This window comes from Neovison vison, chromosome 4 (genome assembly GCF_020171115.1).
Source record: "Neovison vison isolate M4711 chromosome 4, ASM_NN_V1, whole genome shotgun sequence".
Lineage (NCBI taxonomy): Eukaryota > Metazoa > Chordata > Mammalia > Carnivora > Mustelidae > Neogale > Neogale vison.
The window spans coordinates 164057609-164201787 of NC_058094.1; the positions used below are offsets into that span (position 1 = coordinate 164057609).

Consider the following 144179-nt stretch of genomic DNA (forward strand, 5'->3'; position numbering starts at 1 on the left):
CCTGGCCAGAAGCGGGTACCCAAGAAGCTACCACAATATCAGGAGGTGTTGTCTGGAGAGAGAGAGAGATGGTTGTGGTTGAGGGCATGGGGGGAAATGGTCAAGTTCTGCATATATTTTGTTGGTGGAACCATCAGGATTTGCTGAAGGACCAAATGTGTGATGGGAGGGAAGGAAGGAGGCCAAGTTGCCACCAGCTTTCTGTAGAGTAGCAGCACTCTCAGTACCACCTTTGAAAAAGGTGGAGATTTTATGTTTCCAGCTAGGCAATTTAATCAGCCTCTCCAGGATAGCGGCCCTGGAAACAATACGTTTAAAATGTTTCTAGGGTGACCGGGTTGGCTCAGCAGGATTTCCACTCAGGTCATGCTTTCAGGGTGTAAGATCAAGCCCCTGGTTGGGCTCTGCACGCAGAGGGAGTCGGCTTGAGATTCTTTCTCCCACTCCCTCTGCCTTCCCTCCCACCCCACTCTCAAATAAATAAATAAATAAATAAAATGTTGGGGCGCCTGGGTGGCTCAGTTCTTAAACACCTGCCTTCCTCTCAGGTCATGATCCCAGGACACTGGGATTGAGCCCGGCATCGAGCTCCCTGCTTAGCGGGAAGCCTGATTCTTCCTGTCCTGCTCCTCCTGCTATGTTTCTCTTTGTCAAATAAATAAATCTTAAAAAAAAAAAAAAGTTTGTCTATGATTCTTCTGCAACCAATCTGACTTGAGCTGATGAAACCTGCTGGCTCACGGCTCACTTGAGTTAAATGAGAGAGGCTGCACCTTCTGGGTACCATTTAGGAGCACAGCACTGTGCACAGTACGTGGGTTGATGGGCTCCTGAATGGAGAGATTAATCCTAATCCCACTCTGATTCCTCTCGGACAACACAGGAATTTGTAAGATAACTGAAGTGGGTCTAGCTAACCATGGAAGAGGATTTGATGAAGGCTTTCTCAGGCCTTTATCATCAGAGGAGGGTGAGATGAATGGAAGAGAGGATGCGTTGTGACTGAGGGGGTGACAAAAGGCCCACGCCAGTCCTCTGGCCAGCTGCCTCTCTCGTTGGGACAAGTTGGGCTTTAGCAATCCGGCCGGACCGCAGGTCTGTCTCCACCGAGGCCACGCCCCCTCCGGGCAAGAACCCGCCCACTTCCACGTCAGCCGCAGCGGCTCGGTTTCCGGAAGCTCCTGATTTTAGAGCGGACCAAACCGGATGAAGGTCGCGCGCCCTCTTCCGCTAATACCCGGCTTAGAAGTGCGGTAGGCACGCTTCGTCCCTTTGCGCAGGCGCGGTGTGCGGTCCACGCGCGGGGTTATGCCGGCAGGGCACATCTCGCGGGTCCGGGCCTTGTACCGGCGCATCTTGCTCTTGCACCGGGCTCTGCCCCCAGACCTCAAAGCCCTTGGCGACCAATATGTGAAGGACGAATTTAGGAGACATAAGGCCGTTGGTTCTGACGAGGCCCAGCGTTTCTTGCAGGAATGGGAGGCAAGTGAATGCCAACTTTTCTTCGTCCCAGACCCTAAAAGGTGCCCCTGTTTGTCCCCGTGAGAGACAGCCCGTCCCTGCTGGTTTCCCCGGGCGCCGCGCAGGATCCAGCAGCGGCAGCCTGTTCCGTTTGAATTAAACAGCGCAAAGCTGTTCCAACAGTACTTCCCAAAGTTCCATCCCGAGCCCGTCTTTCTCCCCGGGTTCCTGGCTGCCGCTGATCCCGTTACCTCGGCGTCCCCAGTACAGTTCCTCCTTTTAAGCTCCTGCGCGTGCCAAGCACCGGAGGGGTGAGAATGGCAGCTTACGAAACCGAATAAATCACGTCAAGTAGCTTTTTGCCCCTCCAGTGCCTTGCACATAGCAAGCTCCTGTTAATAAGTGAATGGTTTTCTCATTATCTAGTTTTCAGATTTACAGGATTGTTTCCGTAATTACTGTGTTTTAAAAAAATTTCCATGCTCTTTCTTGGGTCTTAATGTTCTCAGTTAACTGAGACGGGTATCGGATACGACCATAAGCGGTAGAGGAGAAAAATGCTGAGTTAAGTCAGGCGAAAGTTGATTTCTCCGGAGTCTCACATTGCGTTACTTTGGTACATTGCCCTGTCTCTTTGCCCTAAATCTTAGACACCTGCATTAGCGATTAACTCTTTGACTACCCCCCACCCCCTTTTTGAGTGAGGGAAAAAGAGTATTTCGTGGGGTTGTGGGCCTAGCAGCATTGCTCTTAGATATGATTTGCAAATACCAAGAAATGAATGGAATTGGAAATTAGAGCGACATCTCAGGTATTTGAAAGCAGGAAGCAGTGTCGGTAAAACAGCAGGTAAGCGATTATTGGAAAGCCTCCCAAATTGGTGGCTAGACTGTCTTTTTTTTTTTTTTTTTCTTTTTTTAATTATAAAGTTTTTGGTTAGGGTGAATACAGACCGTTTTCACTGTATCTTAGATTCCCGATTGTAGCTTGCAAGAGGGTTATTTAGGACAATCTTGAAATTTAGAACTTTAAAATCATGTGTGTGAGCGGTAATTAGCCTGTATGGAGCCTGGGGAAGTTGAATCTTAAATGCAAATTGCTTTCTTTTAATATGGTTACTTGGTCTTAGAGCGAGAAGAACTGGATTCAAGTTCAGATTCTGGAATTTGTTAAATGTCATTATCACTTAATTTTTCCTAGTCTTCTTATTTGTGAAATAATAAGTATTCATGCACCTCTAAATTAGTGTATGTAAATTCACTTAAAAGCGCTTTGTAAATTGCTAATTGCAGTGAGTCTGTAAGAAATTAAGAGTGTTTAAGTGACATCTTTTAAGCCAGGTCAGTTTGTGGCAGGACAGGAAGGAGAGGCTAGCTTTGTCTGAGAAGAAATAAGGGCACTTTAAGAGTTCCAAAGTATAAGAACTTGGAAGCTTTTTAGCAAAAGAGTAGAAACTCAGAATAAATTGATAAAAAGCTGGAGGAGAGAGTATGGGTGAATGTGTTGATTGACTGAGGAGGTTTGGTATCAGGAATTCAGCTTTTTAAAAAAAATTTAATAATTTTATACTTACAGAAGAATTACAGAGACAGTACTGAGTTTTCCTCCATACATCCTATATCCACCTTCTCTATATATAAACATGTATGTAACCATGGTGCAGTTATCAAAAATAAGAAATTGACATAAAGAGATTAACATTGCTGCAGTGATGGTAACTACAGGCTTTATTCACATTTTGCCAGTATACCCAATAATGTTCTTACTCTGTTGCAGGATCCAGTCCAGGATCCCACACTGCATTTAGTTATCCTGTCTCCTTAAGTTTTCTCTAGTCTGACAGTTCTTCAATCTTTTCTTATCTTTCATGTGTTTGACACTTTTTGACTATTTCTCAATTTGGATTTGTCTGTTTATGTTGTTGTTGTTGTTCTCATGATTACATTGATGTTGTGCATTAGTGGGAGGGATAACAAGCGTGAGGAGTTTTTCTCAACATACCATATCAGAGGGCACATGTTATCAATACAACTTACTACTTGTGATGTCAACTGTGATCACTTGGTTAAGTTTCTCCTCTGTAAAGTGACTGTTTTCCTTTTTGAAATTATATATGCATTTTGGGGAGAAACTCTGAAACTGTTTCTCTGATTTTTGAAAATATTCTGTTTCTCTGATTTTGCCAACTAGTTCAGCATCATTGATGGATCTTGCCATTGTGTTCTTTTGGTAATTTTCAATTTCTCTCATTCCTTTTGAATTTATTTATTGGAAAGTTTCAGTGGGTAAGCCATGTCCCTTCTCCCCCATTATTGATCTAACATTTCCACTTATTTTTTGGAATGAAGAAAAGTGTATTCTGTGGGAGTAGGGCTCTGTAGTTAATGAGTTAACAGCTGGGTAAAGTTCAGTTTAAACCTAGTAATCTAACTGTTTGGATAGGGTATTAATTCTCGTAGTTGTAAGGCAGCTCAGTCTAAGCCTGGGAGTTGGAAGGGGTGATGTGGGCTCTGCCAAGAGAGCTAGTTTCTCTTTTTTTCAAGGATGAAGGATAAAGAAGATTCTAATGACTTGGAGGGGAGAAAATATTGGCTAGGGCAGTGATACTGGAAAGTGATATCCTTCAGTCTTCTGGGCTTTTCCCTCCTATGAGTTCTTCAAAACATCTAATTTATGATTATGTTATACCTGTTGTGACTAGTTATGGCCTGGATTTCTGTTGTTTTGGTTAATGATGATTACATATTTGGCACACATGAGTATTACTAGCTTGATGCCTATGTTTCTGTCAAGCTAATTGAGAGTAACACAGTTGTGGAGTTCCTGTGCTTTGTGGACTTTGGGTTTTGATACTCTCTCACTTCTAAAATTACTTAAGAACTTGAAAGGATTCTGAATTTGTTGTACTTTATGGGGCAAACTTAGGTATGGGTCCCACTGGAGAAAAGAGAAGGGAAAGCTCAGGCATCTTAGAGGCCCCAGCATTAAGAGGAAGTTTCTCTGTTCCTTTCATTTGTAATCATGGAAAACCATGGCAAATGATAGAGGGAATTCAGCTGGGGAAGTTTCTGTTCCAGGACCACTTAGGGGAAGGTAGGAGAAAGTATTTCATTTTATCCTAAGGATAAAAATGTATATGCTTATTTACAGAGTAAATAGTGAATTTATATAGTATTTTACCACAAGAGAAGAAAAAGGGAGGTTCGGAAGAGCTGTTGGAAATATTTGAAGGAGAATGTTTGATATCTGGTTGGTAAAATATTTATTGTAATCTTAAGTCTTTTAGGAGGCAACTGTTAGAAGTGGAATTGGGTCTGGGTGGATCAGGGATCTTATTTATTATTGCATTTTTAAAGTTCTAGCTGCTCAGTTTTGAAGAGAATCTGATTTAGGTAATACTTTCCATTTTTTTCTCTGGTGTCTGTCCAGTTGTGGAGAGAACTTCTTACCACTTATTTTCTGGGAAATTAGAATAAGTGCTGAAGATTTACTGGCAAATAAAACATGTTTGTGATAGAATGTGAGATGAAGGGTAAAAAAGAGTGAGCTCTCGGGAGCCACTCAGAAGAGACTTCATACGTTTAATTTTTCCTTTTCTGCCCTTTTTGTTTATGTCTTCTGCTTTCTTTCTTGGTGTCTTTTGCTTTGCTTAAGGAACTGCTTTGCTCTGTGTCTATAGTTTATAGATGTTTACAGTAGAACTTGTTTCTGGAAAAAGCCAAATGGATTACACATTCTAGAAGTAGATATTGATCACTTATTATTGCGGGGCAAAGTGTTAGGCATTGTGGGGCACAAAAATGAACAACAATTGTATTTTACTTTGACATGTCCAAGATTTAGTTGTGTGTATTATACAATTATAATACAGTATGAATGTGTGTCTGTTAAATGTGATGGGAGCAGGTAGAGAATGGAGGAAGTTGAGGGCCACATACAATGTCTGAGCTGAGCCTTGAGTAAGTCAAAATTACCATGTCATGAAAAAGACTTTCTAGGCAGAGGGAGTAACATATGCCGAGGTACTGAAGTAAGAAACAGTGTGACTTTCTCCAGGATTTTCAGTAATGAGTTTAAAATTTAGTGTCTAAAGTGAGCAATTAGGAAGAAATAAAGCTAGAGAGGTGGCTGGAGACAGGATATTCTGCTAAGGACTTTAGATTTTTATTTGGAATTACTGAAAGATTTTAAGCAGTGGTGAAATGATTCAAATTATATTCTAGAAAGATCACTTTAGCAGCAATATAAAGGAATCATTGAAGAATGAGTCAGATTGAAGGTAGGGAGAACTGTTAGGAGAGTTGTAGTAGAGATGGTATCTATCTGTCTTTATGTATGTTGAGAACGTAGGGTATGGATGTGTGTGTTATCTTTTATAAGGCAAAAATGGGACTTAACTTGAGGACCCACATAGGATTAGTGAAAGGGAAGGAAACAGAATGGAAAACTCTCAGGTTTAAGATCATGATAGCAGTAACCAGACTATGTATTTAGAAGGAGCCGGGTGAAGAATGAGTATGGTATAGTACATTTTGTGGTAAGCATTCTGGTGGGACAGTCAAGTGGAGATGTTCTGAGGTATTTATTAGTCTCATACTCAGGAGACAGATTGTAGCTGGAGGTAGAGAACTGAAATTCCTTATCTGTAGTTAGTTGCTGGTTCAAAGTTGTGGCTGAAAGTGCCCAGGTTGGGTAAACTGTGGAGGAAGGTATTCAAAGGTAGACCACTAATATTCAGGAGTTAAGAGAATGAAGGTAGTAGTATGGTGCTTGCACTCTTCTTCTGTATCTGGTGGTTTCTGGCTACTTCTACAAAGGAACATACTTGTGTCCTTCTTGTGTTTAGTTCTTTATATTTGTATGGTGGTCTAGATATCATATATAACATTTGATGTTTTGTTTTGTTGTATTTGTTGGAGAAGAGGAAGTGCTTCATATTTCCTGTAACCATCCATTTGTAACTCACATGGAATATCTTTGTCTTATTTAGGACTTTGAAGTAGATCATCAGATAAAACATGTATGATTAAGTTGCCTGTTGCCTATATTTAAAGTTTCCTTAACTTACGATAATTAGGCTTGGATGGGTATTCTGCAGTTCTTAAAATTGTATGCCTTTCTTGCCTAATTTGGGGACCTCATTTTGTTGCTTTTGAACATTCTGATTTGTAGTTTGTATTTTAGCTTGCAGAAGAAAAGGAGTGAATTACCTCTCTGTTCAGTAGACAGATCATATATGTCCGGGATGCATCTACCAAGTATGAGTGAACCTCTCAGTTGTACGTTTATTCTGCATGTTACTCGGTGTAGTGTTTTTGTGATAGTTTGTTGAATGTGATGGTTTACTGAATAGTGATGTATGTTTTCAACATTAAGCTTTACCTCTTAAAAATTTTTCAGTTATATTCTGGTCCTTATCTAGTGGTTGAAAAAGGGATAAAGGAGAGGATATCAAACTCAATCATTGGAACATAAAACATTTTTTTCCCATTTCTTAGCATTTGGCTTTTCAGTGATACTTTTAAGATACTGTTTTTATTTAGGAACATTTAACTTATTGGGGTCATGAGATGTGTTCTTTTTTTTTTTTCCCAATTTATTTATTTTCAGAAAAACATTATTCATTATTTTTTCACCACACCCAGTGCTCCATGCAAGCCATGCCGTCTATAATACCCACCACCTGGTACCCCTACCTCCCACCCCCCCACCCACCCCCCCGCCACTTCAAACCCCTATGAGATGTGTTCTAATAGAACTTTTGTTATAAAGGTATTTTAAAAATTCTAATTTGATCATTATTGTCTATATCGATGTTGTTACCAAAACATAGAGGTCTGTTTTATTTAAATGATTTAAAATTTATTTGAACTTACAGATTTAAAATACTGGTGATAATATAATAATAATATACTAGTGGTTATGGTTCTAAAATAGATCTCTCCACGCACTGTAGGGCTTGAACTCAAAACCCTGGGATCAAGAGTTGCATGGTCTACTGACTGACTAGCGAGGAGCCCTAAAAAAATAAAATAAAATAGATCTGTACATGTGTACACATAACACATAGTCTTAAAGATTTGAAATAAGTTTTTGCATAGAATTTAAGAAGATAAAGGATTGTGGGGCACCTGGGTTGCTCAGTGGGTTAAAGCCTCTGCCTTCGGCTGAGGTCATGATCCTGGGGTCCTGGGATCAGGCCCCGCATCGGGCTCTCTGCTCCGCGGGGAGCCTGCTTCCTCCTCTCTCTCTCTGCTTGCCTCTCTGCCTACCTGTGATATCTGTCAAATAAATAAATAAAATCTTAAAAAAAAAAAAGAAGATAAAGGATTGTATACACATAGTTTTACTTGTTTTTTAAAATATATTTTATAGTTGCTTAATAAGAACAAATATCTGAAATTTTACATAAAGAGTATTCAAATTTAAAGGGAGCTTCAGATTGCTGTAGTAAACTCTTATTTTTTTCAGTTAATGTACTTAAATTTTAAAAAAATCGAAGTAATGTTATGTGATTAAAAAATTAGTGTGGGAGGGTTTATAATAAAGAGCAGTATTTTCTATTCTTATCTCTTTTTAAGGTGACATTTTTCTTTTTATTTTGATGTCTTTTATGTTTCAAATATCTTATGAATTTTGGTTTTCTGTCCTTATTTACAAGAAAGCAATAAGAAAGAGAACTCTGCCTACACATAGGCCTTGTTGATTGGAAAGTTACTTTTAGGCGTACAGAGTTTTCATTATCTGCCTTAGATTTGCTTCTCACTCCTGATTTCCTTACCTACATGGTATCTGTGTTCAGTTGGTTCTGGCAGTTTGGCTTTTTCTTCAGCTCTGTTCTTTTCTATTCTAAGCTGTAGATCCTAAATCTGCACTGTTTCATGAGTTCAGTCCTCTACCTGCTTCCTGTCTTGAGAAATTCACTGAAATCTGTTGGTGGCTAATGCCTCCATTTTTGTTCTCGGTCATTATGGATTACTTCTTTTGAAAATACTATCAGTTCAAAGGGGTTTTGGGAGGAGAGGAAATAAGAAATACGCTGCTATGATTTCTCCAGTATGTCCTCTTAAACTGAAACCCCAGTTCTACCATTTTAAAGAGAAAGTAACTGAGGCTTATAGAAGTAAAATGACTTGTTTGGTATCACAGAGCTAGACAGGACCAAAGTCTTGTGTTCTTACTTTTTGAAATTAATGTTTCCAAAAAACTATTAAGCTTTTGCAGTATAAAATGCTATCAATATTTTTCTTTTGAATTTTGCTTGTTTGCTTGCTATAATTTGTGTATTTGCTTCTCCATTTTTTGTATTTTTCCTAAGGGAAAGAGAAGCTGCTTTTCTTTTTTAAAAAAAAATATTTTTACTTGTAATCTCTCTCTGTCGAATAAATAAATAAAGTCTTTAAAAAAAAAAAAAGAAAAAATATTTTATTTTTTTATTTGACAGAGAGAGACCGAGAGGGAACACAGGCAGGGGGAGTGGGAGAGGGAGAAGTAGGACTCCCTGATGAGCAGGGGCCCCAATTTGGGGTCTTAGCCCAGGACCCTGGGATAATGATCTGAGCCCAAAGCAGCTGCTTAACAACTGAGCCACCTAGGCGCCCTTGGAAAGAGAAGCTTCTTAATCATGTTTTTATCCTGTATACCTCTAGCGTAATAAATTGTTTAATTATTGTTTAAAAAGTGATTTAAGTTTACTAGCCCAAGGTGTGGTTTTCAAAATTCTTTTCGGTAATGAAATGAGAATAGAAGTTGCTGTGATATAACTGTTAAACTGTAGTCAGTCAGGCACATGTATTTTCTATGAAATTTTTGGAAGCCTTATTTAGGCCTCAGTGGTCTCAGTTGGAAAAATAATGTTTTATCCTTGAAGATAAGGATGTACCGATAAGTTCTTTTACCTCTAAAAATACGGTTATATTAGATGAGTTAAAACTATATCAAATGGCTTAACCTACTTTACACTTTTCATTGGTAACACAGATTTTTTTCTCTTTCATCTTTTCTGTTCGTTTTAGGGTAATATGTTTTTATAGTAATAGAATGGTTAAAAAATTTTGTTTTTTGTAATACAGTTATAATTAACATAAAGTTAAAAACCCCTGAATTTTAAAAAGTTAAAAAAGCAAATGAAATATATATATATATATATATATATTTTAAGATTTTATTTATTTATTTGACAGAGATAGAGATCACAAGTAGGCAGAGAGGCAGACAGAGACAGAGAAGCAGCGGAGAGCCCGATGTGGGGCTCGATCCCAGGACCCCGAGATTGTGACCTGAGCCGAAGGCAGAGTCCTAACCCACTGAGCCACCTAATGTGTTACATGCTTAATTAATATAAAAAGCTGGTTAGCTTGTATTGGGAAAACACAGCTTTTAAAAAGAATGGGCAAAAGGGACCCCAGTAAAAGACCATTCTATGATTTATTTACAAGGATATTAATTGTGCTGTATATATATGGTAATAATGACAAATCAAAAACAGTATAGATATCCAATGATGGCAGAAGAATGAAATGATAGCATAGCCATATGATGGGTGGGTTACTATGCAGCTAGAAATAGTGTTTCAAAAGAATTAATGACTGGGAAAACTGTTCATGTTATAATTAAATGTAAATGGTGTTTATCTTTGGGTCATATGGTAAAGGATGATTGTAATTTTCTTCCTTGAACCACCTATTTTCCAGATTCTCTGTGAAGATGAGTGCTACTTTAGTAATTACAAGAAAAGCCAATAAATGTTATTTTTAAAAATGCAGCTGGATATACTCAATATTTTTGTTACCAGTCTCATGTCAAAAAGCACTTGAGGTGAACACATTAAGAGTCAAATACCAGCACCTTATAAATACATTTCCTAATTTTGCCATTTAAATTTGTAAGGCAGGGGCGCCTTGGTGGCTCAGTCGGTTAAGCCTCTGCCTTTGACTCAGGTCATGATTCCAGGGTCTGGGATCTAACTGGAATCGGGGCCCCTGCTCAGTGGGATGCCTGCTTCTCTGTCTCTCTCTGACCCTTCCCCCCAACCTTGTGCATGTGTGTGCTCTCTCTCTGTCTCAACTACTATAAAATCTTTAGAAAAAATAAATTTTGTAGGTTAACTTAAACTACTTCATGATTAATAAATAATGTCAGCTATATATTTTATGATTCTTGCTGAGTTTTGTAAATGAAATGAAAAAAAAAATTTAAACATGTATTCAACAATGTAAATGGCCACTTAAATGAGACAAAAGAAATGAAAGGTATCCAGATTGGAAAGAAAGAAATAAAACTCATTTTATTCACAATGGGATTATGTAGAAAATCTGATAGAATCTACAAAAAAAATCTAAAATTAGTAAGTCAGTTTAGCAAGTTTGTATGATAAATGATCATTATACAAAAGTTAACTATTTTTATGTACTAGCAATGCAAACTTGGAACTTAAAACTCAAAAATACTACTTACCATCAAAAAATATTAAATACTTAGGGATGATGTAAACAAAGGATGTACAAACCTGTACATTGAAAACTATAAAGCACTGCTGGAAAAAAGATGTGTAGACTCAAAATAAAACTTACCTAGTTATTCTTTTTTTAATTTTTTAATTTTTAAATTAAAAATTTTTTTTTTATTTTTAAGATTTCTTTTCAGTGTTCCAGAATTCATTGTTTATATACCACACCCAGTGCTCCATGCAATACATGCCCTTCACAATACCCACGACCAGGCTCACCCAACTTCCCACCCTGCTCCCCTCAAAAACTCAGTTCCTCAGAGTTCTTCTCTTTTACCTAAGCACTGGAAGACACATTTTAGAATCTTTAGTGCTCTAAACTGATATCAGAAAAGAATCATCAGGGCCATTTTCTGGTATAGTATTAAGTTTATCTATTTATTTTTAAAAGATTCTGAGAGAGAGTGCATGTACGCACACAAGCAGCCGGGGGCGGGGGGGGGGTCTGCGGCGAGGAAAAAGGAGAAGCAGGCTCCCCACTGAGCAGGGAGCCTGGTGTGGGCTGGATCCCAGGGTCCTGGGATTATGTCCTGAGCTGAAGGCAGCTGCTTAACTGACTGAGCCACCAAGGCGCCCCATGTTAAGTTTTTTTTAAAACAACTTGAAGAATCTTCTCTTGCTTAATTTCCTAGAGATCAAACTTAAATATTCATTGATTCTCCAATAACTTAATTTGATCAAAATTAAATTGCTACTTAATAACTTTAAAAAATCTGTAGTAGTTTAATTGTTGACATTTTCTTTTTGTAAGTATTATTAGGAGATTTGTCAGGCTGACAGGTGGGACTGGGAGGGAGATTGGTTAACTATTGGTTAGTCTTCTGGTAGGTTAGTCAGAGAAGATGGAAGACCTGTAAATAGGCTGAATTGGTGGCTTGGAAGCTAGTAGGTTAAGAAAGCGATTCCAGGTGGGTATATGTCACTTAACATTGTGGTTATAATTCCTGGTAATTGACCTTGTAGGTCTGGAATTAGACTTTATGTACCAATATACCCAGAGATGATCAGATGTTGGCATCAGACTCACACTAACTAAATTTATAAATTTTGAAGTATAAACCAGAATGATGATTGAAGTATAAACTAGAATACTCATTTTTGTTGGTTGGTTATGGGGACTGGTGAAGTGGAGGGTGGGGGTAGGGCTCTTCTTTGAGTCATAATATTTATATCTACATCCAGGGAACTCTTTTTCGGATGTGTCTCAGAATACAGAATTTTTTAGATTTTTAGAAAGGTAATAAGGACTATGATTGAATTTTTTTTTTCCAATTTATTTATTTTCAGAGAAACAGTATTCATTATTTTTTCACCACACCCAGTGCTCCATGCAAGCCGTGCCCTCTATAATACCCACCACCTGGTACCCCAACCTCCCACCCCCCTGCCACTTCAAACCCCTCAGACTGTTTTTCAGAGTCCATAGTCTCTCATGGTTCACCTCTATGATTGAATTTTAAGAAATAACTGGGGTGGCACCCTGTAATCAAATACATTAATACTCCACACTAAAATATTTGACTTTTAATATTAAGTGAAGTAAATAAAGGGTTTCTGTCCATTTAGATCAGGATTTGCTGCCAGGTAAGTTCTGAAAAAGCTTTTGTTTGTCGAAACTTTTTTGACTTCAGAACTGTAAGTAAGGGATTGTGGACCTCTATTAAGCTTTCTTGGAAACTGAATTAGTGTTTAGGAGGTTGCCGAGTAAACATGGAATTAAAATAATGGGAAGTGAGTAGGCATGAGAGATTTTTCATCAGGCCTCACTATTTCTACAGCAGAGAACATCATGGGTTCTGCTGCTTTCCTGTTCTTTTTTCCTGGACAGTGTGAACACATACTAGCAAGTTTGCCCCCTTGTAATAGTTTATTATTTTATTATTTTCATTGTAAGCACTTTCTTTCTGTCAAAGCATTATTATTATTGCCATTAATGTGTTAATAGATTAAGCTAGCAAATTTCTCATCTGGGCCCTAGAGAATTCAGATACTTCCCATGGTATGTGGATTTAATTAGCTTAATTCCAAAGGGAGGATCATATTTATCTTATTTACAAAGTTTTGCTCTTCTCAACTCCTAAATCACTAGAACTTGGAAGCATTTCCAAAATAAATTGCATTTTGACTTTTGTGCTCTCAAACATTAAAATATTTATGCTTTATTTGAATAGATTTTAAATACATACACCCACATGGTTTATTTTCCTTTGGAAAGTTATCATTATTATAAACAAATAAAAATTGTAAAATGTTGTTTATTGTATGTTTAAATTGGAGAGGTTTCTGGTCTTTGATGCAGTGACTCTTTGCTGAAGGTGAAGAGGTCTACAGTTTGTTTGAAAATTGTTCCATTGAATAAAAAAATGCATACACTTCTCATAGAAAGCATACCCCTTCCAAACTAAGAACGCCCAGAGGTGGCATGGCAGACACACATGTACACATATACAAGATCAGCTACCATGACACCGGCGTGTAGTATCAGCGGGTGTAGCTTCACAGCAGACATTCTAAACAGTGACTCCTCCGAGACGCATCTTGTTCTAGCACCTCCCGCTTCCCAGTATGGGCCTCAATGGTTTGTGCATGTTACTTTTACATTTTATAAGCAATGGATATGTGCACTTGATAACTCAGAATTTCTGGCCAATAACCTTAGTTAACAACCTTAGTTAATAACCTTTTTTAGCTTGTAATAAAGTCCATGAACATCTTTGGATGCTTTTACAAGGCCAAGAGCAAGATGCACACAGTGAGAAAAACTTCTTATTTTATTTTATTTTATTTTTTTAAAGATTCCATTCATTTATTTGACAGAGATTACAAGCAGGCAGAGAGGCAGGCAGAGAGAGGAGGAAGCAGTCTCCCTGCTGAGCAGAGAGCCCGATGCGGGGCTCGATCCCAGGACCCTGGGATCACCACCCGAGCCAAAGGCAGAGGCTTTAACCCACTGAGCCACCGAGGTGCCCCAAAACTTCTTACTTTAAAATATTTGGAAATATGTATAACTTTGATAAAGTGTCTGAGTGTGCTGACTCCCTTGGCTACTTCATTCATGTAAATCACTTAATATTTCTAAGATTTTTTTTAGAAACTGCAGCATGATCATATTCTAACTTTGTAATTAAATCCGATGAGGGGCTGCTCTTTTGCTGTCAGATTATTCCACATCTATTTGGTCTTCAGTGGATATGCCAGGGTTTTTGGATTCGATCGTAAGCTACAACTCTGAACAGAACAGGAAAAAATTAGCCAGTAATGACCATTTGGGGGCATTAGGATCTTTCCTTCTTCTCTTAGTTGGCCCCAGATGCTCCATTTTTGGACCATCATGTTTGGATTTCCCAGATACTGTCTTCTACACCTCAGAGCACTTGGAGCACTGCAAAGGAAAAACAGCAAAAACTGCAGTGCTGTTTGGGATCTCTGGATTTTTCTTCTTTTGTACTTCTGGCTTACTTGACTGAATAAGGCAGAACAGACTCTTTGTTCTTTAGTTTCATGGGTCACTGTTAGCCATATTGAGTATTATTTGCTAATTTGAAAATATAATTTTAAAGAAGAATTGCTAGCTTAATGATTATTATTAGGTCAGTTTTAAAAGTATATATTTATATACTATATATTTAAGGACTATTAAAGATATATATTTCTATGCCATTTTTGGCTATTTAATTTGTTAGGTTCACCTAGATTTGATAAGCTTTTGGGCCAGAGTTTGTAATAATAGAAGTTTCTGAAGCTTGATACTTTTTCTAACTACTTTTATGCTATATTTCTGAGAAGTTGTTTATAAATTGATTGCTTTTGAAATTTAACTATATTTTAAGTATCCTGGCAAACTTACTATTACAGGGAATTCTTTTGAGAATCCTTTTGTGAAGTGAATAATCAGCCCATAATTTGTTTCTTTGTGTAAACCTGCATTTGCATACATCAAATTTGTTTTAAATAGGGTGTGTCTACAAATGTCGATGGCGTGTGTCTAAAAAGAATAAAATTTAATTTCTGTTTGATGTGAAGAACAAATTCAGATTTGGCACTTTTGATGAGTGAGACATAACAGATCATTTTAGTTCTATTCTTTTCAACTAAATGCTATCAAAATGTGCTCTACACCCTAAATTAAGGAGGTGGCAAGTGTTCATATATTAAGATTGAACTACAGTATATTTTAAACTATATTTTCTTAAATAGTAACAGGGTTAGTATGAAGTTATACAAAGTTTAAAAAGTTACTTAGTAGTTTTATCTTTCTTAAAAGCAAACTGGATCCCAAATCCTATGATTTGTTTTTCTTTTTCTTTTATCTTTTTAATTACAGAAGTGTATGTTGCTTTTAATACAACATGTTTGTTAGCTTTCTACTTTAGTTTGATTCCCAGCTGCTTACTGCCTTGCTTAATACTTGGAAGATACTAATGATAATAATTCATCCTCCTTTTATGGATACTGAAATGCTTTTAACCAGAATTAATCATAAAGAGCTATTTAGTCCATAATATAGCATAAATATGGTACACTTATAATGAAAACATAAAATGTAATAGCTATTGTGTAATATTCTAACTGTTCTGTGGTTAAATAGACTTTTTCTGCAGGACAATCTAGGAATCCAACTACTATTTGTTACGTTATTTCTCTGGGAAAGGATATACAAATCAAAGCTGAGAGCGTTGGGAACTTGGCCCCATCTTTCAGATCCTCTGCACAGCCTAGTGGATAGTCTATCAAAGGAGAATCTTCTCAAAATTGAACATGGGTACTGTTGGATCCCATGGAAAGTAAAGCCTTTCTTTGATAACTGTGGAGGGAGTCAGTGGCTTAGGGAACCATTGGAAATGTCCTGGGGATTTAGGAGAAACACCTCTTTCAACATAAATAGAGCTAGCCATTTGTTTTTCCATGGTCTTTACAAATTGAGGGTGTTGATGGGTAATCCAGAGGACATTAATAAGGTCGAAAACTGGAAAGGAAGCAAAGTATCAGGAGAGAGTTTTCATCACATCCAAGGTAGGACCTGGAGAAATTTTTCCAAATGTAGGCCTTGAATTTTGTAAAGATGTTGGTCACACTGTGCCAGGGAGAACTAAACAGAAGCAGCCCACCTGAGTTGATTTCATTCAGTGTTCATTCATTCATTCATTCATTCAGTGCATACTGTTTTTCAGGGGATTCAGAGATTAATACATGGTCAGTATCTTTAAGGAGTTTATTAAGTTTGCTACAAGTCTGTATAAGATAGTTTGAAATCAGTTTACCTTAAAGAATAGTGGTAGAGGGGTGCCAGGGTGGCTCAGCCAGCTAAGCATCTGTCTTTGGCTTGGGTCATGATCCCAGGGTCCTGGGATTGAACCCCGCTTGGGTTCTCTGCTCAGCCGGGAAGTCTGCTTTTCCCTTTCCTTCTGCCCCTGCTCGTGTTCTCTCTCTCAAATAAATAAATAAAATCTTTAAAAAAAAAAAAAAGTAAAGTGGTTGAAAATGTTGGTCTTTTGTCAATGGGTACTATGAGTTCATTGGGAGGAAAACTTTTTAGCCAATTGAATTCATGATTAGTCAGTTTTCTACTCAGTGTATCTACCTTGTCACTTGTTCCTTGATATGGATCCATTCTGTTGGATTTGAAGATCTTTTTATCTTTGAGCTTGTTTTAAAAATATGGCTTACCCCTATGGGAGACTGCATTGTAAACTTTCGTCAGTAACACTTAAATGATTATCTGACATTGGCTAACATCCAGTCACTTACCCTGTGACCTTGGGTAATTTGATGAACCATTATCAGTAAAACGGGAATACTAGCAGTAGTTACCTCTTAAGGTTAAGGAGTCAGTAAGATAATAGATTCATAACAGTTGCCTTGTATGGTAGTACTCTAGAAATGCTAGCTATTTTACCTCTAGTGTAGGGTACGATGGAGATTAAAAGCAAAGAGGCAAGATTTCCAGGGAAGACCTTTGAGGGTGCTGAAAACAAATTTTGTGATTTCATTATTTTTAATTCTTCCTTTTCTCTTATCTTATATAGCCAATTAGTTGCTAAATCCTATTGATTCTGTTTCCTTTTACCATGCCAGAACCCTGACTTACAGTCTCCACTCTCATTACCTCTAGATGTTTGTAGTAAATTTCATGAATAATCTTGCTGTTAGTGTCTTAATTGTCAGCTTATAAAACACAACTTTGACCATATTATTGCCTCTGTCAAAAATCATCACTGTTTTCCCATTGACCTCTCCTTAACCTAGAGTTTACAACTGCAAAATCTGGCTCAAATATATTTTTTTTATCGTTTATCTCCGTATTCTCTGCTGTGTATCCTACGTTCCGCTTCTACTTGCGTGCTGTTCTCTGGATGTGGTCATAAGTTGCTTGGCTTTCACTGTTCATTTGGCCTAAATATTTTCCTATTTCTGTATGACCAAATCGTAAAGTGACTTTCACAACAGCCCTAGTACTTTCCTATCCACTCTTTCTTAATTAATTCTTCCAGTAAAAAGCAAAATTCTATTTTCCAATTTCCTGAACAGTATTTTTTTGGTATTTTTGTTTTGGTACTTAATGCTTTCAACATTGTATTATAGTTATTTGTGTGCATCCTTTTGGTACTGTTGGTGGTAAGTTTCTTGAGGACAAAAATTATGTTTTACCTATCTTTGTGTACTTTAAAGCTCTTAGGATGGTATTTTGCTTATAATAAATGCTCAGTAAATCTCCCCACCCAAAGAAAAAATGTATGATTATATTTCAGATGAAGACCAAATATACTGATGTCCATAGTTAGATTAAAAAGTTAACCAGTCGGGCGCCTGGGTGGCTCAGTGGGTTAAGCCGCTGCCTTCGGCTCAGGTCATGATCTCAGGGTCCTGGGATCGAGTCCCGCATCGGGCTCTCTGCTCAGCAGGGAGCCTGCTTCCCTCTCTCTCTCTCTCTGCCTGCCTCTCTGTCTACATGTGATCTCTGTCTGTCAAATAAACAAATAAAATCTTAAAAAAAAAAAAAAAAGTTAACCAGTCATTTGAATGTGTGAATTGTAGTCTTTGTGAAGATTAATAGTTTAAGCAAAGGCTTTTATTCTTATATGAGAATTCTTAGGTTGTATTTTATAAATACATAAAAATTTTATTATTATTTATTATATATTAATATATATTTATTATTATTGTTAAAGATTTTATTTATTCATTTGAGAGAAAGAGACAGAGAGAGTACAAGGAAAGGCTGAGGCAGAGGAAGGGGAAGAAACAGACTCCCCGCTGAGCTGGGAGCCTGACATGGGGTTGATCCCAGGACCTGCAGGCAGAGGCTTAACCATGTAAGCCACCTAGGCACCCCTACATAAGAATTCAGTGCTGTATTTCATAGGGTACTATGAATTCATGTTTTTACCTAGCTATTGATAAGTCAGCAGGCATCTGGATGTATGAAAAGCAGGCTCAGTTTTTATTTTTTATTTATTTTTTGCTATGCAATTGTTAATAAGCTTTTGGTCTTTATAAAATTTATATTCAACACTTGTGGTTCCTAATTACTCAGGACAAGTTAGTGTAGCTTTATATTTCTGTCTCCTTTTCCCCTGAAAATAGTCTTGTAAATACCTAAAGTGGGAAAGAGATGAGGAGTGAATATTTAAGGAATTTAAGATCATGAACTAGGAGTAACCTAGGATAGCCGTAACTGCTAAGAGTCTTGGAAACAAAACAGAGGTTGAATGTCTGTCTCGCAGTTTCCTTAAGCTGCAAGGAACACTGTCTTTTCTTAGGAAGAAGACAGCAGGAGTGAAGAGTTCCTGTGCATGATCATTTTCACTAAATTCTTTTAAGAATATGGATCTAGCTTATAACTGGATTCTAATATTGGGAAACAAATACTTAATGAGATGCTGGCATTTTTTTGTGCAAGTGTAATTTCAAAATTTTCCACATGATGGCAGAAGATCCTTTTATCTGGAAAGGCTAGTCACTGAAATTCAGAAAAGTTGGTTTCAATTTTATCTGAAATAGTATTTATCTTTCATATTGCAACTAGTAATTTTCATGTTTGTATTGTCTGATATAGATATGTTATTGCTATTTTAAGTATTTTAAATATTTTCACTAATTTTAAAGTGGGTTCCCCCCCATTTTCTTGTATACAGTTTAAATCCATTTGTGAAGATTTCATGGGTTTCCCTAGAATAGTGTTTAAAATAATTGTTTTGGTGTTTTTTTTTTTTAGTTAGTGTAGGGGAAATTTAATATGGTTATTTACTATATATGAAAGTATGAAGCTCTATAGGTAGATTCGTATTTGACTTTATTTTAGACATTGAGGAATTGACGTAACATGCATTTTTTTATGTTAACTTGCTTAGAATTTTGAATGGCATGTTTCTTGTTCTCTTTACGGTTTTCCCTATCATTGTCAGGTCTTCTCTGAAATCACCCTTGTTTTAATTTAAGAAATTCATTCATTCTGTAATTATTTATTAAATGCTTGCTGTGTTTCATATACCACTATAGACAGACGATAATTCATAGTGGTAAAAAATTTCACCAGATATAATCTGTTTTCTGGAGTTCAGTCTTAGAAGCAGACAGCTACCCAGACACATTGTTGTGTTTGAGTTAATGTTTGTGATTCTCACTGAAACAGTATACTTCTACTAAAATCTTAAATACCCTGCAAGTTTTATGTAGGTACAGCCGATTAACTGTAAAATTATGAATTACTCAAATGAAGACTTGAAAAAGATTAAAATAAAGATTCGGAAATTTCATAGAAACTTAAATAGGCCAATTGTTTTGCTTGTTTTGAACACTAGATGATTATCTGGTTTAAAAAAAGGGGGAATAACATGACATTTTTTACTTGTAGCTAGTAACATTCTGGCCTTTTTCAGTGTGCAAGTGTTTTATCTTAAATTTTATCTGTATCATTTGTCAAAACCGAAATGCTTGAGAGTAAAAGCACTAAAATTGTAAACAGACATAAAATGTATATTTATTAACTTATATATTTGGCTTATATTGGTAGACCTGTAAAATAGCTCTTTATGGGGGTTCCTGGGTGGCTCAGTCGATTAGGTGTCCTCCTTCGGCTCAGGTCCTGATCTCAGGGTCCTGGGATTGAGCCCCATATCAGGCTTCCTGCTTGTGGGGAGCCTGCTTCTCCCTTTGCCTGCCCCTTGCCCTGTTTGTGTGCTACTCTCACTCTTTCTCTGACAAATAATAAGATCTTTAAAAATAATGGCTCTTTATGAAAACTGTCCAAAAATAAATTGTCAAAATATAAAAATTATACATATATTTGTTTACTTTAAGGCAGACCCCTCACCCCATAGTGATTATATGAACAATACAAAAAGAACATTTAACTCTTTACATTAATATTAGACCTTTCTTTTTAGCTGTTTCTCTCTGTAATTCTGGGTCCCCTTTTTGTAAAGAATATAGTTTTAATATGGTTTTGTTATTGAAAGTTTTCCCTTAAAATTGCTTGCTGTAAGCTTTTTCAAAGTTATGTTTTATGATTAACAGATTTTAATTATTGATTTCTTTAATTGAGAAAACCACTTTTCTCTAGGTGTTGAGATATCAAAGGAGTTCAAGGTAAATTCTGCTTAATGGAGGATAGTTTTCAGATCAATATTTTGTGACATTTAAATGTATCAGTATTTAAGCCCAAATATTTTAATAGGTACTATTTTTTATTCTCCATTTAGAATAGTTTTCTTAAGTATTTTTAAAAATATTTTATTTATTTATTTGACGGAGAGAGAGAGAGAGAGATCACAAGTAGGCAGAGAGGCAGGCAGAGAGAGAGGGGAAAGCAGGATCCCTTCTGAGCAGAGAGCCCGATGCGGGGCTTGATCCCAGGACCCTGAGATCATGACCTGAGCCGAAGGCAGAGGCTTAATCCACTGAGCCACCCAGATGCCCCAGTTTTCTTAAATATTTTTATAAGACAGAACTTGACAGACAACATAGAGAAGTTGTCTTTATGATTATTTTGAATGTTTTGCCAAATTCAGATGCTCTAAAATCATAGGACTTTTCAATTTTTATCATTTTAGTATGAATATAAATACTTCCAATTATAAATAGCCCTTTTAAAAGATTGCTGTCAGAAATTGTGATAGATATGTAATGATAGAACTTGAGAATTAATTTTGTATACTATCTGTGCCCTTAAAATTTGATTTCTTGTTTTAGTAGCAGTAAATTTCAGTCTTCCTGCTTACAAGCTTTGTTTTTTTAAAAAATGCCATTTGTTGCAAGTTAAAAGCGTAAGCTTTTTGCCTCTTCGTTTCATATGTTAAGAATTCCTACTGATTTGAACAAAATGCAACCCAAATTTAAAGACTCGTTTACAAAAAAGCTCAATATTATTGTAGAATACTTAGATTGATTTACAAATTAGTTTTTTTTTAAAGCTCCAGTATTTTTTAAATCTGTAGATGAGAGGCAGCACAAAGAGAAAATTCATGCAGCCATGCTGAAGTATTGCATTCAGAGTCAGCTTTTTAAAAAATTTTGTGGATTACTCTTACTCTCTAAACTATGGCTTTTTTACAAGTGTCAATTTTGACAACACATTAATGTTTTGATTAGAATATCACAGTTTGGGCACAGTTATAAATTATGTATGCATCACAACTAATTCCAAGTACATTCCTTCTCTGAGGGTCTCTAATAATAACTGTTTCTTTGGCACTCCACCAAAATATGTTCATATTATCACTGTAAAAATGATGTTGAACTCCCCCCTACCCCCTGGCAGAATTCGCAGTAGCATTCAAATGTCAGATATTTCACTTTTAAGGAGTGAATTTCTGTCTACTCTAGACTGGAAAGTTAAGAATCTACAGCCACTGTGTGTGGGTGCCCTTGCTTACCAGTCAGGTGTTGCTTGCTGTCTTCAAAAAGAACATGTTAGTTACACTGCATCAGGAAAGGGTCAGGAAAGAGACGTGGGTTATTAATAGTCATCTTCTAGATTTAACAGTGCATTAAATTGAAAGCTTGTCTTTGTTGCATCTCTTACACTACTAGACCAGACTGGCGGAAGTTGGAGGTACAAATGAAGGCTATCTTAATGCAATTGCTAATACTTTGGTAAAGAGTGAAAAAATTTCAGGACAATTTTAAACTGGATGAAATGTGAAACCATGGTAAAAAACCAGGATGATCCTTTACCATCCAGAATGTGTGGTTGTTATATTTTATCCACTTAAAGTTTATCAGGCAATAGTTTTGGTAGCTAAGTAGTGTACTATAGTTTTGGGAATAAAATATTGAATTTAGTCAAGATTTCTTAGTTCTTGACTGCACTGATTTGCTCTATCACCTTTGTCATATTTCTTAGTTTATTTGTTCTTTAATTTCTCCATCTTCCAAATAAAAAGAATATTTGTCTCATCCATTTTGTTAGAAAGTATTACATGAACAAATTAGACCTGGCAAGACATTTGGATCTTAAGAAGCAAGTATAAACCTAAAAGAATTATTGGCTGCATAAGGTGAAAAGTTAGGGCTGCCAATAATAAGAAATACCAATGAAAACATTCCATTAAGCTTATGGGCTTAAATCCAGACCTTGCTGGAGGGGGCATAGCTATAACGTACTGGATGACAGAGAAATTGCTGTGGTGCCACGCTGGCAGAATGTGCTAGAAATCTGCCTTTTGAAGTTTGCCAGAAATTAGAATCCAAGCTATGTACAGGGCAGTGTCTCACTAAAGAGGGGTGCTGTTGGCCACTGGTTGGTTGGCCACTGGGCACTGCCTGAGTTGAGTGTCTAGAGGAGCTCTGAGCGAGCAAGTCTGAGGAGGGAAAGTCTTTTACTCCTACGGAGGCTCTCCTATGCCCTCTACTGACAAAGATTAACACTGTGTTCGCTGGAAAAGAAAAATATTTAAAGGGCCCAGGTCTGTTTTACAGAGCAGTCTTTGGGTGAATTTGGAGCTATAAATTAATAATTGGCACAAAAGCAAACAGCTTCCTCATTTTGCTCTGCTCTGGTAAATTACAGTTGCCATTCATCGTGGAATTTGTAATTGCTTCTTCCAAGGTTTTTTCTTTTCTTTCTTCCTTTCTTTTTTCTTTTTTTTTTTTTTTTAATAAATATTTTGGGCCCAGTTGTAGCTTTTGAATGTACTCAGGTCTGCATCAATACTATCTTTCTTTAAAATTTCAAGTTGTCCATACTATATTTTTAACACGAAACAAATTTAATTATATGTAATTTAAAAAACAGATGTTTTGATTTAATTACCGTTTAATAGGTATCACTGTAAGTCATGCTGTCTTGCATATTCTAATGTGCCTGACACTGGTGCCTAGAAGAACATCAGTTGAGCTGAAACAGTTTGTGGGCACTAGCTGGGTTGGTTGTATGCCTGTGTGTAGTACTAAAGTTATGCTTGCACTTTCTTCCCTTAGTACGACACGAGACAATGTCTTTACACAATGCAGGTTTTTTGTTTTTTTTAAAGATTTTATTTATTTGAGAGAGAGAGAGATCACAAGTAGGCAGAGAGGCAGGCAGAGAGAGAGAGAGAGAGAGAGAGAGAGAGGGAAGCAGGCTTCCTGCTGGGCAGAGAGCGCGATGTGAGGCTCGATCCCTGGACCCTGAGATCATGACCTGAGCCGAAAGCAGAGAGGCTTAACCCACTGAGCCATCCACCTGCCCCTACACAATGCAGTTGTTAAAGTAAAATGTTTCCTATCAAAACAGGGAGGTTATGTTTATTGGGGAAAATATTTTATTCAGCTCAAGTCTATTTTCAAAGGAATTGCCAAACTATATTCCAGAGTGACTGCATCATTTTACATACCTGTATGTAATATATAACTAACCAGTTTCTCTATATCCTTGCCAGCACTTACTGTCACTATTTTGGTAGCCATTTTGGTAGTTGTGTAGTGATATCTCATTATGTTTTAATTTGCACTTTCCCAATGACTGATGATGGTGAACATCTTTGCATATGCTTCTCATCTCAGGTATGTTGTCTTTGAAATGTCAGTTCACGCCTTTTGTCCATTTTCTAATTTTTTTTTTCTATTGAGTTTTGAGAATTTTTTATCTGTATTCTAGATTTTAGGCTTTTGTCAGATATGTGGTTTGCACAAATTTCTTCTAGACTAATTTTTTTTCATTCTTTTAAAATAGTCTTTTTCAGAACAAAGGTTTTAGATCTTGATGAAGTCCAGTTTATCATTTTTTTCTTTTTATGGATCATATTTTTGGTGTTAAGACAAAGAACTCTCATGTTCTTAGGATTTGCTCCTATGTTTTTCCCCCTTGAAGTTTTATATTTTTAACATTTAAGCCAGTGAGCTTAACACATTTAAGCCAGTTGAATTAACACATGCATACAGTGTAAGGTTTAGTTCAGGGTTCTTTTTTTTTTTTTTAGACAATGGATGTTCAATTGCTTCGGCACCATCTGTTGAAAAGACTGTTTCTCTACCATTGAATTGTTTTTGCACCTTCAGTCAATTAGGCACGTTTGTGTGAGTGTGTTTCTTGGTTCTCCATTCTGTTCCATTGATGTGTGGCTATTCCTCTACCACACTGTCTTGTTTGCTGTAACTATATAGTAAGTCCTAACATTGAGAAGAGTGATTCCTTACACTTTATTCTTTTCCAAAATTGTTTTGAATATTCTAAGACCTTTCCCCCTCCATATACGTTTGAGGATAAGCTTATCTATTCCTACAAAAGCATTTCTGGGATTTTGATAAAAATTGTGTTAAACTTGGGGGAAAATTGTTATCTTGACTGCGCTGAACTGCTTCAGTCCTTAAGTGAAATAAAACTAAGAATACAGGTTCTCAGCGGTGCCTCAGTAGCTCAGTGGGTTAAAGCCTCTGCCTTCAGCTCAGGTCATGGTCTTGGGGTCCTGGGATTGAGCCTCGCATCACACTCTCTTTGGCAAGGAGACTGTTTCCCCCACTCTCTCTACCTGCCTCTCTGCCTACTTATGATCTCTCTCTCTCTGTGTCAAATAAATAAATAAAATTAAAAAAAATACAGTTTCTCAGTAATCATTATTTCAAGAGTTCAGGAGTCACATTGGTTAGTGGCTATGCTCTTAGACAACATAGCTCTAGACTCCTATACATGCTCGTCACCTTTTTCTGGAACATCTTCCTCCTATTTAGTTTGACCAACTTCGTATACCTTGAGAGTCAGTCTAGATGGCACCTTGTTCCAGGCCTCTTCTCTGCCTCATGTCTTATTTCTCAGCCCAAGGGCTCCCAATGAACTCTAAATTCATTTCTATTTGTGGCAGTTATTCTCTCACTGCTTTTTATGATTACATTGTGTATTAATTACCTTTTTACTTCTCTGTTTGATCACTAAATTATAAGCTGCTTTGAATCAGAAATTGTATGATCATCCTCATATCTCTAGCACCTGACATTTAATGTGTACTCAATAAATAATAGGTGATATATTAACAGTAGTATCACATCTAGTTAACCTACTCACCAGTTTTTAGAATTGTGGTATATATACTTACTATTTTATAACTTGTGAGCATGTCTTATCATTAGCCAGTATCTGAAGCACAATATACACTTCAGGCCAAATGTTCATCATTAACAGCAGTGAATATAAATTTGCATTGCAGGTAGTCTTGATGGTTTTGAAAATTTTGGGCTAAGTTTTTTAAACCTGAATATGTTGCCATTTTTCAAAAAGTAAAGCATATTTATCACAACCAATGAAGTTCATTCTGTATTCATATTTGTTTAGTTTTAACCTAATGACCATTTTCTGTTCTAGGAACTTGTCTAGGAGACCACATTACATGTAGCTGTCCTGTTTCTGTAGACTCTTCTGGACTGGGAGAGTTTCTCAGACTTTCCCAGTTCTTGATGCTTAACAGTTTTGAGGAGTGCAAGTTGGGTATTATGTAGAATGTGCTTCAAGCGGGACTGTTGACGTTTTCCTCATTAGTAAACTGGGTTCTGAGTTTTGGGAAGGGAGACCATAGAAGTAAATTCTATTCTCATCACATATCCAGGGGACATTTTTGCCATTGTTTTTACTTGATGAATCTGGTTGATGTACTAGCAGTACAGGTACTATTAGTGTGATGTACTAGTGCTAGTAGTTGGAAAAGTGACTGTTGTATTTGCTCTATCTTCTTTGCTGGTGCTTGTGTTATTTATTTATTTATTTTTAAAGATTTAATTTATTTATTTGACAGAGAGAGACACAGAGAGGGAACATAAGCAGGGGGAAAGAGGGAGGGAGAAGCAGGCCTTGATCCCAGGACCCCAAGACGATGACCTGAGCTGAACGACTGAGCCTCCCAGGTGCCCTGGCACTTGTGTTATTAATGCTGTGTTCAACCAAAAGATTCTTCATAGGCATCTTTTAAAGCCACTTCACCATTTTATGAATTAGTTAAATTAGATAATATAAATTGAAAATCTCTCTTTTTTTTTTTTTTTTTTTTAGAGATTTTATTTATTTATTTGACAGAGAGAGATCACAAGTAGGCAGAGAGGCAGGCAGAGAGAGAGAGAGGAGGAAGCAGGCTCCCTGCCGAGCAGAGAGCCTGATGCGGGACTCAATCCCAGGACCCTGAGATCATGACCCGAGCCGAAGGCAGCAGCTTAACCCACTGAGCCACCCAGGCGCCCCTAAATTGAAAATCTCTTTAACTGGTTTATCAAACTAGCACACCCAAATACCATACACCGGAAGCAGACAGAGAGGTAAGAGGGAGAGGTCTCTGTCATCTTCGGTGTCACGGAGGACCTGGAGAACTAACCTCATGTACTGTATGAATCCTACATGATTGTGTTACACAGTTAGGAGGGTGCCAGTGACAACCTGTAACTTAAATACCAATAAAACAAAATTTCCCTTATTTTTTAAATAAGAAACTTATGTGGAGATTCTGATTCTTTTCTTCCCTTGCTCTGGTGGGTTGCCTTGCTGGAATCCTGTATCTCTCAGGAGCTCACATCTCACCCTGGAGACAATGGGCTAGTGAACTCAAAGAATTTGGAAGATCATTTGTCTCCCTAAGTTGATTCTTCTCTATGTTCTCCAGACTTCTTCAAGTTATTATTCCTTTGTGCATGATACCCTTGTTAGGACAATTTCCTTCTGTTTCCAGATAACAAGACTGAATGTTTAGGTTTCTACATTCCAGTTAGTTAGAAGGGGGACCCTTAAAGAAATCACAGCCATTGTTAGGTTCCTTGGTTTCCTTTTCAGGGTGGGTTAATGAGGAGATTATTTCTAGGAGACTGACATACATTTCTTTAGGAATATAGAATTTGAATGCTGTCATTGTTTTTCCTTTTTTCTTTTTAAAATTTGCATTTCTTTTAAACTTATAACCACTTTCCTAGTTTATTTATAAATAATTCTTTAAAAAGGGAAGATACATGTGCTATAATGCTAGAAAAAGTAATTAGAAAATAATATAGAACAAAATCATTTTAAGGAAACCCAGTGTACTGAATATGAACTTAAGCTGTGATTAATTAGGACTGATGATTTTATTTCCAAAGGGATTTTTTTAACATTAAGAGTTTTAAGAATAAACCCTTTCAATCTGTAGTTCATTTAATAATTCAATTTATAAAATTAGGTGCATGCGACTTTTTCAAAATTGTCCATTATAAACTAAGGTATATATCTTTAGGCATTTTCAACAGATTACTATTGTTAAGAGATTTCAGTTAATAGATTCTGTATAAAGCAATATTTGGACAATCTGTGCTGCCATAGATTACAAATGTAATAGTTAATGAGCCATATTTTTGGTGGGGGGTGATTTGGGTGGGCATCTGTAATCTTTTTAAGGAAAACATTTACCTTGTACATTTAGTCTATAATCTATTTTACCTTATATAATACTATATATTCTATATATATTAATATAATTTTGTTACTTTTACTTATTTTAGCATTTATGGGCTATATAATAATCAGAAAATTGAATGTACATTAACTAAATAATACCAACTATTAAAACTCCAAATAGGAGTGGTAAATTGGAAAACTCAGTAACTGGCATTATGATGCTGCTGTAAGAAAAAGAAACTCATGATACTTTTAAATAAGGCGTGTGGCAACATGCTCAAGGAAATTAATATTTTATGTCTATTCGACATTTTTTGAGATGCTTCCAATTTTTTTTCTGTATATTTTTTAGGGCATTTTGTAAAAGTATTGTTGATTTTTTTTTGTTTAAAAATATGAATTCAGGATGAATGCAGGCTTAGGGCTTTGGTCATTCCAGGTGAACTGTTAACAACTGCACATTTTTCATTTGTTACTTTGCCTTCCCATTGTTTCAAGAGATTCTCTTTTTATTATTCACAGTTATTCTTTGTCATATAGTTGTCATCTGAAGCATTATCATTTAGAAGAATAATTGCATGGATTTGAATACACATGAATATATTTGTATCGATTGTGTTGTTGTTCATTTTTAGCTTGAAACTAGTTCATAGTTGTTATTTTCAGTTATTGCTCCCAGGTGTTAATGCTAAAACTGTCTGACTCAAGTGAAACTGACTTTTTTAAGGAAGATGTATTCTAGCAAAGTTAAATTTGAGTACATGAAATTTTATTTACCTAATAGTATGTATTATGAAATTTAAGATGGGGGGGGCTAACATGTACTGCTCTAAATAACTTAGAGAAAAATATACCTATATACACATACGAAAACAGCCTATTTTTATGTTTTCTTTTCAATGTTTGTTGATGATTCAACAACATAAAGAAAATATATTTGCTGAGAGCCTGAGTGAACAGAACATAGTATAAAAAAGTCACTCATTTTCTTTAGATAAATTCTTCATTTTACAGCAAAATAGTGTGCATATTTTCTAGGTTCCTTAGATTCTAGGTCTGTAATATTCATATAATTAATGCCAACTTCTGTAACAATCCCACAGTCTCAGTGATTTATAGTAAAAATGTGTGTCTTCCTCTTGAAAAGTGTGTGTGTATGTTCCTGTTCAGGCAGCCCTCCTGGAGGGCTTTCCTCAAAGCAGTGACACAGAATCTAAATTCCTTCAACATTTTAGACATGTGGCCATTGTATATGACCTTTAAATTCCAAGAAATATGTGGGTGCTTTCCAAAACCTTTATTTTGCAAAGCATCTCATTCATTAGCCTTTAATTCCAAGTTTTTTGGTTAGTCTGTTTTTTTGCCTCAACTGTTAATCTCTTGCCCCAGGCATCAGTAACTTGTATGTTTGCCTGATATATTTTTGACAGATGTCCCTATTGATCCCCCCCAGCACTGGGAGAGTTCAGAGAGGACAGATAAAAGCAAGCCCTTTGAGCTGCTCCTCTAAGGAGTCACCAAACAGTTCTCAACAAAAAAATCCTAATTGTTTGAGAATAAGGTCTGTTCTGTTCCCTCTCATACTGGATACCTTTACTGGGAAAGTGACCTATTGTCCTTCACCACTGTCCAGCTGGAGAACATGGGACAGGACCAAAGTGAGTTCAGATATCACAGAGCTTCCTGAGCTCCCTGACCAAGATTTGACAATTTTTTCGTGGCTAAACGTTTCCTTGGTTGCTACAAGCTTTCCATTAGTTTCCAGAGTTCTGAAAAAGTGGGTTTTGACAGTTTTTGCCAGTGTACTTGTTGCTTTTATGGAGGGATAAGCTATTGGAGTTTCCTCCTCTGTTATTTTTGGTGACATCTGTTTGTATGATTTTTAATGTTTGAGAATGATTCTGTTCTGAGGATATTGGGAAAGACAAGGACATGTTACCTACTGGATGCTGATGAGAAAGTATCCAAATGGAGAACTGTAGGCAGTTGTCAATACAAGATTGTAATGAAAGGCAGAGATGTCAAGGTTTGAGATTAGGCTTTGGACTTGGTAATGTTGAAACTTGGGAATTGAGAAGTAGATTTGTGAAAATAGCAAAGGGCTGCTAAGGCATTTAGTTTGGATAACAATATATAGTCATTGTGTAAAAGGAAACCTGTGAAACTGGTGTAGTAGATTTTTTTTTTTTTTTTGAATGAGAGAATTTGGGGGGATTTGGTATAGACTAACACATGTGTCAGTTTCTTTGTCACCCCTTTTTTATTTCTGAAATTTATGTATTTATTGAAATGTGATTGAATACATTATCCTGTTAGTTTCAGGTGTACATCATAGTGATGCAGTATTTTTACACATTATGAAATCCCCACAATAGGTCTAGTTACCATCTGTCACCATACAAAATTATATTATTATTGACTATATTTCCTATGCTTTACATCTCCATGATTTATTTATTTTGTAACTGGAGGTTTATACTTCTCTCTTATTTTTTTAAGATTTTATTTATTTATTTGAGAGAGAGAGAATGAGAGAGAGTATGAGAAGGGGGAAGGTCAGAGGGAGAAGCAGACTGCCTGCCAAGCAGGGAGCCCAATGCGGGACTGGATCCCAGAATTCCGGGATCATGACTTGAACCAAAAGCAGTTGCTTAACCAACTGAGCCACCCAGGCACCCAAAAGTTTGTACTTCTTAATCCTCTTTACTGACTTAGTCAGTAAATATCCCCTCCCCACTCTGGTAACCAGCAGTTTGTTTCTTGTATCTGTGAATCTGTTTCTATTGTTTGTTCTGTTTTTTAGATACCACATATAAGTGAAATCATATGGTATGTCTGGCTTATTTCATCTAGTACAATACCTTCTAGAGCCATCTGTGTTGTCACAAATGGCAATATTTCATTCTTTTTTAATGGCTGAGTAATAGTTCATTCACACACACACACACACACACCCATCTTCTTTACACATATATTTATCATTGTACACTTAAGTTGCTTCCATATCTTGGCTACTGTAAATAATGCTGCAGTGAATCTAGGGTCTTTGTCATCTCTTAAAAAAAATAACTAGCATGTTGTCTGTGAGGCTGTACTTAATAATTAGCTGCTATTGGGATTGGAAGTAAGAATGATTACAATAGCAGTGTTTCTTAGTTTTAAATCAGAGAATCACTAATTTGTACTAAATAAGAAAGACCTAAATGCTCAGAGTCTTCTTTATTTTTATTACTCTTTTTCCCTCACTTTGCCAATTCTTTCTTCCTTCCAAAACTCAGGTAGCTAATTTCAAGTTACCATTAATACCAGAACTTTTAAATCTCTGCTGAATCAACTTGAACAACCATTTTAACAAATACTTTCTGCTATCCTGTCCTTCAAGTAATCAAACTGATCTTATCCTGTTCTCCATTTCTTCTCCTTCCCATATTTACTTCTTCATATTTAACAGTTTGTTGCAAGCCTGCAGGCATTTAAGAAAAAGCAATGAGATGAAATTTATAAAAAATTCCAATATACTTTGCCAATTTCCAGGGTGGAATACCAGAGGCTCTAATTATTTGGAACTGAAAAAAAAATCCCATTAAATTTCAAAAGTGTAGTTCATAAATATAATATAGACTGAATCATAGCCCTTTGGGAATTTCAAAATAATTTTTCTCTAGTGACTTGTAAGTTATTTGTCTTTTAAAAATCAATCCATAATTAGACTGGAAAGGGAAGGATCTATCATGAAAGTTTTAATTGCTCCCTGAGTGTATTTTACCAAAGTAATAGCATTTTTTTTTTAATTGGAAAAGGAGGAATGTATAGTATTAGATTGTGTTATTGAAATCAGAAACACCAAAAGCATTTTCCCTACCATAGTGGTTTAGTTAATGTTAACAATTTGTGTATGTACTAATGAAGTGTAGAGATTTTGAGGAAATTCTATTTAGGGCTGAATATTCAATTACGTGAAAATGTATTTTTAAAAAATATTATTGTTCTATCATTGTATGAGGATTAGTACAAAAACTTACCTCTTTACACTGGAGATTATGTATATGTTTTGTAAGCTGGTATCATTTCAAGGTCAGGGCCTAACTCAGTGAAATGGGGAAACTTATTAAGAGAGATGGGAGCATAAATTCTGTGGAGTGCAGCATTTCCATTTCTCTGCATTTTTTTTACTATCTGAATATGACCTTCCCAAAGTGGGAAGTGAAAAAGATGAGAAGTAGAGGATGCTGGCTCAGTTCCCCTTGACTCAGTAGGTGGCATGGGGGACAGGTCCAACATACTCAGTCACTGTCTCATTTTTCTTGGAACCTGTAGTGATTAAGATTCTTAGTAGCTGCAGTGGTTCTGAGCTCAGCTTGTTAAAACTATAGTATAGCAGGTCATACTATTCTTGGAAAAATAGTCTAAGGTCTAGTTCAGCTGAGCAGAGTATACATCAAATGTAACCGTATGTGACTTGTATTATCCTCACTATTGTATCTCTTTGTTATTATGGCAGTTGAGAACTATTTGTTGTGGGAATTAATAATATTTACATTTTGAGATTTTGTGGTTAAATTATGTTTAAGAGCCTTTTAAAAATAGGGTCCTATTTCTGTTTGAGAAGTAACTTTTTTTTAAATTTTTTTTTTTTTTTAAGATTTTATTTATTTATCAGAGAGAGAGAGGGGGAGAGAGCGAACACAGGCAGACAGAATGGCAGGCAGAGGCAGAGGGAGAAGCAGGCTCCCTGCCGAGCAAGGAGCCCGATGTGGGACTCGATCCCAGGACGCTGGGATCATGACCTGAGCCGAAGGCAGCTGCTTAACCAACTGAGCCACCCAGGCGTCCCAAGAAGTAACTTTTTAAAAAAAGAATAGATAAGACTGTATGTGAAATTGTAAATTTGTTTTGTAAAAGAGAATTATTTTTTTTAAATTGATTCTACTACAGTATGGTATAACATTGAGAAATAAGCCAGAGTTTACAGTTGGTCTTACTACTATATGTTATAATATTTATGAGAAATAAGACAGAGCTTATAGTTGGATGTACTATGTAGCCAGGTGCATTATAAATGATTAGAAATTATGTCTTCATAGTTTTCACCTTGAGTCATTTTATAGATCGGCCATCATAGAAATGTGTCCAGTTTTTCTTTATTTTGATTAAAGCCTAAAATTTTTAAGGTGGAATTATTTGCTATATGTAACACAATATGGACCTCTTGTTTCTAGTAAATCTAGGCTAACATGTTTTGGTTGAAAAAATTTTCCAGAAACATTACTTTGCTAAATATATATATAAAACTTTTTTGCATAATATTTTTCTTAATAATCATTTATAAGTCTGTTATTTTCATCCTGAGATCATACTGAATACATTAAATTTCCACTTTGGGGTGAATGTGTGACTCAGTGGGTTAAGGCTCTGACTCTTGATTTTGGCTCAGGTCATGATCCTAGGGTCCTGGGATTGAGGCCTAGGTCGGACTCTGTGCTCAGCAGGAAGTCTGCTTGAGGATTCTCTCTCTCACTCTGCCCCTTCCCTGCTAGAGCATGTTCTCTCTCTCCCTAAAATAAATAAATATATTTTTAAAAAATTCTATTTTAATATAATGAATAAAAGTTTTATTAAGGAAAGTAACGTTCCTCCAAATCCATACCACTGAGTATATTAATATATTTGTGTTTGCTTGAAAGTGTTTGCAATTTAAGATATACCAAAGTAGGATAAAATTACAAAAAATCTTGCTAAGACTCCGACCTGTATAGCCACTTTAATTTTAATACTAATTTTTAGATACTAAAACTAGCTACATATTATGATTCCTGCAATTAAAATTTACTTTGGTACATACTAAGCTCCATTTAACTATATTGTTTTCTTCTCCAGCAGTTGATTTCAGTTTTTTCCAAGGTCCATATTAGCTTTTCATTGTTAGAATGACAGTGACAATTGGTTTTTCCAAATACTTATTGCTGTGAAGAATTAATAATCCTTAGAAGCTTCATTTTGGTTTATTAGCATTTATGGGTATGTGCTATAGAACACATTCTGTGGTGTTATTTGATGAAGAATTAAGAGAGGATGAGTCAAAGTGATAAAAAGCTGACAGGAAAATCTGAAGACAGACTTCACTTTAGGAAATGAATGTGGATTAGAAATCTAAGAGGCATTAGGGTATATGGTTAACTGCCAGAAAGACATAATTATCAAACATTCTTTTTATTTTTTCAAAGCTGTAAGTTTACATAGCTTTAAAAGTTAGTAGCACCAAGACATTTATAATAAACATTACTGTCCTATCCCCTTCTTTTCCATTCCTGCATTTTTTTGCTTCCTAAAGACAGTCACTTTTAATTAAGTCAGGTGATACGTTCACCTGATCTCTCTCTCACGAGTGTGCACACACAGAATGCCTTTATAGTGTATGCACATTGCCTGTACAAAGCAAAGTAAATTTGTAAGCATCTAGTTGAAACACAGAGAAGGGAAAGCATAAACATTTCTAATGTGCAAATAAGTAGAATTGGACAAATTATATTAATTTACTGTCTAGCATTTTTCAAAATGTGAATCTTAAAATATGAAGAGCTCTGATAGCTGTAGTTTTAATGTTGGTCTACCAAATCTTCCCTACAAGGTTTTAGATTGATAAATAAGAAAAAGAAGGGCATTTCAGATGGAAAGAATAGCGAGTGTAGAAGTTTAGAAGCAGGAAAAAGCAGACGTAGAGATGGATCTAATGAGAAAGGTGATTTGGTATTTATTTTTGTAATTCATTGATCGTTCCTTATCTATTTGAATAAAATATCTTCCCTGCTAAATAGCAGCTTCTAGTGGCCGTGATAGATACATAAGTAAAATAATAACACTGTGGTACATGCCAGCATAGAGTCAGTTACACACACACACACACACACACACACACACACACACAGTAATATATATTATTGTGGGAGTAGGGAATACTTGTTTAAGTTGAAAATAATTTTGGGGTTGGTTCATAGATAAAATTTAAATTTGATCCAGTGGGAAATAGGACAGACACCATTGTGGTTTCTAACATAAGAGAATGACAATATTTAATGTCATTGTTTCTGAATGTATAGTGGCAAGGTAATAATTATCCCCAAACTAAACTTATGGTTTGTTGATTCATGGTTCTTTTATATATCTATGACAGTTGTACTGCTGGTCCTCTTGATGAATTGTTTGAACAACCACGAGTGAAGTTGTGGAGTAAAACCTATCTACCAATTTGGGGATGGAGGACAGACTAACATAATTTCTCTTAATTTGTTGTACACTGAAGCCATATACTATTATATAAATAATTGAATAGTGAACTTAAAACTGCAAGAAAGATGGCAAAATAAATATATTAGGGAACATAGTTAAAAAGTTGTTACCGAGGCTATGAGGAAACTCTACTGGAAAACAGTAGCTTAGAGTTCTTTGATCAGTAATGGAGTAACTCACTTTTAAAAAAATTAAACTGTAGTTGGTTGAAAAGGAGAGAGGTGGTATCCCAATGAGAATCATCCTCTGAAAATAATGGTTTCTGTTAAGCAGTCTTTAAATTTTAATCATCATTTGACAAAGTTTACACATACATAAAATAGCTACATTTTATCATTTACATAAAAATGAAAAGCTAAAGGAAACTGATGTGATTGTTTACTACTGAGACTATTCTTTTAGGATATAGGTTTTACATACAGAGGAAGTGAGGAAAGTATGGATGTCCTTACATAGAGAGGAAGCGATGTCCTAGAACTGCTTTTAAGTTTAGTTTTAGAAGACCAGGTTATACTTGTATTTATATATTGGCAAAATACATTTCTTGACTTCAAATTAGGTTATCTGAAAGAAATTTTCCTGTTTTTGTTTTGTTGCTTGTTTTTCTTCATTTTTGTTACTGTTTAGTATTTATTTGGATGGTTTTTAAAGTATTTTATTGATTTGAAGATTAACATGGGACTCTTAAGTATAGGATTAAAGAGACTTTTCCTTTTAAATATTTTTTGATGAAAAAATTAAGATCTTAGGGCAGATTCTGTGAAACAGTATGAAGGAGACATGAAAACCACCCCCATACAATCACATTTTTATTAATCCTCACTGAATATCTTCATTTTATTGGGATAAATTAGGGTCTGAATTCTGATATTTAGATTTACAAGCTCATCCATTCAAATTTGTCAAGTTCTGTATGTTTTGTGACCTGTAAGGGGTAATAATATATAGATGGCTAAATTGGCTATTTCCCTCATAAGACAAAATTTGTCAGGTGAATTGAGAACATGGGTTTTGGTAGGTCAGCACATTTTATTCCTTTTCCCTGCCTATTTTCTTTAATAACTATATATTGAAGTTGGTGATGCTAAACTCTGAGGGCATGAGTGCCTAGCCCTGCTCCTTTGCCGGCAGGTTTTCGACTTCAAAGTCTAACATAAAGAACATAATAACATAAATAATTGCTGTAAGATATATGCTAGAAGAAATATGTACAGAGTGCCAGGGGAGCACTGCAGGCAAATGGGTTAGGGATGATGAAGTTCTCAAACCTAGGTCGGGTTCAGTGGGGTGAGGTTCGGAGCCGACGGCTAAAGAAAGAATTCTTAAGACGTCTCTGGTGCAAAAAGGTGGTTTATTAGAGCACGGGGACAGGACCCGTGGGCAGGCAGAGATGCGGCTGCCCCGAGCCTGTGAGGAGTGTCTGGTTATATACACAGGAGTTGGGTAGGTGAGGACAAAGGGGTGTTCAGAAGAGCTATTGGGGCAAAGAATACTATCAGGATATTGAAGGCCTGGTTACTATCAAGTCAAGGCCACTTCCCTTCTAATGAGGCATTAACATAAAGACAATTGGGAGTTTCCTGGTGGAATGTTACATTCCTGCTATCAAGCGTCCTTGTGAGTGAGATTTAGGTTTAGAAGAAATTTAACTTTATTTACTTTTCTTTTTACCTCCGCCTCCTTTGGTTTCTTATGGAGGGGAGGGTGGCATTAGGGCTTGAGGAACTGGGTTATGTGTCCTTGGAAATTGGGCTATTGACAAGGTAACTTCTTTGTTTGTAAATCTCAAGGACATTTGCAAACAAAGGGAGACTCCTGCCTTACAGGACTATGATCTCTGCAATATAACCATTTGTTCTTCTTTCAGGGCAGTCAGGGGTGCCTGAGGAATGTCTATATTACTAAGGGGAGTGGGTGGAGAGAGGGTGCAAGGCGCCAGCCCCTGCTCCCTCCTCAGCCAGCCTCCTGCTCCCTCATCAGGGATACAGATGTAATGGAGAAGAAAGTGACACACGAGCCGAGTCTTGAAGTCCTATGCTGTGGAATGAATAAGGATATTCCAAATAGAGGGAATGTATGCCTGTTGTTGATGCGTGAATGAGACTGGGATCTGTTTGGGAACTATAAGTGGTTTGTAATGAGTCTGGTGACATAAGCAGGTAATGGAGCATCTTGTAGAACAGTAGAAATAATGGTAACCATCCTTGCAGTTTGAAGAAATTCATGTCTGAAAGTTATTAAGCATACTAAGAGTGACATAAAAGGGCTTTTATAGTGATATAACTTTCTCCACCATAAGGTCATGCTTAGGGGATCAAAATACTCATTTGACTGATCCAGGCAGTTGGACACTTGAAAATTATTGATAAAGTTTTAAAAAATTCAGTGCCCTTTTCGTGCCAAGGCACTTAAAGAGGAGTGTTGAGGATGGATTTACACTTTGGCTTTGTGTTTTCCTCATGCTTTTGACTTTAAAAAAAAAAATTGTGTTGTTTATAAACTAATTTCTGTTCTCTCTTCTTGTTATTTCTCTTTTTTAATTTATCAGTAAATATCCTTAGTTCATTCTTCATATGCCTAATCATATAGTCTCTTTTATTTGTGTTTATTTTTCATTTTTTGGTTTGTTATAGGTAAATGTTTTCTGGGTAACTCATATAGTATATCACTGTGACAGTGATAATGCTACATTCTCTTATTTGGTTCATTAGAATAATGTTTAAACACAGAAAATAACTTTTTAAGACCTAGTATATTCTAATTTTCTGTTATATTTGTCTTCTGCAAATAAAGTAGTATTTAACCTATTTTGGATCACGGCATATGACCCCAAATTTAAATGTAAAATTGTTGTCAATTTCATGTGTGATTTTAAAAATATCTTAGTTTGATCAGGAGTAACTCACCTGATCTTTTGATAGATTGCTTTGGCGAATATCTGAGGATTGTGTAAATTATTTTGGATTTTTTGGAATGCAAGCCAAAATATAAATTAGTAATTAGAAAGTAATCATTTCCTAAAAAGATTACATTAAGGTATAATTTGAATGTATCCTGTTCTTTCTAAGTTAGTTTATGTAATTGTTCATTTCATCTATTTTTAAAAATGGATTATCCTGCCCTGTAGATGACTGGTAAAAATATTTAAAAAATTTTAGAAAAATGTATACAGCTTATTTACCAAATGTAAATCTGTAGAATAAGAAAGTAAAATAAGTAAAATAATTACAGAAATGTATATTTATTTTTTATAAAAAATAAAAAGGCATGAAGTTGACTTCTGTACATTATCTTTCTAAAATCCTGCTTTTTTTCTATTTTCTTGTTAATTATGAAACTGAAAGTAGTTTTGATGCCTAAAAATTTTAATGGTAAAGTATTTGGTAAAGAAAAGAGGTTTTTTAAAAAAATTTTTGTAATTTTATTTTTTTTCAGTGTTCTAAAATTCATTGTTTATGCACCACACCCAGTGCTCCATGCAATATGTGCCCTCCACAATACCCACCACCAGGGTCACCCCATTCCCCACTCCTCCTCCAAAACCCTCAGTCTCTCATGGTTTGTCTCCCTCTCCAATTTCCCCCAACTCACTTCTCCTCTCCATCTCCCAGTGTGAAAAGAGGGTTTATTAAAATGCTTTTTGAGTCTTGTCATGATACCAGAGTATCACCCACATAAGCTGTTTCTGTTTCCTATGAATTGTTAAATCAGTTTTGTATTATATTGTTATGTATTATATTCTCACTTATTCTTGCCATCTTTAGATATTATAGTTAATTTTATCTCCTTGCTGATTTCTTGGACTCCCCCTCCTCCAGTGGCATTGGGTTTTGAAGAGGGAGTAAGTAAGGAGGGGGTTGGCTAGTTTTTTTTTTTTTTTACCAGCTTTACTGTAGACTATTGATCTACAGTGATTTGCATATATTAAAGTGTACATTGGATGAATTTTGACCTGTGAATCTATCACCACTATCAAGATGACAAAATACCTATCACTCCAAAAAGTTTTCTTGTGCCTCCTTCTAGTCTATTCCTTTTATTGCTTTCCCCCTTCCTCCTTGGGCCCATGTCAACAGTGATTGTGTCACTATGGATCCACTTTATATTTTCTAGAATTTTATATAACTGGTATTATACAGTAAGAACTTGTTTTTGCCTGGCTTCTTTTACTCAGCATAATTATTTTTGGGATTCTTCAATGTCGTAGCTGTGTAATGGGTGGGTAGTATTACATTGTATGGCCATACCAGAATTTTTATATCTATTTATCTCTTGTTGAACAATTTGAGTTTCCAGTTTTGGTTATTACAAAGCTGTTTTGAACATATAGGTACAAATCTTTGTGTGGACATATACTTTGATTTCTTTTCGGCAAATATCTATGATTGAAATACGCATTTCTTTAAATTTTAAGAAACTACCCAACTCTTTTCTAAAGTGGTTGTATCATCTTCCATTGCCAACAGTTGAGAGTTCTGGCTGCTCTGCATCATTGTCAACACTTCATGTGGTTAGTACTAGTATGTATGGTTAGCCATTCTAGTGGGTGTGTAGTCTAGCTCACTGTGATTTTAATTTGGATTTCCTTATTAATGATGTTGAGCATTTTTCCATGTTCTTATTGCAGTCCCTATTCTCTGTTCAGATCTTTTGCCCCCTCCCTTTTATTGTTGGTCTATTATCAAGTTAAAAGAAATCTTTTTATATCCTATTCAGGTTGTCAGATCCATGTTTTGCAAATATATTTGCTCAGTTTGTGGCTTATCTTTTCATTTTTCTAACAATTAAGTCTACTTTATTAACTTTTTCTTAAACAGATTGTTTTTATTGTTGTATATAATAAATTTTTACATACCCCAAGGTCACAAAAATATTTCCTTATGATTTTTTTTCTAGTTTTATAAATTTTTGTATATGGTGTGAGGTGTGGGTTGAGTTTCACTTCTTTGCATTTTACAATTACTACAGCTTGTTTTGTTGAAAAGATAATCTGTTTTCCAATCGGTTGCCTTTGCACCTTTGTAAATAATCATTTGGCTGTGGGGGCTATTTCTAGATTCTCTATTCTGTTATTCTGTGTCTTTTTGCTAACTAATACCACATTTATCCTGTAGTATTGTAGCTTTATAGCTAGTCTGGAAATCAGGTAGTGTAAATCTTCCAATTTTGTTCTTGTTTCTCAAAACCATTTTGACTATTCTAATTCTTTTGACTTTCCATATATGTTTTAGAATCAGCGTGTCAATTTCTACAAAAACTGTTGGAATTCTGATTGGGATTACATTGAGTCTATAAATCAGTTCGGGGAGAATTGACATGGTTTATTTCTCTAAATTATCTTTGATTTTTATGTGTGGGGTGATGCTGTTAATTTAGGTACTAACTCATCTTACTGAGCACCCTTACTAATTCTAATGTTTTTAGTCAATCTTTTAAAGTTTTCTTGATTGGTAACTGTATTATATACAAATTGTTTTGCCTGTTTTTCTGTAGTTTTGTCTTATTTGTTTCATATCTTACTGAGTTGATGATTGATTTCTTCACATTTTGACACGTTTTCTCCCAAACAGAAATTATAGAGATATTAATCTTGTTTTTATAGATTGTATTTTTGTTAAATCCTAATAGCAGTCAGATAATTGATAACTAAAGTAGGGACTTAAAGAAAAATGCAAAGTCAAAAAGAAGAGTAACTCTTCTAGAAGACAAGTTGGAATCTTCATATTAAAGATGAGGTTTTATAGTTCTACTAATGTTTTCTCAAGTATGTGCTTTGAGATCTCTTTAATTTCTTCATTAAAGAGGTTCTGTAGATTTTTTCTTTTTTTTTGGAACATTTGTTAAACAGTTTTACAGTTTTTCTTTTTCCACTTTGGTAGTTCTCAAATCCTAAAATGCTAACAAATAGAGTTAATTTCTAAGAGGGAATATAGGAAGCAGCATTTTCCAAATCTAAGCAGAGAATTTTCTTTTCTAAGGAAGAGCATATAGTCAGTGAAAAATACTTTGTGAAAGACTGTGCTCTAAAAGTGCAGTTGATGGTTCAGAACCAATGATGGTAAAACTGCTAGCACTTAAGCACAAATTGAGGCCACAGCACAGGTAGAATTGTATTCATCACTGTTTTGCACTTGCAGTTTTCTTTTTTACTGGAGTATAATTAATATACAGTGTTATACTGGTTTCCAGTGTACAACATGGATTTTACAATTCTGTACATTACTTAGTGCTTACCACAATATGTGTAGTTACCATGCAACATTACTACAGTATTATTGACTATATTCCCTATGCTGTACCTTTAATCTACATGACCTATTTTATAACTGGAAATTTGTACCTCTTAATCCCACTCATTATCAGTTCCACTCATCCTCTACCCATCTCCCTTCTGGCAGACACAAGTTTATTCTTTGTATTTGAGTGGTTTTTTTTTTTTTTCCTTGTTCATTTTGTTTTTTAGATTCCAAATATAAATTAAATCATATGGTATTTATCTTTCTCTGACTTATTTCACTTAGCATAATACCCCTTCTGCCCATTCATGTTGTTGCAAATGGCAAATCTCGTTCATTTTCATGGCCCAGTAATATTCCATTGTGTGCGCATGTGTATATACATATATACATACATACATACATTCATATTTATCTATATACACCATATCTTCTTTATCCTTTCATTTATTAATGAGCACTTGGGTTGTTTCCATATCTTGGCTATTGTAAATAATGCTGCAGTAAACATAGGAGTGTGTATGGTTTTTTTTTTTTTTTTTATTTGACAGAGAGAGATCACAAGTAGGCAGAGAGGCTGGCAGAGAGAGAGGGGGAGGAAGCAGGCTCCCTGCCAAGCAGAGAGCCCGATGCGGGACTCGATCCCAGGACCCTGAGATCATGACCTGAGCCGAAGGCAGAGGCTTAACCCACTGAGCCACCCAGGCGCCCCGAGTATGTATGTTTTTGAATTAGTGTTTTTATTTTCTTTGGGTAAATACCTAGTAGTGGAGTTAACTGAATCACATGGTATTTCTATTTTTTCTTTTCTTTTTTCTTTTTTTTAAGATTTTTATTTATTTATTTGACAGATCACAAGTAGGAAGAGAGGCAGGCAGAGAGAGAGAGGAGGAAGCAGGCTCCCCACTGAGCAGAGAGCCCAATGCGGGGCTCTATCCCGGGACCCTGGGATCATGACCTGAGCGGAAGGCAGAGGCTTTAACCCACTGAACCACCCAGGAGCCCCTCTATTTTTAATTTTTTGAGGAACCTCCATACTGTGTTCCACAGTGGCTGTACCAGTTTACATTCCCACCAACTGTGCACACAGAGTCCTCCTTCTCTACATCTTCATCTACACTTTTTTCTTTTTTATGCTAACCATTCTGACTGATGTGAGGTGATATTTCACTGTAGTTTTGATTTTCATTTCCCTAATGATTAGTGATGTTGAGCATTTTTTCATGTGCCTGTTGCCTGTTGGAAAAATGTTTACTCAGGTCCTCTGCCCATTTTTAAAATTGGATTGCTTGATTTTTTTTTTTTTTTTTGGTGTTGAGTTGTAGGAGTTTTTTGTATACTTTGGATATTAGCCCCTTAGCAGATATATCATTTGCAAATATCTTCTCTCATTCACTGGCTTGCCTTTTTGTTTTGTTGATGGTTTCCTTTGCTGTGCAAAAGCTTTTAATTTTATTTTTGTGTAGTTTCAATAGTTATTTTTTATATTTTGACAGATTTTATTTATTTGAGAGAGAGCACAAGGGGAAGGGCATAGGGAGAGGGAACAGCAGACTCTTCCACTGAGTGTGGAGCCCATTGGAGAGCTTGATCCCAGGACCTTGAAATCATGACCTGAGCCAAGTCAGACGCTTAACCTATTGATTGAAAAACCTATGATTTTTAAAAATGTATTTTTTATTTTGGTTTGCTAATATTTAGTTGAGGATTTTTGCATCTATGCACACCAGGGATATTGGCCTGCAGTTTTCTTTTTTTTGTAGTGTGTTTGTCTGGTTTTGATGTTAGGGTAATGTTGGTCTTGTGTAACTTTTCCTTTCTCACTTTTTAGAAGAGTTTGGTTTGGTAGAATTCATATGTGAAACCATCTGGTCCTAGACATTTTTTTTTTTAAAGATTTTATTTATTTATTTGACAGAAATCACAAGTAGACGGAGAGGCAGGCAGAGAGAGAGAGAGGGAAGCAGGCTCCCTGCTGAGCAGAGAGCCCGATGCGGGACTCGATCCCAGGACCCTGAGATCATGACCTGAGCCGAAGGCAGCGGCTTAACCCACTGAGCCACCCAGGCGCCCCTGGTCCTAGACATTTGCTTGGACTTTTTTGATTGCTGATTCAGTTTGTTGCTAGTAGGTTTGTTCAGATTTTCTTGCCCCCACCCCACTCAGTTTTCGAAAATTGTATATTTCTAGGAATTTATCCATTTCTTCTAGATTGTGCAATTTGTTGGCATATACTTTTTCATAATAATCAATTATATCTTTGCATTTCTGTGGTGTCAGTTATTTCTCTTCATTTTGGGTTTTATCTTCTTGGTTTCATTAATCTTTTTAAAATTTTATGTGTGTGTATCTATATATCCATCTATACACATAATTTCCTTCTATTGGGGTAGTCCTTTTCTTTTTCCGTAAAGTTAGTTTGAGATTTTTTGTTTTGTTTTGTTGAAGTAGTTCTTCAACAAAGTTGAAAAGAAAGTTCTATAAACTTTCTTAGAACTGCTTCTGCTCTGTCCCAATGATTTTGGATTGTGTGTTTCCCTTTTTATTTGTGTCCATGTATTTATTGATGTCCTTTTTGATTTATCGGTTAACTCACTCATTGCTTAGTAGCATGTTGTTTAGCCTCCATGCATTTGTGTTCCTTCCAGATTTTTAAAGTTTCTGATTTCATATCGTTGTGGTTGGAAAAGATGTGTGACATTTTAATCTTCTTATCCACTTTCTCTTCCACATTTTAAGTATATGACCTCATATCTTACATCTTTTTGGGTCTCTTGAGTAATTTATTGAGACTTATTTTGTGGCCTAACATGTGATCTGTCCTGGAGAATGGTCCATGTCGACTTGAAAATAATGTGTATTTTTGGATGGAATATTCTGTATATATGTTTGGTCTATTGTGTTTTTCAAATCTACTGTTTCCTTGTTTTTGAGTCCAGGTGATCTTTCCATTGATATAAGTAGATGTTAAAATTCCCTATTACTTTATTGCTGTTAGATTTCTCCCTTTATGTCCATTAGTGTTTGCTTTATCTATCTAGATGCTCCAATGTTGGGTGCTTAGATATTTATACTTGTTATATCCTTTTGTTGGATTGATCCCTCTATTTAGTATATTTCTTTGTCTTGCTACAGTCTTTGTTTTAAAATCTATTGTCTGATATAATTATTACTGCCCCAGTTTTGTTTTTTTAAATTTCCATTTGCATGGTTTATGTTTTTCCATTTTTTTTCACTTTTAGCCTGTATGAGTCTTTAGGTCTGGAAGAAGTCTCTGGGAGGCAGTATATAGGTGGGTCTTGTTGTTTTTAAAATCTATTCAGTGGGACGCCTGGGTGGCTCGGTTGGTTGGACGACTGCCTTCGGCTCAGGGCGTGATCCTGGAGTCCCGGGATCGAGTTCCGCATCGGGCTCCCAGCTCCATGGGGAGTCTGCTTCTCTCTAACCTTCTCCTCGATCATGTTCTCTCTCACTGTGTCGCTCTCAAATAAATAAATAAAATCTTAAAAAAAAAAATAAAATCTATTCAGTTACATATATTTTATAGTTGGAGCATTTAGTCCATTTACATTTAATTTTTTTTTTAAGATTTTATTTTATTTATTTGAGAGAGAGAGACAGTGAGAGAGAGAATGAGCGAGGAGAAGGTCAGAGAGCGAAGCAGACTCCCCATGGAGCTGGGAGCCTGATGTGGGACTCGATCCCGGGACTCCAGGATCACGCCCTGAGCCGGAGGCAGTCGTTTAACCAACTGCGCCACCCAGGCGTCCCTACATTTAATTTTTGATAGCTATGCATTTATTGCCATTTTGTTAATTGTTTTCTGGTTGTTCTTGTAGTTTCTCTTTTCTTGCTCTCTTGCCTTATGTTTGATGATTTTGTGTGTATCTATAGGTTTTTTACATTATGGTAATGCACATGTGTATATTTGTATTAAGTTGATGGTCACTTGAGTTTGAACATATTCTAAATTGAACACATTCTAAAACTGCTACATTTTTACCTCCCCCTCCACATTTTATGTATATAACTGCATATTTTACATGTTTTTATTTAGTGTCTCTGGACTAATTTTATAGACATAATTCACTTTACTACCTTTGTATTTTAACCTCCGTACTGGCTTTATAAGTGATATATCTACTACCTTTACTATATGTTTGCTTTTTTTTTTTCCCCCAATTTATTTATTTTCAGAAAAACAGTATTCATTATTTTTTCACCACACCCAGTGCTCCATGCAAGCCGTGTCCTCTATAATACACACCACCTGGTACCCCAACCTCCCACCCCCCCCCCCGCCACTTCAGACCCCTCAGATTGTTTTTCAGAGTCCATAGTCTCTCATGGTTCACCTCCCCTTCCAATTTACCCAAAAGCACATACCCTCTCCAATGTCCATAACCCTACCCCCCTTCTCCCAACCCCCCTCCTCCCAGCAACCCACTGTTTGTTTCATGAGATTAAGAGTCACTTATGGTTTGTCTCCCTCCCTATCCCATCTTGTTTCATGGATTCTTCTCCTACCCACTTAAGCCCCCATGTTGCATCACCACTTCCTCATATCAGGGAGATCATATGATAGTTGTCTTTCTCTGCTTGACTTATTTCGCTAAGCATGATACGCTCTAGTTCCATCCATGTTGTCGCAAATGGCAAGATTTCGTTTCTTTTGATGGCTGCATAGTATTCCATTGTGTATATATACCACATCTTCTTGATCCATTCATCTGTTGATGGACATCTAGGTTCTTTCCATAGTTTGGCTATTGTGGACATTGCTGCTATAAACATTCAGGTGCATGTGCCTACGTTCGTATCTTTAGGGTAAATACCCAGTAGTGCAATTGCTGGGTCATAGGGCAGTTCTATTTTCAACATTTTGAGGAACCTCCATGCTGTTTTCCAGAGTGGTTGCACCAGCTTGCATTCCCACCAACAGTGTAGGAGGGTTCCCCTTTCTCCGCATCCTCACCAGCATCTGTCATTTCCTGACTTGTTGATTTTAGCCATTCTGACTGGTGTGAGGTGATATCTCATTGTGGTTTTGATTTGTATTTCCCTGATGCCGAGTGATATGGAGCACTGTTTCATGTGTCTGTTGGCCATCTGGATGTCTTCTTTGCAGAAACGTCTGTTCATGTCCTCTGCCCATTTCTTGATTGGATTATTTGTTCTTTGGGTGTTGAGTTTGTTAAGTTCTTTATAGATTTTGGACACTAGTCCTTTATCTGATATGTTGTTTGCAAATATCTTCTCCCATTCTGTCAGTTGTCTTTTGATTTTGTTAACTGTTTCCTTTGCTGTGCAAAAGCTTTTGATCTTGATGAAATCCCAATGTTTGCTTTTATAATACACTTCAAGTCCCTTTAACATTTCTTGTAAGGCTGGTTTAGTGGTGATGAGCTCCTTTAACTTTTTTCTGTCTGGGAAGTCTTCTGGTCTGCAAAGTTTCTGCTGAAAAATCAAGCGATAGTCTTACAGGGTTTCTCTTATATGTAGCTTTTGCTGCCTTTAAAAATCTCTCTTTATCATTACTTTTTGCCATTTTAATTATTATGTGTTTTGGTGTGGAACTTCTGGGGTTAATCTTGTTTTAGGGGCTTTCTATACTTCCTAGATTTGGAAGTCCAATTCCTCCCCCCGCCCCTGATTAGGAAATTTTCAGCTATTTCTTCAAACATGTTTTCTGTCCCCTTCTCTCTAACTTCTTTTTTTAGGGATTATTATAATATAAATGTTATTACACTTACTAGTGTCACTGAGTTCCCTTAATGTATTCTCAATTTTTCTTACTATATTTTTTTCTTTCTGCTGTTCAACTTAGTTGCTTTCCATTATCCTGTCTTCCACATTGCTGATCCATTCTTCTGCATCTTCTATTCTGTGGGTTCCCTTTAGTGCATTTTTTCACTGCTTGAATTCTTGAGCTCTATGGATTCTTTCTTATATTATCCATCTCTTTAAGTTCTCACTGAGTTCTTCCACTCTTTTCTCAAGTGCAGTGAATATCTATGATCATTACTTTGAATTATAGGCATTTTGCTTATCTCCATTTCATTTAATTCATTTTCTGTCCTTTTGTCCTGTTCTTTCATTTAGGATACAGTCTCCTTTCGTCTCATTTTGTCTAACTCTTGTGTTTGTTACTATGTATTAGAGAAGCTGGCTCCATTCTCCTGGTCTTGAAAGTAGTGGCTTTGTGTACAGCAGTTCCTGTGGTGCCCTGTCGCTCAATCCCATTTAGTCATCAGAACGAAGCACTCCAGGGGTGTCTTCTGTGTGGACTGCATGCACCCTACTCTTGTGGCTGAGCCATGCTTGTTTTCAGCCCAGTTAGCTGCAATGACATCTGCCTGCTGTGAGTGCACCTGTCAGGGTTTTGTCCCTGTGCTATTGGGCTTTACTGAGGCCACCACAAGCTTTAGGTGGATGGGGCCAGCAGCCAGACTAGGTGTCTGCAGTTAACCTCCCTGCCACAGTTGCAGGTGCATGGAATGGAAGGGCTTGCTCCCTGTGCAACCAGCTAAGAGGCTCAGTTATAGAAGAACTGCAGGCATGCTGGTGCCTGGGGTTATCCTCCCCTCTCCTCAGGACAGTCATCACTTTGGAGTGGTGGTCTCTGTGGAGGCTGCTTGCAGGGTGTGGTAGAGCTGGAGGTGCTTTGGAGGGAAGTCAGCCAAGGCAGGCAGGTTAGATGGGTGGGTTCTTAGGAGAATGCAGGGGCCAGGCACGTTGTACTAGCAAGATAGATACTGTTAATTCTGGCTTTCCAGGTTGGGGAAAGGAAACAACAAAATGCCAGCATTTTGTTCCTGGAGAAATTTCCTGAAGATCCCTGCCCTGCCCACATAGGTTCTGAGATTAGTAAATAAATCTCCTTCATGTATATCCAGGCACTTTCAAACTGCTGCTTCTGGGCTGTGTCTGTGGCCCAGTTCATTATGCTGGCTCTTAAAGGGCAGGGACTAGGTTTCCTGTCAACCTTGGCCCTCCCTGGTATTAAGCCCAGTGAGTTTAAAGTACCTGGAGTTAAGTCCTGCTTATTTAAAAAGCTTGTTTAGTTAAGCCCCACTTGTTTTCAAAGCCAGATGTTTGTTATGGGGACTCATCTTCCCAATATGGGTCTCCATTGCCTGGTGTGGTGTCTGATTTTCTGGCTTCTCTGTGCTTGGGGTGTCCCTCCAATTTGTGTTTAGTCTTTTTGGAGTTTCTGCCTTTCCTGCCTTTTCAGTGTGGCCTCCTCTCTGTGAGTAATGTGGAAGGTCTTTTCTGCTAGTCTTCAGGTCATTTTCAGAGCCAGTTGCATATATGTAGTGGTTATCTTGTTATGTCGGTGTCTGTGGGATGAAGGGAACTCACAATCCTCTTCTGGATCTTTTTGAACTCCCCTGCCTCTCTCTCTCTTTTTTTTTTTTTTTCGAAAGCCAATTTTGTTTAAGAATATCCTTAATGAAACAGCAAATGTTATTAATTTTATTCAGTCTTTACCTTTGAGTATGTTCTTTAAATATTCTCTGTGAAGAAATAAGAAGTACTTATGAAACAGTGTGGCCTCATACCAAAGTATGATGATTGTCTTGAATAAAAGCTCTTATAAAGATATTTGGGTTGAAAGTTAAGGTACTCACTTTTTAAAGTTTACAGTTTTTACTGAAAAGAATGTCAACAAGTAGTCATTTCTCAGATGTGGGTATTTGCAGATATTTTCTCAAAAATGAATGGAGTGAGCCTGTCACTTCATGGAAAATTGACATTGATGGCCAAAGATAAAATTTGAGCTTCTGAGCAAAAATTTGGATTTTGGAAAACTGTCCTCCCTCTACCCCCAATCGGTAGACAGTTCCCAAGACAAAGACTTTTCTCATTTTATCAGTGGAGATATTAGTAAATGTAATTTAAAAATATAATTTAAAAATATTATATAGTAAAACATCAACATTTGGGAGATCAGTATAACTCAGTGAAAGTAGTGATTTTACAAATGACCAGTGCATGGTATTACAAAGCCATGTAGAAATAAAAATTTCATTCAGAGAGTAAAGTGGAGCAAGTAAGAAAGGTTTATGGATATGGTACATTGCAACTTTCCGGAAACTCCTACTTGTTTAGTTTTGGTGTAGTATCAAAGAATAATAAACACAATTATCAGAGAAAGTACTAAAAATGCTTCCTTTTTACAACTATTAATCAGTTTGAGGTTAGATTTTCCTTATGTACTTCAAAATTACATATCGCAATAGAAAAGAGAATCCAGATGTCTTTGTAGTGAACCAGTCATTAGATTTGCAGACCTATAAAACAGTACCATTCTTCTAAGATGTTTTTATCTTTGAAGTTATTTTTCATAAAAATGTGCTGTTATTTTATGAGTTTATTGGTAATTTTTTAATGAATTTTAAAATGTTTTAATTCTTAACATGGTGAATATTGATATAATTCACATAAAAACCTCTTTGTATTTAAGAATAGGAAATTCTGAGACTAAAATATTTGACAACCATGAGCATAGTTAACCTTTGACAGTGTCATCAGTAAGAAATAAGATTTTGTATTTTCACTTTAAGAAAATATCCATACTCCCCTCAAATGTCTGAAATTATGAATCTTAAAAAAAAACTAGATAAACCAGGCATATTTGGCGATTATGCATTAACTTTGTGCATATAATACCTTGGGAGAATGGTTTCTGGTAGATGTGTGGACAACACTCATTTAATTCATCATTAAGATGGTAATAATTATGGAGTACTTTCTTTGCTCTAGGTACTATGTTAGATGAAGGGAATTCAGTAGTGAAAAAGAAAGATGTGTCCCTATGTTCATGGACTTTTCATTCTAGTGGGGAAAATAAAAATACCAGATTAGGATTAGTACTGAGCAGAAATTTAGGATACTGAGAACAGGAGTAACAGTTATATAGGAAGGAATCTGAAGGCGTAAGGAAGAGACATTTAAGCTGTGACTTGATGGTAAGAGGCCAGGCATGAAAAGAGCATTCTAGGCAAGAGTACTCACAAACACACATAACCACAAAGAGAATTCTATGGTATTTTACAGACTGAATGCAAAGATCTTTTAAAAATATTAACTGTTTATAATTTAATTCTCACAATAATCCTATACTATACATGTAGGGTAGTTCTAATTAATAAAGATGTCCAGTTAGAGAGTTTGACAGTAGTTTTTATCATGTTAAAATAACCTGTGTTAATTGTTCATAGTATTATACATTTAATTCTATATCTAGAACATAATGAAGTATTATAAACTTACAGAAGCAGATTATATTACAAAAGAATAAAGTTGCTAAATCATAAAATGTACATATAATGCATTTGCCTTCATAGTTTTATTTTATTTATTTTTAAAGATTTTATTTATTTATTTGACAGAGATCACAAGTAGGCAGAGGCAGGCAGAGAGGGAGAGAGGAGGAAGCAGGCTCCCCTATGAGCAGAGAGTCTGATGCAGCGTTCGATCCCAGGACCCTTCCTCTGAGGCTTTAACCCACTGAGCCACCCAGGCGCTCCTTAACTTCATAGTTTTAAAAATGACCAGGAAAAAATTTTTTTTTAAATTTTGTTTTTGGCTGATGAAGAGTTGCCTTTAAGTAAGATATCTTATGTTATAATATTTACCTTAAGTACAATGCTAATAGCAAGCTTCTAGGAACTTTTGGATGAATTTCCTAAACAGAAATGTACTTACATGTACTGACTTTCTGCTTTTACAAAATACTTGATTTGTATGGGACTAATGTCAAGGACAAATAGAGTTCAGAGTAAACAAGTATAAAGAGTGTTTGTGAACCAGATCTCCTCTACATTTCCTTACTACATCCCTACCAGGAATCTTCCATGTTCATGCTTTTAGTCTTTTTTTTTTTTTTTTTTTTTGCTCTGCTTTGAGTAGCAGCTAACGCCCTTTTTGCTTATCCCTGGAGTCACAGGTGAGTCCTGAGTCTGCCTCCCTTCCCTGGGCAGAGGAACCTGGGGAAATTGATTCCAGAGAGGCCCAGCTCATGGCCACCTGAGAAATAGAAAAACTACTTTCTATTCTTGTTGTTTGTGTTCTGTGAATCAGTGTGATGTTTTATAACTATTCGGGTGCTGAAAAATAGTGTAAGTGGCATTTGATGTTTTGTGCTTTAACAATAGATCTACGATCACTGACATGAAAATTATAAAATCTGTCAGCAACAAAACAAAACAAAACAGATTATTAACATAGATTCCTTTTTTCCTATAATATAATATAATATATTCTGTATTAACGACTTGGGCAGCTGTGCTTCAAATCCCTAAGGTGTCTTTGAATTTAGTTATTTTAATTCAGGTAACTTTCAGGTTTCTTATGGAGGGGGGTGTTTTTGTTGTTTTTGTTCCTCCAGAAGGCATGGCATTTTTAATCAGTTCTCCAGGGAAAGCTTGACTGAATGTTCCAAACTTTGTTGGTTCAATGTTGCTAAATAAAATCTTCCAGTAATTAATTTTGGGGAGAAAGGCAACTTTCCTTCTGGATCAACTAGTTGTCTTTTTCTTTGGGAGTTTACATTGAAGGAGTACAAATAATTTAATTTAGCAAAACTCTGAAAGATTACTCTTATTTTAGCTTTCCAGGAGATTGTGGGCATGGCAGCACCATATATGCCTAGAAGGGGTATTGATAGGATTAATAATAATACATATAATACATAGTTCAAAAGAAAGATTAGGCTTCTTAAACCATTTGTTTTCACTTTTCAAAGGGGCCTAAGATAAATGCTTTTCTAAATATGAATATCCTTTTGTGAAGCGATTTTATTTAGGGTTTGACAATTTGCATTATCATATCATGATTTTTGGGCTGTTCAGTTGTAATTTTGTTTTAAAGAACAAAAGGCAAGTAACAGATATGTGATTAAACAAAATGAGAGTTTGAGTTTTCTTTTGTTCGTCTTTATGGCAAATTGATTTGGTCTCTACTCTTGGGGCAAATCATGAAAACCAGAGCTGTAACTTCCTCCTTTCCAAAATTTGTCAAAAAAAGCTTTTTGCTTTGTTTTCCTTCCATTTAATTACTTAAATAATATTTAATATTATAAAAGATCAAAACATTACAGAAGTGAAATGTTCAGAACAAAATGTGAAAGACCACCCCCCCAAACTTTTGTGGGCATCCTTTCAGCTTCTTCATTTACATGTATAAATACATAAGTATTCTATTACCTATATAAATGTGTATGAATTTTAAAAACATATAAAATGGCTTTTTTTTTCAAAAAATTTTTTAAAATGACTTCTTTAAAAAACAATCTGCAAACTGCATTTTTCACTTAGGGGCCTCTTTTTAACTGTTGCATAGTTTATGTGTACTATATTTAATTTGACCAAACCTTCTATTTGTTTCTATATACATGTAAGACATTTTTTTAAAGATACGAATGGGTGTAGTACCTTTTCTGCCCTGATAGTCCTATTATTCACAATTATAGTCTGAACTGCCTGAACTCCATAGATTTATTTACTTGATTCCTGGATTTTTGTGACTCTATCACTGTCCCATGTTCAAATGTTTTTCTCTTATCAACAGTGTTCATTGTGGGCCACATTTGTCTCAGTTTTTTGTATGCCAGGTTTATAAGGAGTCTTACTCTACTTTGATGCTGGCTTGTGGGGCAGATGGTGCAAATCCAGTGATTCATATTATAAATCCAAGTGTTAATTTAATGGTATATAAAGTGAATTTAATCAGGGTTCACAAGCATATGCTACAGTATCAAGTTAAAATCCTATTTATTCTTTTGGTAAGGAAACTGCTGTGAAACCTATTTAAAAAGTTTGTTATGTCTTACTTAGATTTTAAAAAATATGTATGGCTTAAAAATTATGGCAATGGTAAGGTATTTAAGAAATAGTTCCAAAAACAGAAAGAAGAAAAGCTGCTAGTAACAGTAGGGTTTTTTTCATTAAAGAACCTAAGTTTGTTCTCTAATGAACATTTACTACAGAGGAAGGAGAAACTTTAAGAAGTGGCTAATTGGCAGGAGAGTGAGGATCAAACAATAGTAATTAGCAGGGAATAAAAGGGACAAAACTTTGTTACCCAGGTAATCGTTAGGACCTAATTAGAAATAAAGATCTCCGTGTGGGGTGGGGGGCGGTGCCTGGCTGGCTTAGTAGATGGAGCATGCACTCTTGATCTTGGGGATGTGAGTTCGAGCCCCATGTTGGGTATAGAGATTACTCAATAATGTGTGTGTGTGTGTGTATGTATGTATAGTTTAACAGAAGTTTATTTCTCATTCCCATAAAGTCTCATTCCCATAGGACTGGGGGACTCTCCAGCTGTAGGGGGCTCAGCATTCCAAACTACTTTGAGTTTCTGGCCCCTTTTTCTGTGTGGGCTTCCATGACTGAGGCAGGAAAAGTACTAGAGTCTTGCAACAACAAATAAAGCCTTAAGCCCAGAAAATTAAGTCTTTAAAATTTTTTGAGGATAGCCTCAGAGCAAACTAGTTTTCTTCTTTGAACCCTGATGACTCTAGTACTAAAAAGTTATTTTAGAAGTTGACATGGCAAAGAACAGTTAATACTTAATCTGAAAAAAATTTTTTGACTTACAAAAAATAAATTTAGCAGTAAAAACTTACTATCCTTCATTCGTTCAAACAAAAAGAATTGAGAGCTATGGTTAGAGAACTTAATATTTGAGAGCAGACTAGTCTCGAGTCACAGGCCTGTGCTTAGATTAGGCCAACAGAGCTTTCCAGTGCTTTGGAAAGCTTTGTAGGTATATTTAAAGGACTGATTGAAATAATAGTTTTAGTTGAATGGTATTTATACATGGCTAATTCTGTTTAAATTGCTATATGTGTTAAATGTGTGCATGTGTGTGTACGTTTTTCAGTGAATAGAAAAAATTTCAAACACACAAACGTAGAGAGAATATAACAAGCCACCAAGTCCCTATCACTTGGCTTTAGTATTTTTCAACTATGGCCAGTCTCGTTTCATTTGAACCTTCATCTACTTTGTTCCCTCACCCTCAGATTATTTTAAAGCAAATCACAAGCATAATTTTATTCACATACTTTAATATTTATCTATAAAAGGAACTCTAAAATTGTGATCATAATACCATTACCATATCTCCAAAATTAGTGGTAATTCTTAGTATAATCAAACATCCAGTTTTTTAAATTAGCATTTTTGTTTGAATAAAAATAAATTGATATATCATAATTGATGTCTGTTAAATCTCCCTTTTCTTGAAATTAAAAAAATATTTTAGCTTTTTAATTTGAATTTACTTTATTTAGATTTACAGTGGCAAAAATAGTCTAGCTCCCCTCCTTGTTAACATCTGGCATAATTATAGTACAATGATCAGAACTAAGAAATTAACATCAGTACAATATTATTAACTACTTAGTATATTCAGTCTCACCAGTTCTTATGCTAATATTCTTTTTCTGTTCCAGGGTATAATCCAATGTTCTACACTGCATGTGGTTGTCATGTTGCCATTGTTTCCTCTGATCTGTGACAATTCTTTTGTCTTTGCTTTCATGACATTAAAACATTTGAAAACTACTGGTAGTTATTTGATGAAGAGTCCCTTAGTTGCAGTTTGATGTTTTCTTATGATTGCATTGAGGTTGTACATTAGAGAAATATTATGGAGATGACATACCCTTCTCAGTGCAGCATTATCAGGGGTTCCATGCTGTCAATATCACTTATTACTAGTGATGTTAACCTTGATCATGTTAAGGTGGTGTCTTAGTGGTTTCTCACTGTAAGGTTATTTTTCCTTTATTTGTTCTTAGGTTGAGGTTGTTTTTGTAGTTTTTTTTGTAGCCTGGATTTTGCTGATTACATTCCCATAGTGATGTTTAACATGTGATTATGTAAACTGGGTTAGATGTATAGGGTTCTTAGGTACAGGTTGATTTTTGGTATAGATGATAAGTATCGGGGGGTAGTCCTGTCTGGTTGTTTCTCTTGTTAGGTTATCCTTTTAGTTTTATTAATTTCCAAAGCTGGCCAAAAATAAAAAATAATCTACAGTTCATTTTGGGGGGGGTATTTATTTATTAACATACAGTATATTATTTGTTTCAGGGGTACAAGTCTGTGATCCATCAGTCTTACACAATTCACAGCACTCACCATAGCACATAACCTCCCCAATGTCCATCATCAGGCCACCCTATCCCTCCCATACCCCTCCCCTCTAGCAACCCTTAGTTTGTTTCCTGAGAAACAAACTAAGTCTCTTATGGTTTGTCTCCCTCTCTAGTTTCTTCTTGTTTCATTTTTCCCTCCCTTCCCCTATGATCCTGTTTTGTTTCTCAAATTCCTCGCATCAGTGAGATCATATGATAATTGTCTTTCTCTGATTGACTTATTTCAGTTAGCATAATACCCTCTAGTTCCATCCACCATTTGTTGTAGCAAATGGCAAAATTTCGGGTTTTTGATGACTGCATAGTGTTCCATTATATAAGTGTGTATGTGTGTATCATATATATGTCACATATATACATGACATTTTCTTTACCCATTCATCTGTTGATGGACATCTAGGCTCTTTCCATAGTTTGGCTATTGTGAACATTGCTGCTCTAAACATTGGGGAGCGTGTGCCCCTTCAGATCACTACATTTATATCTTTATGGTAAATACCCTGTAGTGCAGTTGCTGGGTTGTAGGGTAGCTCTATTTTCAGCTCTTTGAGGAATGTCCGTTCTGTTTTCCAGAGTGGCTGCACCAGCTTGTATTCCCACCAACAGTGTAGGAGGGTTCCCCTTTTTCCATATCCTCGCCAGCATCTGTCATTTCCTGACTTGTAAATTTTAGCCATTCTGACTGGTATCTCACCAGTGGTATCTCACCATGGTTTTAATTTGTATTTCCCCAATGTGAAGTGATGTTGAGCACTTTTTCATGTGTCTGTTGGCCATTTGGACGTCTTCTGCCCATTTCTTGATTGGATTATTTGTTCTTTGGGTGTTGACTTTGATAAGTTCTTTATAGATTTTGGATACTAGCCCTTTATCTGATATGTCAGTTGCAAATATCTTCTCCCATTCTGTGGTCTTTGGTTTTGTTGACTGTTTCCTTTGCTGTGCAAAAGCTTTTGATCTTGATGAAGTCCTAATAGTTCATTTTGTCCTTGCTTCCCTTGGCTTTGATGATGTTTCTAGGAAGAACTTGCTGCAGTTGAGGTAGAAGAGGTTGCTGCCTATGTTCTCCTCAAGGATTTTGATGGATTCCTGTCTCACACTGAGGTCTTCATTTTGAGTTTATTTTTGTGTGTGGTGTAAGAAAGTGGTCTAGCTTCATTCTTCTGCATGTGGCTGTCCAATTTTCCCAATGCCATTTGTTGAAGAGACATTTTTTCTGTTGGATATTCTTTCCTGCTTTGTTGAAGATTAGTTGACCATACAGTTGAGGCCCATTTCTGGGTTCTCTGTTCTCTTCCATTGATCTATATGTCTGTTTTTGTGTCATTACCATACTGTTTTGATGATGACAGCTTTGTAATAGAGTTTGAAGTCTGGAATTATGATGCCACCAGCTTTGGTTTTCTTTTTCAACATTCCTCTGGCTATTTGGGGTCTTTCTGGTCCCATGCAAATTTTAGGATTATTTGTTCCTTTTTGAAAAAGTTGATGGTATTTTGATAGGGATTGCATTAAATGTGTAGATTGCTCTCGGTAGCGTAGACATTTTTGCAGTATTTGTTCTTCCAATCCATGCACATGGAACATTTTTCCATTCCTTTTTGTTTTCCTCAGTTTCTTTCATGAGTACTTTATAGGTTTCTGAGTACAGATTCTTTGCCTCTTTGGTTAGATTTAGTCCTAGATATCTTATGGTTTTGGGTAAAGTTTTAAATGGGATTGATTCCTAATTTCTTTTTTTTCTGTCTCATTGTTGGTGTATAGAAATGTAACTGATTTCTGTGTACTGATTTTATATCTCTATACTTTACTGAATTCGTGTATGAGTTCTAGCAGTTTTGGGGTGGAGTCTTTTGGGTTTTCCACAAGTATCATATCATCTGCAATGAGTGAGTGTATTAGCTGTTGTGAGTAAGCTGTTATGAACAGAGGTGTGAAAGCATCTGAGTTCCTGCTTTTATTTATTTTGGGTATATACCTATGAGTGGAATTGCTGGGTCATATGGTAATTCTTTCACCTTGTGAGGAACTGCCAAATTGTTTTCCACAGTGGCTATACCATTTCATATTCTTATCAGCATTCCCCAAGGGTTCCATTTTTCTTCAGATTCTTGCCAACACAACAGGGCTTTTGATTTGCATTTCCCTAATGATGTTGAATATCTTCTAATGTGTTTGTTGACCATATGTATATCATCATTAGAGAAATGTCTACTTAAGTCTATGTCCATTTTTAAATAGGGTTGTTGTCTTTTTGTTGAAATGTAGGAGTTCTTTTTATGTAAGTCTGAGTTTTTTCATCAAATAAATAGATTGTGAATATTTTTTTCCAATTCTGTAGTTTGTTTTTTTCACTTTCTTAATGTTTTCTGCTACATAGAAGCTTTTGATGAAGCCCAGTTTATTCTTGTATTGCTCATGTTTTGGGGTCATATTTCAGAATGTGTTGCCAAATTCAGGGTCATAAAGATTTATCTGTTTTCTTCTAGGAAACATGATTTTTATCTCTTATATTTAGGTCTGAAATTTCATGGATTTTTGTGTTAAGTTTTGTTTATTATGGGAGGTAGGGATCCAGTTTTCCCAGTAGTATCTATTGAAGAGACTATTCTTGCCCCCACTGAGTGAACTTGACACCCTAGTGGAAAAACAATTGGTGATATGTGGAGGGTTTATTTCTGGACTCTATTTAATGTAGCTTTGCCGGTTTTTAAGTTGTATGCTGTGAGTGCTCCAACTTTGTTCTGCTTTTTCAAGGATGTTTTGGCTATTCAGAGCCTCTTACCTTTCTATGTGAATTTGAGAGTGAATTTTCCCATTTCTACAAATGAATAATTTTTTAAAATCTACTTTTTGGATTCTGTTTTGGACATTTGTCCATGCTAATAGGGATTTACTTAATTTACCTGTTAATGAATTATAAAGTAGTATCTGAAATTCTAGTCCAAGATGGCAACATAGAAGACCTTACCTCCAACATTGACACACCAAATCCATAACTATTGTTAGAGCAGTTCCTCCTGAAAAAAAGCTGACAGGTGACTGAACAGCTTCTTCACAACAAAAGATAGATATACCATGTTTCTGTTTCTTTTCTTGTTCTCTACATGGTAACATATGGAACCCGAACCACTGCAGACTTTAGTGGGGAGGGACTATAGTACTGAGGGATGCTAAGCAGATATGTTTGCTCTAGACCAAAGAAAAAAACCTGTGGTTTAAAACAGCAACTAGAATGTAAAGGAACCAGCTCTAGAGTCCTGCCAAACAGCAGGAGAGCTGTTGGTAAGTACCAGGCTTTGTGTTCCTCCTCCTCTTGGAAGTACAGCTGGGAGAAGAGGCTGGGTGCCCTGACAGGCCTGCTGCCTCAGGGAGCCCCAGGCCATCTAGTGCATACCAACACCAGATGCCTTGAGGCACAGTAAAAAAGGCTGCCATTTAAAAAGAGCAACTACAAGAAAAAGAACTGGAGGCATCACAATTCCAGACTTCAAATTTTATTACAAAGTGGGAATAATTAAAATTGTATAGTATTGGCATAAAAATAGACCTATAGATCAATGGGACAAAACAGAAAACCCAGAAATAAACATGATTATATAGTCAATTAATCTGTAACAAAAGAGGAAAGAATATATAGTGGGGAAAAAGACAGTCTCTTCAACAAATGCTGCTGGGAAAACTGGACAGCCATATGCAAAATAATAAACTCTAAGGGCCTAAATGTAAGACTTGAAACCATAAATATCCTAGAGGAGAGGACAGGCAGTAATTTCTCTGACACTGGCCATACCAACATCTTCTTAGGTATGTCTCCTGAGGCAAAGGAAATAAAAGCAAAAATAAACCATTGGGACTACAGCTAAATAAGAAGCTTCTGCACGGTGAAGGATACAACCAACCACATGAAAAGACGTACTGAATGAGAGAAGATATTTGCAAATGACCTATCAGATAAAGGGTTAGTATATAAAATATATAAAGGACTTAACAAACTCAACACCCCAAAAACCAGATAAAAAATGGGCAGAGACATGCAAGTGGCTGACAGACACATGAAAGGATGCCCAGTATCACTCACCATTAGGGAAATGCAAATCAAAACTACAATGAGATATCACTTCATACCTATCAGAATGGCTAAAACCAAACTGCAAGAAACAAGTGTTGTCAAGGATGTGGGGAAAAAGGAACTTTCATGCACTGTTGGTAGGAATGCAAGCTGGTGCAGCTACTGTGGAAAACAGTATGGAGTATCCTCAAAAAGTTCAAAATAGATTCTATAATCCAGTAATGCTGTAATAAACTATGGAAGGAGGCCAAGTGTCCACTGATGTACAAATGGATAAAGTATGGTATGTATATACAGTGGACTATAGCTGAGCCATAAAAAATGGAATCTTGCTATTTACAACAACATGTGTAGAGCTAGAGAAAATAATACTATGTGAAATAAGTCAGAGAAAGACAAATACCATATGATTTTACTCATGGGGGGTGAGGGAGAAGAGAGACACCAAGAAACAGACTAAGAGAACAAACTGATGGTTACCAGAGGGGAGGTGGGTGGGAGAATGGGTGAAATAGGTGATGAGGATTAAGGAGTACACCTGTCATGATCTAAACAAAACAAAAACCAAAGGACAACTACAGTATAGAGGATCTGAACAAGAAGGGAAAATCTGCCAAACAAGAAGGGAGCTGTTGAAATTCTTTCTGGGTAGGAGGGGCTGATAAGAGCCATGCTTTACATTTCCCCTTCACCTTGATAGCATGGACAGGAGAAGCATATGGGTGCGCTAGCTGACATATCACCCCAGTGATCCCCGGGACCCTAGGCCACACCAGCCCCAGCCGTCCCACCAAGGCAGCGTCAGAGCAACATAAACCAGGACTCTCATGGTCAGCACTTACTGCAGTTCCAGCCATCATCAAAGGTGACACAGGTACCAACCACCCTGGAACACTCTAGACCCACACCACTCTGGCTCCAGATGGCTTTGCTAGTGCTCTGGAACCTCCTATCTTAAGTATACTGAGCACCCTGGGACACTCAGCACCTGCCCCACCAGGGCACCTTCTGCATTGAGTGCCTGAGGACACCCCACTTTTCTTTCACTTTGGCTGTCCTGCCAGGGTGCCTTCAGCACAGAGAGATTGGGGATTACCATATAAAAGACCATTCCTTCAAGGTTAGGAGAATTCTAATTCATAGAAAGAAACACCAGATGTCAAAGTGAGACAGAGGAATATACTCCAAATGAAATGGAAATAAGCAATATGTGTGATAGAATTTAAAGTGGTGATCAGGAAGGTGCTCACTGGACTGGAGAGAACTCAGAAAATACAAAACAGAACCAGTCAGAGTTGAAGAATACAATAACTGAAACAAGAAATACACTAGAGGGAATCAGCAGTAGATTAGTGGATGCAGGGGAACTGATCAATGATCTAGAAGACAAGGTCATGGAAAGCATCCAAGCTGAACAGCAAAAAGAGTTTAAAAAATGAGAGGCTAAAAGATGTCTTGAACAATATCAAATGCACATTCACATTATAGAGGTCCCAGAAGGTGAAGAGAGCACGGAAGGAAATAGGCATCTTGGTCAAGGAATCACAGAGAGTTCCAAACAAGATGAACCCAAGGAGGTCCACATCACTTGTCACATAGAAATTGAAATCTCAAACATTAGAGATAAATAGAAAAATTTAAAGCAGCAGCAGAGGGAAACAGCAGCAACTTTGAATGTATCTTATTACTCCCTTTTGGCCTGTAAAAAGCTGAAAGAATATTCTTGGATGTAGGGTTTTGTTGTTTTTTTCCTATTTGGCAAAAAATGATAGTTTTCCAAAGAAAAGTTAAACTAAACCAAGCTTACAAGAAATTAGTTAAAGGGACTTCTTTAAGTGGAAAAGAAAAGGCCCTAACTGGAAGTAGGGAAATATGAATAAAAAGATGTATAATATGCCAACATTTATATGAACTGTGGAAGTGGAAGTTAAAAAGTACCTTTAGAATGTTTTCAAACCTAAGTGGCCACCATTTTAATGTAACTTGTAATGTTACATATAAACCTCATGTTAATCACAAACTGAAAACTTACAGTAGGTACACCAAAAAATAAAGAGAAGCGAAGCATAACATCACAGAGTCACTAATCACAAGGGAATAGAGTAAGAAAGGAAGAAATGAGCAGAGAACTACAAAAGCAACTGGAAAACATTTTAACAAAATGACAAAAACATACCTGGCAATCATTACTTCAAATGTAAATGGTTTATATGCTCCAATCAAAAGACATTAGATTACTGAATGGATAAAAAAAAAAAAAAGACCCATCTATATGCTGTCTACAAGAGACTCATTTTAGAGCTGAAGACACATATAGACTGAAAGTGAAAGAATGAAAAAAGATACTCCATTTAAAAGGGAGGGAAAAGGGGCGCCTGGGTGGCTCAGTGGGTTAAGCCGCTGCCTTCGGCTCAGGTCATGATCTCAGGGTCCTGGGATTGAGTCCCACATTGGGCTCTCTGCTCAGCGGGGAGCCTGCTTCTCTCTCTCTCTCTCTCTCTCCACATGCCTCTCCATCTACTTGTGATTTCTCTCTGACAAATAAATAAGTAAAATCTTTAAAATAAAAAAAAAATAAAAGGGAGGGAAAAAAAACAAACTGGGGAAGCAATACTCACATCAGACAAAATAGACTTTAAAACAAAGACAGTAACGAGACAAAGAAGGGCACCACATAATGATAGAGGGATCATCCAACAAGAGGATACAGCAGTTATAAATAGCTATACACCCAACAGATAGAAAGGGAGAAATTGGGAGAATTACAGTAATAGTAAGGGACTTTAACATCCCACTTACATCAATGGGTAGATTATTCAGGAAGAAAATTAATAAGGCAACAGCAGCTTTACATTTTTTTAAGACTTACATATATAACATTCCATCCGAAACAACAGAATATACATTCTCTTCAAGGGCACTTGGCAATTCTCCAGGATAGATCACATGTTAGGCCACAAAACAAGTTTCAGTAAATTTAAGAAGATTTAAATCCTATCATCCATCTTTTGTGACCACAAGGGACTGAAACAAAAAATCAGTCACAAGGAAAAGATGGAGAAAACCCAAACACATGGAGGCTAATGAACAAGCAATGAGTCAACAAAGAAATCAAGTGGAAATGAACAAAACAAAACAAAACATGGAGACAAATGAAAATGAAAACACAACAGCCCAAAATCTTTGTGATGCAGTGAAAGCCATTTCAGGAGAAACTTACAGTGGTACAGGCCTACTTCAAGAAATAAGATAAATTTCCAACAACCTAAGCTTACACCTGCAGGAGCTAGCTAGAAAAAGAACATACAAAGCCCAAATCTAGTAGAAGGAAGGAAATAATAAAGATCAGAACAGAAATAAATGAAATGGAGATGAAAACAACCATGGAAAAGATCAATGAAACCAAAAGCTAGCTCTTATGAAGAGATGAAGTATCTGAATAAACCTTAGTGTATTTGTCCTTCCTCCTACTGAAAAGTACCATGAGATCGCTTCCATTTTTGCTTTGACAAGTAATACCAAGCTTCTTGTGCTACTCATTCAAATGTTTGAAAGTCTCTTTGGGGCCATAGTTCTCAACCTCGGTCAGTTTTGCCTGCCAGGGAACATTTGGCAATGTTTGCAGACATTTTTGATTGTCAAGATTGTCAAGCATACCTCAGGGAGGTATACCACCACAAAGTATTATCCAAGTTATCCAATTTGTTAATAGTGCGAAGGCTGAGAAACCCTGCTGTGGGGTATACTTTGAGGTGGGATTGCTAAAGCTTGGGGTATGTGCAAATCTTTTCTAATTATTTTATGAAACAGATTTCTGTAAAACAAATATTTTCAATACAGGTAAAGGTTTGGAATGTCTTGAATTAAAGTTTCTTTGGTGATAATGGCAACCTAGCAGTTATAAGCAATTTAATTAAACCAGATGGAGTTAGTGGCATTACATAGAGTTGACTGATATATTTACTTACATAGAGGGCGCATATAATCTTTTAACTTCATGACCTAAAACACATGGTTGCCTCCTGTCTGATGAAAGATTGACTGTACAGGAGAGTCTGCTTCAAAAAAGTATCCCCTATGTAAGACAATAGTAGTTGGAATTAGGCTGAAGATGATCATTGAATAAGAGGAAAATGACAGCATGAAAAATGTAGAATTTTTTCCTGACAGAAATTATTATTAAATATAGAAGGGTTAAAGGTTTGAAAACGTTCTCTCTAGTGTGATTTAAATTAATGCTTTAATTGTAAGCAAGGGAATTAATCATGAATTTTGCAACCTACTTTTAAGTTTTTAAGACCCCTCCACCCCCATAAAAACCCAAGGAAAGCTACAGTCCCAGAACTATCGGCAATGTTTGTGTGCATACAATTTAGCACATGACTGTTGGGTGGTTTATGCATGTTCTTTGAGTCTGTTCATGGGTCACACCCAGCACACAGATTTCTAGGTTAAAAACTTTGCTAAAAAGGTATATTTGAAATTGTCAGCGAGTAGTAAAGACACAACTATATTGTTTGTATCTTCAGTGATGGAGAGAAATAGGTGACTTGGAATTAGAATTTTTCAAGTCCTCTAACATTAAATGGATGAGTACTTAATTATATATATATAAGCCTTTTTTTTTTTGTCTTTTTATTAGGTGTATGCAGCAGTGCTATGGCAACAAACTAATGAAAACAGACAAAATTCAACAGAAAAAGTATGTTTTGGAGCTGCCCTCCCAGAAGAAAAACTTAATGACTTTCGTGATGAACAAATCGGACAGTTGCAGGAGCTGATGCAAGAAGCGACTAAACCCAATAGACAATTCAGTATGACTGAATCCAGGAAACCAAAATGTTAGACTATACAATAAAGCTTAACAAGTATTTTAAGTTGCACTACTGGTTAATTACCCCAAAGATACAGATGTAGTGAAAAGAAGGGCCATCTGTACTCCAGTGTTCATAGCAGCAGTGGCCACAGTCATTAAACTGTGAAAAGAACCAAGATGCCCTTCAACGGACGAACGGATAAAGAAGATATGGTCCATATATTATGCCTCCATCAGAAAGGATGAATACCCAACTTTTATATCAATATGGACGGGACTGGAAGAGATTATGCTGAGTGAAATAAGTCAAGGAGAGAAAGTCAATCATACGGTTTCACTTACTTGTGGAGCATAAGGAATAACGTGGAGAGTATTGGGAGATGGAGAGAAGTGAGTTGGGGGAAATCAGAGGGGGAGACAAACAACGAGAGACTGTGGACTCTGAGAAACAAACTGAGGGTTTTGGAAAGGAAGGGAATGGGGGGTTGGTTGAGTCTTGTGGGGGTATTAAGGAGGGCATGTATTGCATGGAACACTGGGTGTGGTGCATAAACAATGAATCTTGGAACTTTGAAAAAAAATTAAAGAAAAAATAAGTATTTTAAGTTCAGAAGCCCTTATTTTAACTCCCCTGGTTTTTTTTTTTTACTTTATTTCTTAAGCTTTTAGGCTTTAAGAATGCCTGGTATTAATGAACTATTTTATTTGGGGATGTTATTAATGCTGTCTGTAATATGTAGATCAATATGAGTAGTAGACAAGACTTCATATTATTGAAGTAACACTACTTGCTGGATAGGATTTGATTTTTGGACTAAATAAGAAAGTGACTCTTTCTTGGGAAAGTTGTGGAATTTTGCCAGAAGTTTTTTTATATATAAATTTAATGCTGTTCTTATTCAAGCATTATTAGCCTCATGGTTTTAGCTTCAACAGGTAAGTATATTGTAATAATAACAGATGTGGAATTACAACAAGGTTGTTACTTACATGTATTGTCAACCTGAAAGTTTCATCATTTTAATAGTGTATGATTATTTTTGTAAACAGCCCTTCTCCCTGAGTGATTGTTCAGATAAAATGAAAGATTAAAAAGAAGCTTTAAGATTCGGTATCATACATTGTATAACCCATCATATAAATGATAGTGTAATGTATTTACAGTGTTTATCAATAACAGATGACCCATTAAATTATATAGAGATATAAAACACTTTCATAAAATTTTTTGTTGATTATAAACAAAGTTAAGTGGTAATCCCATGCACATCCTAAAATGTTTAATTTTTAAAAATTACTAAAATGACTTGTAACTTTAATTATGTATGTCTATTTTGAGATTCTGAAGTGATCATTTTTCAGATGCTATTGCATTTATTCAGATCTTTAAAAATTGATCCATATTTACTCTCTTGCCATATTGGGCTGCTTCTCTGTGAACAGCTGTCAGACTCCTCACTCCTTTTAGCAGTCCTCATTGAGTCTACAGCCCTCAATGTAAATTGATATAACCACTGTGGAAAAGAGTGTGGAGGTTCCTCAGAAAATCAAAAATAGAAATACCATATGATCTAGTAATTGCACTACTGGGTATTTACCCAAGAATTTGAAAACACTAATTCAAAAAGATGTATGTACCTCTATGTGTACTGCAGCATTATTTACAATAGTCAAGATATGGGTCCTAAGTGTCCATTGATAGGTGAATGAATAAAGAAGATACAGTGTATGTGTATATATAAAATGAAATATTACTCGGCCATAAAAAAAAGAATGAGATCTTGTAATTTGCAACAAAATGGGTGGACCTAGAGGGTATTATTCTAAGTAAAGTAAGTCAGACAGAGAAGGACCAATGGCATATGATTTCACTTATATGTGGAACTAAAACACAAAACAAATGAACAAATAAGCAAAAATCGAAACAGTCTCATAAATACTGAGAACTGTTAGTTGCCAATGGGGAGCAGGATGGGGAATGCAAAATAAATGAAGGGGATGGAGAGGCACAAACTTTTGATTATAAAATAAGTCCTACTGAAAAATATGAAAAATATTTTTCATATTTTCACTGAAAAATACAGTAGAGAATATGACAGTATTCTAAAATAGTCTATAATATTGTAATAACTGTGTAGTGACAGAGGGTAACTACACTTACTGTTGTGAACACTGTGTGTAATTGTTGAATTACTATGTTGTTCACTTGAAACCAGTATAATAGTATACATTGACTATATACTTCAATTAAAAATAGAAAAAGTAAAGCGTAGGTTATATAAGAAGAGAATAAAGGTATTTTAATTTAAGTATAAATGTGATTTCTAATGTTTAACTCATTTTTATGTAACAACCACTTTAGTGGTTACATGTTATATAGAATTTTTGAATGTAAAACCAACCACTAAAATGATTATTTTATAGAAATGAGTGTGTAACTTTCAAGCTAGTAATTGAGGAAAAATGAGGTAGAAAAAAATTTTATAAAATAAGGAAAGTAAAAAGAAAAACAATGATGAACAGAAAAAATTTGAGATTATAGAATAAATAAAATTTGTTAGTAACAGATCAAATATGTGGACTAAGTTATCCAGTTGGAGGCAGAATAAACTGATTGACACATATAAATAAAACCATTTATATACACACCTACAGTATAAAATAAAGTTTGAAAATAAAATTTTGGTGAAAGTTATTCCAATGAAAAGTAATCTGATATAGATATATTTATATCTGAAAACAACTGTGAAGCCAGAAACACCATTAAAGAAAGCAAACTTCTTATAATGAAAGGTTTAATTCACTGAGAGGGTAACTAGAAGTAAATGATTAAGCAGCTCCATATTTTAGGGAGTTAACACAGTTGTAAATCACTAGTGAATCAATCAATAAATACTAATGGATCCTAAAATATAAGTGGAAATGAACACTGGTGAAATACTCTGTGAAATTTATGGGCTGTAGCTTCAAACAGTAGCTGGAGGAAATTCATAGCTTTGAATGTATCTAACAAAAAGAAAGACTGAATATTAATGAGAAGTATCTATCTTAATAAATTAGAAAAACAGCACAAAATAATCCCAAAGGAAATAAAGATTAGAGCAGAAAGTAATAAAAAAATGAATTTTATTCTTAGAAAAATACTTTTTTCAGTGAGAAATCTCTGGTAAAATTGGATAAAAAAAAATGTCAGGAGGGAAAAGAGGACATAACCATTTCTTTTCTGACATTTAGTAGATATACTATGAACAACTCAAAGCCAGAAAATTTGCAGGATAGAAGAGCTAATTTTTAGAAATTATATAGCTTAGCAAAGTAGATCACCCCCCCCAAAAAAAAGGTTCTATAGCTCTTCCATTAATTGTATCAATATTAATAGAAAGAAAATTTGAGGCTTAAACAACTTCTTTGGTGAGTTCAGCTAAATATTCAAGAACTTAAACAAGTTTTTCCAGAGAATAGAAAAAGAAGTATACTTCTTCCTAACTCATTTTGTGAGACAGTCAAATATCTGATACCAAATAATGGTATCGGTAAGGAAAATTACAGGCCAATTTCACTTATGATATAGATGCATAATTCTAAATATTAGTAAAACAAATACAGTAAAAGATGACTCATCATGACTTGGTCACGTTTATGTTAGAAATCCAAGGTTGTTTTCACATTAGAAAATCAATTACTATGATCCACCACATAATCAAATTAAAGATTTAATTGTGATCTCATTAGAGCTATAAAAAGCATTTGCTAAGCATTCAACATCTATTCATGATAAAAATGCTCCTAGCAAACTAGATATAAAGGGCACTTCATCAGTCTAATTAAAGGGTTTCTATCAAACATCTGCAACAAACATAATAAATCCTTGAAAGCTTTCTCTTTGAGATTGGGGAAAAGACAAGAATGTCATCACTGCCTTTCAAATCAAAACTGTAAGTCTGAAATAATTTTAATGTATATGTTAAACATCCCCAAGAATCTACAAATTATTAGAATAAGAAATTTAACAAGTTTGTTAGATGCAAAAATTGCTGTATAAAAATCAATTGCATTTCTTTCTTTTAAAGTTTTTTTTTTAAAAGATTTTATTTATTTGTCAGCGAGAGAGAGAGCTCGCACAAGCAAGTAGAGCAGCAGGCAGAGAGAGAAGCAGGCTACCTGCTGAACAAGGTGCCCAATGCAGCACTGGATCACAGGACCCTGGGATCATGACCTGAACCAAAGGCAGCAGCTTAACCGACTGAGCCACCCAGGCGTCCCCAAATATCAATTGCATTTTTATATAAACAGCACCAATGTGAAAATTTATAAAATATTAAAATAATAAACAGAAAGCAATTTCACAAAAGGTATTCAACTGGAGAAAAATTTGAAATTCTACTTAAAGACACTAAAGAAAACTGAAAATGTGCTATTCTTTTGTTCACTTTGTTATATTTGTATACAGTTCTGATTGCCAAGTGCTCAGGTAACATGGGACAAAGCAAAATTCTTTAAAGCATTAAAGGTCCTTATACCTAAGGCTAAACCTCGACTATATTATTGAACTCATTCATATCCTGAGGGCTAGCAGATCAGCATCTGCACATTTGGCATGCTTCATTTTTTTGGATTTAGTTTCTCATTGCAGATTTGTCAATGTCCAGTAAATTTTGTTAACTTGTATCAAGTTTATGAATAAAGAAACATTAAAAAATTAAAACCATTAAAAAAGAAACATTAAAGTGTTCCTCCATGCTCAAGGAGTGGGAGATTTAGAATTGTAAATATAATTATTCCTGAAGGCTTTATAGTTTCTAAGTAATCTTCATCAAAATTCCAAATGGTTTTTTAATTAAAAAGCACCCTTTAAGATTTATATCAAAGTGGAAATGACCAAAACCAGCCAATAGACTAAGAAGAAGAATGTAATAGAACTTTCTCTGCCTGCCAGATATTGAAACACATTATAACTAGTTATGAAGAGAGTGCAACATTTTATTATATGGAGGCGTAGCTTATGGCAATGGTGGTACCATCCTATAGGGCAGAAGGGACTGCTTTTGAACAAATGGTTCTGGGAAATTTAGGTATTCTTATGGAAAAAAATTCTTGGGTACCTAGAGTTGTAGATTTCTTAAAGATCAAAAGGTAGAAGGCAAAATTATGACACTTTAAGAATACAGTGTAAAGAGTATCTTCAAAATACTGAGATAGGAAAAAAAAAATACTGAGATAGGAATGGATTTTTTAAAAAATAGCCTTCACATCCATCATGGAGCCCTATGCAGGGCTTGAACTCACATCCCTGAGATCAAGACCTGATCCAAGATCAAGAGTCAGATGCTTAATCCACTGAGCCACCCAGGTCCCCCAGAAGGGTTTTTTGTGCAAAAGTGAGTGAGAGAGAGAGCACAAGCAGGGGTGGGAGTGGAGGGGCAAAGGGAGAAGGAGAGAGAGAATCTCAAGCAGGCTCCACATTCATCGTGGAGCCCAATGCAGACTTGATCCCACCATTCTGAGATCATGACCTGAGCTGAAATCAAGAGTCAGATGCTTAACCAACTGAGCCACCCATGTGCCCTGGGGAAGGATTTTTTTTTTTTTTTTAAAGATTTTATGTATTTATTTGACAGAGAGAAATCACAAGTAGATGGAGAGGCAGGCAGAGAGAAAGAGGGAAGCAGGCTCCCTGCTGAGCAGAGAGCCCGATGCGGGACTCCATCCCAGGACCCTGAGATCATGACCTGAGCCGAAGGCAGCGGCTTAACCCACTGAGCCACCCAGGCGCCCCCTGGGGGAGGATTTTTTCTTTTTTAAGTTTTTTTTTGTTTGTTTGTTTTTTTTTTTAATTTATTTATTTGACAGATAGAGATCACAAGTAGGCAGAGAGAGAGAGGAGGAAGCAGGCTCCCTGCCGAGCAGAGAGCCCGATGTGGGACTCGATCCCAGGACCCTGAGATCATGACCTGAGCCGAAGGCAGCGGCTTAACCCACTGAGCCACCCAGGCGCCCCAAGGGGGAGGATTTTTTAAAGACACAATTGGCTCTAGCTGTAAAAGAAAAAAGTGAACATATCTCAACAATTAGCAAGTTATTTTTTCCATCAAGAGAATAAGCAGTGCAAATGCTTGCCTCGGATTATGAAGAGGTAGTTGTATCACATCAATAACGCTCAAAGAAATAATACAACATCTAAAGAACTATATATCAATAAGAAAGATGTAAGATCCAAAACAAAATGGAGGAAAACCTTGAACAAGAGATTCACAAATTCAGATGGTCAGTAAACAAAACAAAAGCCTTTGTTTCATTTGTAACAGAGAAATGCAAGTATAAATCACAATGAGATTGTATTACACAACTCAAATTGCCTAAAATAAGGAAACGACAATAACATCTCATTGAGAATGATAGAAAGTAATGGAAACCTCCTGTCTTGCTAATGAGAGTGTTAATTAGCATAACTTCTTTTAGAAAACAATTTGACATTCTCTAACAAATTTGAAGATGTTAAACTGTCTAAACACTACTGCATTATGATGTGGTGGTTGAGTACAGACTCTGTTGCCAACTCCATGGATTTGAATCCCATCTTTTTACTTCTATGACCTTGAGTATGTGACTTCATATATAAGAGGAAGATTTTTTTTCTCTCTTACTCCCAATTACTGTCCTAGGAACTAAGTTTTGCCCTCATGGGATTTTTTTGGTGACGATTAAATGAGTTCATCTATGTGAAATGCTCCTAACAGTATCCAGAACATCATAAATACTATAAAGAGTTTTCTATCATTGTTATTGCTATCATTATTATCAATATTACTTTACAACCCACAAAATCACTCTGACATGTACACGAGATAATCCTGTGCATTTGTAGAAGATTAGGATACTATACAAGAATGCTCAGAGAAGAATGAATTTAGCAGCCCCAAGCCAGAACCGATCCTAATATCCCTCAAACAGACTGGATAAAAAATTATGGTACATAGAGAGCAATGAAATAATGCACTACAGCCTCTCCTAACTACAAGACTGATGGAAAGAAAGAAGTCCTATCTAAGCACACACAGTATGAATCCATTGGTACAAAGTTCAAAACCTGGCAAAGTGAAGGAATAGTGTAAGGGATGCAGATATTAGTCGTAAAACTATAAAGAAAAGTAAGAAAATAGTCACAAAAATTAGGAGGATGGTTACCTCTAAAGGAGCAAACAAAGCTAGGGCTGAGAATGATACGTGGGGCTTTTTGGGGTTCCTGGATGATGGTGTTTTATATTTTAAAGGTTTCCATGAATGTTTACCATTATTCTTGGCCTCTCCTCTCCCAACATACAGCAGACTGGACCTTGTTTTTAAAAAGGAGCATTGCAGTATTGAGTATGATATTGGATTAAAAACAAAACAAAACAAAAAAAACAGGTACCCATACTCAATATTCAATAAAGTAGGAAAATAATCATTTTATTTCATTAAGAATCAACTACAGATTTTCTTTAATTTAATATAATTAGTTCCCCCTTTTTTAGTGTAATCCAACTGTCTACAGTTTTGATTTATTCATAGCATTTCATGAATGTGTTCAGTATATAGTGCAGGAATGCACTGGCTTGAGAAGGAAAATAAAGATAAGGGTTAGTTTTCTGTTTACTCTTGTTTTTTGTTTTTTTGGTTTTTTTTTTTTATAAAGCTCTTTGCTTTCTAGCCCTTGGCCCTATTTTATGTTGATGTGTTTCAAGTGAACTTGGTTTTGCAGTGAATGGCAGGTGAGATTTGTATGAGACTGACAGACAAAAGACTCTAGGACCTTTATAATGTCAATTAGATTCATATAAAGCTGTTTAATCTGAAGAGGCAGAGAAGTTTATCTGGTCTAACCACATTTTTCACCTTTTCATTTTTAGAATTTATTTGGTCAAGAAATGCATCTTCACTTTCAAAGATTAGTGAATTTGAAACACAAATTTGCTTGTTTCAACTAGTTTTGTGGTCTGAATATCTCTAACTGTGATAGAAACATAGAAATGCTGGGCTCAAGCAGCAATTATTATGGGCTTCAATAAATGGGTGATTTCTAGACAAGCTCTAAGACTCTGTGCTATTTTAGCAAAGAAATAATGGAGTTCAATGCTAAATACCTGACATAGTACACCCTTTTCAGGGTTTCAAAACATCTCGGTGCAGAAGCTGATAGAAGCTGAATGTTAAATAATTGTTGCTAAGCAACTTTAAAATAATAACTATCTGCAGAGGAACGGCCTATCTGGTGACTGCCGCCACTCACATGAGATGACTGGAAAGGGAATCAAGCACCAGGATAAGAGTAAAATTGTAAATTTAAAATGTGTATCACAACGAACTTGTAAGACAAGCTCACTCAAAAGCAATGTGATTTTTATTTTCGTAAAGATTTTGTTTATTTGGCAGAAAGAGAGAGCGAGAAAACAAGCTGGGGGAGTGGGAGGGAGAGGGAGAAGCAGGCTCGCAACCTAGGAGCCCAATGTGAGGCTCCTCCCCAGGACCCTGCCATTGTGACCTGAGCCTTAGGCAGATGCTCAACCAACTGAGCCACCCTGGCACCCCAGCAATGTGATTTATCAGTGATTAAAAGAAAACATTATGGTTAAAAGATTTGAATGAACTAGATTTGAATTAGTTGACCTTTTACACCAACTATTCTAATGTTAAGGAGATGTGAATTGGATCTCAAAGCTTTATGAAATGTTCTGCCTTCTAGAGACAGGCATCTCACATTGTTTAACTGGTGTCCCCATCTGTCTTCCTAGAGAATGCAAGTTCTATAAGGGCAGGAATTTTGTCTTGTTTGTTGCAGTTTCGTCAGTATGCACAGCTGTGCCAACCACACCAGAAGCACTCAATAAATATTTGTTCAATAAAATAATGATATCAAAAATAGCGCATCGGTCAGGATCGTTCTGGAAACAGAAATCACCATTAATTTGAATATAGAAGGTTTACTATAAAAAAGTATTAACTATAATAGGGAAGCAACTAAGAAGATCTAGGGAGAACTCTAAAGGATGCACTATCCAAGGAAGGACTGAGTTGGAACGGGGTTCCCTCCCCAAGGCTGGGATTCAGAGCTTGCTGGAAAAGATGCGGTTGCAGCCTGTGGGCCAGCAGAGATGATGGTTGTTTTTCCCAGGTTAGAGGTGGTCTGTCTTTCTGGGAAAACAGGAAGCTGGCAGGTGGGTTTTCAGGGGGAGCTGGGGTAGCTGGATCCTGCTCATCGCAGGGCAGTGTGCAGCCCGGGGTACGTGGTATACATTTCTGGAGGACCTGGTGTAAGAACTTTGGGAGTGTGGGCAGGCTGAGGCGGGCAGCAGGCACAGAGAGAATCAGGTGCTGGGAGGCCTGGGAGGGCCATGTGAAGTGTTCGCCAGGCCAGGACAGGCTACAAGCTTGACAAGAGACTAAATCCTGGGTGTGCAGCCGGGGCAGAGCACCCCTGGATATCCCAGACCTGTGCCACTGACCCCCAGGCTGCGGGAGCCAGAAGCAAAGATGGCAGCACACCGTCATCAGGGAGAAAAATCTCCCTCCCTGCAGTAACCCTCCATCAACAAAGCTCAGTACTGTGCTCACTGCAAAGGAGGACAGAAGTCCGCATTAGCGCAGAACTGGTGACGCAGGATGACTTCGGAAAGGAGAGGCAATAAACCGGCATCCGGCACATCCAGCTAACAGAGATGCTCATTTCATGCCAGCCGGGCTTCAGATGGAGCCTCTCACGTAAACATCAGCTCTCTCCTGGTTTGGGTTGCTGTTATTTTCTGTTTTATAGATGAATAATCTGGAATTTAGAGGAGTGAAATAACCCGCTAGAGATGAGAGAGCTGGTAAGTACAAGAGCTGGGATCAACGTTTAGGAGTTTGCTGGCACCTGTGCCCTTCACCCCTGCACTGTCACACTTCCTCCTGAAGGAAAACGGGACTGAACTGGTAAAGGTGATAGACGGGCCCGGTGTTGGGTCAACACTTATGGGTCATGTCCTCATCAAGGAACACATCAGACACTTGCTTTCCGGTGGCCTTACCCTCCCAGAGAGTCTCAGGTTCCCAGCGTGCTATTAGCTACCCCTGCATCAATTCCTCCTAGATGAGTGCCCTGCGCTGGGCACCTGGTGGTCAGGCCAGCACACAGGACAGTCCTCACTGGAGTCCCCTATGCAGGGAGACACTGATGGCATGGCAGGAAACACTACATGACATCTCTCTCAAAAGTAGGAGACTGTGTAGTAAGTTTCCCAAAGTTCTAAACACAACAGAGCCCTTAGGATCTTTCACATTCAGGAATGGAGAGAAATACACCTGTTCACTCTGAGAACCACACGAAACACCCTCCCATTTTTGTTCTTAGGATTTTAGCCTTAGATCTCTTCACTCCATTCTCTCCCTGCGTAGTCTGTCAATTCCTTTGGCTCTCGGTACCATGTATTTTGATAATCCCCAAATCTCTGTCTCCAGATCACATCTTTTCCTCTTGGTCTCCAGATCTCTGAATCCAACCACCCCCAGATGTCCTAAAAGCCGAAGCCCGCAGTTCCAAACCAAATTCATTAAACCCCTTAAACTTGATTACCCCTCAATGTTTGGGCTTCTTTTCTATGAATTGAATTGCTTACCCAGCTGTCATCACCAGAGACTGTCAACCTTGATAGTTTCCTCTTCGTCACTTCCAAAAGAATTCATTTCCTTCCCTCCTTTCCTACTTTATGCAATCCAGCCCCAAGTCCTGATGGTCCTAACTACTCAGTAGCTTCAACTTCGTTTTTTTGTGTTTGTTTGTTTTGTTTTGTTTTTTAAATCAGCACTTTCATTTCTTCAGCTCAAGGCATTCTCTCATCTGGATTTCCCTTCTTAAATGACTCCAGGACTGCCCCCTGGAATGTATTCTCCAGAATGCAGCTCGGGTACTTTTTCTCATTTGAAATCTCATTGTTACTTTCTTGATTTAAAAACTCTGCCACAAGTGCCATTTTATTGAGACTAAGTCCAAATTTCTTAACGGTTGTTCTAAGACCTTTATGATCCAGCCTGTGTGGATTTTTTGGAGGGTTAGGCACAGAAACCACACCACAGTCACTGCCACTGGGAGAACCAAATATAAAGAACTATTAACTCGTTACTGAAGAACTGACAAAGCCGAAAGAGAATGCTGAGAGGGCGCAGAAGCAGGGATTACAAGAAAGGGCTCTTACTCTGCAGGAGGGCTGGAGGAATGAGGGAAGAAGGGCAAGTGACTCACCTTGAAAAGCTTAGAGGTGCTGCCCTGAGCTGCTCAAGCTCCCCAACACCCCATGCAGACAGGGCAGTGGGCAGCGGGTGCTGGTGGCTCTGAGACGAAGCCTGAGGAGGTGAGTTTGCAGCTGGGGGAGAAGGGGCTGCTGCTTCCTGCGGGGAGAAGTGAGGCCAGGGTGACACTCACAGAACGAGAGCAAGTACGGAGCAACAGTGCGTTTCGGGACGGAGCCACCCCTCCCTGCTCTGCTCTGGTTTATCCGGCATCCCCTATGAGCAGAGCCTAACAAAACCTTTTTGGCAGAGCAGACCTGTGATTTGTAGAGTCCTGGCCCCAACATCACAAACCAGGTAGAGAGGGCTGGGTTCGAAGCTAACCAAGAATGACTTAATAACAGGCTGGATGTGCCCCTTTGGCTGGTCAGCGTGCACACACGTCCTTTCTGTGCCTACGGGTCTTCCAAACAACGACAGAAACAGGTCTGTGTTTTCTTCTAGCAAGGTAACCATCCTTTGCACAAACACGTTCTCATCCTTTTTTCAACATGAGGAACCCAGAGACTCAACAAACACGTCTACCTTCGTTAGTAACCCTACCATTTATCTATAATACCTGTTGCTGAAATTCCGTCACGGTTCCATTTGAGTATTTAATGGCCTAAAGGCTAAATCATAACCTGCTAAAACAACTTGCATAAAATAATAAAGGATAGGATGTAAGAGAAAAATAAATTTGTACTTACAAATACACAAACATATACCCATTCATCTAATCAGCAAAGAAGAAAAAACCGATAGCCAGTAGTCACTGTTTCTACAAGTAGTCACAGGGCCACTGTTTATATTTACACCTCCTTCTTCCTCTGCCCATCCCATGTTTCCTTTGCTCACAGCCATAACTGCAGCAGGTCAAGGTATTTTAATTGGTGAAGGTTCTAAATCTTCATTCGTAACAGATCTGATTCTTTAGCGGACCTGCCATTTTTGGGGCAGAGAAATCCCTAGATTCCACAGGTCGCCCTCCCTGTTTCAAACCAGCTTCCTTCTACTAACCAGGGATAATCCTCTCAACCAGCAGATCAAGTCCCCCTTTGCTTACTGAATCAGTAGCCTGAGGGACTCTCGATGGTCAGGTGGTAGTCTCTGTTTCTAATTCAATAGAACCGTCCTTGAGACTCTTGATGGAAACATTTCCGCCTTCTAAACCAGCCAACCTCAGAGGTGTAGGGAGAGAAAGCAGGAATTCTGCATGTGGCGTATGAATGATGCAGGAACCACATGCAATTCCGTATGTTGATTCCTGGACCATGTATTCTAACTGTGGGAGAGGCTGTTTTACTGACTGGTCACTGATTCAAAATATGAACTGGACCCTATAAAATAGAATCCTGTCCTTTCAGGATATCATTTCCCAACTGGCACCCTAACAGTCTTCAGTAAGCTGCTTCCCCACTCTCCCGGGCAAACCGCTCCTAGGTGACGCCTATTGGAAAACTAGCGAACCCCCTTGGTGTGAGCCCAACATATGCCTTCTTTGCTCTGGAATGAGTTCCCTGATTAGACGTGATATTTGCATAATGCTATGATGATGAATGAAGCATTTCAGAGGTTCACAAACTGTGGTGCTGACAGGGCATTTTAAATAGGGGTAGTCCATTCATAGCCAGAATCAGGTCTATTTGATGAGGATAAATTCCTGCCTCTTCCATGTAACCCGTGGAATTCATCCCTGAGGAATACTGGTATAACAGGGCTCAGTCTCGGATGCTGGCAGGTTAGGACCTCAACAGCAGTGGGAATCAGGTCAGATTTGGTGAGAAGTCAGTGTGTAGGGAGCCCACTGACAGCCTCCATTCCTGCCACCTCGGCCACTTTGTACAGGGGCCCATTGGGTAAGCAATGCAATGACCGGGGAGAGATTGGCATCTACACAACTCATCACCATACCAATACCAATTTTCACCTCACTTCTAGGCGATATTACCTCTCTCCTCCCCCATCCTCCTTCAAGAGAATGCCTGGTCTATGGCACCAGCTCCCATCAAGGCAAAAGCCATGTCTTGTTCTTTTCTGAATTACCAGAAAACTTTCTGATTACTGAGAGCCTTCTCTGCAATAGATGCTTTTTGATGACCAAGACCATGGCATACAAATAGTTTCACACCCTGTGCCCTTCCTGAAAGTTTCATCCTCATACTTCTTCCCCAGACCTCACTGGAGGGTATTTTCCAATATTGTTCTTTCCAAGTCCTCAATCATCGAGATCAACTGTGAACAACTGCCCATAAATCCATGTAGATACACAGGTCTTCTGGTGCAAACTGAACAATCAAATAAACCGCCACTGTTTCCTTTATGACCACCCTTCACCGCCAGCCCTGAGAAGGATTATAACACTGCCACCATCTACCTCTGGCTGCTGCTAGAATATCGCTCAGAGACACCTGTAAACCAGGCCCGAGTTTTTCTCACTTCAATCAACCACCATAGGAATTCCCATGCAGACTTAAGTATGGACTGGAGGAAAGGGGTGACGCAACCCAAGTGGGCGCCAAAGAAGTCTGAACCATCTACTCATGGAAGCTGCTGACAGGTTGCTATCAGATACACTCAGCACCCAGGTTTCACTGGTAGCTCAGATCGCATGGTCCCCTGATACCTCATGGTTAGGCATTCAATCTTTATCATTACCTCGTAGCAAGCCAAAACCTATTTCTCAAAAGGAGACCTTTCTGCGGAAGAGGGCATGAGTCTGCTTCAAAACCCCCTAGTTCAATGCTGTTTCTTCTTTCATGGCTTCCCAGAGCCTGCCACCTCAACCCCAGCTTGTCAGAAGGCCCAAGAGCAGGTGCATTACAGTGCTGACTTGCTGAAGAAACGCCTGTCACTTTGGACCACACTCAGAAGTGGCAATTGTATGGGTTACCTGGTAAGGGTGGAAACCTCATCTCAGCCTTTCCCCCTTCCAGCTTGGACTTTCTGGTGAAGACTGTGAACGTCGGGTAGTCTCATTAGTGTGGTAGGCTGGCTTTCTCAATGCTACGACTTGACACACAATGCTCCGTCGCTCTGGCAAGCCTTCCTACACCTTTCCTGGCCCTTCCTTGCCATTTTGGCCTCAGCTCGGGGGAGGGGGACAATGCTGAGAGACTGCAGGGCAGTCTTCCTGTCCCCTCAAGCCCAGGTTAGGTGTCTCTATTTTGTGTTCTCACCGTCCACTTGGCTTATCACATTGTGTTGGAACTGCTTGTTAAATCATCTATATCAGTGTTTCCGAACCCATTTTTAATATCATCACCTCAAAAGAACCATTCTAGATATCTTTATCTAATTCCTATACCCCCCATAAAATTTTAACACCACATACATAGTCATATCTGTTCATCTGCTGCATGTATAGCTGTGCCTTATACACTTTAAAACAGTTTTTCACCCTCACAAGAGCCAATTTTCACCTCACTTCTAGGCAATACTACCTCTCCCCTCCCCCATCCTCCTTCAAGAGAATGCCTGGTCTATGGCACCAGCTCCCACCAAGGCAAAAGCCATGTCTTGTTCTTTTCTGAATTACCAGAGCCTGGCATGGTACTTGGTATGTAGTGAAGACTCAGTATTTTGTAACCATGACTGATACAACCTACAAAGGACATCAAAGATCTGAGATCAAAGCAGAGTGATATTGCCACTGTCTTTTACCTTTGATTTACTCTTACAGAATTTGCTGGGCTATGATTTTTTCTCCTTTATTATAATTTTTAAATATTTTTCTTCTCAAATTGTAATTTTCTTGAAGGCCAGGACCATTCCTTATCCACTCATTGACTCTTTCTAGAAAGATGGTGCATGGTGTTTTGCACAAGAAGGTAGTCAATGACTAGTTATTCAAGTGTTGGAAATAAACTAAGAAACTTAAGTCCTGTCTGAAAGCAACAGTTGCTTTCAGTTAAGCCATCAGGAATGGATCAAGAAAGAGGGTGGGGGGTGATTACCCTAAATGGATTCCAGGACCATGAGAGAATTTTCTATAAACTGCTGCCTATTCAATTTCTTCTTCCTCTGTACTCCCTTCGCTTTTCTTTTCTGTGTTTTTCTATATGTCAGTCTCCCAGATCGACTGGAAATTCCCCTCACCAAGGACTATTTTTTTTCCTCCATCTTGTGTTGCCTGCCCCTCGCATGCTATCAGACATTAAAGGAAACAGCAGAAGCGTATCCATGTGTGTGAGTTCTCCCTTTGCCTCTGACTGGCTGTCATCTTTGGCTAATTATTTGACTTCCTAGGTCTCCATTTTATCGTACGATAAATGAGTAGTAACATTAACTACCTCAAAGGAGTGAACATCTCCTTTCTAAGGTGGATGTACACTCATACCCCCTCTGGGTCTCTGACCCATGCCAGATGAGGGTAATAGAGGTGACTTTGTTAATACAGAGAGAAGGACAACTATTCTATTAGCCAAATAATGCAGTAGATTATATAAAAAGGGGGTCATTCTTAGAATGCAAAGAGTTTATCTTGGAGTATTTTATCCTCAAACTGACTCATAAGGGCTGACTTCTTCCTTTCAGGCTGATCCCTGTACTGTCAGCATCTCTGGATTCTGCGCCAGCCCTTTTCCTTATGTTCAGATTTTTCCCTCCTTCTGACATGTTATTCTTCTCCCTTCGAGCAAGCAGGTCCACTCACTCACTCACAGTTTTCCCAACTACTCCAGGCCAGAACTGGTCCACATGCACATCTGCAAAGAAGGCAGGGACACATAGCCTTGTAGCCCCCAGGAGCAGAGGGGTTCTATTAGTGAGAAAAATGGGAGGCAATTATGTGTCTCTGCTACGTATGTGAATGATTTCAGTTGGATACATGTAAGCACTCAGGTGTACTTAGTAATTAGTTATTATTGGGTACTTAGTGTTTATTGAATGAGCATACAGATGGAAAAATTCCCATCTCCACAAGAGGAAGAATGACACCTACCCCGTATTTATTCTCCTCATTTCGTAGCACATAGCCTGTGCCTGTGTATCTATAGTCACCCAACACGAGCCCTAAGTTTTGAGACATACAGGAGGTAACAGTCTTAAACCTTTTGCTCTTTTTGCCTTTCTCCATTTGAGGACACCGGAGCAACAGCAGCACTCAAAATTTAGGACGCTGTTTCAGCCTCCTTCCTGTATGTTCTCAAGGAGCACCTTCTTTCTGCCTTGCTCATGTAACCATCTTTCTTTCAGCAAGTTTAAGGCCACCCACTGGCAGTTCCCTCGCCATTCCTACTTCCTCTCTGCTTTGTTCACCTGGTTCCCTCCCCACTTAGAAAGTTGTCTCCCTCCCTATCCACCCCGCCCCAAATGATGCCACTTCATTTTTAAAGACTTTTAGCTTCAGGGTCCCTACCTTCCCTGGACCAACCATTCCTCCATCTCTTGCTATCCACCTTCCGCCCTGATCTCTAACTTCCTCCCTGGATTCCTCTAACACTGCCGAAATGCATCAAAACACACTTGGTTTTTCTTCCTGTATGTTAGCTTCCTGTGAGCAAGAATTGTGTCTTTCTCATTTTTTTTTTCCCTTTGCAGCTTTACAATATCCCAATACCCATTAGATGGTCCATAAACATATTTTTATCAATTGTGCCATTGACCATGGTGATGCCTGGGCCTTGCTGCTGTAATGGGTGAAGGTTGACGAGGGTCAGAGGGCGACATCGTCACCTTGGCAAGGTAGATGAGATCTCCTGTTGCACTGGGTCTCCTGCCTCCTCTATGAGCAAAGCAGGCTCTTGCTGAAGCTTTTTGTTCCAAAGCTTCCTTTTCCTTGGCTGTTTCATATTCCTAAGGCCAGACAGGCCTAATTATCCCAAACCTTCGTGGTAACAGGGACCCAAGCAGTTAACCACAGGTTAACCACCAGTTTCCCTTCCTCTCTGAGTGATGGTATCTCACTGACTGAAAGACTTGGGTCGGTGGTCAGGGTATTCTAAACACATCTTTTTGGGGCTTCTGAATTTTAGGCAAAAGGCTACAAAAACAAATCTTGCCCCTGAGAGCCCATAGGTAGGATAGGTCTATCTCTGATCAGGGTTTTATACAGAAGCCAACTGATGTAAAATGCTCAGAACAATCCCTTCAATGCGAAAGACAAGAAACCCCTAACTCCATGGATCAAGATTCTTGAGAGCAGAAAAAGAACCCATTCTACATGGTGAAAAGGTGCTTTTGATATGGTTCGGTTAGGCCATATAACCGACCCATTCAGGAGCAACATCTGAAAATGCATCCCACCATCTCTTATTTACTTTGGAAAAATCCCTGGGGCCATAACTAGCACCCTCTTGCAGTCTGGGCTATAGAAAGACGGGGACATTGCCTCAGAAAGGCCAAATACTTCTGCCGCTGTGCCTCCTAGAAGCTTCGTTGGCCTTGCATGTGTCCACATCACCTGGTGCTCACGTCTGCCTACAGCAAGCACATTGATGGTTCCACTTGGTGCAACCTCAGTGCAAGATCACCAGGTGGGTTTCTACTCTGGATGAACATTCAGACCTTCAAGGTGCAACAGGCTTACCCAGGACAATGTCCACTTATCTTTAAGAAAGGAGCCAGAGGAGAGGGCATCCAGGGCAAGAGCATCAGAGAGAGCTTGGCTGCAGCTCTTGATGTTGCCAGTCTCATGCATTGCTTATGTTCTGGCCATAGGAAAGGAAAAGATGCTGCATGAACATGGATCACGTCAGCACAGGAAGCCGCCGAGTTCAGAATCCCTGAACTTAGACACTTTGCTAATCACCTAGCACCCCAGAGGTCATGTGCCAAGCTCCCACCCTTTCTTAGAGCCACAGTCCATTCATAAATGACAAGTTATACAGTGAACAATCTCGGATAATGACCTACAACATGCTTAGGAGTACTTTTGGGGCTCTCAACGGACCACAACCGATATGTCAAGAAGTTTGACCGTAGACCTAGCTGTGCCCAAACATGTCTGAGGCTGGAGGAAGATTTATAGTCCAGCTGTTAACTCTTTCTTTTCACCAGGTCACGTGTGGAATCCTGATGAAAGGGACTGTGGGAAATAGCTCTCCTATCATCTGTGGTCTAGGGAGCCAAACGAGAAGAAAGTTGGGGCAGACGTATTGACCAAAGCACAGTAGGGCCTGCTGCCTAACTGGCTAATGGCCTGATAGGCCTCTAAGCCATCTGCCCTAAGCTGTGACTTTGGACAAATCACATAATCACTGGAGCACCTGGGTAGCTCCCCTGGCTAACTATCTGCTTCTGGATTTTGGCTCAGGTCGTGATCTCAGGAGCTGTCGGGGGATCCAGGTCTGCATCAGGCTCCCCACTGAGCAGGGAGTCTGCTCTTCTGCCTCTTCCTCTGCCCTTCCCCCTGCTCTCGTGCACGTGCTCTTTTTCTCTCTTAAATGAATCTTTAAAAAAAAAAATCATATACTCACTTGGGTTTTCATCTTCTCTACTGCCACAAGAGACTTTCGGATCGTATTGCTTTAGCAATTAGTCTTGCTGTAGCATTATACAATCCCATAATTTGGGGCAAGTCTATTCTGGATTCACTGAGCTTTAGCATCACAGAGGACACATAAATAGGCCCTGCGTGAATGCCTTCAAATGAAAAATCCATCCCACGTCAGAACCTTTGCTCTTATGCATCATCATGCTATTTTTAGATTTTTAAAGTATTTTTCCTGCTCTTATGCTAATGGGACTTGTTTAAAAGTCAATTGGCTTTAATTCACATTCATAATATTAAATTTTATAAGGTTAGCATCTGTAAGGATGTTTTTAATTATTTTGGACACATTCGATTTCTGGGAAAAACCATTTTTGTAAAGAAAGTAGCACTGCGTGCTATTGTGTATGGATTTTACACACATAAAATATTGTGTCGGGTGGTAGTCATCAGCTTGTGAGGTGAAAATAAAACCACCTCAGTGGGACCTAACATCTGAGTACAGAGAAGTTTCAGTTTATTACCTACTAAGTCAAAACCCCTAAAGGAACTATTACCTGGGGACCTCTCTATCTGACTTGGCTTTCCTCTCAGATTTGTTTAAATCCTTGCCAGAGGAATGGTAAAGCTCTATGCACTTCATTACCTCTTTTGAATGATCTGAACTTCAGAAAGACACTGAAAGGGCATAATGATTTACAGAAGCATAATTGAGAGAAGTTCTATGATTAAATTAAGTTAGAAACGAAAAATCCTCTGACAGATAATATTCACCTCACTGCAGTCGTCACCAAAACACCCCCCAAGTTGGTGAAGTGTATTTTTACAACTTTAATGAATTGAGGTCTTATTGGGTCAAGTCATTAAGTCCCGATTAGAGGGATAACTACGAAGAGATTAAAAAATATCAACCTAATTTGGCCATTTCTTTAGCATGATTCTCAGGAGCAGTTGATCTCCTGCCTCTAAGGGCGGGTTTGACTTTGGGAAAGAGGCAGATGCAGCAAATCCTGGGGATGCCTGGTCTGACGGTACGTACGGACTCTACAAAGAGACAATGGTAAACGGACGGATTTCCGTGTGGCTGAGACCCAGTTCTGTCGAGGAGTCAGACACACGGTTGACAAAGCATGCTGAGAGTTTTTGTTCCAGTTCTTGCTTTCACAGTTGATGTGCCACCCTAATTCCCAGCCCTCTCAGTTTTGATACCAATACAGGTTATACGTCTTGGATTATTTACTTCTCAATATGACCCCGCCAGCTCTTTTGGCTTTTCTCTCTCAGTTTTATAACAATGTGATGATAGAAGGGGTCAGCACATGCTTTTACCTGAAAAAGTCTGAGAGCCGATATTGGCAGGGAGATGGGAGGTCGGAAGAGCCACGTGAAACCTTAGCAAGCTCTGCGGAAAACAATTACAAAAATCGTCCCTTCATGTGTCAACCTCTGTGACATAAAAACAAATCACCAAACCTTCCAGAGGTCCACAGGTCTATTCCTGTTACACTCAGAGAGAGCCCAGAGGTTGGATGCGATGGCCTCATCAAGCCCGGGGCCGAGCAAATATTTCTTATTTGATGATTTTTGGCTTTAAAAATGTTGTCACAAAAATTTGAATACAGAAAAGATGGCAAGTGTGTCGTCAGGTAGTGTCTTGCTTCTAATGAATGAAGAGAAGGACTGAAAAAGAATGCTTGAGTATTGAATCCTATAAAAAGAGTGCGGCGAGTTGCAGCAAATAAAAGCAGCAAAACAAAGTTGGGGAAAGACTTCCAGGCACAGCAGTATAAAAGACGAGGTTGTGCCCCAGAAGATGATGGTGCTGAGGAAGGATTCACAAGAATAGCCTTCCTTCATGAAGTAATTCATGTTTAAGGACTGTCCTGAAGTTTACCTTGGTGATAGAAGAAAGATAAGGGTTGGGGCACCTGGGTGGCTCAGTGGGTTAAGCCGCTGCCTTCGGCTCAGGTCATGATCTCAGGGTCCTGGGATCGAGTCCCGCATCGGGCTCTCTGCTCAGCAGGGAGCCTGCTTCCTCCTCTCTCTCTGCCTGCCTCTCTACTTGTGATCTCTCTCTGTCAAATAAATAAATAAAATCTTTTTTAAAAAAAAAGACAAGGGTAAAAATTAGTAGAGAGACTTATTTTTCTCTTATATCAGAAAGAAAAATGGACAGAATCTTTCATTTGTGCACTACGGAATTACAGTGAAAATAGGGATAGTACTCAAGGGAGTGGGTCCATTTGGGAAGAAACACTAGACAGGTCCTACCAAAAGACGAAACACTTGGTCTCTGGGGTGATATTTGAGCAGGGAGAAAGATATCTTAGAGGTAGGGTTGCCAGATTTAGTAACAAAAAACATATAATGCACTAACAAACACAGGACAGTTAAATTTCATTTTCATGGAAAAAAGAAAGTTCTGTGTGTGTTGTATTTTTAGTTAACCCCAAAGAACATACTAAATGAATCCAATGAATACATATAATTTGAATTTTACTGGGTATGCTGTATTGTACACCAGAGAAAGCCAGGATAGCTCCTAGGAGAGTGAGGAGGCAGAACTGGATGGTTATAGGAAGACCTGGACACTGGTACTATTTTTGACAAGGAGGGGAGCAGCAGCTAGAGGGAGGTAAGAGGAGAAGCCAGAATTGGGTGCCTTTGGAAAACACTGGGTTTCCTGCAATTGTGAGGTGTCCTGTCCTCCTTTATGGTAGCTGTCCCACCTGGCGGGAGGCATAAAAGACAAAGCTTCAGGAGAAAGGAGATCTATATGGAGCATCTCAAACTAAAATAGTAATTGGGACCAGCCAGTCAAAAAATACATTATCAAACTAAATTATTACTCTCATCCAATTTTCTGGAAACATGAAGCACAACAGAGCTCAGATGATGATAAATGGCAGATGCTGAGGAGACAGAAGGATCTGGTGAGGGCAATGGCGATCTCCAGCTAATAAGTCTTATCTGAAGGCAACCATATCAAAATACGTAGAATGTACCACCCAAAGAGTAAGCCTAATGCAGACTATGGACTTTTACTTAACAATAGTCAATATTGGCTTCTCAGTTGCAACAAATGTACCACACTGATGCAAAATATTAATAATAGGGGGAAAACCAGGTGTGTGAGGAGAGGGTATATATGGGACTCTGTACTTTTTTGTGAAATTACTCTGTTAACTGAAAAACTGTTCTGAAATGTGGAGTATATTAATTTCAAAATTTGATTACTATGCCTGGAGATCACCTGGAGCTTCTTGGAAATGCAGAATCACAGCCTAGAAGCTCGCTGAATCGGAATCTGCATTTTAGGAAGCTCTTTGTGGGGGTCTCCATGTCTGTTCAGTTGAAGAAGCACTAACTAGCACAGCCATCAGAAACTCGGGTTACCATGTCTGATGGACTTGGTTTTCACTTCCATCTATCCTATCTTTTTTTCTAATGAGGCCCCTGTGGGCAAGTTACTGAACATCTTCAAACCTCTTGTTTTTGTTTTTTTTTTTTTTTGTTTTAAATTTCCGACACAGGGCAGTGAGAATACCTAGCTCAAAGAGTTATTAAGAGGAAGAAATGAGATCGTGCTTACAAAGCTCCTGGCATGGTGCTTGGCAAATAAAAAGTAGTCAGTAAAGGTTAAGGATTGCTTATTCCTGACAATGGTTGGAATGGTAGCCAACACCCAGGAAGAATTCGAACTTCTTAGAGTTTTGTCTTCTAAACTTCCAAGATGCCTTTTTTTCTATGGAAGGAAGGAGGGAAGGGAGAGGAATAAAGAAGGAAGAAATATCTCATTCCTTAAAGGACTATGCATGTTAAAGTCACTCCTCAGATAGCAGGATTGTTCCGTTCTATTTGTGGAAATAATTGGCACTGTTCTCTTGGAACTCTGCATGAAACCCAAATGAATCAATCTGCTAGACTGACACGACATAGATGAACTCATTTAGTTCTCTTTTAGTCCAAGTGACTCGTTAGCTACTCATCCTGACTCTCCTGCTCCATGGAAGGAAACACAAGAGTCCCCTTCAGTCCTATTAACAGCCGAAGTCCCATTGTGTCTCAGCACTGGATCCGGTAACCTGGCACTGGTGTCTCTTTGAGATCCTATTTTTTCTGGAAGATAGGTAAGGCTAAAATGGTTTCCTTAAGGTAGACAGTTTAGGAAGACTTATTCTTCCTAAACAATAGTCTTCCTAAAGAAAGGTCTTTGTGTTAATCAATCCTTTCATTTCCTGTGTTTCTGATGCTTTGATGTAAGCATATATCTGGTGGTATCTACTTCCTGATCTGTGGGCTTCACCAGATCTGCATAATAATGCCTACATTTATTTTTAAAAAAGATTTTATTTATTTATTTGACAGAGATCACAAGGAGGCAGAGAGCCAGGCAGAGAGAGAGAGGAGGAAGCAGGCTCCCTGCTGAGCAGAGAGCCCGATGCGGGACTCGATCCCAGGACTCTGGGATCATGACCTGAGTTGAAGGCAGAGGCTTTAACCCACTGAGCCATCCAGGCACCCCAATGCCTACATTTTAAAACAGTGTTTTGAAGTGTGTTTTACAGAGGACTCTATTTGACAACAGAGCAGTTGGTTTTGAGCATACAAATGGACACCTTAGGGTAATTGCCCATAGTATCAAAAGTCAAAGGATATACAGTTTCTTGTCATGGATAGATTCCTGCGGATCTGAGTACAGAGAAATATTCAACTCTCCATGCCAGTTAAAATAGGATGATGTGATCCTTTCCTAAAGCTGTTTGTTCCGTTTCAAAAGTTTATTCTTCCCATTTCTATCGAATTCCTACTTGTGCCTCAGATCCAGACTCAAAACCACCTTCCCACTGTAGTTACGATAGTCATAGTTCGCTCTCTGTTTGGTCCTTCTCTCTATCACATTCCATGTATCTCCCTGGTTCGTGCTGGTTGTTGGTGGGTCTGCCTCCCTTGGCCCTGCTCCCCTGGAATTAGGAGAGTTCCTGGAAAGTGGGGGTCATGCCATTAATCTCCGTATTCCTGGCACTCAGCGGAGAGAGACGGGAGCAACACCTAAGTTGTGGTTTTTGGCTGTAGCAGTGAGCAGGAGAGTTAGTCTCAGGTATTGGTGGGCTAGGGCTGCTGTCAGGAAGTTCTTCCAACGGCAGAGATGTATTCTCTGCTCTGGAGGCTAGAAGTCTGACGTCAAGGGGTCACTAGGACCCCACTTGCTCCAAAACCTCTAGGGAAAAAGCCATTCTTGCCTCTTGCAGCTTCTGGTAGCCCCAAGCATTCCTTGCCTGTGACAGCAAAACTCCAATCCTGTGTCAGTGTCCACATGGCCAACGTCCTTCTGTGTCTGTGTCCAAATTTCTCTCTTGATAGAAGGACACCAGTCATGCTGGATTAGGCAGCCACCCTACTTCAGTATGACCTCATCTGAAGTAATTACATCTGCAGCAAGCCCATTCCTAAATAAGGTCACATTCTGAGGACCAGGGGTAAGGACTTCAGCGTATCTTTTATGGGGGGACACAATTCAACCCCTAACAAATAGTAAGGTGTGGTCTGTCCTTCCAGGACATCTTTTTATAGGAGAATTCGGGCTGAGAATTAAGATCACATATGACTTTAGTAAGTAGCTAGAAACTGAACGTTAGAGAAACAAAGTGAAAAGACTATAGCTGGAAATTCATTCTCTCAAATGATATAAAAATACCTCTGACCTAGAACTCTCTAACATTCACTAAATGAATGAAAATTAATGAACAGACGTCTTTATAATTGTCTTGGAATGAAATACCGTTTACTCTTTACACAAGTCTGATCCGGATATTAGAATAATAAATAGTCACTGTTATTTCATGTTAACTAAAATTTACTGGATGAATTACTAAAATGTTGGCAGCTTGCATTCTAATCACTTCAGTAAATCACAAGAGAAAAGTGGGATAATTAATTCTTTTTTTAAAAAAATATTATTTATTTATTTGACAGACAGAGATCACAAGTAGGCAGAGAGGCAGGAAAGAGAGAGAGGGGGAAGCAGGCTCCCTGCTGAGCAGAGAGCCCGATGCGGGGCTGGATCCCAGGGTTAGGCAGAGACTTTAACCCACTGGGCCTCCCAGGCACCCGCCCCCTTTTTAAAAAATATTTTATTAGGATAATTAATAAATTAATTTGGGAATATAATGAAAAGGGTGGTAAGACTTTGAAAGTGTCAGATGTCAGCAGCGCTGGTATCGGCACTGATGGCAGAGGGCATCCCCTGGGGGGACATCACTACCTTTGACATTTAGCCATTGGCAGCCTTGCCCTGGGTAGGGGCATCATGCAGACCCTGCCACAGGAGTCCCAGCAGTGGTAGAAAACAACACCATGCTAAGCTTGGACAGCTGAGGAAGAAAATGGCAGGTTCCGATAGGTAGCAAGGAGGCCTTGACATGACACACAGCAGAAGCTCCCTCCAGGTCCCAGGATCCTTGCGGGAAGAATTAGAGCAGCCATTCCACAGTTCTGGCAGAACACCGTGAGGCAGAGCTGGACAGCTGTGGAGTGGTGACAGTCACGGTGACATTTCTTTACCTGCAGACTTGCCTGACTTTACGCGCCCGATTCTACAAAGGGATAAAGACCAACCAGAAGGTCTGAGGGAGCAAGAAAGCGAACCTTGTGAGGGCAAGAGACAGAGGTGATATGAGGGAGGAAGACGGACTGAGAAACGGAAGGAGAAGCCCTCAGCGAGATCACGATGTCCTCCTGATTCATCGGGGATGATCTGAACAACAGGGTAGAGAGCCCCAGGGGTGGTCTGGAGAAAGGATGCGGTTCGGAAGATGTCTGGAGACTTCCTAAGAAGCATGTCAAAGAGGGAAAGATGGGTGAATAAACTTTTTTTTTTCCCCAGAAGATGGGAAGGGAGTGGGGAATATTTAGGTGGATTTGAGAGGGTAGAACGGTGGGAAGGGGGTAAGAGTATGGGGGCAGCTGGTGTGTGGTGATGAGACGCCTAGGGAAGGTTGCAAGGATGTGTCCAGAGGGCCGCTGACATGCTGTCCTAAATGTCCTAGTACGCCAGAGGCGAGGCTGTTGTGTACAGTTGTTCAGGTGGGGCACTTCTAAGGGAAGCTGGGTGGGGGTGTGTGGGGTTTAGACTCCACTAATCAGTGGGTCTCACCTCAAGACGGCACCCCCTTTGGATGAAGCAGGAAAGCTTTGTAAAATTCACAAGGCACCATGTAGACTGGTGTCCTGACAAATACCACCTTCCTTGGTCATTTCTGACTCCTGGGCCTCTAATGTATTATCTTCCCTTTACCTCCTGTTTGGAAATAATCATTCATTCTGTCAAGTCTGGGGCCTGCGTTAGTTTTCCCCATCAGCTCTGACAGAAGCCATCAACACGAACCTGAGAAAGCTTTATGCTGCACTTCCGCTTGCACTCTCTCCGTCTGCTACCGCTCAATACTTTCCTCGCCTTCATATCCAGGCCTTGCTTTCTGCACGGACCAGAACCTTCGCGGCAACATGCCCGTTCGGGGCTCAGTTGTTCGTCCTTCTCAACAAGCTCTTGGTAACGCGCACTCCCAGGTCACGCACAAGCTTCTCTGAGAGGGAATGGCATGAAGCCTTTCTCTTGGCCTTTCTTAGGCTAAAGCTTTCTCTTTTGAGTCTTGAAACATTTGAATATTTGTAAAACTATCAACGGTCTCTCCATGAAAGTGCATACAATTATATCAGTGTTTTCAGTAGTTCCCAGATTCTGTAAAACTCCTTCCTTGCCCAGCTCCACAGACAATTTGAAGGAGTTGTAGACTCTTGTATGTTGTATATTGTGATTATTTCCTCTTTTGTAGAATTCAGGGTCAAGTGCAAAACAAAAGTTTGACACAACCGAATGTCTATGGTACCCAGAAGCATCTGCTTTGCCACGACTGTTCTGAGAATCCTGTACTATACTTTTGCTCAAGTCTATTTCCTGGTCTCCAGCTTCATTCCCTGCATTCAGGCCTTAATAATTTCTAACCTGATTCACTACATGTGGCCTCCTTGCTTATTGTCCTGATTCATACCCTCCTTCATTCCATGTTCCACTCTGGCTTCCAGAGTGACCATTGTAAAATAAACTCAGGAGCCATTCCCTTGTATAAAACCATTCAAGGACATCCCAGCAGCTTATAGCTAGTATGTGATCAGACCCCGTGACCACTAATCCTTTATAGATCACAGTGTAAAGCTTCAGTGAATAAAATCTGGTTTTGCTCCAACTGAGACAACGTGATCAGACAGAATGGGAGCGGAGAGCGTCATGCGATCCCACATAGACCAGAGTGAATCTTGCTCTGACACTAACAACCCAGGATGCAAGAACAGTCCTTGTTTCCCAGAGCTGCGGTACCCTCGTCTCAGAAGCCTGGAAGAAATCTCCAGAGTGAGGACAGAAGACAATTCTATCCCAAGACCACACAGTGCTGATAAATGGCCAGAGTTAGGCTCTGGTTGTTCTACTATGGTTTTCTGTCCAAACCTCTACAAATTAGGGTTCTCAATTCTCACAATCTTCTGTAATTTTAAGATGTATGAAAAAGGGAAAAATGAGTTTTCTCGAATGTGAAATGAGGCTTATAATTTTTTCCTCCTAACTTTGCTAAAATACATAGAATAGATTAACATCCTGGACCTGGACCTGAGGATTATTTGGGGGGTGACTGGAGGAAGCATGGTGAGGGGCGGCGCAGGAAGATGGGAAAGGAAAGAGAGCCACAAACAGGCGTGTTGCTATGGTGTTATTGCTGTGAGCAATGCGGCTCTGTCTGCCAGGGGTTTCTGGAAGAAGGTATAAAAACAAACAAGCAAAACAAACAAAAAAATAACAAAAACAAAACCCTGAGAATTGTCTCTCTGGGGACTGAAGAAGCAGTACTATCTTCTACTTCTATACCCTTCCTTCATTGTTTGAGGGGTATCCTGGCTCCCTTAGGCACTTTTGCCTTCTTCCTTGTACAACCTGAAGAATATATATATATATTTTACCACCAGGTAAAAATATATATAAATATAAATATATTTATATTTATATATATATATATATATAAATATTTATATATTTTATATATATATATATATTTTTTACCACCAGGAAGAGCCCTCATAACAAAAAAGATGTTGGGGATTGAGGGAGATGTCTGATGGTGACTTCCTGAATCACCTGAGGGGACAGGGGCCAACTAGTTGGCTATAAACAGCTCAAGACTGATCACTTTAAAATGTAGCTTACTTTACAGTTATGGGTTTTGAATAACTATGGTACTTCATATAGTAGTAGGTGGCATGTAGCTACACAGACACACATACACATGATGAGGGAGTAGGAGGCTGGCTGAGAACGGAGCAGGGGCTGGCACCTTGAACCCCCTCTCCACCCACTCCCCTTGGTAATATGTGTGACATTTCACAGGCACTCCTGACTTCCCTAAAAGAAGAACAAATGGTTATCTTGCAATCACAGTCCTGCAAGGCAGGAGTCTCTCTTGGTTTGCAAATGTCCTTGAGATTTACAACGAAGAAGTTACCTTATCAATAGCCCAATTTCCAAAGACACATAACTCAGTTCCTCAAGCCCTAACGTCACCCTCCCCTCCATAAAAAACAGAAGGAGATGGAGGTAGAAGGAAAAGTAAATAAAGTTAAATTTCTTTTAAAACCTAAATCTCACCAACAAGGACGTTTGATAGCAGGAATGTAACATTCCACCAGGAGACTCCCAATTGTCTTTATGTTAATGCCTCATCAGAGGGAAAGTGGCCTTGGCTTGATAGTAACCAGGCCTTCAATATCCTGACAATCTTCTTTACCCCAATAGTCCTTCTGAACACCCCTTTGTCCTCACCTACCCAACTCCTGTGTATATAACCAGACACTCCTCACAGGCCCTGGGCAGCCGCATCTCTGCCTGCCCACGGGTCCTGTCCCCATGCTCTAATAAACCACCTTTTTGCACCAGAGACGTCTTAAGAATTCTTTCTTTATCACCACGACCAAGTGGGATTTATTCCAGGGCTGCAAGGTTGGTTCAACATCTGCAAATCAGTCAATGTGATACAACACATCAATAAAAGAAAGAACAAGAACCATATGATACTCTCAATAGATGCTGAAAAAGCATTTGACAAAGTACAGCATCCCTTCCTGATCAAAACCCTTCAAAGTGTAGGGATAGAGGGCACATACCTCAATATCATCAAAGCCATCTATGAAAAACCCACCGCAAATATCATTCTCAATGGAGAAAAACTGAAAGCTCTTCCGCTAAGGTCAGGAACACGGCAGGGATGTCCATTATCACCACTGCTATTCAACATAGTACTAGAAGTCCTAGCCTCAGCAATCAGACAACAAAAGGAAATTAAAGGCATCCAAATCGGCAAAGAAGAAGTCAAACTATCACTCTTCGCAGATGATATGATACTATATGTGGAAAACCCAAAAGACTCCACTCCAAAACTGCTAGAACTTGTACAGAAATTCAGTAAAGTGTCAGGATATAAAATCAATGCACAGAAATCAGTTGCATTTCTCTACACCAACAACAAGACAGAAGAAAGAGAAATTAAGGAGTTAATCCCATTTACAATTGCACCCCAAACCATAAGATACCTAGGAATAAATCTAACCAAAGAGGCTAAGAATCTATACTCAGAAAACTATAAAGTACTCATAAAAGAAATTGAGGAAGACACAAAGAAATGGAAAAATGTTCCATACTCCTGGATTGGAAGAATAACTATTGTGAAAATATCTATGCTACCTAAAGCAATCTACACATTTAATGCAATTCCTATCAAAGTACCATCCATCTTTTTCAAAGAAATGGAACAAATAATCCTAAAATTTATATGGAACCAGAAAAGACCTCGAATAGCCAAAGGGATATTGAAAAGGAAAGCCAAAGTTGGTGGCATCACAATTCCGGACTTCAAGCTCTATTACAAAGCTGTCCTCATCAAGACAGCATGGTATTGGCACAAAAACAGACACATAGATCAATGGAACAGAATAGAGAGCCCAGAAATAGACCCTCAACACTATGGTCAACTAATCTTCGACAAAGCAGGAAAGAATGTCCAATGGAAAAAAGACAGCCTCTTCAATAAATGGTGTTGGGAAAATTGGACAGCCACATGCATAAAAATGAAATTAGACCATTTCCTTACACCACACACAAAAATAGACTCAAAATGGATGAAGGACCTCAATGTGAGAAAGGAATCTATCAAAATCCTTGAGGAGAACACAGGCAGCAACCTCTTCGACCTCAGCCACAGCAACATCTTCCTAGGAACATCGCCAAAGGCAAGGGAAGCAAGGGCAAAAATGAACTCTTGGGATTTCATCAAGATCAAAAGCTTTTGCACAGCAAAGGAAACAGTTAACAAAATCAAAAGACAACTGACAGAATGGGAGAAGATATTTGCAAACGACATATCAGATAAAGGACTAGTGTCCAAAATCTATAAAGAACTTAGCAAACTCAACACCCAAAGAACAAATAATCCAATCAAGAAATGGGCAGAGGACATGAACAGACGTTTCTGCAAAGAAGACTTCCAGATGGCCAAAAGACACATGAAAAAGTGCTCCATATCACTCGGCATCAGGGAAATACAAATCAAAACCACAATGAGATATCACCTCACACCAGTCAGAATGGCTAAAATCAACAGGTCAGGAAATGACAGATGCTGGCAAGGATGTGGAGAAAGGGGAACCCTCCTACACTGTTGGTGGAATGCAAGCTGGTGCAACCCTCTGGAAAACAGCATGGAGGTTCCTCAAAATGTTGAAAATAGAACTGCCCTATGACCCAGCAATTGCACTACTGGATATTTACCCTAAAGATACAAACGTAGTGATCCAAAGAGGCACGTACACCCGAATGTTTATAGCAGCATTGTCCACAATAGCCAAACTATGGAAGGAACCTAGATGTCCATCAACAGATGAATGGATAAAGAAGAGGTGGTATATATACACAATGGAATACTATGCAGCCATCAAAAGAAATGAAATCTTGCCATTTGCGACAACATGGATGGAACTAGAGTGTATCATGCTCAGCGAAATAAGTCAAGCAGAGAAAGACAACTATCATATGATTTCCCTGATATGAGGAAGTGGTGATGCAACATGGGGGCTTAAGTGGGTAGGAGAAGAATCAATGAAACAAGATGGGATTGGGAGGGAGACAAACCATAAGTGACTCTTAATCTCACAAAACAAACTGAGGGTTGCTGGGGGGAGGGGGGGTTGGGAGAAGAGGGGTGGGGTTATGGAACAATTGGAGGGAGGGTATGTGCTTTGGTGAGTGCTGTGAAGTGTGTAAACCTGGCGATTCACAGACCTGTACCCCTGGGGATAAAAATATATGTTTACAAAAAATAAAAAATTTATTTAAAAAAAATAAATAAATGGGAAAAAAAAAAAAAAGAATTCTTTCTTTAGCGGTCAGCTCCGAACCTCACCCCACTGAACCTCACCTAGGTTCAAGAACTTCATCACACACAGTACTGAAGATCTTTGTATACTTTAACCTGATGTGATAGCATGTTATTTTCCATTCAGTTCTCTACCAGAGACTCAAAAATGATAGAAAATCATTGGTTTAAAGACTGGCAACCAAGCCACTTGCATGACGTTCCAGTCCCTAATGATGTAGGCACCTCTATATCCGGGGCCTCATGTGCTTTATGGCTCAGCATGACAAAATCCTGTGTCGCTTCATGCTCCAAGGCCTTTCAACATGCAGTTCCTCCCCCTGCACTGTTAACAGACTGCATCCTTCAAAGCCCCATTCATCTTCTCTTCTGTGCAGGCTTCCCTGGCTGTCCACCTCCCGACATTCCTTTCCTGCGTGGTTCTACCCCTCCACCTTGCATGCTCGTCTTTCTGCATGCATCTCCTTCTTCTCTCACTATTAATTGACATACGTGTCCCCCGCCGGACTGCATCATTGTCCGTGTTTTATATAAATGTAAATCCCCATCATCTCCCACAAAGTGGACCCAGGATAGAAACTTACTGATTATTGTTTAACTAAATCGAACTGTATTTCCCAAATCCCTGTAAGGAGCTCCATGACTGGAGAGCTGGGGGGTGGGTACATTCTTTCAGGCTTCCAAGACTAAGGTCAAAAGAAATAACAAAGGAAAGTGCATTTTTCTTTGCCATTGTGGGAAAGAGTTGGAATTTTATTCTAAAAGGAAAGCCATTGAAGGGATTGAAACGAGTCACGTGATCCAATTTGCATGTTAAATCTATCACTTGGGTATGCTTTCATTTGGATACTAAAGAAAGCATTGTTCATGAGTACTGAACCATTTCTGCCACACGCATTATGCAAAAACAAGTCCACATGGTAGAAATCGTCAAGGATGATTAGAAAGAGAAATTTAAATGTGGCAAGTCAGACAAAGAAATTACCCTGCCACCTTCCAATTCTCCCATATATGAATTTTCTATTGGGAATTCTAACCTTCCTACAGAAATATCTCAGCTAGAACATTAGAGGTAGGTCTTTTAAGCCTCTGGCAGAAAACCCGATGGCAGTTCCCAAGGTAAAAAGTATACAGTGTCCTAATGATAATCTTGGGGAAAGTTTAAAAAATGGGATGTCGAAAAAATGGGCAGGCTGTGTATGTGTGTGTGTGTGTGTGTGTGTGTGTGTGTGATCATCAGGCCCTCTGGCTGGGTCTACCAGCAGACCGGCTGCCTGATCCAGGCATCCCATCCCTGGGAAGGGGAACCTCTATGGTGTTTCTGAAGCCAGACAGAACCTTTGGATCTTCCATGCCTAAAGTCACCTGTCTTATATTCCCTGCTCTGTGACCATCTCTGAGAGGACATCTCTCTTGACCTCTTGTTCACTAGCATTTACCTGGGCTTAGACATTTCTATTGCAATGCCTGGAACCATGGCATGGACTGGGATTTCAGAATGGTAACCATTTTTCAAGGAACACTGAACACAGTTCAACTTTAAATATACTTTCCTACATGATTCATATAGAAATGTCCCCTTAACTTCAGGTGCCCTGGTGGCATTCTGAAAGCAACAGATGGAGAGGATTAGGAGTCAGTCAGATCTGCTGCTGTAATATTGGTCATTCCTGACATCTCTGACTCCACTCTTGTCATTTATAACATGAGGATAATAATGCCTACCATATAGGGCTGGGAGAAAGTTTAGAGTTGGTGTATATACTGTGCCTGGCATGTAATAGCTACTAAACTAATAATAGTATTTATTACTTTTATACTTTTATTACTTCTACTGATTCTACCTTTCCATGGGATTCATAACTTTCTAACCATGAAGAAGTAACAGGTGCAGTCTCTTTTTTCTCTTTGATATTTTTATTCTGTCATCTCCATGGTGATGCATCTTGTCTTTTCTCACAAAAGAAGTCATTCCTCCCCAAAGGAGAGGTCAGAACTCAATTTCCAAGCTTCCCTTGCAGCTAACTTATCGGATTGGGATGATAGAAATGGGACTTCCATTTTTAAAATTTTAAAAAATTAATTAACTTATTTATTTTGCGAGTGACAAGAACAGCTGGGGTGGTGATTCTTAGCGTTTTGAAGGTTGAGTTTCTGAGGCAGAAGCAGCCCCAGTGAGAGCTACTGGTGGTTGCAGTAAAATCAAGTCAGTAAAATTTCATGAGGTGACCTGGGGCTTTGTTCCTTAGCCTTAAGAATCCTTCACCCACTATCCTGTACTAAAGTAATAGAGGATGTTACCCTTTCTGCTTTATCTAGCCAGAATAGGTTCTATGATTCTGGGGTTATTTGTTTTCAAATAAACTCTGTATTTGGAGTAATTTTAGACTTAACAGAGAATTTGCAAAACAAGCTGCAGTTAGGAAACAATATACAAAATCATCCTCACTTCTTGCACCATCTTGTTATGCCCAAGTTTTCCTGTCCGAGAGACCACCAAGGAGCCAACACGGATGCAATCACACGAGGGTTTATTTAACAAGCTGAGGCTTGGGCCCAAGTATACCCAACACAGTGGAACAGGGATTTGGACCCCGAACCGGATTACAGTCAGAGTTTTTAAAGGCAGAGTAGGGGTGGAGTTGGCAGTAGGTGATTGGGCCATGACTGCTGGCTCTATGTTCCTGTTTTTTCTGACATGATTTATTACAACATTAAAGCTATCCTATTCCTGATTGGTCTTTGGTAAGGCATGATGTTTTTGAAACCTTTGGTCAGCCTTTCTTGAACCAGGGGTAAATGAGTTGGGTAGGTGAGGACAAAGGGGATGTTCGGAAGGGCTATCAGGGTAAAGAAGACTGTCAGGATATTGGAGGCCTGGTTATTATCAAGCCAAGGCCGTTTTCCCCTCTAATGAGACACTAACATGAAAACAATTGGGAGTTTCCTGATGGAATGTCACATTCCTCCCATCAAACATCCTTGTCAGTGAGTTTTAGGTTTAGAAGAAATTTAAGTTTATTTACATTTCCTTCCGCCTCAGCCTCCTTCAGTTTTATGGAGGGGAGGGCGATGTTACGGCTTGAGGAACTGAGTTACTTATCTCTGGAAGTTGGGCTATTGATAAGATAGCTTCTTTGTTGTAAATCAGTAGGATATTTGTAAACCAAGGGAGACTCCTGTCTTGCCGGACTGTGATCTCTGCAAGCTAACCATTTGTTTTCTTTTAGGGCAGCCAGGGGTGCCCGAGGAATGTCACACATATTACCGAGGGGAGCTGGTAGAGAGGGGGTGCAAGGTGCCAGCTTTTGCTTTGTCCTCAGCCAGCCTCCTGCTCCCTCATCAAGCTGCAAGTTCGAAGGTCCCTAAGACCACTGTCAATTTTGGTGATTCACTAGGACTCATAAAACTCACTGAAATCTGTCATACTCTCAGCTAGAGTTCATTTCAGAAGAAGGAAATAGATTAAAATCAGCCAAGGGAAGAGACTCATAGAGCAGAGTCCAGCAAAGTTCAAAAAGGGAGCTTCCCTTGGTCCTCTCCTCAACTCTCCTACTGCATTAACTTTCTGGGCAACAGTGTATGAATTGCTCACCAGGGCAGCTCACCCAAGCTGGGGTATCCAGAAGTTTTTTTTTTTTTTTTTTTTAAAAGATTGTATTTATTTATTTGACAGAGAGAGATCACAAGTAGACGGAGAGGCAGGCAGAGAGAGAGAGAGAGAGAGAGAGGGAAGCAGAGCTGAGCAGACAGCCCGATGCGGGACTCGATCCCAGGACCCTGAGATCATGACCTGAGCTGAAGGCAGCGGTTTAACCCACGGAGTCACCCAGGCGCCCCCAGAAGTTTTTTTTTTTTTTTTATTTTTTTTTTTTTTTTTTTTTAAATTATAAATTATAAAGTTTATTTAAATAAAAATTTAAAATCATAGGCTAAAACTCACCATACAGTGGTCTAAATTACCCATTAAAGTCATTCAAATTTTTGTTTAATAATTTTATTTAAACTATGCTTTATTTTAGCTTTTAATTAAAAAATTAATACATAGTTCAAATATATATATCAAAATATACATCTACATGTCAATATAGGACATATGAACAGAGATATACGTAAACACATTCTCATCTGTATACACAAATATTATTATTTTCTGAATCTTCTGAAATTTTAAAGCGAATTCCCTACTTGTTTCTCTTTTCTTTTTCAGTAGTGTATGCCTAAGTTTAATGCTCTTTATTTTTCTCTAATTTTTAAAATTAATTTTTTTTTTCCCCAATTTATTTATTTTCAGAAAAACAGTATTCATTATTTTTTCACCACACCCAGTGCTCCATGCAAGCTGTGCCCTCTATAATACCCACACCACCTGGTACCCCCAACCTCCCACCCCCCCCGCCACTTCAAAACCCCTCCGACTGTTTTTCAGAGTCCATAGTCTCTCATGGTTCACCTCCCCTTCCAATTTACCCAAATTCCCTACTACTCTCTAACGCCCCTTTGTCCTCCATGCTATTGGTTATGCTCCACAAATGAGTGAAACCATATGATAATTGACTCTCTCTGCTTGACTGATTTCACTCAGCATAATCTCTTCCAGTCCCGTCCATGTTGCTACAAAAGTTGGATATTCGTCCTTTCTGATGGAGGCATAATACTCCATAGTGTATATGGACCACATCTTCCTTATCCATTCATCCGTTGAAGGGCATCTTGGTTCTTTCCATAGTTTGGCGACTGTGGCCATTGCTGCTATAAACATTGGGGTACAGATGGCCCTTCTTTTCACGACATCTGTATCTTTGGGGTAAATACCCAGGAGTGCAATTGCAGGGTCGTAGGGAAGCTCTATTTTTAATTTCTTGAGGAATCTCCACACTGTTCTCCAAAGAGGCTGCACCAACTTGCATTCCCACCAACAGTGTAAGAGGGTTCCCCTTTCTCCACATCCTCTCCAACACATGTTGTTTCCTGTTTTGTTAATTTTGGCCATTCTAACTGGTGTAAGGTGATATCTCAATGTGGTTTTTAATTGAATCTCCCTGAGGGCTAATGATGATGAGCATTTTTTCATGTGTCTGATAGCCATTTGTATTTCTTGATTGGAGAAGTGTCTGTTCATATCTTCTGCCCATTTTTTGATGTGTTTGTCTGTTTCGTGTGTGTTAAGTTTGAGGAGTTCATTATAGATCCTGGATATCAACCTTTTGTCTGTACTGTCATTTGCAAATATCTTCTCCATTCCGTGGGTTTCCTCTTTGTTTTTTTGACTGTTTTCCTTTGCTGTGCAGAAGCTTTTTGATTTTGATGAAGTCCCAGAAGTTCTATTTTCGCTTTTGTTTCCTTTGCCTTTGGAGACGTATCTTGAAAGAAGTTGCTGTGGATGATATCGAAGAGATTACTGCCTATGTTCTCCTCTAAGATTCTGATAGATTCCTGTCTCACGTTGAGGTCTTTTATCCATTTTGAGTTGATCTTTGTGTACGGTGTAAGAGAATGGTCGAGTTTCATTCTTCTACATATAGCTGTCCAGTTTTCCCAGCACCATTTATTGAAGTGACTGTCTTTTTTCCACTGTATATTTTTTCCTGTTTTGTCGAAGATTAATTGACCATAGAGTTGAGGGTCCATATCAGGGCTCTCTACTCTGTTCCACTGGTCTATGTGTCTGTTTTTTATGCCAGTACCATGCTGTCTTGGTGATCACAGCTTTGTAATAAAGCTTGAAATTAGGTAACGTGATGCCGCCAGCTTTATTTTTGTTTTTCAACAACGATTTCCTTAGCGATTCGGGGTCTCTTCTGATTCCATACAAATTTTTGGATTATTTGCTCCAGCTCTTTGAAGAATGCCGGTGGAATTTTGATCGGAATGGCATTAAAAGTATAGATTGCTCTAGGCAGTATAGACATTTTAAACGATGTTTATTCTTCCGATCCAAGAGCATGGAATGGTCTTCCATCTTTTTGTGTCTTCTTCAATTTCTTTCATGAGTGTTCTATAGTTCCTCAAGTATAGATCCTTTACCCTCTTTAGTTAGGTTTGATTCCCAGGTATCTTATGGTTCTTGGTGCTATAGTAAATGGAATCGATTCTCTAATTTCCCTTTCTGTATTTTCCTTGTTAGTGTATAAGAAAGCCACTGATTTCTGCACATTGACTTTGTATCCTGCCAAGCTGCTGAATTGCTGTATGAGTTCTAGTAGTTTGGGGGTGGAGTCTTTTGGGTTTTCCATATAAAGAATCATGTCATCTGCGAAGAGAGAGAGTTTGACTTCTTCATTACCAATTTGGATACCTTTTATTTCTCTCTGTTGTCTGATTGCTGTTGCTAGGACTTCTAATACTATAGTTGAACAAGAGTGGTGAAAGTGGGCATCCTTGTCTTGTTCCTGATCTCAACGGGAAGGCTGCAAGCTTTTTCCCATTGAGGATGATATTTGCTGTGGGTCTTTCATAGATAGATTTGATGAGGTTCAGGAATGTTCCCTCTATCCCTATACTTTGAAGCGTTTTAATCAGAAACGGATGTTGGATTTTGTCAAATGCTTTTTCTGCATCAATTGAGAGGACCATGTGGTTCTTCTCTCTCTCCTATTATTTTGTTGTATCACATTGATTGATTTACGAATGTTGAACCATCCTTGTAGCCCAGGGATGAATCCACCTGATCATGGTGGATAATCTTTTTAATGTGTTGTTGGATCCTGTTGGCTAGGATCTTGTTGAGAATCTTAGCATCCATATTCATCAGTGATATTGGTCTGAAATTCTCCTTTTTGGTATGGTCCTTGCCTGGTTTGGGGATCAGGGTAATGCTGGCTTCATAGAAAGAGTCTGGAAGTTTTCCTTCTGCTTCAATTTTTTGAAACAGCTTCAGGAGAATAGGTGTTATTTCTTCTTGGAAGGTTTGGTAGAATTCCCCAGGGAATCCGTCAGGTCCTGGGCTCTTGTTTTTTGGGAGATTTTTGATCACTGCTTCAATCTCGTTATTAGATATCGGTCTATTCAGGTTGTCGATTTCTTCCTGGTTCAATTTTGGTAGTTTATATTTTTCCAGGAATGCATCCATTTCATCAAGGTTGCTAAGCTTATTGGCATATAACTGTTCGTAGTAACTTCTGATGATTGTTTCTACTTCCTTGGTGTTAGTTGTGATCTCTCCCCTTTCATTCATAATTTTATGAATTTGGGATTTCTCTCTTTTCTTTTGGATTAGTGTAGCCAGTGGCTTATCGATCTTATTGATTCTTTCAAAAAACCAGCTTCTAGTTTCATTGATACGTTCTACTGTATCTCTGGTTTCTCCCTCATTGATCTCAGCTCTAATCTTGATGATTTCCCTTTTATGTGTGGAGTTGGTTTGATTTGTTGTTGATCTCCAGTTTTTAAGGTGTAAGACAGCTGGTGTGTTCTAGGATTTTTCAGTATTCTTGAGGAAGGCTTGGATGGTTATATATTTCCCCCTTAGGACCGCCTTTGCTGTATCCCATAGGTTTTGGATCGAAGTGTCTTCATTCTCATTGGTTTCCATGAATTGTTTCAGTTCTTCTTTGATCTCCTGGTTGATCCAAACATTCTTAAGCAATGTGGTCTTTAGCTTCCAGGTGTTTGAGTTCCTTCGGAACTTTTCCATGTGATTGAGCTCCAGTTTCAAAGCATTGTGATCTGAGAATATGCAGGGAATAATCTCAGTTTTTGGTATCGGTTGAGTCCTGATTTGTGACCAGCTATGTGGTCTATTCTGGAGAAGGTTCCGTGTGCACTTGAGAAGAATGAGTATTCTGTTGTTTTAGGGTGGAATGTTCTGTATATATCTATGGGGGACCATCTGGTCTAATGTTCCATTCAATGTTGTTGTTTCTTTATTGATTTTCTGCTTCGATGATCTGTCTAATTCTGAACGAGGCATGTTAAGATCTCCTATGATTAGTGTATTCATATCAATATGACTCTTTATCTCGATTAACAGTTTTCTTAAGTAATTGGCTGCTCCCATATTGGGAGCATAGATATTTACAATTGTTCGATCATCTTCATGGATAGTCCCTTTAAGGATTATGTATTGTCCTTCTGTATCTCTGACTAGTCTTTAGTTTGAAGTCTAATTTATCTGATATGAGAATCGCTACCCCAGCCTTCTTTTGAGGCCCATTGGCATGAAAGATGCTTCTTCATCCCTTTACTTTCAGTCTGGGTGTATCTTGGGTTCTTGTAGACAACATATGGATGGGTCCTGTCGTTTTATCCAATCTGAAACCCTGTGCCATTTTATGGGTGCATTTAGGCCCATTTACATTGAGAGTGATTATTGATAGATACGCTTTTATTGACATAGAGTGACCTTCGAAGTCTTTCTTTCTGTAGACTGTCTCTATATTTCTGTTCAATGCTATTCTTGGGATTTTTCCTCTTTTATAGAACCCCCTTAATATTTCCTGTTGTCTCGGCTTGATGGTTGCATAGTCTTATAAACCTTGCCGGTCTTGAAAACTCTTTATCTCCTGGATAAAGTATTCTTGGCTGCATGTTCTTCTCATTTAGTGCCCTGAATATATCTTGCCAGCCTCTTCTGGCTTGCCAGGTCTCTGTGGACAGGTCTGACGTTATTCTGATGGGCTTCCCTCTGTAAGTAAGGAGCCTCTTTGCCCTGGCAGCTTTCAAGAGATTATACCTACAATTATAATTTCTCAATTTGACTATCAGGTGTCGTGATGTTTTTTTGGAGTGTATAATCTTGGGTGGAGACCGTTCAGCCTCTAGTACATGAACGCTGGTTTCATTCGCGAGATTCGGAAAGTTTTCATGAAGGACTTGTTCCACGACATCTTCTAGACTTCTTTCTTTCTCCTCCCCTTCAGGAATTCCAATAATTCTGACGTTGGAACGCTTCATGGCATCACTTATTTCCCTAATTCTGCTTTCGTGGGATCTAAGCTGTTTGTTCCAGGCTTCCTCCTGATCCTTTCTCTCTATCTGTTTGTCTTCCAGATCACTAATTCTATCTTCTGTCTCAGTTACCCTAGCTTTGAGAGAGTTTAGATTGGATTGGAACTCATTGAGAGCATTGTGGACCTCCTCCCTGGTAGCTTTAAGCTCCGCCCTAACATTGTGAACATCCTGTCTGGTCGCTTTCAGTTCGGCTCTAATCAATTCTGTTTGGTCATCCATGGCTTTCTCCAACCTAGCTATTGCCTGGATAATTGTTAGCCTGAATTCTCTTTCCGACATATTGTCTATGTTGATAGCCGTTAGCTCTGTTGCGGAAGGTCCATCCTCTGTATTTTTCTTCTGTTGGGCATTCCTCCTCCTAGTCATTTTGGTGGGAGAAGACTGAACAGATGTAGCTGGATGTATCAACTCTGGTGCAGTCAAGGTGCACCCTGGAACACTTCCTGATCTCCGTCTCAGAAGCCTCAGTCTGGGTGCAGAAGCTGAATAAATTCCCCCTTGGATGCTGGCAGTGCAGGTTCCAAGTTAAAGACCCTGGGGGCGCAGGATCTTTTGCTCGTCCCCAAAGCCAAGGCAGTGGCGGCTGTCTGGGAGCTCCTGACCGCCAGAGAGGTTCCAAGCAGCGATCGCACACTGAGATTTTGCCGCTGGCCGGGGCTGGGAGTGCCCGGCTTGCGCGCACCTCTTTTCAGAGGCGGCTGTGGGTCGGGCGCGCGTCTGGGGCACTGAGAACGGGGCGCTGGTCCGTAAGCCGCAGGCTGAAGAGTTTCGCGGGCGCGAGGCTTAGACTTTGAAACAATGGCCCGGGTCAAGAAGCGCCCCAGGGCCTTAGAAACCCAGGAGAGCTGGAGCGACGTGCACGCGCATCTCAAGCTTTGTGGTAGGGCTAGCGCGCGTTCTGCAGACCGGCTCCCATCCCCTCACAGGAGCCGGAACCCCGCGCTCTGGGGCACGCTGGCGGCTTAGGGACCAGGAGCCGGTTTCTCCGCCGCACTCTCTCTGCCTCCGCGCCGGGGAGGCCGTCTGGGACCGGGGACTCAAGCCCCTGTCCCTAGCCGCCCCGATTCCCACAGTTTGCCCCCGCGATCCTTTGCTCTTTTGGAGTGCTTTCAACCAGTCTCCGAGTTAATGCTGGTCCCCAGACGCAGGGCACTCTCGCTCGTATCGGGGTATTACTTTTGCACCGGTCGCCTCTGGTGGCTCCCTCCCCCTTTTGTTTATCTTCCGATATCAGTCCGCTGTTCCCATTCCGCTTTACCTGCTCACTGGCGTCTTCTGCCCCTGTAGAGATCCAGACGTGTATAATTCTGATCTCAGGCTGATTTCATGGGTGATCAGAGTTCTTTGGTAGGTAATCAGCTCACTTTGGGGTACCAGCTGAAAAGACGCCTCTTCCTAGTACCCCGCCATCTTGTCCCCCCCCCCAGAAGTTTTATTGAACACACAGACCTGGCTGGCTGTCCACATGGCTAATCTTATTCTCCAGCTCATTGGAAGGCTGAGCTAAATACTGTGTGGCCAAAAGTCCCTATTCTTTTGTCTTATTTTATTTAAATTCAATTATTTAACACATAGTATATCATTAGTTTCAGATGTAGAGCTCAGTTATTCATCAGAGTTGCATATAATACCTGGTGCTCCTTACATCACGTGCCCTCCTTACTGTCCATCACCCAGTTACCCCATCCCCCCACCCACCACCCTTCCAGCAACCTTCAGTTTGTTTCATAAAGAGTCTCCTATGGTTTGTCTTTCTGATTTTGTCTTATTTTTCCTTCCCTTCCCCTATGATCCTCTATTTTGTTTCTTAAATTCCACATATGAATGAGGCCATTTGATAATTGTCTTTCTCTGACTGACTTATTTCACTTAGCATAAGTTATTTCACTTAGCATTAGTTCCACTCATATCTTTGCAAGCGGTAAGATTTCATTTATCTGATGGCTGAGTACTATTCCATTGTGTACATACACCACTTCTTTATCTATTCATCTGTTGATGGACATCTGGGCTCTTTCCATGGAAGTCCCTATCTAAATCACATTGTTAGACTATCTTTGTGCACCAAAGCCCACAGGTAGACATAGACACTTGTTACGTAGAACCTTCTCCAGGCTTCTTTGGCCTAGGTCAAATTCCCCACAACACATAAATCTAAATACAAATGTAGATCTGTTTCACATAAGTTTTGACATGAAGCCACTCTTTGGGCATCGTAGCTACCAGTTAAGGATCTTACATATTCCAGGCCATTTACAAGCATTATTTCCAATCACTAGAGTGATACTTGTTCAGGCACTACAATTTTTATAGAGGAGGATACTCTATAAAGAAGAAGAGAAGAAGTATAAATATGCCCGAAGTCACCAGGATAGTTATCCAGAGTCACATTTCAGAACCAGTCCTGATGCCAAAGTCAATCTTCTTTGTATTCGATCACATGGTCACATGGACTCCCACAAGGTGCTGGTTTTACCATGTGATGGAAACATTTGCCCTGGGCTCTGCCAAGTATAGATAAGACTGATGGACTACTGCCCACTCCAACAAACTCTGTTTAGACATGGACTTTTCTGGATCAGTCTTTACATGCATACGAATTATTTTTTGAAAAACAAATGGTAGTTGAACGTTAATACAAAGAGCATGCGTATATTGCGAAGTTCTTATCTCTGTAATTTTTGCTACAAATTTTAAAAAATATATACTTTTAAAGGATTTTATTTATTTTTGAGAGAGAGAGAGAGAGAGAGCGAGCATGCACAAGCAGGGGGAGCAGCAGACAGAAAGGGAGAAGCAGGTCCCCCAACAGGGTTCAAAGATTTTATTTATTTATCAGAGAGAGAGAGGGGGAGGGAGCAAGCACAGGCAGACAGAATGGCAGGCAGAGGCAGAGGGAGAAGCAGGCTCCCTGCTGAGCAAGGAGCCCGATGTGGGACTCGATCCCAGGACGCTGGGATCATGACCCGAGCCGAAGGCAGCTGCTCAACCAACTGAGCCACCCAGGCGTCCCCCCCAACAGGGTTCAATCTCAGGACCCTAGGATCATGACCTGAGCTGAAGACAGACGTTTAACTGACTGAGCCACCCAGCTGCCTCTGCTATAATTTTCTTAAGCTTATTTGAATCTCATTCTTTCTTTCTTCATAAACTTAAGTGTTCACTGTTAGTATTCAAAACATTTCACGTTCATCTCTTGCAAATAATTAAATTTTTCACCCTCTTAATGTGCTTGCTTGGGGTCTGTAAAAGTTCAGAGTTTACTTTTAATTCTAAAAAATTAGAACCAGAACCAGGAGCTCAATCTGAACTCTTCCCTCAAAGGTGCAGCATACTCTTACTGGTGAGGAAGTAGGGTAGGAGTTCCAGGGATAGGTGGGTTAATTAGTAAATGTTAAGCATGGGTCACCACAGGAGCTGGTAGTAGGATGAAACTAATACCATGTCAGACAACAAGAATTATAGTGTCTTAATAATTAAGAGAGTTAAATAAACCTAAGCCAGGAAGGTTGACATTTCCAAGGAGAAACTCTACCTGTGCACACTTCTAAGGAGATAGCAATTAAAATTAACTCCTACCCATTGTATTTTCAGATGAGACAACAGGAGCGTGATGATGTTGGGTAGCAATATTAATAACGCAGCAATAATAGCCACTATTTATTAAACGGGTTCTAGGTGGTAGGTGCTGTATGAAACAGAGAACATTATATCATTTCCTACTCATGATAACTCTGAGATAGGAATGATTATCATCTTTCTCTGTAAATAGAGAAATGAAGTTTATAAAGTTCAAGTAACTTGCCTAAGTGGACACAACAGCTGTGTGATGGGAAGAGGATTGGAAGTTAAGATGTCTATGTCCAAACTCATGTTTTTAAAACCCTGGTTTCTATTTCTAAATAGGAATCCATAGTCAATAATGGAATCATAAGAAGAAGCCAACATTCCACTGCTACAACTTGATAGAAATCAATATGCCTTTGTGTCTCATTAACGATTGCTTTAATATTGCATAGGAACAGCTGTGTTGTAGAAAACAGAATCGGGACAATTAGTAATCTCCACAGAATCCGGACAATTAGTAATCTCCACAGATGTCTTCTTATGAGGGACCTGTGCTGAGAAAGTCTATTTTTCTGATTCTTCAGATAAACCTTCCATTTTCCACTACTTGTCTTCTGTCAATCCGGTGTACTCCGGAATATCAAACTGCAACAGATCTTGAACTTTCCTGAGCAAATAAATGCCCTCAGACTGATTTTCTTCTTCCTTCTCTCCCTTCCTTTCTGTCCTTCAGAACTTCATTTTGATTCTGGTTCAGGTTTAACAGGTGTAACAAAGTAGAAATGAAAAGTGAGATTGACAAAAGAACCATTTCCCAATAAAAATGTCTTCCTATATAACCTAATTCCAAACCTCCTGAAGTATAAAAGAAATATATCCCCAGGGCAAAAATGAGAAGTTTACTCAAGGAATTAAATAAATCTTCCGGGAAAAGGCAAAGTCTTAGAGTTTGTGGTTTAATATACCATAGTTTCATCAAACTTCCCCAATTTAATGGGCGCCCCACACAAGAGTGATTATATTAATATCAGCAAAAGTGAGACACTGTGGCATCATGACAAGTAAGTTATGAAAATGACTTAACAATGATGGATTGTATACACTCAATAATAAAGAAGCGGAACATATAAAGCAACCATTATTAGATATGCAAGAACAAGCTGAGGAAAGCACAATAGTGAGAGATTTTAATGTACTTTTTTTTTCCAGAATAAAATAGCTCTACAGATAAAAATAAGCAGGGATGTAGAAAATTCCAAAAGTTTCATTTAATATATAGGCATAGAATTTTTAATCTGATAGAGCACAGTTTTTTTTTTGTACAACGATAAAATTTGCATTTGACCACAAAGAAGTCCTTAATGACATTTTTTCATAAAATTGAGAGTTCTGCAGACTGTATGCTTTGATCCTTATAGGATGAGATTAGAAATTTAAAAAGGATAAATGACAAGAACTTACTTAAAATTAAAGAAAAATCCTTTAAATAATTCTTGAATGAAAACTGACCTTAAAACTGAAATTACAAGGTATTCAATGAAGAGGAGAACATCTCATACTCAAAGCAATGGGACTCAGCTAAAGCAGTTTAGAGAAAAAATCTGCAGCTTGAAATACCTTTAGTATTAAAAAACAAAATATCAAAATAAAGGAATTTTGTATCCATCTTAGAAAAATAAAAAATGGCAGTAAAATAATTCTAAGAATGAAAAAAATGGTCACAAGGAAAAAAACTGACAATATCAAGAATAGAACACGAAGAAGAATGGAAAATAAATATAAAAACTGTTTTTCAAAAAAAAATTTAAATAGATAATATTCTCAAGAACCTAATAGGGAAAAAATGGCACAGAGAAAACAAAATTATACAAGTTTATAAATATGAAAATAAGGAAATAAGCACAGGAATGAATGAGACTAAAATACCATTATACCACCTGAAACTCTGTGGCAACAAATGTGAAAACCTGAGAAAAATGATGATTTGCTAAAAAGCATATATTAACATAACTTAGTCTAAGAAGAAGTAAAAAATCTAAATGGATCAATCATTATAAAAGAAATTGAAAAGAGAAAAAAGATTTTTCACTATAAAATGTGCCAGAACCATATGGTTTCATAGTCAATTTCAATGAGATCATTCCAGACAAAACATGAAAACTTCAACAATTTCATGAGGTTAGCATTTAAGTTTAAGAGCAAAAACTGATGAAAATAGTTCAGAAAAGCAAATTGTAGACCAATTTCATTCATAAGTGCAAAACCCCACATAACATTACTAAGTAGAATTGAACTATAGCTAAAATATCTATCAACATGAATAAAGGAGAAAATTATATTTCAACAGATACCGAACACTCTTAAGACGACTCAGGATTCTCACAAAAATAAGAAAACACTATCACCATTATAATTTATCATTTCACTGGAGGATATAGAGACTACGGTAAGCTGACAAGATGAAATAATTTGTCTAACTTTTGAAAAAGAAGAGATAAGTGCTTTGTTTTGCTAACTGAAACTATTTTTCTGTGAAGTTCTAGAGACTGTACCAAAGAACTACATAAACTAAGGTATATATATTAAAGTAACTGAACATAAGGTGAATATACAAAAATCCGTAACTTCTCTATGGAAACATCATTCAGAGATAGAAATGGAAATTACTTCATTATTAATAGCAACTTTTTTTTTTTTAAGATTTTTATTTATTTATGTATTTGACAGACAGAGATCACAAGTAGGCAGGGAGGCAGGCAGAGAGAGAAGGAGGGGAAGTAGGCTCCCTGCTGAACAGATAGCACGATGCAGGGCTTGATCCCAGGACCCGGGGATGGTGACCTGAGCCAAAGGCAGAGGCTTAACCCACTGAGCCACCCAGGTGCTCCTAAAAGTAACAGTTTTGTCAAATGCTTTTTCTACATCTATTGAGATGATTATTTAATTTTTATCTTTCCTTCTGTTAATGTGGTATATCATGTTCATTGATTACATGTATTGAACCATTTTTCCATTTCAAGAATAAATTCTACTTGATTACTTTATGAATACTTTATGATACTTTTAATGTGCTGTTGAATTCAGTTTGCTGGTATTTTGTTGAGAATATTTGCATCTATATTCACACACACACACACAGAGACACAGAAAACCCCGGACCAAATTCCAATAAAGGTTTGTAACTTTCTTTTTTCAAAGTGTCCTTATCTGCCATTGGGATGAGGGTCATGCTGGCCTCCTACAGTAAGTTTGGAAGCGTTTCCTTCCCCTCAATTTTTTTTTTTTTTTTGAAGAGAATTAGAGGGAGTGGTGTTAATTCTTTAAGTGTTTGGTAAAATTCACTCATGAAGCCATCTGGTCCTGGACTTTTCTTTTTGAGAGGTTTTTATTACTGATTCAAACTCCTTACCTGTTATTGGTCTGTTCAGGTTTCTATTTATGATTCAGTCTTAGCTGTGCGCTTCTAGGAATTTACCCATTCCTTCTAGGCTACCCAGTTTGTTGGTATATAATTGTTCATAGGCTCTTGGGATCCTGTGTGCTTCTGTGGTATCAGCTACGTTTCGTCTTTCATTTCTGGTTTTGAGTATTCTCTTCATATCTTGGTTACTTTAGCTAAAGCTTTGTCAATTTTATCTTCTTAAAAAACCAGCTATTGGGCACCTGGGTGTCTCAGTGGGTTAAAGCCTCTGCCTTTAAGCTCAGGTCACGATCCCTGGGTCCTGGGATCGAGCCGACATTGGGCTCTCTGCTTGGTGAGGAGCCTGCTTCCCCCTCTCTCTTTCTGCATGCCTCTCTGCATGCCTCTCTGCCTACTTGTGATCTCTCTTTGTCAAATAAATAAATAAAATCTTAAAAGAAAAAACCCAACTCTTAGTATCGCTGATATTCTCTATGGTCTTTCTATTTCATTTATTGCTGCACTGATCTTCATGATTGCCTTAATTCTGGGCATAAGTTTTCTTTTTTTAGTTCCTTGAGGTATGAAATTAGGTTGCTTATTTAACATCTTTTTTTTTTTTCTTTGCATAGGGTTTTATCACTATAAACTTCTCTCTTAGAACTGGTATTGCTGCTTCCCTTAAGTTTCGGTATGTTTTTATTTTTGTTTGCCTCAAAATACTTTTTTTGATTCCTCCTTTACTTTATTTCATTGATTGTTCAGGAGTGTGTTGTTTTGTTTCCATATATTTATGAATTTTCCAGTTTTTCATCTGTTCTTGATTTCCAGTTTCTTATCACAGTGTTCAGAAAAGGTACTTGGTATAATTTTAATCTTTGTAAACATATTAAGAGTCGCGGCATAGCATATGATCTGTACTGGAGAACGTTTTGTGTATGGGAAGAACGTGTATGCTGCTGCTGTCAGATGGAATGTTCTTGTATGTCTGTTAGGTCGATTTGGTCTACAGTGCTATTCAAACCTGCTGTGTCCTTACCGATGATCTACCTATTGTTGAAAGCTAGCTATTGATGTCCTCCACTATTATTGTATTGTTATCTATGTCTCATAATATTTGCTTTACACGCTTAGGTATTTCAATGTTGGGTGCATATGTATTTACTATTATTACATCTTCTTGATGCTCTGACCTATTTATCATTATAATCGTAAGCTTCTCTGTCTCTGGCGACTGATTCTGACTACACGCCTATTTTGTCTGATGTAAGTATAGCTACTCCTGCTTTCTATGGTTACCATTTGCATGGGTCTTCCTCCTTGTTGGGTTCGACTGTGGTTTTGCAACCTGGTACCCAGATGCTACAGCTTCCACAAAAACACGTTTTGTCTGTGGATGGCTACCCCAAGATCATGACCTGAGCCAAAACCCAGAGTCCAATGTTTAATCAACTGAGCCACAAAGTGCTCAACAAATATTCTTATATTGAAAACATACTGTGCAACTTTTCTGACCACAATGGCATAAGATTAGAAATCAAATATAAGAAAAAAGTGGAAACCTCCCCACCCCCACATGTGGAAACTAAACAACATGCTACAAAATAATGAATGTGTTAACCAAGAAATCAAAGAAAAAATAGAAGACACATGGAAACAAATGAAAATGAAAATATAATAGTCAAAAATCTTTGGAACACAGCAAAAGCAGTTCTGAGAGGGAGTTTATACAATATACACTTATCTTAAGAAATAAGAAAAATGTCAAACAATTTAATGTTACAACTAAAGGAGCCAGAAAAAGAAAAACAAAGCCCAAGGTTAATAGAAAGAATTAATAAAGGTTAGAACAGAAATAGAGACCAAAATACAACAAAAAAACAAAAACAAAAAAACCCCTAGTGAAACCAAGAGTTGGTTCTTTGAAAACTGATTAACCTTTAGCCAGACTCAACAAGAAAAAAGAAGTAACAACCAATACCATAGAAAAATAAAGGATTATAAGACACAACTATGAAAAACGATATACCATCAAAATGGACAACTTGGAAGAAAGGGATACATTCCTAAAAACATACATTTTCTCCCCAAACTGATCAAGACATAGAAAATCTAAATGGATCTATTAGTAGTAACAAAACTAACCAGTAATCAAAAAACTCCCAACAAACAAAGGTCCAGGACCAGAGGTTTCAGAGATGAATTCTGCCAAAGATTTAAAAAAGAACTTATACCTATTCTCCTCAAACTATTCCAGAAAATAGGAGAGGAAGGAAAGTTTCTGAATATATTCTTTGAGACCAGTGTAACCATAATATTAAAACCAAATAAAGACCCTATGAAAAGAGAAAACTGCAGACTAATATCTCTGATGAACATAGATGTAAAACTTCTCAACAAAATATTAACCAACAAGTTTTGACAATACATTAAGAGAATCATTCACCGCAATCAAGCAGGATTTATTCAGGGATGCAAAGATGGCTCAATATTCCCAAATCAATCATTGTGATACACAAAAGGAAGGGAGGATAAAAATCATATGATTTTCTCAATAGATGTAGAAAAGGCATTTGACAAAATTCAACCTCCATTCATGATAAAAACTTTCTACAAAATGGGTTTGTAGGAAATATGCCTCAATATAATATAAACCATATATGAAAAAGCCACAGTTAACCTCCTACTCAATGGTGAAAAACTAAGAGATTTTCCTTTAAGATCAAGCACAAGACAAAGATATCCATTCTTACCACTTTTATTCAATATAATACCGGAAGTCTCAGCTACAACAATCAGTTAAGAAATAAAGGGCATCCAAATTGCTAGGAGAGAATTTGAACTGTCACTGTTCACTGATTACATGATATTATATATAAAACCCTAATGACTCCACCAAAACTATTAGAATAAGTGAATTCAGTAAAATTATAGGATACAAAATACCCAGAAATGAGTTGTATTTCTACACATTCATAATGAAATAACAGAAAAAGAAATTAAGAACACAATCACTTTTACACCAAAAAGAATAAAATACTCAGGAATGAACTTAACCAAGGAGGTGAATGACCAGTAGTGTGAAAACTATAAAACACTGGTGAAAGAAATGAAAGATTATGACAACAAATGGAAAAATATCCCGTGCCTCTGCATTAGAAGAGTATTGTTAAAAATGTCCATAACTACCCAAAGCAATCCCTAACAAAATACCAACAGCATTTTTCACAGGACTGAAACAAATATTACTGAAATTTGCATGGAACCACAGAAGACTCTGAACAGTCAAGGCAATTTTGAGAAAGAAGAACAAAGTGGAAATACCACAGTATCAGTTTTCGAGATATCCTGTAAAGCTGTAGTAATCAAAACAGTAGGGTACTGTCTTAAAAACGGACACACAGATCAATGGAAAAGAACAGGGATCCCTCAAGTAAATCCATACTTACATGTTCAATTAACCTATGAAAAAGTAGGCAAGAATATATGATGGGGAAAAGATGGTCTTTTCAGCAGATGATGCTGGAAGAACTGGACAGCTACATGCAAAAGAAGGAAACTGGATACACAAAAATAAAACCAAAATGGATTAAAGACCTGAAATACCTGAAATTATAATACTCCTAGAAGAAAACACAGGCAGTGATCCCTTTGATTCAGCTTTAGCAACATATTTGTGGCTATGTCCTCTCAGGCAAGGGAAACAAAAACAAAAATAAACCACTAAAGCTACACTAAAGTAAGTGAAGGAAACAATCAACAAAACAAAACAACTTACTGAATGGGAGAAAATGTATTAGTACATGATATATCTGATAAGAGGTTAATATCCAAAATATATAAATTACACAGACAACTCAACACCAATAAAACAAAAATAATCTGAATTAAAAATAAACAGAGGATCTGAAGAGACATTTTTCCAAGGAAGACATACAAATGGCCAATAGACAAATGGAAAGATGTCCAGTGTCACTCATCGTCAGGAAAAAGAAACTCAAAACCAGAGTGACTAGAATCAAAAAGAAGAAATAACAAGTGTTGGTGAGGATGTGGAGAAAAAAGAACTGTTGTGCACTGTTGTTGGGACTGTAAATTGGCATAGCCTCTTTGGAAAACAATACGGAGTTTCCTCAAAAAATTAGAAAGTAGATTTACTATACTATTCCATTGGTGGGGATTTACCCTAAGAAAACAAAAATACTATTTGAAAAGATACACACACACACACACACACACGTGTATATATATATCCCCTATATATATTTTATTTACTATTATATGTAATAGTATATATAGTAATAGTAATAGTAATATATGTAATAGTAATAGTATATATGTAATAGTATATATATATATATCCCTAAGCTTATTGAAGTGTTATTTACAATAACTAAATTATGGAAGCAACCCAAATGCCCATTAATATATATACAATGGACTATTACTCAGACATTAAAAAGAGAGAAAGAGAGAGAGAGAGATATCTTTCCATTTTCAGCATGGATGGACCTACAGGGTAATATGCAAAGTTAAATAAGTCAGATAGAGAAAGACAAATACCATATCATCCCACTCATATGTGGAATCTAAAAAACAAAACAAATGAATAAAAAAGAGACAAAATTAGAAACAGACCCATAAATACAGAGAAATGATGGTTGGCAGAGGGAAAGGGATGGGGGGATGGGCAAGATGGGTGTGAAGGGGAGTGGGACACACAGACCTCCAGCTATGGAATAAATACATTGTGGTGATAAAAGGTACAGGTTAGGGAAAATAGTCAATGGTAATGTAATAACACTTTATGATGCCAGATGGTAGCTACACTTGTGGTGAGCGTAGCAGAATATAGAGACTTGTTGACTCACTATTCTGTAAACCTAAGACCAATATAATATTGTGTGTCAATATCTGAAATAAAAAAAATTCTTATGAAAGTGGGTCTTAATATAAGATTACAATTACAAAAAATTACACTAATAAAGGGGAGGTGATGGGTATGTTCATGTTTCCAACATGATTTCATATTGGGAAACCAACATGATGATGACTTCATGATGGCTTATGTTGGGAGGTGATAAATATGTTAATGGCTTTCATGGTTTCATGGGTATACATTTATCTTCAAATTCATCAAGTTGTATACAACATAGATGCACAGTTTTTTTAAAAAAAGATTTTATTTATTTATTAATGAGGGGCAGAGAGAGAGAGAGGTAGAGGGAGAAGCAGGCTCCCCACTGAGCAGGGAGCCCAAAGTGGGACTCGATCCCAGGACCTGGTAATCATGACCTGAGCCAAAGGCAGAGGCTTAACCATCTGAGCCACCCAGGTGTCCTGTATGTACAGTTTTTACCATGCCAGTCATACCTCAATAAGGTGGTTTAAAAACAAAATAGTAAATAAAATGATAAAAAAAGGTAAAATCAGAAATAGTTAAAAGAAATCATCGCTGGTATATAGAACTGAGGTTGGGGTGGATAGGATAGGCATTCATTCTCTCAAACTCTGAGTTCTCTGTACTATTCCATTCTCTTAACCGGTAAAAATCATTTGTGTTACCAGTTACCAGCCAGTTAATCTTGAGCAAGATTCTTACTTCTCGAAGTCCCATCCCCCTCATCTATAAATGAGATAAGAAACAACAACTGCCCTCTCCTAGGGTTGATGTAAAAATAACAGTGAATTGTTGACCATAATGCTTCTGATAAAGTAAGTGCTCAAAGCCTATGGCCTCTATTTTTTATGATTATACTTTAAAAGTTCTAAGATTTATTCCCCTTTTTAGGGCCCAGTGTTTCCACACTGTCCTCTGTTCTCAGGGAGCTAAGAGCCTGGCTTTAGAAGTAATTTCATCATCATGGCCAAATGTGAACCGTAAAGGGGTAGATTTCCGAGCAGACACACAACAGTCCTCCAGTTGTATCTCTGCCTGCTTCCAGCAAGGTGAGGATACCTCTCACCTTTTGTCAGGAATGCTGGAGGTAGATGGTACATGTGATCATTGATTTATGGTCAAAAGAAGTAAAGCTTGACTTGGAAAATTGTCCACTGTGTGTAATGTGAAAAATGTGAAAAAGGAATTTGTAGAATGGTATGGATAGTATAAGTTTTCACTAAAAACAGAAACCCAAAAACTCATTAACCCTGTTAATTTTGTTACAGACCTTCATATGGCTAGGTTAGTACAAGGACTAGATAATACGTTTTATTATTTGAACAAAACCACATTCTTTTGAAAGGAAAACCAAACTGGTATTGGAAAAGGAAGTGCATGTCATGGCTAGGTAGTAAAGAACTCAAGTTTATTTCCTATGAAATGTAGTTTTTGTACCAATTAAGCACTAATGAAAATCAATCTGTGAAAGGAACTATGATTCATCTCAAGACTACATTCATTTTCAAGACGAAGCCCCTCGTTTCTGTATTTATACTTGTGAGTTTGCTTCTTTATTTCACGGAGCAAGGCAAAGAGATTTCCTACCGGAAATATTAGCATGCACATTGCAATGAAACAGTGGTTGAAATATTCTGAAATGTTACTGCAGGGACCCCATATGAACTTCCCTCCCGCCTGAATTTATGGGAAACCTTTTCCAGACTGCAAAGTGCTTGAAAGCTCTGCTTCCACACAGGGACCTAGAGCTTCTGAGTAGCTCCCAGGCAATAGGAGATCATGTTCAAATAAAGGGCAAGAGGGGAGAAGGGAATAATGCATCAAAAAGAATACAGTGAACTAAAATTCAGAGGCTGAGACTATAGGAGCTTCTCAGCAAGTGCAAGAGTCCTGTCAGAGAGGCAGGGGGAACAGCTTGTCAGACTTCCACGAGGGCTGTGACCGTCACTGTTTCCAGGTGGCACTTATCTTCTCATGAAGAACCAGCACCCACCCCGCTCCTTCTGCCAGTAAGAATGCAAATAGGAGTACCTCACTGTCCTGTGGAAGGTGAATGGGAATTAAAAAGAAAGATAAGTAAAGCCAGGAAGTCAGTGGAAAAGAGTAATGGAGGAAGACGCCATCTCTCTGGAGTATGGGGATTAAACCCTTGAAAGGCTCCTGGATGTGACCTCGGATTGGTAATTGCTAGGACATGAGGGTGTCCCCTTGTGAGGGTCTCTTTAATAATTAGCAAGGGAAAAAAGGATTAGTAAAGTAAATGAATGAGGGCTTCTCCCTCAAGAAGGTGGGAGAGGCACCATTTGTGTCGTCAAACATGCTTTAATAAGATGCCATTTCCCAGAAGTGTGATAGTGCTTGGCCTGCAGCCGAGAGCGTTGTTCTAGAAGGCTAAAATTTTACTTTACAAGGCAATGGTAATACCTCCCCAAATCGTTCTCAAAATACTCAAAACCCTTCACTGAAGTTTGCAGTACTTTTGAATCCTTTCATAAGTTTTACCAAAGTACTGAAGAAAGTGGTCTGACTGCAAGAAGGCAAGGCAGTTCCTCTGAAAGTTTTCATTTCTGATCATTTTCTTGGCCTAAGTTGTTTTTTGTTGTTTTGTTTGTTTGTTTGTTTGTTTTAAGTTAAACCTTTTGGGGGGAGATAGCTGTAGATGCACTTGTAGGTAGAAGAAATAATACATAGAGAACCCATATGCCCTTCACTCTGCTTCCCCGCAGCTGTGATGCTTCTGGAAACTACAGAAGAGTACGGATACTGACATGGATACAGTCACGACACACGACAATCTCAACGCCACAGGCTCTCTCATGTTGCCCTTTCATGGTGTACCCACTTTCCTCTCAACTCACTTCCTCTTTGACATCTGGAAACCGCTAATCTGCTGCCATTTTGGCAATACCGTATAAATGGAATCCTATACTCTGTTATCTCTTTTTTTTTTTTAAAGATTTTATTTATTTATTTATTTGACAGAGAGAGATTACAAGCAGGCAGAGAGGCAGGCAGAGATTCCTGTGGGAATAGTTCGTTCCTCCTTGTCGCTGAGTCTTATTGCGCTTAACCAGCCACCGAAGGATATCTGGGTAGTTTCTAGTTTGGGTCTATTACAAATAACTATCTGTGTGTACAGATTTTTGTGTGAACCTATTTTCATTTCTCCAAGATTAATGCCCAAGTGCCAATGTTAGATCATATGATTGTAGCAATTTCAATTTTTAAGAAACTCTTAGCTGTTTTCTAGACTGGCTGTGCCCTTTTACATCCCCAAGAATCCTCAGTATGTGCTCCAGCTTCTGTGCATCCGCACCCTATTTTGGGATTGTCTGCATTTCTTATTTTAGTCATTCTGAGAGTTAGGTAGTGACAGCTCATCGTGGCTTTAATTTGCCTTTCCTTGATGGCTAATAAAGGTGAATATCTTTCCCTGTGCTCTTATTTATTCATTTATTTTTGCCATTCATATATCCTCTTCAGGAAAATGTGTGTTTATATCTTTTGCTTATTATCTAATTAGATTGTTTTATTTTACTGGTGAGTTTGAAAGTTCTTCTGTAGTCCTTGAGAGAGAAGTGGCTTGTGAACATTTTCTCTCACTCTGTAGCTTATCCTCTCATGGTCTCCACAGGGTATTTCACAAAGCAAACATTTTAAATTGAGATGATGTCTAACTTACCCGCTTTCCCTTTTATGGATTGTGCTTTTTCTGTCAAGCCTAAGAATTCTGCCTAGCCCTAGGTCCCAAAGATTTTCTGTGTCTTTTTTCCCCTAAATGTTTTATAACTTTAAATTTTATATTTGATTCTATAATCCATTTTGAGTTAATTTTTTATAAGGTATGAGACTCAGGTGAAGGCACCTTTTCTGCCCTATGATTGTCCAGTTCCTCCAACATTATGTATACAAAATGTTATCTTTTACTGAACCACCTTTGTTCTTGAGTGTATCTCTTTGTATAGCAGATATTATATGTACATAACTATCACAATCTACTAATGTAATCACTTCACCAATTGAAGTGAAATACAAAAACTTACCTCCTTTAAACTTCTATGCCCCCTCACCCATTTTAATGTAATTGCCTTAAATATTTTCATTACCTCCATTTAGAACCACATCAGACAGTAGTATACTTTTTGCTTTCATCATCAAATATAATTTAGAAACTTCTAGAGAAGGAAGAAACCTATTGTTATTTATGCATGTTACCATGTTCTTTCTTCCTTCTTAATGTTATCACATTCCTTCTGGCTTTCTCTTTAGAGAATTTTTTTTAAAAATTATGTCCAGTTAGCCAACATACAGTACATCATTGGTTTTTGATGTAGTGTTCAATGATTCATTATTTGCTGATCACACCCAGTGCTCGTCACCACATGGGCCCTCCTTAATGCCTATCACCCTCAGAGCCTCTCATGGTTTTAATCTCCCTCTCTGATTTCTTCCCATTTAGTTTCCCCTCCCTTCCCCTGTGGTCCTCCATGCTATTCTTTATGTTCCCCATATGAATGAAAACATATAATAATTGTCTTTCTCTGATTGACTTATTTCACTTAGTATAATCCCTTCCAGTTCCATCCATGTTGATACAAAGGTGGGTAGTCATCCTTTCTGATGGTTGAGTAATAGTCCATTGTATTTATGAACCACATAATCTCTATCCATTCATCTGCTGAAGGACATCTCAGCTCCTTCCATAGTTTGGCTATTCTGGACATTGCAGCTATGAATATTGGGGTGCATGTGCCCCTTCTTTTTACTACATCTGTAACTTCTAGATAAATACCTAGCTAGTAGTGCAATTGCTGGGTCATAGGGTAGCTCTATTTTTAACTTCTTGAGAAACCTCCATGCTGTTTTCCAGAGTAGCTGTACCAGTTTACATTCCCACCAACAGTGTAGGAGGGTTCTCCTTTCTCCACATCCTTGCCAACAGAATTTCTTTTAGCCATTCCCCACTCAGAATTAGTTGGTACAGATGGAGGTAGGACCTGGTTTTTTCCTGTGGTGTTTTTTCCTGAGGTGTTTAGGAGAAACAGAATGGTTATCATCAACAAGCTTTCTGTCTTGATGATTGTTCCTTTATTTGTTCTTTGGCTAGAAAGAGCAGACTTTCATTGGAGCTTTTTGGTATGTGCCCATTGGCTTCTTCAGCTCCACATCTGGAATATAGGAGGCAAAAAGAAAACCCAAGTGACTCATCACTATGTTGTTCCTTGGGTCCTATATTCTCTAGTGGTCTGTTGTCTTTCTTCCACCTTTTAGTGTCTTCTTATGTTTGTTTTATATATAGTTCCTGGGGTTTTTTGTTGTATTAATAGGGAAGAAGAGGGCAAGTATAATCAACCTCCTTCTCTTGGGAGTGAAAATGGCTTGAGTTTTGAAATTGATAAATTCCATCATTGGTTGGTTTGAGAGATAGGTCTTCTGAATAAGGATGCAACAAAGCATCCTTCTGTTGGCTTGGTACCTAAAAGGCTTACCTGCATTAATCTAGAACTCCCAAACCAATCTAGTCTTGCATTCTCTGTTTTCAAATCTAAGTCATACTTTCCAGAAAGCTTCAAATTTGTTCTGTAAATGGGAAGCATCTTGAGGCCAAGGGCAATTTTTTATTTCCTTGGCTATTCCAAATAGGTTGAAAGAGATGCAAGGATAGGGTGACTATGTACGATTTTAATAATGATAGTGTGACTAAGACTAAATAGCACATAAATTCTAGGCTAGAGTATTTCCACAGGGCATCATATCATACCTTGAATTTTCACAAAATCCTATGCACTAAGTAACAATCTCATTTTATAGATAAGGACTTTAAGAATCTGAGAGATTACATAATTTATAAAAGGTAACATGACCATCAATTGATCCCAGGACCTAAAAAAGTTGATGTTTTTTATATCCTAAAAGCCTAAACTATAGAAAGGAGAAAGAGTGGCCAGATACAAAGGAAATTCTGGCAGGATTGGTGGGATTTGTTTGCTGCTTTGATTTGGGATTTAATGAAAGAGAAGGAACTGAACAAGACTTTGGGGTTTACAGCAGAAAACAGTGACTGCCTTCAGTTAGCAGCAAGAGATTCAGTTGCAGTCATCAGGGCTTAAAGAATCATAGTTGTGCCAGAAGAGTGGAATCTAGCTTAGGTCTCCAGAGATAAGTCTCAGATTCCATGTTTGACCAATTAGGACACTTACCACCTCATCACTGGAAATAGGGAGTTCAAAGACTAGCACTGCTGCTTCAACTGTGATTGGGCACAAGAACCCAGAGGCTGGCTGTTGCAAGCACCACAATTCCTGGTCAATACTCAAGAAGTTGCTGAATGGATGTGGAAATGTGGCTGCAACACCTCATCCCTCTATACCCTTGATTTGGAAAGTAATACAGCCCCAAAGGCAGCCCCTTTCAGACTTGTGTATACCTCCAATTGGCAGAACATAATTGGTAGTTTGACCCACAGCTGCAGACAAACCTGAGAAATAAAGTTATAATTTTCTAACCTTAAGATTAAATTAAATTATTATTATTAATTTTCAAAGCACACTAGAAGGTAAGCTGAAGCAGGATGAACAGGTCAAACCATAATATGCTTTAGAGATTGCTAACCTCCAGGACTGAGGAGATGATGGTACACTTTACTGAAATCAGAAACATAGTAAGAATTTTATAAGGGTTGATAATGAACTCAATATTTGAATTTTTAGTGTGACAAGCAAGAGAGACGTTAATCAGAAATGAGGACTTCCAGGATGGAGATTTAGACTGGGAGACGTCAGCAGGCTAAGAGAATCCAAAACCATACTTGTGGCTGAGACTGACCAGGGTTAGGATTCAAGCCAGAGGAAAACAGCAGTACTGGGTGTCTTAGTCTTGAGAAAAATTAGTTTCTGGGCAGGAATTGGGTAACCACGGTCTACTTTCAGTACAGAAGCCAAAGAAAACTCCTTTAAAAAAGTAACATGCCTTTTATCAGAAAATTGGTGAGGGAACAAATGTTGGAAAAATATAGTGAGAGGCTCAAAGTGAGTCTTCTCTGAATATAGTTTATTATGATAGAGCCATTCTATTAAAGAAGGTAGTGTTACACTTGGTGATTCCTATCTTAATTTAAATTGTCAAAAATCAAAATAAGATATATATATATATATATAGTATCAAGTTAAATGATACATATTACTGAAGATGAAAAGCAGGAGTTTCTCTTTGTATCCCTCTCCATCCTGGACCTACTGTGTGAATCCAGATAAGAAGTGGCTTAAACAATTGGCATTTAATTAACATATTTACAAATAATTTGAAGTAGTGCAGAAAGTTAAATTTTCCAAGACCCTGCTTGCCTGAAAATGCCTTTATTTACTCTCACACTTTGCTATAACGTTGGTTTGTCCCCTCAGAATGCATTGTTATTACTTCAGAGAATTGTCATGAGGATTTAGCTCCGTAGACTAATTTCTGAGAGGCTTCCATCCAGAGGGCTAACTGATATGCCATGAGGATGTATATGACTGGATGTATCTAAAGTTATAACTGTTTCCTATTATCTCTGGTTGGGCTTATTAATAGCAAAAGTTATAAAGACCATCTGGGTATAAAGGCAGGAAGCTGTTCTTATAAATATGCTGAACTCTCACTTCTCTGAAAATCTCCTGTCTTCATTTGCCAGTGGCCAATTGGAGGGGCCGAAAGGACTCACAGAGAACATATCAAGAGACAGACTCGTCTGCTTTTATCTTTATAAAATAAACATCAGGGGCGCCTGGGTGGCTCAGTGGTTTAAGCCGCTGCCTTCGGCTCAGGTCATGATCTCAGAGTCCTGGGATCGAGCCCCACATCGGGCTCTCTGCTCAGCAGGGGGCCTGCTTCCTCCTCTCTCTCTCTGCCTGCCTCTCTGCCTACTTGTGATTTCTCTCTGTCAAATAAATAAAATCTTTAAAAAAAATAAAATAAAATAAAAAAAAAAATAAACATCATCATCATTTCTTAGTTTACAAGGACATTGTCTCTTCTGCTCATCAAAAAAGGATGGTCAAGCTTTTGGCATAGTGCAAAGACTTGTTTTTAAGACAACAATGACAATGTGATTCTCATTCTTTGATTTCTTTCTTCTAAAAGCTTCTATATCATCATCTATCTTTGGCAGTCTGACATTCATGAAGGTACATGTAGGCTTTACAAAATTTATTATTTATGGAACTTGGCACTCTGTGGGTCTCCTCTATGGCCAGGAAGGTGTCTTCTATGATTTTCATATGTATATATATATTACATTAATACATTTAGCCCACATTCTTCCACTCTATTTTCTCTATTCACTTTTCCTAAGGCCATTATTAGTCAAATGGTAAACCATCTGATTTTGTCTTCTATATATCTTTTCTCTTAGTTCGTATTTTCTATATCTTTATCTTCTTGCTCTGTGTTTGGGAGATATCTCAGATTCTATAGTCTTTTTCTTTTTTCTAAATAAGGCAGTTGTTTTAAACTTTAATAGTTCTTCCTTCCTTTGTAATCAGTTTTTTTTCTTAGTATCTTATTCTGATTTTATGGATTTCTCAAGTTTCTTTGACTTTTTGAGTTTTTTTCCCCCTTAATTTTGCTTTTTTTCCTGTAATTATCTATTGCATACTGAGTAAATAGTTTAGGTTTTTAATTTAATGCAGGAAGGCTTGGTCTGCTGTTCCCTAAATTTGTTTAGGTAACTACCCCAAATTGGTAGCATTTGTATATACTCATAATGGAGTTGTAGAAAGACAAATATGAAACAATCCCATTTATAACAAAAAGAAAAAAAAAACACCTAGGAATAAACTTAACCAAAGAAAGACCTGTACTCCAAAACTAATGAAATAGGGGCACCTGGTTGGCTCAGTTGGTTAAGCCTCTGTTTTCGGCTCAGGTCATGATATCAGGGTCCTGGGATGGAGACTCACATCAGGGTCTCTGCTCAGCAGGGAGCCTGCTACCCACCCCCCCTGCCTGCCTCCCTGCCTACTTGTGATCTCTGTGTTGAATAAATAAAAGTCTTTTTTTTTTTTGGAATTTTTTTTCAATTTATTTATTTTCAGAAAAACAGTATTCATTATTTTTTCACCACACCTAGTGTAAAAGTCTTTAAAAAAAAACACTAATGAAAAAAATTGAAGAGGACACAAAGAAATGGAAAGATATTCCATATTCACAGAATGGAAGAATTAATATTGTTAAAATGTCCATCATACCCTAAGCAATCAACAGATTCGATGCAATCCCTGTCAAAATACCAATAGTGTTTTTCATGTGACTATAACAAATAATTCTAAAATTTGTATAGAACCATAGAAGACCTCACATAGTCAAAGCAATCTTGAAAAAGAACAAAACTGGAGGTATCACAATGCAGGATTTCAAGATATACTACAAATCTGTAGTAATCCCAACAATATGGTACTGACACAAAAATAGACACAGTGATCAATGCAACAGAATGGAATCTCCAGATATAAATTCATGATTATATGGTCAATTAATCTATCACAACAGAGACAAGATTATACAATGGGAAAAGATAGTCTTTTCAACAATGGTGCTGAGAAAACTGGACAGCTTAATGTAAAAGAATGAAATTAGACCACTTTTTAACATCATACACAAAAATAAACAAAAAATAAAGACCTAAATGTGAGATTTAAAACCATAAAAAATAGTAGAAGGGAGCATAGGCAGTAACATCTCTGACATCCCTTATAGTCACATTTTTCTATATATGTCTCTGGAGGCAAGAGAAATAAAAGTAAAAATGAACTACATCAAACTATTGTAGTCCCAAACTTTTGTGACTACATCAAAATAAAAAATCTATACAGCAAAGGAAACCATCAACAAAATAAAAAAAACAACCCAATGAATGGGAGAAGAGATTTTCAAATGATATGTCCTAAAAGGGGTTAATATCCAAAATATATAAAGATACAACTCAACACTGAAAAACAATCTGATTAAACACAGACTATGGACTCTGAAAAACAATCTGAGGGGTTGGAAGTGGCGGGGGGGTGGGAGGTTGGGGTACCAGGTGGTGGGTATTATAGAGGGCACGGATTGCATGGAGCACTGGGTGTGGCGAAAAAATAATGAATACTGTTTTTCTGAAAATAAATAAATTGAAAAAAAATGAAAAAAAAAAAAAAGACAGAGAACCTGAAGAGACATTATTCCAAAAGACATCTAGAAGGCCAACAGACAAATGAAAATATGTTTGATATTACTCATTACCAGGGAAATGCAAATCAAAAGCATAATGGGATACCTTACATTAGTTAGAATGGCTAAAACCCAAAATAACGAGGAGTGTTGGCAAGACTGTGGAGAAGGAATCCTCACGCACTATTGGTGAGAATAGTGAAATTGGTACAGCTGCTATGGAAAACAGTATGGAGGCTCCTTAAAAAGTTAAAAATAAGAAGTACCATATGATCCCCAATCCCACTACTGGAATATAAAAACGCTAATCTGAAATGATATATGCACCCTTAAGTTTATTGCAGCATTATTTATAACAGCCAAGATATGGAAGCAACCCAAGCATCCACCAATAGATGAATGAATAAGGAAGAAGTGGACATATTCACAATGGAATGTTAAGCAACCACGAAAAAGGATATGATCGTGCCTTTTGAGAAAACATGCATGGACCTAGAGGGTATTAAACTAAGTGAAAGAAGTCAGAGAATAAGAAATACTATGTTACTACACCTATATGTGGAATCTTAAAAAAAAAAAAAATTAAAAACAAAAAGCAGAATCAGCCCTATAAATACAGAGAATTGATGGTTGCCAGAGGGGAGAGGGGTGGGGCTGGGGTTGAGCAAAATGGGTGAAGGGTAGAGGGACACAAAGGCCTCCAGTAATGAAAGGAGTCATAGGAATAAAAGAACATAGGAATAATAGAACTTAGGAATAAATAGAACATAAGGAATACAGTCAATGATATTGTAATAGGGATGTAATAGGACAGATGGGGTTATGCTTGCGAACAGAGCATAATGTATAAATAATGTATGAACTTGTCAAATTACAAAGTTGTACACTTGAAACAAATATAACACTAGTTTTCAACTACACTAAAAAAAAAAAAAAAAAGCCTCAAGTGCTAACTTGGCTGTGAAGTTTTCCTGATGACTCCTAGCAAATATGCTTTCTCCTTTTATGAATCCCCAGATTATTTGTTATATAACTCTGCCATGAGCCTTGCCATGCTCCACCTAACAGAATTTTGCACGAATGGGTTGAAATTTGGGCAAGTGATGGAGAGCCTTCCATAGAAGGAGAATCACAGGCTTAGACTGGAAATTCAGATGCTCATTCCTTTCTTCAAGAAATTATTTGATTAATTTTGGCATTTTAGAGGGATTAATAAATACCCTGTCTTTTATCACCTCAATTCAGAACCAACTGAGAAGTGGACACACAGGAATAAGAAAATGATTGAAATTGTTTATTACTGAGGAGAACTGAATTAAGGAATGCAACTTAGTTACGTGACAGCTAACATCCTTTGCCCCTGAGATAGACACAGGTTTGCCTCTGAGTTGCTGGCACACGTGGACATGGATTGACCTCCCTCTGTGGCAGCGGGGGGGCGGGGGGTGAACCAGGGGGAAGAGCCATCCTTCTGAATGTATTATATGATGATGAAAAACACACGTATCCCAAAGGAAGGCTGACTTCTAAAGAATAGATGGAAGCTTCTGGGCCAGATGTTCCCATTTGGTCTTCCAAGCTGACCAATCAGCATCACTCTCCTTATCTAGGCCAGATGAAGCAATGGAGAGGGTCCAGGAAAATTCCTCCCCTGGGACACACAAGAGGAAAGAGAGAGACCTACTCCCAAGTCCACACACAACAATTAAGTAGCAGCGAAACACACTCCTCTGTTCTTTCTTCTCTTTTGCATTCTAAAATGTTCTTGGTACATGACGTGATGGCAACCTGGCCAACTGAGGGTTATGATGTTATTAAGACCTAATTTTCTTGCCCATAAGGGGTTTATGATTTTTAACAGATAAAATTGAAAAAGACAGATATAACAAATAGAACTAGTTCTTAGAATTTTCCCGAATAATTGTGCGAGTAATCAATTGATTGCCTCTCAGCTTTAAATTTTACACTTCATTTTCTGCTCTGTAACAATATTTCTCCCTTGCCAGTTGAGAGGATGTCAAGCTTTGTCAGAAGAGAGTCCCAGAGGGACAGTGGAGAAGAAAGAATTTTTCTCTTCCCGCAGCAGGGTGCTCCTCGAAGAAGTTTCCTAGAGTAGAGACATTACTACAGCTCTAGGCTCTGGCAGCAGCTGATGGTCAGCAGCACATGGAAGTCCCCTGTGGACATCTTTCCCTAGCATCTCCCTGGAAGGCTTTAGAGCTGAGCACCATCAGCCTGGCAATTCCCTGTGAATGGCTTTCCCCACATGCCCTCAGAAAACAGCTCCTGAGGCACCTGGGAGGCCTAGTCCATTGAGCATCTGCCTTTAGGTTGGGTCATGGTCCCAGGGTCCTGGGATCAAGCTCCACATCAAGCCCCCTGCTCGTTGGGGGACCTGCTTCTCTCTCTCCCTGCTCAAGCTCTATCTCAAAAAATAATCAAAATCTTAAAAAGAAAAGAAAAGAAAGGAAAAGAAAAAGAAAAGGAAAAGAAAAGAAAAGGAAAAAAGAAAAGAAAAGAAAATGGCCTTAGGGGACTTCTCTGCCATCCAGTGAACCTTGACTATGTTCTCAGCAATGAAGTCTGGATCTCTGGTGGGGACCTCTTCCAGATCTGTCTTTCCCTCGGGGTCTGTATCTTGACCCCAGGGACAGCAGTTGCCCTAGTAAAGTGTTCTTTCTCTTTACTCTTTACTAGCCAGTCCCCTGTTTTCTTCAATCCTCTGTTATAGTTAATAATTCTTTATAGTTAAGACTCTATATTAAACTTTGTCTCTTCAAATTACTCTGTGGTTTCTATATCTGGATTAGACCCTGACTGATATAACTATTAAATAGTAATTTGAATAGTATGCTTCAGAGAATGATAATTATGAAGAACATCACCTTTTAATATTTGACAAGCAGGTCATTTTTTCACAATTATTTCTGAATCCTGAGAAAGATAATTGAAAGCAATCTTTTCCATATGTATTATATGTTAAGCCATTTAAGTCTATGAAAATGAAGCATCTCGCTTAATTCTCAAAAGGTTTTGAGTAAGAGATGGAAATATGATTTGATAATGTCACCAATTTTCAAATGCTTCAGTAAAAGAGTTTCTGAAAGATGCTAAATCTATGTCATTAAAACCAGTGACAGGGATTCAATTTTAATCTGCCTGAAAAATTGCCTGAACAGCTAAAAATGGCTTCCCTCAAATGCTTACTCTCACCTTGAGAATCTCTGCATGGTTGTGGCTAAAAACTTCAGCAAAAACAGGACTAGGCAACAGTCATAATGAAGACCCTCCAGAACATCCACATGTTATTAGAAATAAAAAGTCTGATGGGGGCCTGGGTCACCTTCTTGGTGGCTGACCTTTTGTGAAATGTCGTTTCATTCTCAGTAAATTTGGTTCTAAGGAAGCTTAGAATGATCAGGTATGATTTTATGGATATGCCCTCAAACACTATTATAAATTCCAGAAAAAGGATGCATATTTAAAAACATTACTCTTGTTGAGAAACAAAGCCGACCAACACCATAACTTGATGTCATCCTTGTGAATGGTAGCAAGTCCAGAGGTCTGCAGTGTAGCCTTCACCCTAGAACAAACAGGGTGAGGACCTCTGGCTGGTTATTTGAATCTTCCCAGCCTCATTTACATACACATGTAAAGCGAGGGACCAATTGAACACACACTTGTTAGTGTTAAAGCTCTATGACTAAAGTGAAGAACTTCTTCACAGCCTTCCCATTTAGGTTCTCTTCTTTCTACTCCCATTTTCTCATGAATCTTTGAGTCTCTCACAGTTTTCAAACCTGTGACCAACACCACACCCTAAAAGGTCACTAATGGGCTGTTGGCCGAGTGAGTGACCTGACCCTCCTTTCCCCTGGTTCTTCAGATTCCTCTGACTAGAGTAATCCCCTCACTTCCTGTCTGATTCCATGCAGCTTATTATTTGCAGACATGTAACTTCTGCCTCATCATCACTGCTTTCCTTTTTCTTAGTTGACACACCATGTTAATTAGTTTCAGGTTACAACAGTGATTTGAGAATATATCCTTCACTTTCCATGGGCATAGTCCCATCTCCCCAAATCCAAGTCCAGCATCTTTTTTCTTTCATGCTATTGAGCAGATTGCTATCTACATAGAATGAAGTTTATGTAATTTTTTTAAAAAAAAGATTTGAGAGAGTGAGCAAGCACGTGGGGTAGGGGCCAAGAGAGGCGAGAGAAACCCAAGCAGACTCTGCACCGAGCATAGAGCCGGACACAGGGTTCCATCTCAGGACCCTGAGATCACAACCCCAACAAAAACCAAGAGTCAGAAACTTAACCGAGAGTCAGTGTGCCACCCATGTTCCCCTGGCATGTACTTTATATATTGATTGCTACATAACCCTTTTATTAAAGATGAACAAAAACCCCAAACCAAACCAAAACAAAAAACCCTCAAAGCCAATCTTTCTGAGAGGCATTTCCCTAAGAAAAAGTAGAATTAAAAAAAAAAAAAACTGGCAAAAGTTTTTACCAATGATTTATTTTTGCTTTAATTCTGAAAAATTTGAAAAATATAGAACTGAATGTAGGAAAAAGAAACCCTACTCTTCCCTGCTGTTCCCTAAGATGTGAACAGTTCAGGGCACAATCTCAGAATCTTTTTATGGACAGACATTTTTGGTGTATCCTGCAACATGGGAAAAAAAAATACTCAGGTACATTTCAGTGCCAGGAAGCTAAAGACAACAGGCTTACCACCCATTAATCCACACAGACTCCAGGGCAAAGAGGTACGATGTAGTTATTCTTTGTTTCCCAAGCTGTTCCTCACAATGGACCATTCCTCTCCTTCCTTCAGGTGCCCCACCATCCTTCCCAGCCTGAGACAGCCTCTACCGTCCTGAGATAGTCCCAAGGCTCTGAGCCGGCTTCTGGCTTTCTCTTGGAAGGGCCCTGGGAATGAGGTGGAGGTATTTTTAATTCTTCATTAAGAAATAGCTACTGCACACACCTTTCCCTTCTTCTTTATGCATTTCTTGTAGCATAAATTTGAAGTGTCATCCTAAGTTTTTTTCTTGCTTTACCAAAGATCCTCTCTTTACCAAGTAAGAAGGAGGAAGAAAAATAGGAGGTGAAGAGAGGAAAAGCTCTATCATCTATTGTAACACTGAACATACGATTCTGCAATAGTTCGCTATTATGCAATATAGATCCATATGTATAAATTCATACATTTACATACACCTATAGGTAATATGTATAAAAATATTAGCATACGTGAAATTATTCTGAACATATATAGTAAACATATTGTTCTACAGTTTGATTTTTCACTTAATATTTCTGCAGTTATATTTTCCCATGCCAATATACACAGAATGACTTCATTCTTTCTAAAAGCTAGGTGTATAGTATCTTATTCAATCAATTCCCTAATCATGCGTACTTAGCTTATTTTTTACATTTGCTCTTACATGTAATGCTGCAATGTGTTTTCCAGAATAGATATGTATTACTGCACATTTGTGTAAATGTTTTTTAGGGTAAGTATCTAGAGGGAGAGTTGTTGGTCTAAATGATATGCATACTAAAACTTTCAGTTGATACTGCCCACCTGCCTGAAAACATGGTTGTACCAATTCATTCCCTCCTCAGTAGCTTGTGAGAATATTGTCTTATCATGATCTTACCAATTTAGGATATTTTCTTTTCTTTTTAAACTCCTAATTGTTTAAGCTTCAAAAATTGTAGTTATACCAGAACTTGAATTAGGATTTTACTTTTCTAGCTTTCATGGAAGCAAACTGCTATATTTTCTTTTCTTTTCTTTTTTTAAGTTTATTTATTTAAGTGATCTTACTATACCCAATACAGGGCTTGAACTCACAACTCTGAGATCAAGAGCTGCACGCTCTACCAACTGAGCCAGCCAGAAGCCCCTCAGCTATATTTTCATTAAAAACATTAAACATTATAAAAAACATAAAATCATGGAAATGGGGGCACAGGTTAGGTTTCCTTCCACTGCAGGTTGTGACATGGCTCAGCAAAGCCCTGAAGGGCTGTGCGACCATCCAGCCTTGCATGAGTTGGAAATTGTTAAAAACAACAACAACCCAACTTTTGAGTAACTCATTTATCTCACAGCTTATCACTTGCAAGTATTTAAGTGACAGGTTCATACATGTCTGCAATAACATCACTCCACAGATGTTATTATAATGGCAAATGACAGCATTTATTAATAGATGAGTTAAGTGTGGGTATCAGGTAGCAATTTCAAAGCTGAGGACAATTTCTGAAGTTGTATGGCTCCCAGGAAATGTGCCTTAGGTTAAAAAAAAAAAAAGTGCAGAGTGTCACACATGCCACTGCTTGTCTTAAAAACGTGTAGCTGTTTGAATTTGAATTTCTGTCCTCCCCTCCCCCTATTCTGTGCCGAAGCTGTAACCATAGTGCGGCTGCTGGAGATGGGGTCTCTGAGGCTGGGCTGGAGATTAAGTGAGGTCAGAAGGGTGGGGCCCTGTCCTGATACACTAGTGTCTTTCTAAGGGACTCCAGGGAACTCATCTGCTCTCCCTTCCACCCCTCCCTCTGCAGGTGCAATGAGAAAGGCCATGTGAGGACACAGTAAGAAGGAACTGGCAGTCTACAGGGAAAGAGGAAGCAGGAACTCACCAGAAACCAACCCTGCCAGAAACTTGATCTCAGCTTCCAGCCTCCAGAACTGAGAACATTTATTTCTGTTGCTCAAGCCACTCAGCCTGTGGTTTGTTATGGCAGACTAACACAACAACTGTTTTCATAACTATGTTTATATATGCAGACTGTTTCTAGAATTTTCAAGAACAGGGCAGGAACAGCAGGGAGAGAACTGTGTGCCATAGATCCTTGGGTACCTGCTCATTTTTGCATACCTCACTGAGGGTTTCACATGTTTACAAGTTCTGATAGTCTTCCTTTTGAAACAGGGCCTAATTCTCCTCTCCTTGAGTGTGGGCTGGATGTGGGGGAGGTGCTCCTATTGGACAGAATGTGGAGGAAGCCATGGTGCCAGATTGCTGGGGGGAGGTCATGACAGACACATGGCACCCATTTCCAGAGACACAAAGCTGTTCCAGCAGCCCCACAGAAAGGCCCATACACTGAGGAACAGAGACCACCTGCCAGCAGCTCCCTCCCTCACCCCACTCACCAGGATGTCAGCAGGAACAAGCTCCTCCCGCCCTGGTCTAGCCTTCACACAAGGCAGCCTGGGCTGACAGCAAGACTGAGTCCTCATGAGCCAGGACCACCCAACTCAGGTACTCCCAAATTCTTACCAACAAGAACTATGACATAATGGATATTTATTCTTTTGTCACTAAGTGGTGGGGTAATTTCTTAAGGCATAAATACATCGTCTAGGCATTATCCATTAAATGTCCTAAATAATTTCTTCCAGCCATTAAGAAACTCCTAGAGTTGTAAACAGCAGTTAAGGTAACCAAGCTCTTAGCATGACCATGTCCAGGTGGGGCAGGTTTCATGGCAAGGTTTGATGTTGTGTGCATTCAAACATGAAGGCTATTTCCAGTAACATAGCAAGTCCTAGGTCATGCTATAGATTTCCTTGGGAGGCATCCCAAGAAAAAGGGCTGTTCTAGGCACTGGCAGGAGCCAAGATAGAAGGAGGCAGTACAACCAGTCTCCACAGGGGGCCAAGTAGGGTCAGTTTAACTATTTATTCTTTTTTTTTTTTTTTAATGTTCAGTTAGTCAGTGTATAGTACATCATTAGTTTTTGATGTAGTGTTCAATGATTCATTAGTTGCATATAACACCCAGTGCTCATCACAACATGTGTCCTCCTTAATTTCTAAATTTGCTTTTGATGTGGGACATGGAGTCCAGCATCAGCCACCAGTCTGTGGCCCACATTAGCCTCACAATGGCAAGGGCACCCCACATGCCTACCAGGGGAACCCAGTTTTTGGGCCCAAGAATATGCACGGAAGAATATGGCAAGGAAGAAGTCAAACTCTCTCTTCTTACATGACATGATACTTTATATGGAAAACCCAAAAGACTCTACCCCCAAACTATTAGAACTCCTACAGCAATTCAGTAATGTGGTAGGATATAAAAATCAATATACAGAAATCAGTTGCTTTCTTATATACTAACAATGAAAAAATAGAAAGGAAAATTAGAGAATCAATTTCATTTAGTATAGCACAAAGAATGATAAGATACCTGGGAATAAACCTAACCAAAGAGGTAAAGGATCTGTACTCGAAGAACTGCAGAACACTCATGAAAGAAATTGAAGAAGACAGAAAAAGATGGAAGAGCATTCCATGCTCATGGATCAGAAGAATAAACATTGTTAAAATGTCTATACTGCCCAGAGCCATCTATACTTTCAATGCCATCCTGATCAAAATTCCACCAGCATTTTTCAAACAATTCTAAAATCTGTATGGAACCAGAAGAGACCCTGAATTGCAAAAGGAAATGTTGAAAAAGAAAAACAAAACTGGGGGCATCACACTGCCTAATTTCAAGCTTTGCTACAAAGCTGTGATCACCAAGACAGCATGGTACTGGCATAAAAACAGACATAAAGACCAGTGGAACAGAGTAGAGAGCCCAGATACAGACCCTCAACTCTATGGTCAAACAATCTTCAACAAAGCAGGGAAAAATATACAGTGGAAAAAAGACAGTCTCTTCAATAAATGGTGCTGGGAAAATTGGACAGCTATGTGTAGAAGAATGAAACTGGACCATTCTCTTACACCACACACAAAGATAAACTCAAAATGGATAATAAACCTCAATGTGAAGCAGGAATCTATCAAAATCCTAGAGGAGAACACAGGCAGTAACCTCTTCGACATCGGCCATAGCAACTTCTTTCAAGACAGGTCTCCAAAGGCAAAGGAAACCAAAGCTAAAATGAACTTCTGGGACTTCATCAAGATCAAAAGCTTCTGCATGAGTCATTTTTATAAGTTCACATACTTGTCCCTAGCTCTCTCCTCACAACTGTCTTCTAGAAAATCTATGGTTCCTAAGCTTGAGGACAGACTGTAGACTTAGTCTTTTGTAAGCCAAGTGTTCTTTCTGGAACCTGACTCAATGAAGATAAAAGAGACACTAGGTATCAGAGGCAGCTGGAAATCCAGGATAGTTATAAAACTTAATATTAGGGGCTGCCTGAGTGGCTCAGTGGGTTAAGCCTCTGCCTTCAGCTCAGGTCATGATCTCAGGGTCCTGGGATTGAGTCATGCATCGGGCTCTCTGCTAGGCAGGGAACCTGCTTCCTCCTCCCTCTCTCTCTCTTTCTCTCTCTCTGCTTGCCTCTCTGCCTACTTGTGATCTCTGTCAAATAAATAAAATCTTTAAAAAAAAACCTTAATATTAGAAAAATTTACATTTGTACATTATGCAGTTAGAAACATGATACATTTAATGCATCCTGCATAATCATTTTTCTAAAGTTTACATATATTCTCATTTGGCCAGAAAGCTATTTTCAGTCCGAAATATTTGGAGTGCCAATAGGTTAACCATTTATTAAATTAATAATTAATAGTATTGTAATGATTGTCATTTCAATTACTTAGGTACAGAAACCAAAATTGTCCTTTCTGAAATAAAAATGGGGCATAGTATAGGTTGCTCAGCCTACAAAGTCACTGCATAATTAATTTTTTTCATATATTCTGGAATACTATTTTGTAAATAGTATTTTGCCTGGAATATTGAAATTCTTAAGGAGAAACTTTTTGTTTTCATTCTACATTAATTTACCTTATCCTTTTGTTATTTTTAAACAGTTTTCATTTCATTATGTCATGTTAGTCACCATACAGTACATCATTAACTTTTTTTTCATTGTTTGTGTATAACACCCAGTGCTCCATGCAATACATGCCCTTCTTCATACCCATCACTGGGCCAACCCATTCCCCCATGAAATCCTGATTGTTTCCCATAGTCCATAGTTTCTCATGGTTCTTCTCCTCTGATTCCCGCCCCTTCATTTTTCCCTTTCTTTCTCCTAATGTCCGCCATGCTATTCTTATGTTCCACACATAAGTGAAACCACATAATTGTCTTTCTCTGCTTGACTTATTTTACTTAGTGTAATCCCCTCCAGTTCCATACCTGTTGATGCAAATGGTAGGTATTCATACTTTGATAGCTGTTTTAAAAAGCTCTGTGATACAATTTGAAATTCTGATGATTACCTGAACAAATCTAAGGATAGGAACAGCAAAATAAGAACATAAAGAAAGTGGAAGAGCTTTAGGCACAATAGTATATAATGATATTTGGAATAGAGTTATTCTTTGGTTGGAAACAGCCATAATCTCCATGGTTATCTCATTGAAAAATGGCAACTATCTCTTACAGAAACACTGAGATATCTTACTGAAGCTCAACATACGGTTTTAACTCTTCCTGTATCTTTTATCTTTCTCAATTTGCTACCACCCTTCATTCTCAGTTCCTCTAGTCCAGACCTGGTGTCAGATCTCACCAACTGTATTATTCAGAATCTTTCCTGTTCACCCCACTTTTCCCCCTTTCTGATTGACTTCAAATTCATGGCCAGCCTCATCTAATCTCAGAAATACCTTCTCAGCTTTTCCCTTGTCTCTCAATTTGCCTCTTTCCAGCCCTCTCCAAAGCCAACAGATTTGGTGTGTTCTAAATTCTAAAGTGCTAATTGATCATCTACCCTCTTACTGAAAAATTCTTCTGTGGCTCCCCAAGGATCTCAATATAAAATCCAAACTTTTCTGCAAGACAAATAAAGCACATTTCTGGGAGCTGTAGGATGGAACACCATACTCTGGGTACCTAGGAAGAATATCGTCCACCTGTACATCCAGTAATAAGGCAGGCAGACCTTGGTATGGGCTGAAGAACCAGTAGAATCAGTAAGTTTTAAATCTCTTTGTCTTGCCTAATGCTCTAGCTAGAACTTTTGGTACTGTATCCAGTAAGGGTTGTCAGAGTAAACACTCTTGTCCTGTTCATGATCTTAGAGAAAAAGCTTTCAGTTTTTACTGTTGCAGGTGAAATGATCTATATAGAAGATGCTACAGACTCAACCAAAAAAGGTGTTGAAACAACAAGTTCAGTGAGGTTGCAGAGTATAAAATCAACGTATGGAAATCAGTTGTCTTTCTATACAGTAACAACAAAACATCTAAAAAAGAAAAGAGAAAACTGACTCATTTACAATAGCATCAAAACAGTAAACATTTAGGAACATTACCAAGGAAGTGAACGATCTATACAATAAAAGCCACAAGACCTGATGAAGAAAACAAGGATGACACAAAAATAAAAAGGTATCTCATGTTCATGAATTTGAAGAATACTGTTATACTACCTAAAGCCATCTATGGATTCAACATAATCCCTATGAGAATTCCAATGACATTATTCACAGAAAAGAAAAAAACAATCCTAAAATGTGTATGGAACCACAAAAGACCCCTAATAGTCAAGGTAATCATGAGGGGGAAAAATAACAAAGTCAGAGGTGTCTCATTTCCTGGCTTTAAGCTATGCTACAAAGCTTTATTAATTAAATTTTATTTAATCAATTTAGTTTTTATTAATTTAATAATCTAATTTAATGTTTTATTAATTAAAATTCATTTTATGGTACTAGCATAAAAATAGATACACAGACCAATGGAACAGAATACAGAAATATTTGCCAACTTATATTTGACAAGGGAGCCAAAAACACTCAATGGGTAGAGAGTAGTCTCTTCTGCAAATAGCTAGGAAAACTAGATAACTATATGTAGAAAAACACAACTGGACCTCTCTCTTACATCACTCACAAAGATTAACTCAAAATGAATTAAAGATGAAATGTTAAGACCAGATACCCTAAAACTCCCAGAAAAAAAACATAGGGAAGAATTTCTTTGAGATTGGTCTTGGCAATAAATATTTACATGTAACATCAAAAGCACAAGCAACAGAAGCAGAAATCAACAAATGTGACCATATCAAACTAAAAAGCTTCTGCACAGAAAAAGAAACAACCAAAAAACAAAATAGGCAACCTATGGAATGGGAAAAAATATTTGCAACCATCTATCAGATAAAGCATTAATGTTGAAGATGCATAAAGAATTCAGAGTTTGATAACAAAAATCAACAATATTATTTTTAAAAAATGGGCAAAGGAACTAAATAGACATTTTTCTAAAGAACTCATCCAAGTGGCCAAGAGGTACATAAAAAGATACTCGATATCATTAATGACCAGATATGCAAATGAAGCCCACCATGAGCTATTACCTCACACCTGTAAGAATGGCTATCACCAAGATGATAAAAGGTATTAGGTAGGAGTGAGGATGTGGAGAAAAGGGAAGCACTGGGCACTGTTGCTGGGACTATGAACTGGTGCAGCCACTATGAAAAACAGTATGGGAGGTTCTCAGAAAATTAAATATAGAACTACCATATGATCCATCAATTCCACTTCTGGGCTTATATCCACAGGAAATGAAAATAGGATCTTGAAGAAATATCTATAGTCCCATGTTCCTTGTAGCATATACACAACAGTCAAGATATGGAAACAACTTAAATGTCTGTCAATGGGTGAATGGATAAAAATGATGCAGGACATATGTATCTATATATAGACAAATATTTCAGTCATGAGAAAGAAGAAAGTCCTGGCATTTATGACAACATGGGTGGACCTTGAGGGCATTATGCTAAGTGACATCAGTAAGAAAAAGATATACTGTATTGTATCACTTACATGTGAAATCTAAGAAAGTTAAACTCATTAAAACAGAATGGAAATGGTGGTTATTAGGGGGCAAGGGGGTGGGAGAATCAGGGAGATTTTGGTAAGTGTACAAACTTGCAGTGAGTAGGTAAGTCCCGGTTATCTAATGCCCAACATAATGATTATGGTCAGTACCACTGTATTATAAACTTTAAAGTTTCTAAGAGACCAGATCTTAATTGATCCTACCACAGAAATGATATTATGTGACATAATAAAGGTGTTAGCTGATGCTACAGTGATAATCATGTTACAATATATAAAGATGTCAAATGAACACATTGTAAGACTTAAACTTACACAATGTTATATGTCAATTCTATCTCAAAAATAAATTAAAAAAAAAGCAGCATCAACAACAGAAAAAGGACATTTTCTCTCAAGACTAATCGTGACCTGGGGAGGAGGAAGACAGGGATTTTTTCCTCAATTTTTGTTTTGCCCTAACACTAACAAATAATATTCATAAGAGATTAAAAAGGTTCAGAAATCTATGTTATAGACAGTAAATATGAACCAAAATAGATTTTCTTCAGAATTTTTGCAGGCTTTGTTCTATTGTTATTTAGTTTCCATTTTTTTGCTTGTTGAGAAGTCTGAGATCATTTTGATTTCCGATCCTTTGTTGAATAGTGAGGATGATGATGTTTAAAAGCAAAGGATGAAGATTTCTGAAGGTAATTTACAAAGAGTTTCAAGCTTGTATTGAACAATGGTAGTATTAAGTGATCCCTTTGAAAGAAAGTGGGTTTCAAAGTGATTCCTTTGAAAGAAACACTCAGTGGAGTGTTGGATGGATAAACCATAATTCAGTGTATTTCCTCCTCTCCCTTCAACATCCTTAGGCCCACTGATGATTTCCTGAGCTACAATAACAAGAAAATATGAAGAAGGAGGTTTGGAGCCATCCTGTGACATTTATCAGAAGCTTGAAAAAAACAGAATTTGTGAACTAAGACCTACAAATGTATTTCTGATTTTTTTACAAATGTACTTTTTTATCATCTCCTGCATATATCATTACATTTTTCAAGCCTAGATCAAATGCTACATATTTGCTTATTTTTCAGATAGCACCTACTAAGTACCGAAGAATCTTCCTGATACAGATGATCCAACAGAAAATAGGATATAAGTACTCTCCATCCTCACAGAACTTCCTTTATCTGAATTTCTCCAATGGCACCATTATTACATGTTTGTCATTTGTGAACATTTCAATCCACTAGATGGTGACTTGTTTGATGCTAGCTTCATTTTACCATTTCTTGTTCTTTCCCTATGGCACTTATCTCAGTGCTTAGCAGTTATAAATGGTCAATCAGTGCATGTTGAATCAATGAATGAATGGCTTCCCAGCATGCTTTGTTAGAGTAATCCAACTATCTTCTCTCCTACTAAATTGGTAGAGACAAACTTAATAATTATGTCCTGGCGTCATATTAAGAAGTTGGCACTAAAGAAACCATTAAAATGGAATGACATTACAAAATTAGCATTAAAATTCTTTCCTTGGAATTCTAGAATATACTTTATGGCTTAATATTAGTGAATTGTGTTAGTGCAAAAAGGTTATAAATGCAGAATAATGTATTTATCCAAAAGGTTTAATATCTATTTAGAATACATTATCACGACCAGGTAAGAATATCATTTTAGAATATTGCTGTAGAGAAAGTTCTTAAAATGCTCTAAATTTATCTTTATAATTGATGATGTCTAGATGAGGGAAAGCTTTAAAATCATGTCCTACTTTGATCTATTTCACAAAGTGTTTTTCATCTTTTGTGGTAACAAAGTGTAAAGGTAAGCATTTTGAAGAATTGAAAGTTATGTCCTCACACTTAGGGCACTAAGGAAAATTACAGAAAATCTGCTGATACTGGGCCTTACCAGGTACATTCTCTTCCATGAAGTTATTAAAGAAGTTTATTCGCCTTTCTTTAGCCTTCTTTTGTTCAATATATCTTACCCAGTAACTGTATTTTCATCTTTTGTATCCAAAACTATATTATTTTGGGATAAGATATTTTAGTTAATGTATCAGGAGTGAGATCTTGAAAATAAACTTTCAGTCACCCAGCAGGTCCCCTCATTGGTTTCCCATAGTGGGTATTTAATTGAACTCTTAAGCTGAACTCAAATGTTATGAAATTTCTAAGGGATGGGGCCAAGAGAAGAGACACTGTTGCAGCTTCATGATTTCCTAGAATTTGGAGTAGTATCAGTCTGTTATCTATGTTAAAGACACACTGCTCCTCACATGCTTAACTACCTCACTCTTTCTTCTTGGATTTGAGGTGTTCATATTAGAACAAGACAATTACCAGGTCACAGATACCACTTAGCTGCCAATTTGCCAGACTCTTACCTAAGGGGAAAGCTGAGGCTGTTGGAGCTGGAAAAGGCTTTATTTGATTTTTCCATTAGGAAATGCACCAATTACAGAAAGACTTAGAAAATTCCTCCATATCACCTGATATAGTCTGCCACCAGATATGCCAGTCCTGGTAAACCCTCTGTTTCTCAGGATTCATTCATGATTTTGCCCACCATTTTATTAAGGGTTCCTGCAAATTCAGGAAAGCTGAAATTGGACTTTGATAAACCATGGCTGTCCTTTTCTGAGAGCTTCATCTAATAAACAGTTCCCTCTCCTTTTCCTATAGGTTTGAACTTGCTACTCAGCTTCCTAAAACAAAACAATCTAAAAGCTATGCTGTATTTGCTGCTTGTAAACAGGCATGGGCTTCTTTTGGTTTTTAATGGAAGACCAAAGCAGAAAAAAAAGAAGCTCCCTGAAAAGAACTGTGAAGGGTCTGAGATTTTACCCTACTTGCAAGCTAACAAGTTAGCCTGATCCAATTTCACCAATGCTAGCAGAAGACAGGAGACTCTTGAATCAGAGACAAAGGACAGTTTATTACTCACAATAGCAGTAGCCATTAGCTATCAGCATTTTCCTCAGTTGGTTTTAAGAGATTCAATTCTATCAAGAGATGCAAAGAGGAGCAAATGGCAGAAACCCATATAGTAGGTTGTGTTATAGGAGAAGAACAGTGAGATTAAGAGACCTGCATCTTTATTAACAGTAAGCATGTCTGAAATTTGTTTCAGGGGGAAGCACTATTTTTATATTCTAAGGCTTTATGCTGTTGAAATATCCTCAAATAGATAAGTCTAGAATATAGAACAATGATTATTTTTCTGGCACAATATGCAGAAACATAACTGAACTACAGAGGACTTTCGATATTCCTATAGCTGACATGCTGATCTAAATGTTCCTCCTTCCCTCCTCTTCTCTTTTCCCTGCTAATTTCATCACATTCTTAATTCATAGATTCAAAATCTTCTCTTACCTTTCTGACAAGAGATTTCCTTCTTCCTATAAGTTTTTGTTTCCTCAAAGTTAGCTTTTTTTTTTCATGTATTATTTTGTGCTATCTATGGTCTTTATCCTCCATGCTGGGAACTCTCCTTGGCTGCATACTTATATTAAGAAGAGGAGAATAAATAGTGTACTGAAAGCTTTGAACACATGGGTAGCACTTGTTGACTGGGTTTAACTGGTAGGTGATTTCATTGAGCCATCTAGAAGGAACACCTGAAGTCAATTTCTTCCAACCTTCTGCTTAGATGATAAAGAACTGGCTTTCAGGATTTTGGGAATCCAATGGTGGAAGCATCATGGGATTCTTAGCATTTATGTATACCATAACAGTCTCCTTGTTTAAGTGAAGTACTTCTCAAATCACACTTCTCTAATGCCAAATAAGATTGAGGATGCTTCCTTGTATTTCATGGCAGTGGGTTCATATTTTTTTGCCCATTTTCCTATCACATTGTTTGCCTTTTTCTTTTTAGAAGTATGTGCTCTTGTTTCTAATCTTACGCCATTTGCATGTGTGATGAGTATTTCCCCCCAGATTATAGGTTTTCTTGTCCTTGCCAAGTTTCTGCCTCTGTTGAGAATTTTCTTCAATTTATAGCCTTTCCTGACTCCTAGCTTTTTGTCATGTGTTCTTTGTTCCAATACTCCACCAGTGTGAGTCAAAACCTAGTCCTCAGCATTATCCCTATCCCCTCTGCTTTTCCTAGGTTCTGTGTTCCTGGAGTCAACATGGTGTCCTTCCTTTTTGGTTCCCGTTTCCAGGGGATTTTTAAAAACTGTGTTCCGCGTTTTTCCAGGGATTTAAAAAAACTACTTTATCCATTTTTTTTTCATTTTTTTGGATGTTTTATAGTCAGAGTGCAAAGTAATCCCTACTCTATCTTGTTGTCAGAAATATAGGTCTGTACTGAATTTATTTTTATTTTTCTAAACATTCTACCCATGTTGGTTGGATTTTTATAGAAATATATTTTTTGGTAGCCAGGATTTTGAAATATAGAATTGAGTTTCTGCACTAGGTTTTATAGAATTTTTAAAATTTGTAGACAGAGGAATGCATTAACTATTTTTATGCCTAATTCTAAGAGAATCTACACATCTTTTTAGTATGGTTGAGTTCATTAAACCTAGATCTTTAATGTTTTAGTTATTGGGTAATCTTGATAAAGGTGGTCAGTAAAATTAGTTCTAAGCAAACATACTTTTTTTTGCAATAATATTCTATCCAGTGTTTTCTATGACAAATGTTCTTAGCCTGGTGGTTATAAATTGACTGTCATTGAAAATATTAAAACAAACCTTTTCATATTGTGGAGAAGCACTTTCCTTTTCCAAGAAAACAGCCTAAGACAGAAACTCAAATTTTGCTTAGTGTTTATGGCAATTGGTATGTACAGGTTTCTAACCCT

At 38.0% G+C, this 144179-nt stretch overlaps 1 protein-coding gene across 1 annotated transcript; it reads left to right on the plus strand.

Annotated features, from left to right (window-relative positions):
• Positions 1 to 1260: 1260 nt before the first annotated feature.
• On the plus strand, positions 1261 to 64427 carry SDHAF3 (succinate dehydrogenase complex assembly factor 3). Its single transcript, XM_044246086.1, has 2 exons — positions 1261 to 1482; positions 64199 to 64427. The coding sequence occupies exons 1-2, from the start codon at positions 1309 to 1311 to the stop codon at positions 64400 to 64402; spliced, it is 378 nt and encodes a 125-aa protein (XP_044102021.1). The 5' UTR covers positions 1261 to 1308; the 3' UTR covers positions 64403 to 64427.
• Positions 64428 to 144179: the final 79752 nt, after the last annotated feature.

Bases quoted from the DNA above. Each gene is read 5' to 3' on its own strand.
- SDHAF3 (XM_044246086.1), top strand. From the start codon at position 1,309: ATGCCGGCAGGGCACATCTCGCGGGTCCGGGCCTTGTACCGGCGCATC. The intron at 1,483-64,198 runs GCAAGTGAATGC...TCTTTTTATTAG, and splicing joins GTTTCTTGCAGGAATGGGAG to GTGTATGCAGCAGTGCTATG.